The 144,179-nt window shown below is 37.7% G+C and overlaps 2 protein-coding genes across 2 annotated transcripts; one reads left to right on the plus strand and one right to left on the minus strand.

The window, feature by feature from the left end:
* The first annotated feature begins 12,159 nt into the window (after nucleotides 1–12,159).
* Nucleotides 12,160–61,578, plus strand: SLC30A6 (solute carrier family 30 member 6). Its single transcript, XM_036750828.1, has 14 exons — nucleotides 12,160–12,192; nucleotides 16,013–16,099; nucleotides 19,562–19,646; nucleotides 20,303–20,345; nucleotides 27,932–27,997; nucleotides 33,070–33,150; nucleotides 39,015–39,050; nucleotides 40,400–40,494; nucleotides 42,412–42,460; nucleotides 42,848–42,967; nucleotides 44,155–44,257; nucleotides 45,187–45,234; nucleotides 46,093–46,161; nucleotides 58,674–61,578. Exons 1-14 carry the CDS (start codon nucleotides 12,190–12,192, stop codon nucleotides 59,166–59,168), a joined length of 1,380 nt encoding a protein of 459 aa, XP_036606723.1. The 5' UTR covers nucleotides 12,160–12,189; the 3' UTR covers nucleotides 59,169–61,578.
* Nucleotides 61,579–69,478: 7,900 nt separating this feature from the next.
* NLRC4 (NLR family CARD domain containing 4) lies at nucleotides 69,479–118,388 on the minus strand. Its single transcript, XM_036749926.1, is given in 14 exon segments — nucleotides 69,479–69,576; nucleotides 69,579–69,611; nucleotides 87,033–87,125; nucleotides 87,499–87,584; nucleotides 87,586–87,752; nucleotides 87,754–87,855; nucleotides 88,170–88,474; nucleotides 88,477–88,707; nucleotides 88,710–88,908; nucleotides 91,771–92,336; nucleotides 92,339–92,434; nucleotides 94,337–94,648; nucleotides 107,745–107,800; nucleotides 118,282–118,388. Coding segments are annotated over 14 exon segments (2,451 nt in total).
* Nucleotides 118,389–144,179: the final 25,791 nt, after the last annotated feature.

The following is a 144,179-nucleotide window of genomic DNA, read 5'->3' on the forward strand; positions in this document are numbered from 1 at the left end:
CAACATGAGTATTATGGAAGTGTCTTACATAATGATACATGTGTGCCTATGTTGAGTAGTTTGCTTTCTCAAGTAGGGTGGGTGAGGAGGGAAAAGGGGAGAGAATTTGGAACTCAAAATTTTAAAAGCAGATGCTCAAAAAAAATGTTGTTTTTGCATGCAACTGAGAAATAAGATATACAGGCAATGGGACATAGAAATCTATCTTGCCTACAAGAAAGTAAGGGGAAAAGGGATGGGGGAGGGAAGGGGAGTGGGGCAGCAGAAGGGAGAGCTGACGGGGTAACAGGGTAATCAGAATATATGCCATCTTGGAGTGGCAGGGAGGGCAGAAATGGGGAGAAAATTTGTGACTCAAAATCTTGTGGAAATCAATGCTGAAAACTAAAAAATATTAAATAATAAAGTACGGAATAAATCTAAAAAATAACACTAGAGAGCACAGGGTTAAATGGAACTTACATTAAAATGATAAGTAATATTTATCTAAAACCATTAGCAAGCATCTGTGATAGGGATAAACTAGAAGCCTTCCCAATACAACTCAGTGTGAGGCAAAGATGTGCCCATTATCATTTCTATTATCACCTCTAGTGTACTAGAAATGTTAGCTATAGCAATAATAGAGGAAAAAGAAATTAAAGAAATTATAATAGGCAATTGAGAAATAAAACTATCACTCTTTGCAGATGATAAGATGTTATACCTCGAAAAGCCTCGAGAATCAACTAAAAAACTACTTGAAATTGTTAACAACTTTAGCAAAGTTGTTGGAAACAAAATAAACTCACGTAAATAATCAGCATTTCTATATATTATGAGCAAAGCCCTGCAGCAATAGATAAAAGAGAAATTCCATTATAATAGCCTGTAGACAATATAAAATAATTGGGAGTCTACCTGCCAAGACAAATTCAGGAACTATATGAACACAACTATAAATCATTTTTTGCACAAATAAAGTCAGATCTAAACGAGGGCCTCTTAAACTGTGGGTCACAACCCCATGTAGGATCAAGAAAAATTTGACCACAGTAAAAGGTGTCTGAACAAGCAATGACCAAAACATCTAAGGGAGTCTTGCTGCGAGGCTGATGGAAAGGTCCAGCGGTCCATAGAGTACGTTGGTAGGGCAGAGGGCAAGGTCTGGTGGATCTGGCATTAAAAAAAAGTAAATAAATGAACTTTTAATTATTGTAAAGCCTGATAAAGCTGTATTTATTCATTCAAAAAATATTTCTTAAAGCATCCCCGGTTTGCTAGGATTAGCTAGATTAGCTAGGATTTGCTAGAGTTAAGGGATATTCCCTGACCTCAAGGAGTTTTTGTGCTAGTAGTTGACAAAACAGGCAAAAGAACAGCTATGCACATTAAGTATCAATACAGTGTGCCAGGTGCTGGGATTACATAGGCAAAAATAAAATTAGTCCCCACCTAGGAGGTACTACTATTCTTCCTTACATATACAAAGATAAATAGAAAATACAAGTAATTTGGCACAAGTGGAGGGAAGTGATTTGTAGCAGTGGGAGAAACTAACTCCTCAACCTCCATTTAAGGAGGGGACACAGGACAGACATCTAATTTCTTATCCTGATGCATTCATTTTGGACTGTTTTTTTTTACTTTTGCACTATGCCCTGTCTACTGGGTACCTTCCTCATCTCCATGCCTACCCCCTTTTTACTTCTTTGTGTGTTTTCTTCCCCTATTAGATTGTAAACTCCTTGACAGCAGGGCCTTTTTTTTTCCTATTTGTATCTCTAGCACTTAGCACAATGCTTGGTTCATAGTAGGTGTTTAATAAATGATTATTGACTATCAGAAAAGGCCTAAATAGGAGGGGTCACTAGAACTGAGCCTTAAGTAGAGTTAAGGATTCTAAAAGGAAGCAGTCTTTGCCCTCAAGGAACTTATAACATAAAGGAAGGGACAGCATACAAAAAGAGGCAGGAAATCCAGGATTTGGGGATGGGAGGGAAGATACCTAGGATGATACCTAGGAGATACCTAGCATGGGGGGCATCTTGTTCCATGGAGTTGAAACCAGACAAGGTAGCAGATGCAAAGGCTTGAGCCAGGATTGTAGTTGTGAGTGAAGACAACATATATTAGAGATGATGTGAAGGTAAAAACAGTATTTGGCAGTGAACTGAGAAGAATGAGTGAATGTACAGGTGTTACTGGAAAAAGCAGACAGGGAGGCTGTGTCCTTGGGGAGAACCAGGTTTCAGGTAAAACAATATCCTGGGGCAGCTAGGTGGCACAGTGGAGGGAGTGCCAGGCCTGGAGTTAGGAAGACTCATCTTCCTGAATTCAAATCTGGCCCCAAAAACTTACTAGCTGTGGGTCCCTGGGCAAGTCACTCAACCCTGTTTGCCTCATCTGTCAAATGAGCTAGAGAAGGAAATGGCAAATCACTCCAGTATCTTTGCCAAGAAAACCCCAATGGGGTCACAAAGAGTCAGATTTCAATAATAGCTAGTAGATGGAAGAAGTGAGAGAGGAAAAGATTTAGGATGAAGCAAGTTTGTTGCCTATGAAACAGGCATTCAAGAGAGCACAGGGTAAGGGGAGTGTGAGGTTACGATGAAACTTTGGGATAAGAGGGTTGAGAATTGGGTAGTAGTGGATGTGGAGTTCAGTTTGCATAATGATCTACCCGAATTCCAAGTTACCAGGATGTAAAGGGTACAATCAGGTGTGAGAATGTTCAACACTGAGGAGATGATGCCACTCCTCTACCCTCAAAGGACAGGTGCAGCAAGAGATGGGAGGTCTGAAGTTGAGAGGAAGGTTGTTCTTTGCAATGGGGGTTCTCCACATCCTAGCTGGGGGATTGGGTTAGCAGCAGGAAGAAGATTCCCTGTTCTAGTACAGATGGAAGTAGTTGCTTTGGGACAGATGGAAGATGCCCAGCCTGGCCTAAGTGGCCTTTCCTCAGAGGATATTTGGGAAATTTGCAACCCATAGGAGTTGATAAAAACATCAAGATATTTTTTAGAAAGAAGAGAAAATAAATAGACATATATCTGCAGATAGAAGTCCTGGCAAGAAAACTTCCTCTGTTTCAGTATACTGGTTGATGAGGGGAAATTACCTATTGTGCCCTGTAAAATCTAAGCCTTGCTTTTCTAGATAAAAAAGAGAAAACTGAGGGAGAAAGGGAAGAAAAACTAGCCATGTATCAGCATTGTTACTGAGTTTTCTCTCAGATTTCTTCTGAACTTGACCTAACCCTGCAAAAATTGACTCAACATTCTCATTCAGGCAAATAATACACCATGACAAATCATAATTAGAAATAAAACAAATGTAGTGTAGTGTCCTCTCATTCCATTTCTACAGACTTCAGTCAAATACTGTACATGTTTTTCATGGGCTGAGTTGTTATCACCACTACAAAGTAACTCATTACTTTCTTCAGCACGCTTTGAGGTCCTACTCTGTTAGTCTCTGTACTAGACGCTGGTGATATAAAAACAAAAAATTGCTCCCTCACAACAAGTTCTATTATGCCTATTTTACAGTTGAGAAAACTGACTCAGGAAGATGGAGTGATTTCTTCAGTTGTTGTTGCAAAAATCTGCTAGCGGCCCACCAACAACCAGCACACAGAATGCTGCAAGCCCAAGTTCTTTTGATCTGCTTTACTAAGGAAAGTAACGTTAAGGGGTTAACAATCTTACTTTAATCCAACATATAAATATCATTCACTCAGCTCAGTGGGAAAAGCCAGCACCCTGAGCTTCAGAGCAAATAAAAACAAATTACAAACATCAACAGGCACACCTTGTCTGATTCAAATCTCAATGCATAGTTACCAGAGTTTAACAAAGTCTGAACATCTGAGTTTACAAGCTGGAGAGCTCTTAACTACAGCTGTCCAGAGTCTCCACATCAGCACTCCGCCAAGAGTGAGAGACCTACGCAAATAACTCTGTTCTGTCTTTTGATGCACTCTTTAGCCATCATCAAATGTCATCAGAGTCATCCGAACCACCAGAACTTAAGCTCTTACTATTGGCTCTGGTCTTAGCAGCTCCCCATAGGACCCTGAGGGCTTCACATCAACATAGGCTTAGCACCTAATAGATATGGGTTTGGGCCTGGGGCTTAGCACCTAATAAGACTCAATCAAAGACACCCAACTTAATTGATACTACAGTTGTACAGGTACTAAATGGAAGCTGGAGATTGTTGCAGTCCCCTGACTCTAAGTCTTGTGGGTTTTTTTTAACTTTCTACCCTCCCTCTCAAATTCTTAACTTCCATTAGGGTGGTATTTATTACAGTCAAGTCAACAAACATTCGTTAAGATGTGCCAGGCACTGTGCTAAGCCCTGGAGACAAAGGCAAAAAGCAGTCCCTGTTCTTAAGGATCTCACAGTCTAATATAGGAGATAGCATGTAAAAAACTATGTAAGAACAAGAGAGAGACAGTAAATTGGAGATAATCTTAGAGAAAAGTCACCATATTCATAATCGCCCACAAATATATCATTCAACTAACAAACATTTATTAGTCATATATTATATACCAAGCACTGGAGATCATACATACAAAAAATTAAAACAAACCTTGCTCTAAAGGAGTCCATATTCTATAGTGCAAAGACAGTTGGCCTCAGGAAGACGTGGGTTCAGGTCTCCCTTCTAATACATATTGAAAATATGACTGTGGACAGGTCCCAATTGGGGGAAAGCCATAAAATACAGTATTAAGCGACAAGCTATGAAAACTTCAAGTCTGTGAAAGTGGAAGCCTGAACATGGTGACCTGTTAAAAATCATAAATTAGATACTGAATCATAATGTAGACACTGAGTCAAAACTTATATATCATGACCTATGAAAGCCATACCAAGAATATCATGGCCCATATGTGTCTGGTACATGATCAATACACAAACTTATGTTTGGGCATAACATTGGCTTTATGCCCAAGCTCATCACTAAGCAGAAAATAAAAAATAGCCACCAATGAGTAGTGATGCACTCTAGCTCCTCCTCCCTATTTTCTATAATTACCATTGGGATTTTGGGGGTTCTCTTGTGGGAATCTACCATTGGTCTGGCTGCAGCTCCACACTGCTGATTATCTGAACTCTTGGCAGGGATCCATCATACTGGTCCCCAATGTAAGTAACCCAATTGATTAAATTACTACCTATAATCAATCTGGAGCTCCTTGGCCCCTTCCTTAGGTACTGAGCTTGTCTCACAGTTTGGGAGGAAGATGCAGGATTCCCTAGGTGGGAGAAATCTAGCATACTCAGCAGGATACCAATGGAATGCCAAGCAGGAGCTGGGGCTGGCTAGTGAAGGGAAAAAGGCTGGTGGCTGATGTAGGACAGTCCTTTCCCATGCCACTGAGGACAGCCATCACCATAGATGGGAAAACTACCAGGATGAAGGGAGTTAAGCATGTAGATAAGAAGGAAATAGGCAGGGGACCCCTGGCAATACAGGGGAATATCCAGAGGATGGTGTAGAGAGAGTCTCTCTCCCCCCCACCCAATCCATACTTGACTGTAGTGGCTTCAGAGCAGCGGGTGGATGGAGAGAGAGAGAAATAAAATATTTTCAGTGAAGTGAAGATTATTTGGGTTATGGTTGGTAAGGGCAAGTAGAGGAGGGTAAGAGAAATGTGGGACCAGAATAGGAAAGAAATAGGACATACAGTTTTAAAGGGGTTTTAATCAAAGTCCACCAGAGGGATCAATAGATAGAAGGAAAGGCAAGAAAAGTTTAAGCATGTAAGAATGAGAGAAGCATGGGCAGAAGGTCATAATCTGTTAGCACAGACAATGTGAACAGTGGGTTTGAGAGTAAACAGTTTGGAAACTTGAAAGAAAAAGTTGTAGAGATTTTGTTCTCTTCCTTCACATTCCTTAACTGTGGTCAGGTTCTTTCTATCACCTTCCCCTCCCCTCTCCCCCCATCCCCCAATGACCGGTTTATTGTTTTATATCTAGAGAAGGTGTAATGCCAATCAAGGCAGCACATCTGAGGACCACTGCTGTGATAAATTTCAGGTGTCCAATCACACAGTATAATGAACTCTCTATTTATTCAGCAATAAACTAAAGTATTGTTCAATAAAGTAAAGCATAACATTGATAGCAACATCCTTAAGCAAAGTATACCATTTAGCATTCATACATCTCATATCACTTAGTATGTCATATGACACATAGCATTGCATTGCATTCAGTAGCATTACCCAAAATATTTGTTTACACAGCATGGGGGGTCCCAGGCTAAGGTCTTCCTTAGCACAACATATCCTTAAGGGGGAGCAGAAAATACCACACCATCTACCTCTATGTCACAGTAAGAATAATCTCCTTAATCATTACCAAACATCCAAGTAAAGTCCTCTTTCATCTTGACTTGAGGTTGACTCTGTAGGCTGACTACTCCTGTCTCTTGCCTGGATTCACACATAGGCAGCTCTCCACCCCTGCACCAGGTCCCAGCCTCATGGGAACTGCTCCACTCCAAGGTCCTGCCTGACAGCAGACTCCAGGGGTTCCTGCCCACAGCTTGTTTCTGGGAAAATGAAGCTTAACAAGGCAGCAACACACACCACCACCATCACTATCTCAGTTCACCTCCAAAGTCCAGATGCTCTTGTTAACAGCTCAGTTCACTTTAACAGCTCTCAAAAGGGACTTAAACTAAGCCTCTTTCCCATGGGCAGGTCTCTGCCCTACAGCTCCACTCGCCTTCAAAGTTCGGAGGCTCCTTCAGCAAGTCTCTGCCATCAAAGGTCTCCTCTGCGCTCTTGGAGGCTATTCCCAGGTCTTTTAGGTTTCCTCTCAGCTCTTAAGTCAAAGCTGCTTCTTCTCTTCTCTTCATTCTTCTCTTCTCAATGCTGGCAGCTCTCTCGATGCCTTCTCTTCAATGCCCTCTTGATGTCTGCTTCTCTCCTTATATACAGTTCTACCTGGCATCTGATTGGCTAGAACTCAGGTCTCTGATTGGCTGAATCCATGCACATCTGATGGCCCAGAACTCACGCACATACAAGTCTCTGTGCTAAAACTTGATGCACATTCAATCCAGCAAAAATCCCACTTTGCTTACCATTACAGAAGTTGATTTCACTGATTAGAGACAGGCAGGTTTCGGGGTTGTGTCAGTGAAAGTTTCAAGGCTTGCACTTTGGAATTGGACTGACACTTAACTCTTTCCTGGCTCATGAAAAAGGGCAAAGTTTTTGTGTACCAGGACACAACCAAAAGGCAATTGAATTCATTCTGATCTCATTTTAAGTGAAATGTGTCACTCCTAATTTGATGCTTAAAGGCAAGTTAGAATTTATTATATTATTTGGCACTAAGACAAACTGGGAAAATCTACAGATCTGAAGTTTGTTAACTAGGTGACCTTTAAGCAAGTTACCTCAGCTTACTTTACATGATAGTAAAATGTCTAATCTAATGCCTGGAATAGGGCAAACACTATAAATGTTAACTGTTATTATTAGTTCCTTAATTAGATGTGATCATTATACAATGCCAGTAATGATGAGATGCCCAATTTTCCGTGAAAGGTAATTTGGAAATGCATTCAACAGAAGTGAAGTCACCAAATTAGTAATGGATTTGTTTCAAGTTTCAAATACATAATATTGTTTTAAATTGGTAAACTTTTGTTGTCAGTTATGTCAAGCAACTTTTCATGATCTGGATGTTATTAGAGTATGATCTGAAAGAAATTAAAAGACAGTTGAAAAATTGTTTAAAACCAGTTATGTCATTTTTATCAGCCCTGCTAACTCTGTCTTATGTTTCATAACTGCCATTTATGGAACTGGATATTTCTAACTTTGCCTGTAATTAAGAGGAAGTTACATCTAAAACAATTTGGCTATCACTTATGAAAGTGATAAGATTGTTAACTAAGTTATTTGGGGTTATTGTTTTAATGTTAAAACCCAAAATTGGTAATTGATTACTGTGTGTAGAAAGGAAGAGACGAAGTGAAAGCCTTATCTGGATTGGTTCTGTCTATTCAGAGCAGTCCAACTTGGAGGGGAGAGGGGTGTCAAAGAGCACAGCCCACAGCAGCATTAAGGGTAGATGGGGCGGATACCCCTGACTCCCCACCTTTAGGAAGACAGCCAAGGTTACCTCCAATGAAGGGGTAACTGGAGGACCCATGTGCCAATTACCATATAATGAGGTCCTAAAAAAACAATTAACAAACCATGTCTGCTCTGGAGGATACTGGTGCAGAACGCACGAGTCTACATGGGAGCCCTGAAGGACATCCTGGCAAGTGAGTAGCCGTAGAAGGATATGGGGGAAATTCAGTCATGGCAAAACTAACTAAATTAACATTAACTACAGGGGATTTACCACCCACAGAGTTTGTGGTTTACATCAGTCTGGAGGAAGAATATATCATAGGGTGGGCAGGCACGGGCATCAGGGTCAGCCCCTTCCCCTTATTTTGTAAATTTGCCAAGTTCCTAGAAACTATTTGTATCTGCAAGGTCATCAGCCCTAGGAAAAGAGCTTGTTTGGGTTATGGAGTTCCAAAACAATGAACTTGGCCTGTGGAAGATTTGCAAGTTTAAGTATAATACAGAAATGATTTCTAATGATTGATCTTTACACCAGGACAAAACTTAAACTTGAGAAGGAAAGAAAAACAAGTGAAAGATGTTAAGTGAAATCTCTTACGTATGTGAGTGCTGGTAAATTTTTATTGATTATTACAACTCCATGAGAGTAAAAGTAATTGTATTTAGCCCTAAGCTGTGATTAGTGAAACTTGCCATTTGAGGAAAAAGTTCCTAGGACTATAACTGATTTTATTTTGAGGTTTAAATTTAGGCATACTTATCTGACAGATTGTTAAGTCAGTAATCCACCATTACAGAGAAATGCCACAAGCTACTCAGAGGGAATGTGATCCTGAACTGCTACAGGTGGAGGTCTGCATCTAGGAAAAAGCTGAGAGGACAAGCTTGGCATCAGCCTAAGGTAGGATCCTCCTGGATCAGTTCCCCCATTGTACTCCTTTGACCAGGAATGTTTCCCACTTGGCTATTCCTGAGTCTGGCTATAAGGTGGAATTATTACTGCACAGTTGGTTGTTAAAGTGTGACTCTTACCTGAAATCAAACAGAGCTAAGCATTTTTATCCTGTCATATGTGCCCTTAGGCTTAAGCCTGAAAGACTAGTTTGATGTTGGTATAATCAGTTCCCTGCTTTTTCCTTCTATAGCAAATTTTTATAACCAGAACAAGTGATCAGCAGAAGATATGAACACAACACAAGCATGTGAGATCTTACTGTTTTCAATCTGAATGTGTAGTCATTCTATATCCCAAACAAGTAAATTAGTACTTGGGCTTGTCATCAGCCTGCTAACACATATATATTCTTATATAAGATTAAATCCCTGAAACAGCTCATTCTTTCAGAATGTCATGAGAATAACTGCTCAAAGGAAAAACGTGAAATTGATATGAATCAATTAATTTGTGGGGTAGAAATCAGAATCATCTTCAGTTTGGTTTACGGAATTGAATTTTAGTGCCACCAGTTTTCTTAGGGCAATGTAACTCATGGAATATTTTGTTACATTAATGAAAAGTCAATTTCATTCAAGATTATTGCAAATGTGGAAATAGCACCTGTTTGTACTGCATGTCCCACAGTACAAACATGTTTTATTATAAACAACTTATTGATATGTACTGTTTTGTAATTAATTACTTAAGTATCCTCCCTAAATCTTTTATTATAATTAAAGTCAGCCTCTTATAAGTAAATTCATTCGTGTAATCATTGAATCTAGGGGTAGAAAGCCTCCACCTGTAAGAGTGTTGTTACTTATATTTTCATATACAGGATTAGATCCCCAATAACATCTGATCCTCCTAAAGGAGGTGAAATTAGAGTAGAAAAGTTTGAGAAAGTAACAAGCTCAGATAATCCTGTATGTTAAATATAAATGATTGTAATGGCGCATGTAAAAACCTACATTTTCTGAAGTTTCAAGCAAACTCTGATTTCCTACTTTGATGTTACCCCTTATAGCTCTATTGTTAAGATCAGAATTCTAAGGTTTGAGTTGTTTTTTTTCAGTATGAACTGGTTACTGAAGAAGAAAAATTTGAGAGACTGTACTAAACTTCTATTGAGATCTGTTTTGTAAAAGATTTTAGCAGGAATATCTAAGAAGTCTCCACCAGTAACTTGGAATGAGAAAAACAATTCTACAGAAGAGTTGCCTCTGAGGACAAGACATTTTCCAGATGGCCCCAAAAAATGATGTTCCAGAGACCAGACTACTACATGGGACGTCTAGATTCCAAGATGAAATTTGTTAATTAGGACACTGAGGGTAGGTTGATGATCATCATTGTACAAGTCTCCCCTAGACAAAAAGGGGGAAATTGAGAAAATCAAATTGTTAGGATCTCATTTTGTAACTAATTCTATTCTCTGTCACCCCCAATATGTTGTAAAACTTCCCAAGCCATGTTTATTTGTCTCTGATCCTAGTTCAGAAACTCAGCTGGCCTGTACTAAGTTCAGAAATTCAGCTTTCCCATTAACCCCCAAATGCCATTGGCTCTTCCTTCACCTCCCTAGGGGTGGGATATAAGAAAATTGTAAAAATTATGGTAATTTTTTCATTGTGCATGTTGTTTTCCTACCCATGCTTATATTGCTTGTGTGGCTTATGCATATAAATGGGACCATCCTGGCTGTACCCAAAAAGGCCCTACATACCCTAGTAAAGAGGCACTCTGGGACCATGTGGAAGGTATTTGGAAAGAATGTATGGGTGGCTTTTCAAGGGTGGACTGTGGGGTCCTGACTGGGGAAAAGCTATAAAATAGAGCAATAAGTGAAAAGCCATAAAAACTTAAAATTCTGTGAAAGTAGAAGCCTGTACATGGTGACCTGTTAAAAATCTTAACTTAAGATACTGAATCATAATGTAGACACTGAGTCAAAACTTGGATACTATTATCCATGAAAGCCATAACAAGAATACCATGACCCATGTGTCTGGTACATGATCAATACACAAACTTATGTTTGGGCATAACATTGGCTTAATACCCAAGCTCATTACTAAGCACAAAATCAAAAATAGCCACCAATCAGTAGTGATGCACTCTAGCTCCTCCTCCCTTTGTTTTCCACAATTACCCCTGGGATTTTTGGGGTTCTTTTGTGGCGATCCACCACTGGTCTGGCTGTAGCGCCACACTGCTGATTATCTGAACTTTTGGCAGGGTTCTGTCATACTGGCCCCCAATGTAAATAACCCAATTGATTAAACTACTACCTATAATCAATCTGGGGCTCCTTGGCCTCTTCCTCAGGTGTTGAACTTGTCTCACAGTTTGGGAAGGAGATGCAAGATTCCCTAGGTGAAGGAATTCCCTACCTTACAACAGTTCACCTGAGATTATAAATTGAATAGCAGTCATCATACCTACAGGGTGGAGAGGGCTTCCTTACCTGGGAACTACTGGCCCAAAAGCAAACCAAAAAGCTTTCAGACAAGTCTACCATAAGACACACACACATATATTCCCCCAAAAGCCTTCAGATAAGTCTACCATAAGACACACGACTACTCCAAAAGCCAAAAAACAAAAACAAAAAAAAAATCTTTGGACAAGTCTACCATAAGCTATCTCCCCCAAATGCCTTCAGAGAAGTAAGACACCCACAAGGCACCCTTCCCCCCAAAAAGCTTTCAGGTAAGCCTGGTTGGTTGGTACATATATGACACATATACTGACAACCCAAAAAAGCCATTTGGAAAATCTACCATCAATTGGAATTCTGGCTTTGCCATTTAATAATCTCAGCAACCTCAGCAATTAACCTGCCTATGCTTCACTTTCAGGCAATGAGCACAAAATACGTGCCTGTTCATCATTTGTAGCCTGCAGGCACGCTTGTGTATTTGAAAGTAACTCCATGTCTTCGGCCTAAACTGGTTCACAAACAACACATCTACCATGGCACCCGCACTCCCGTAGCTCCCTCCGACATCTAGCGCCTCCTCACTTCCGGATTCCTTCACCTCGGCCAATCGCCTGCCTTTGTCCCGCCCCTTCCGCTCAGAGGGCGGCGGGGGGCAGCAGCGGGCCAGTGGCAGAGCGACTTCCGGCGGCGGGAGCTGCGCGGCCCCTTATCATGGTGAGTGGGCCGCGGGCCGGGGCCCGGGATGTGGGGTATCTGGAGCTTACTCGGAGCGGCCGTTGTTCACTGTAGCGGCACCGGCGAGGTGGGGCGGGGCCGTTTCGGCTGTCTTCAGTCCTCTGTCTCTCCGGAAGCGAGGAGACAGCTGCTTTCCCAGGTTCCCCGCCACAGACCCCGCGCTTGCCCTCAGCTTTCTCTTTCCCATCTCTCGGGGCCTCCAGCCTCCCGGCTGTCCGTGGTGCCGGCGACCTTGGGCCCCGGCTGCTCCTGCCTTCACTGGCTCGGGGGCAGCTGCGGTGGCTCGCGGGCTTGGAGTCGACGTCCCGCGCCTTCTGGCTGCCGAGTGCTTTGGTCAGTCCACAGGTGCCTGGGGCTCCACTTGGCTTTTGTCTTAATATAAAAATAACTAGACCGAGAGCCACACCGCAGGGCGTGAGTGGCCCCAGGGCACTAGCAAAGAGTTCTCGAAATAAGAATGGCTACTAATTCGAGGAGAGTGTAGACAAGCATATGAAGCACTCGCGGTGCCCCAGCTTTTAAAGTGCTCCACGTCAGAGAAATGCCAGTCGAACAAACTTAAGGTTTCATATCCTCATATCCAGTGAATTGCCAAAGATGTCGAGGTAGGAATAGTCAACAAGGTCCTGGGACTGGCATGCTTTGTATGCAAAAAACAAGCAGTCCCTCCCCTCAAGCTCACCTTCTAATGGGATAGACAGGGCACGGATATATATGTTTATAGAATATGTGTGTATGTTTGCCCTATGTGTTATATATAATGGGGGAGATAACTCACGTGTGCGTGGGGGGGTTTGTTGTCCAGTCTTTTCAGTTGCGTCTGACTCTTCGTGACCCCATTTGGGGTTTTCTTGGCAAAGATACGGGAGTGATTTGCTCTTCACTTCTCCAGTCCATTTTACAGATGAGGAAACTGAAGCAAGCAGGGTTAAGTGACTTGCCATGGGTCACACAGCTACTAAGTGTCTGAGGCAGGATTTGAATTCAGAAAAATGAGTCTTCCTGATTTAAGGCCAGGCACTGTATTCACTATGCTGCCTATCTGCTCATATGTGTATAGACACAAGCATGCACACACTTGTTTGTGTGTTTTCTCCACTGTTAGAAGGTGAGCTTGAGAGCAGGGACTGTTTTGTTTTTGCAGATAGAGAGAGATAGACAAAGATAGTAAATTGAAGATAAAGGCCTAAGAGCAGGAACTGTTTGTTTTTGCCAATATTTCAGTCTTAACAGTTGTGTCTAACTCTTTGTAACCCCATTTGGAGTTTTCTTGGCAAAGATACTGGAGTGGTTTGCCATTTCCTTCTCCAGATCATTTTACCAATGAGGAAACTGAGGCAAACAGGGTGAAGTGATTTGCCCAGGGTCACACAGATAGTAAGTATGTGAGGCCAGATTTGAACTCAGGAAGATGAGTCTTCCTGACTCCAGGGCTTGCTCTCTGTCAACTTCCCTACTTAGCTGCCCATTTTGGCCATATATAGATAGTAAATTGGAGATAATCAGAAGGAAGGTCCAAAGGTGTTGAGGCAGACCAGGGAAGACTTCCTGCAGAAAGTAGGATTTGAGCTGAGTCTTGAAGGAATTCGGGGCAATGAACTTGGAATAAGGAAGAACTGGATTCAAATATGACTTCAGTCACTGGTTGTGACTAGGCAAGTCATTTTCTCATTTGTGAAATGAAGGGACTAAATCCAATAGCCTCTAAGGTCCTTTCCAGTCCTCAATCTATAGATACCAAAAAGTTTTAGGTACCCTCTGGGAGGACTGGAAGCCACAATGACAGATATTTGCCTTGGAAGTTTGCTCCCTTGAAGATTATGTTTACTTAAGTTTTCTTCCCTCTTCTTTGTATCCCCAGAGTTTAACACAGCATCTGGCACATTATAGGTACTCAATAAATGCTAGGTGATCTATTGACTGATTTCCACTTTTGTATGCTTGTTTTGCCCAATAAAACTTAAGGGCAAGAACTGTTTGGTTATGTCTTTGTATCCCTTGTGCATCTAGCAGGGTACCTAGCACGTAGTAGGTATTCAGTAAATGTTTGTGAAATTGAATTGAATTATTGAACTGAGGAGAGTCTCTCATCTCTTTGAATTAAAGAGGAGGGTGTGTGTGTATTTTTAAGAAGCTATTTTCTGTTTTATTTCACGATTTCTAATCTTTTGTCATAGCTCCAATCCTCTGCTCCATGTAGGATTTGGGTGACCATTTAACTGGAGTATCAGTTAAGTGGCCAAGTTAGAATTTTAAATTTAAGTTTAATACCCTTTGATTCAGCAGAACCACTACTAGTCTCTATCTCAAAGAGATTCAAAAAAAGGGGAAAGGACCTATTTGTACAAAAATATTTATAGCAGTGCTTTTTGTAGTGGCAAAGAATTAGACATTGAGGGAATGCCCATCGATTGGGAAATGGCTGAACAAGTTGTCGTATGGAATACTATTGTGCTGTAAGAAATGATGAGCAGGTGGATTTCAGAAAGAGCTGGGAATACTTACATGAACTGATGCTTAGTGAAGTGAGCAGAAACAGGAGAACATTGTACACAGCAACAGCAACATTGTGCAATGATTCACTATGATAGACTTAGCTCTTCCCAGCAAAACAATGTTCCAAGACAATTCCGAAAGACTTGTTTTGGAGAATGTTAACCACATCTAGAGAAAGAACTATGGAGTCTGAATGCAGATTGAAACATACTATTTTCACATTTTTGGTTTTTGTTTTTTCTTTCTCGTGGTTTTTCCCTTTTGTTTTGAGTCTTCTTTCACAACATAACTAATGTGGAAATATATTTAATATGATTGTACATGTACAAACTATATCAGATTGCACGCTATCTTGGGGAGGGAGAGAAGGAGAAAAATTTGGAACTCAAAATTTTACAAAAATTGAATGTTGAAAACTATCTTTACATGTAATTGGAAAAGAAATTTAAAAGAAAGAAATGATGAGCAGGCTGATTGGTTTCAGAAAAACCTGGAAAGACTTATGTGAATTGTAGCACAGTGAAGTGAGCAGGAGAAAGACTTATATAAACTGTAGCAAAGTGAAGTGAGCAGGAGAAAATTGTTCACAGTAACACAGTACTATACAATGATCAACGTGAATGACTTAGCTATTCTCAGCAATACATTGATCCAAGACAATTCCTAAGGACTCTTGATGAAACATGCTATCCAGCTTCAGAGAAAGGACTGATGGAATCTGAATGCAGATCAAAGCGTACCATTTTTCACTTTCTGTATTTTTTTCATGGTTTTTTTTTTCCCTTTGGGTCTGTGTATTCTTTTACAAGATAATGAGTATGATTAAAAAAAAATAAAACAAACTTAGGTTTAGTAATTATGTGCACTTTACTTTCTGTGTATGATTTCCAGAAAAATTATTTCTTTAAGTAAAGACAGATGTTGAAAAACTTCAACAGTAATCACTTGACTTATTTTTTTTTTTATAACACTGAAAGTTTCTGGCTTTTCCTTCCCTCTAAAACCCATCAGTTTTATACTTTTTATTTAAAGATTCTTTAATCATAGAGTTTGGAGAGTAGTTGTTTGAAATATATGGAAGTTAGAGGTAATGGGACCACAGGATAGAGATTTTGTGAAAGTCATTTGGCAATGTCCCTCTGTCTTTACATGCCATCTCAATAACATGGATGCAGAATTAGCAGACTGATTGGCACCTGCTACTTCACAGTGATTCTATATTTTGAAAACATAGATAAGACACTCAGTAAAATGTTACATATGAAAGAAATATTTGTTTAGATTACGTTTTTCCTTTTTACAGGGGACAATACATCTCTTTCGAAAATCACAAAGATCTTTCGTTGGCAAGTTATCCCAGGAATTTAAATTGGTAGCAGCAGATCGAAGGGTAAGTCAATTTTAATACATGGTTGTAATTATAATTTGAGGGAAATGCTTTAAGTAGAGATTATTGGTTTAATTTTAAAATTATTTGAAGGAAAACTGGTTAGTGTTTTTCCTATAATTTTAATTTTCCTCAATAGTGCTGCCATATTCTGGGGGTATATCTTCTCATTCATAAGTCAAAGAGGAAACTAGAACAAAAGAAATAGTTGGTTGAGGTAAGACTATTTAAAAAACAGATGAAGTTATAACAAGCACATTTTTGGTGGCATACCTAAGAATTTTTATCTATATTGTTTCATTACCATCATTTTATTCGAAATAATAAAATGTGACTTCAGTGAAATGTGGATAATACACAGAAACTTTAGTACTGCTGACATTATTGTTGCATAGACCAGGACCTGGTAACATTTTAGATCGATTTCAATTTATATACTCTATAGTCAATATATTCTATATATTAAATTCAATACCTTGATTATTAAATTTCAAATGGCAAGCTTAACTAGTGATATAAGAACCGAAAGCTATTATAATGAATAATTTTTACTATAGGACACATGGGGAAATCTACTATACTCATATAGAGGGAAAAAACCTACTTCAAAAATGTGTTTATTTTGAAAAGATAAACTATTAATCTTGCCCATCCTGCATTAGTTTTACAGTGTCCTTAAAAACACTGTGACCCTTACCTTATTAAACTTATGCTATCTAAGGCATATTAATCCTCAGTCTTGGCTCATTCCCTCAGTTTACTTTCTATGATTCTGTTTCTGAACTACAAAATCATTCATTGCCAGAGAAAATAGCTTGATCTACTGCAGAGTAATGTTGAATGATTTCAATTAGGATCCTTACTGAATGCACCTCAGTCCTTTTTTACCTGTCTCTTGTTGATTTCCTAGGAAAAAGACCCAGACCCACCATGCCTTCTTTCCTCTCCAGGCTCTACTCCTGATTCTCTGGACTTACTCTACTATGCTTCTTCAGAGCATCCTTATCCCATTCCTCCATCTCAACTTCTTTTTATGTGTTGTCCTCCTCCATTAGGATGTAAAGGACTGTCTTTCTGTTTGTATTTGTATTCCCAGTCCTTAGCCCAGTTCGTGGCACCAGTAAGTGCTTAATTAATGCTTGTTGGCTTATTATTGGCTTGGCTGGAAGAGCACTTTCATGAAAAGTGGAAATGCCTTGTTCCTAGTAGGCTTCTTAATGAATGTTTGTTGAATTCAGTGACTTTTGGAACAAGGTCCTAAGGGAAGCAGGAGGAAGTGTGATCAAAGGTGCAGGTAAAGAGATTTGTCTTAGTAGTATACCTGTGGACTCTTTATCTCTCCTTTGGAGAGAAGGTGTGGGCTAGTGAAAAGAGTGTCGGATTTGGGCTCAAAAGACCCTAGGCAAGTCACATCCCCTCTCTCAGCTTCATTTTTGTGGGCAGCTAGGTTGCACAATAGATAGACCATTGGATTTAAGTTCGAATCCTGCCTAATGCTTAACTATGACCTTAACTATGCTTAACTATGTGACCCTGGGCAAGTTACTTCTTGTTCTCAATTTCCTCTTCTGTAAAATTAGGGGATTAGAGTTGGAGTCATGGTCTCCAAGGTCCCTTGCAGCTTTAAATTATGATCCTGTAATGAGAAGGAAAAAGAGAGAAGGTAGAAATGTTGAGATGGTTTAAAGACTGGATGAGGGAAATTGAGCATAGGTGAATTTAATCGAATATTATTGCATCATAAGAAGTGATAGAAAAGACAGTTTCTAGAAATCTGAGAACACACATATGAACTGAGCAGAACCAAGAGAACAATTCATACAGTAACATCATAAGAAAAAAAACTTTGAAAGAGTTGTTCTTTTCAATGACCTAGTGTGATTCCAGAGGACCAGTGATAAAGCATGCTACCCACCTCATAAGAGAGAAATGATGGACTCAAGATACAGAGTAAGACACACATTTTCCGATGTAGCTAGTGTGGACATTTGTTTTGCGTAGAGGAAAACACACACATGTGTATACAGACTCATTCATTTAGTTTGGGTTTTTGTTTTCTTTTTCATTGGATAGTAGGTGGTAGGGAGAGGGAAGTTAGGGATAGAGTAGCAAAAGAAAAAAGGGGTCATTGAACCATTTTTTTTTAAAAGCACAGAAGAGAACATAAGGCCAGAAAGAATCATAGACAAAAAGAACAACTTTGAAAGTTCATGTTGAATTTATTTAAAAAAAATTTTAATGTCATTTTTAACAATTAAAGAATATCTCCCATTATTCCCTCAACCCCCTCCCAGAGAGCCATCCCATGACGTAATATTTTTTTCAAGAAAAAAAATAGGAAAAAAATCAGCAAAACCAAGAAATGCATTTTTTTAAAAGTCTGAAAATACATATGATGTTCCACACGTAGACTTGCCAGCCCTGCAAAGAAGTAGGCCAGGGTGTCTTCTCGGATCTCTTCTTTAGGGCCACACTTTGTTCTTTGTAATTTCACAACATTCACTTTTGATTATTTTGTGGTTCCTTCCATTTAAATTGTTGTGGTTATTGTGTCTATTTTCTTGCCTCTACTTACTTCACTCCATATCAGATCTGGCAGATATTTCTATAATTTTCTGTATTCATCATATTCATTGTTTCTTATGGCACACTCATATTCCATTACTTTCTTGTACCACAATTTCTTTAGCCATTCCTCATTTGATGGGCATCTCCTTTGTTTCCAGTTCTTTGCTGCCACAAAAAATTGCTGCTGTAAATATGTTGGTGTGTGTAAGGACTTTCTTTTTTATCACTGACCTCCTTGGGGTTTAAACCTGTTAGTGGAATGTCTGGATCAATGGATATGGAAATTTCAGTCACTTTATTTGTATATCTGCTTTCCAAAGTGGTTTTATTGACTCATGGCTCCACCAACAGTGCACTGGGGTATCTATCTTCCTACAGCCCTTCCGACGTTGACAATTTCCACATCTTATTGTGTTATTGTCTTTGCTAATTTGCTGGGTATGAGGTGAAACCTCAGGGTTATTTTGATTTGCATTTCTCTTATTACTGATTTTGAGTCTTCATTCAAATGGTTGGAATTTATTTTATTTTTTAAAAGAAAAGCAAGTTAGAGATCAGCAGTTTCATGTACAGTTCTTTTTTCTGTTTTGCTGTATATATGAAAATACTCATTTGGTTTTTGTTAAGTTCAGAATTTTAAAAATAAAGTCAAAATTTTTTTCTTTCCAGAAACATTCTAACTATAGGAAAGTAATACTTCTGTTGCATATGATAGGAGTATTTCTGTTTAAAATAGCTAGCACAGGGATTCATAATTTTAGTAAGATGGCAAACAAAAAGGATATACCACTATAGACTTTTTATATTTCTGGTAAAGCAGTCCTTTTGATCCAGTGTTTTGGAGTTTATTTGTTTTTGTTTTTTTTTTGCAAATAAGCACAAATTTTTCATTCACAGTCCTGGAAGATCTTACTTTTTGGTGCTATAAACTTACTGTGTACTGGATTCCTACTTATGTGGTGCAGTTCTACTAACAGTATAGGTATGTTACTGTTTTTACTTATCGAGAGCTTTATTAATTACATTTAGTTTTCTGATTTTAAATAAAAATATTCCTTATTTTGTACTCTAGGTATATTCCAGAAATATATAAATTTAATTTTTGTGAACTAAATAACATTTTAAATGTACTTTAGGAATGTAACATTTAAAGGAAGCTTGATAAATATCTCCTTTTTAAAGCTAAAAATGTTTTGAAAATGTGATTAATCCCTTTTTTGATGTTCAATTTCTAGATGTATTTTCTTAAAGCAGAGAATACTTGTGACATTTTGTATCAATGATCTATTATTCTTACAGCAATGTTTTTCTCTGACTTATAGTACCAGTTTCCACAGATATACAGGAAAGTTGTATCACTTAGAACAAAATAAAGTAGATCTTTAGTAATTACTTAGTTAATATAATTAGTCTTTTCAGTTTAAATGTATGAATAAAGCCTAATTCTTTTTTGCTGTCTACTTTAATCCAAATAATTAGATAATTTCCAGAAATAAGTATAGACACCTGGAGGGTGATGACCTGAATAATAAGAAAAATTGTGGAAACTTGTTAATCAGATGTTCTCAAGCTAGTTCATTTTTAAAAATTGTTCCAATAACATTTCTTCTCTCCCCTCCCCCCCTTTTCTATTTTCAGCTTTAACTGCCTATACATATCTGACAATCTTTGATCTTTTCAGGTAGGTTTTTAAAAATAAAATTGTTACTGCTCTAAAAAAATTACTTTTTCATTAGAAGACAAAAAGAAATTTTTCTTTTTTGGAAAAAGAAAGTGGGTTTTGAAGTATAATCAGTTGAACAAAATTCTGCTGCTATGCATATGCTCATGAGGAGGTCAGTAATAAAAAGAAAGGCCTCATTTACATCAAAATATTTATAGCAGCACTTTTTGCTGTAGTAAAGAATGGAGGGACGGGAGGGGGACAGGGAAGTAAACGCTTATTGTTTGAGGAATGGCTAAACAAGTTGTGAGTGAATGTGATGGAATATCAAATACAGAGAATCATGAGAAGATTTATATAACTAACGTAAAGTGAAGTAAGCACAATCAGTAAAACAGTATATACAATGATTACAACTATGTAAATGGAAAGAACAGTAACACAATCAAAACTGATTGCTGTGAAATTATAATGACCATCCTTGACCCCCAAAACAACTTATGACAAGTCGCCTCCTTCCCTTTGCAGAGTTAGGTGACTGTGGATGGGGAACGCTGAAGATGTCTGACTTTTTAAGTATGTTGTTTACAGTAATTTTGCTAGAAACATTTTTCCCTTTTTTATTCTTTGATATAAGGAATGACTCTGGGAAGATAAATTAGGTAACATAAAAACAAAAGCTATCAAATAAAAAGGTCTTATTAAAAAGAAAGGTGATCTGGGTGAAATAATCTTAATTGTTAAATAGGAAAGAAATAAGATTTTCCTTTAAAAGCCTCTGCCATAATGTATTTCTAAGATAGGAGACTTACTTTAAAATTCAGCAAATTCAGTAGATATCTGTCAGATGCTTAATAGGTGCAAAGCGCGGTACTAGATGCATGTGGGGGCATGAGATGTGTGTGGAGGAAATACAAAAATAAATTTTAAAAGACTCCAGCTTTTGGGAATTTTGCAGTTTAGTAGGAGAAATAGATATATCCAAATTTGGACTGAAAACTTGTTAAATTATCTGAAAATGTTAGGGAAATTAAAATATACTTCTGGCTTAAGTGAAGAGAAAGAACAACTGTAGTGCCCTAAAAAGGCAGCAGTGTTCTTGAAAAAAATGGAATGGCAATATAAGGCAGCTGTTTAAAGAAAGTGTAATTTAACTTATGCTAATCTAACAGGGTAGTATCAGGTATCCAGTAAGTAAATGGCTAGTAGCTCTAAATAGGCCATTTGTAAAAGAGGAATTGCAAATAGTAAATAAACATTTGGAAAAATGTTCAGTCTCACTAACAATAAATAATTAAAATAATTATAGTGATAATGATTAAGGAAATTAAAACAATGGTTAGATTTTAATTCTCCCGTGGAAGAGCTCAAAAAGGATTTGGAAAAGCAAGTTAGAGAAGTAGAGGAAAAATTGGGAAGAGAAATGAGAAGGATGCAAGAAAACCATGAAAAACAAGTCAATGACTTGCTAAAGGAGACCCCAAAAAATACTGAAAAATATACTGAAGAAAACAACACCTTAAAAAATAGACTAACTCAAATGGCAAAAGAGCTCCAAAAAGCCAATGAGGAGAAGAATGCCTTGAAAGGCAGAATTAGCCAACTGGAAAAGGAGGTTCAAAAGACCACTGAAGAAAATGCTACCTTAAAAATTAGATTGGAGCTAGTGGAAGCTAGTGACTTTATGAGAACTCAAGATATTATAAAACAGAACCAAAGGAATGAAAAAATGGAAGACAATGTCAGATATCTCATTGGAAAAACCACTGACCTGGAAAATAGATCCAGGAGAGATAATTTAAAAATTATTGGACTACCTGAAAGCCATGATCAAAAAAAGAGCCTAGATACCATCTTTCAAGAAATTCTCAAGGAGAACTTCCCTGATATTCTAGAGCCACAGGGCAAAATAGAAATTGAAAGAATCCACCAATCGCCTCCTCCAATAGATCCCAAAAAGAAATCTCCTAGGAATATTGTTGCGAAATTCCAGAGCTCCCAGATCAAGGAGAAAATACTTCAAGCAGCCAGAAAGAAACAATTTGAGTATTGAGTAGCAGCTTCTACATTAAGAGATCAAAGGGCTTGGAATATGATATTCTGGAGGTCAGTGGAGCTAGGATTAAAACCAAGAATCACCTACCCAGCAAAACTGAGTATCATGCTCCAAGGCAAAATATGGATTTTCAATCAAATAGAGGACTTTCAAGCTTTCTCAGTGAAAAGACCAGAGCTGAATAGAAAATTTGACTTTCAAACACAAGAATCAAGAGAAGCATGAAAAAGTAATCAAGAAAAAGAACAAGAAAACGAAATTGCAAGGGACTTACTAAAGTTGAACTGTTTTGTTTACATTCCTACATGGAAAGATGATGTGTATGGTTCATGAAACCTCAGTATTAGGGTAGCTGAAGGGAATATGCATATATATATATATATATATGTGTGTGTGTGTGTGTGTGTGTGTGTGTGTGTGAATGTGTATGTATGTATATATGTATGTATGTGGAGAGAGAGAGGGCACAGGGTGAGTTGAAGATGAAGGGATGATATGTAAAAGAAATAAAATCAAATTAAGGGATGAGAGAGAAATATATTGAGAGAGGGAGATAGGGAGAGATAGAATGGGGTAAATTATCTTTCATAAAAGTGGCAAGAAAAAGCGGTTCTGTAGGAAGAGAAGAGAAGGCAGGTGAGGGGGAATGAGTGAATCTTGCTCTCATCACATTTGACCTGAAGAGGGAATAACATATATACTCAATTGGGTATCTTACCCCACAGGAAAAAAGGAGGAAGAAGATAAAAAAGAGGGGGATGATAGAAGGGAGGGCAGATAGGGGTGGAGGTAATCAAAAACAAACACTTTTGAAAGCGGGACAGGGTCAAGGGAGAAAATTCAATAAAGGGGGATAGGTTAGGAAGGAGCAAAATATGGTTAGTCTTTCACAACATGAGTATTGTGGAAGGGTTATATATAATGATATGCATGTGGCCTATGTTGAATTGCTTGCCTTCTTAGGCAGGGTGGGTGGGGAGGGAAGAGGGGAGAGAATTTGGAACTCAAAGTTTTAAAAACAGATGTTCAAAAACAAAAAAAAAAGTTTTTGCATGCAACTAGAAAATAAGATACACAGGCAATGGGGTGTAGAAATTTATCTTGCCCTACAAGAAAGGAAGGGAGAAGGGGATGGGAGGGGAGTGGGGTGACAGAAGGGAGGGCTGACTGGGGAACAGGGCAACCAGAATATACACCATCTTGGAGTGGGGGGGAGGGTAGAAATGGGGAGAAAATTTGTAATTCAAACTCTTGTGAAAATCAATGCTGAAAACTAAATATATCAAATAAAAAAAATTTTAAAAAAAGATTTTAATTCTCATCTCTTAAACTAGTCAAAATAATAAAAATCTAATATTAGTGGGGCCCTGGTGAAATATGGGTACATTCATACCCTCATGTACTGCTGTCTTTTTTGAAAACAGTAAGAAACTAGTCATAAAACTAGTCTTAGTTTATTTACTAATCCCAATATTGGAGATATTCATCAGTGATTATACTGATACTGTTATTCTCTCTTCTGACACAAGAGCTCAACACTTCCACACTGTAGTACATGATATTCGTGAATTTTGGTGACTGAGATTCTAGCTTTGAGATTCAGGAATATATACTAGAGAAATACATTTTTACCAAAAATCACTGTTATTATTTTAACTCAGTATTTACAGTAATTGTCAGTTAATCAGCATCTGAAATTGGGCAAATATACAATCAGAACCTTGAAATGTCATTTACATCTTACTCATAGAAACATAATATGACATACATTCAAGAAATTATTGCTATCATTGCCTTCGTTGATTTTTAAGATCTTTCTCCTTCCCCTACCCAGAAAGCCAGCCATTTATCCATCCAACAAAAGAAAAAAAAACGGTTCAAAACTAACACATCTGCCTGATAGTATATGCAGTATTACACAACCAGTGATACTCCTTTCTCCCTTCTGCAGCCCTCTACAAGGAAGGGAGGTGCATTTTCTCAATACTTCTCCAGGGCCAGGCTTGATTCGTTTCATTTTTTAAAAATTCTTTGTATTTGTAGTGTTTCCCAGTTTTCTTATTTCACTTGTCAGTTCATATAAATCTTTCCATGCTTCTCTAAATTCTTCATATATGTTTCTTATGGCTCAATAATATTCCATAGTATTTTATTGCATCCACATATCACAATTTGCTTAGTCATTTCCCAGTTTCTAGTCACCTGTTTTGTTTTTCATTCTTTGCTAGAAAGAACAAAAGGTGCTAGTAATATTTTTATATATAGGAAATATATATATTTATATATAATAGGAAATATATAAATGAAATATATATAAAGTGTGTATGTATATGATGTATATGTATATGCACACACACACACGCACATATATATATATATATATATATATATATATATATATATATATATATATGTATGTATGTATATATAGTCCTTCCTTTGGGTATTTGACCTACTTTGTGTATTTGCCTAGCAATGGGATCTTTAGGTCAAAGGTGTAGACAGATGAATCATTTCTTTTTTGCATAGTACCAATTTTTTTTTTTTTTTTGCAAAGGGGAAGGCAGGGCAATTGGGGTTAAGTGACTTGCTGAAGGTCATACAGCTAGTAAGTGTGTCAAGTGTCTGAGGTCAGATTTGAACTTAGGTACTCTTGACTCCAGGGCTAGTGCTCTACTCACTATGCCAACTAGCTGCCCCCAAATTATTTTCTATACTGATTGGACTAATTCATAGTCCCACCAATAGTGTATTAGTATTCCTGACTTCCTGCCAACCTTCAGCCATCAATATTGATTATTTCTGTTTTTCATCAGTTTTGATAACTTATGGGCATTAAAGTGAAATCTCAGTTGCTTTATTTGCATTTTCTTATTAGTGATTTGGAGCATTTTTTAAAGTGGTTAGAAAGAGTTTGTACTTCTTTTTTTGAGAATTGTTTGATTATGTCCTTTGATCAGTTAACTCTTGGTTAGTGACTCTTGGCCTAATATATTTGTGTTAATTATCTTCTCTGGTTATCAGATCTTGATCAGAGATATTTGATATGAAGATAGTTTAACAAAATAAAATCTAAAAAAATAAGCTTCCTTCACCACCCCCCTCTGGTTTTGTCAGTAGTTTGTTACTAATAATTTAATTGAAAAGGAAAAAAAGACTAATTTTTATTAAGATGTAGGCATGCTCTTTATGATAATGAAAAAAATGAAAATAAACCAAATTCCTAACATTGAGAAAATGGTTACCCTGACTTTGGTACATTGATGCAGTGGAATATTATGTTGCTGTAAAGCGTGACGAAAACAAGGCTTGTACAGAAATATGGGAATACCTATAGTGCAAGGTAAAAAAAACCCAACAGGATTGTTATACTCATGCTGAATACAGTTATATAATACTCTAAAAATATTATTCACACTGTCCCTAAATGTAACAAAAGTGTACCCAATTTAAAAACGCATGCCTTAGTAGTGAATATGTAGTTGTAGAAATTCACCTAACCAACCAGAACTTATGAAAACCGTTGAGAATCCTTCAAAAACAACCATATCATCAACATATATTGGAGGAAGGTCAGCAGTAATTCGGGTAGTGAGGTGGTGCAGTGGATAGAGCACTCGGCTTAGATCAGGAAAACTTTTATCTCTCAAATCCAGCCCCAGACACCTGACTAATGATGTGATCCTGGGCAAGTCACTAATCCTGTTTGCCTCATTTCCTCATTTGTAAAATGAGCTGGAGAAGGAAATAGCAAACCAATCCAGTATCTTTGCCAAGAAACCTCCAAATGGGGTCCTAAAAAGTGGGATTGTTAAATTCCTTTTGCTGAATAGAGCTAATTAGAATAAACAAAACAGTTCTTACCAAAAAAAAAAAAAGCAATTCTCAATTGAAAAAAAATTTTGGCCGAAGTACATACTAGTATTCAGTTTAAGCATCATTAAAGGAACGAGTATGTTTTTCTTATCTTTTAAAATATTATCATTTTACCTTTGAAGATAATATTTATTCGATTTCCTCCAATCAATAGTTTTTTGCGGCTCAAAGTGGTACTTGATTCATACTCGTTTCTGGTTGACTAAAGGAGTCTGATTATTTTGATGATGAATAAAAATTGTTGCATATCTTGTTGTTGAAGAAGCTATAATTTTTTACTGGTCCCCAAACTCCAAGTCCATTATGTTTCTACAATGTCTGATGTCACAAAGTGATTGATGATTTCCTCCATACTCTCCACAGAAACCTATTACCAAAATCTCCAGTATACCAGAACAAAACGTTGTTTTCCTCATTGTCCCAAGATCCAGTCGTAAATTCCTTGATAGGCTGAAGCCTCCTTGGGGGTGCCACTTTCATGTAAATAAATCATATAAATAAGAATCATCCTTTTTTGGTGTTAGTAGCCTTTCATTACCTCCCCTGCCACCTTTTACCTTTTTTACATCTTACTCTAAGATCCAGTGACCTTGGCCTCCTGACTGTTACTCCAACAAGACACTTCATTTCCCAACTGTGGGCATTTTACTGGCTGTCTTCTAGGCCTGGAATTTTCCCCCTCATCTCTTATCTCTTGGCTTCCTTCAAGTTTCAGCTAAAATCTCACCTATAGGAAGCTTTTCCTGATACATCTTAAATATAGTGATGTACCTCTATTGATCAACTCCTTTTTATTCTATATGTACCTTGTTCGTACCTAATTATTTTCATGTTGTCTCCCCCTTTAGACTGTGAGCTCCATGAGAACAGAAACTTTTACCTTTCTTTGTATCCGCAGCACTTAGCACACAGTGCCTGACATATAACTGGTGCTTAATAAATGTATATTGACTTTCTGGGACATGAACTTAATTAACATGAACCTCTACAGGGGTGAGACCCCCATTCTGTCAAGCCCAGTCACTCAAAGAAAATTTTCACCAGGAATTTGGTTGAAGGATAAGAATTAAGACTTTGGAGCTGAGAAGAAAGACTACAAAATGAGTATAGCCCCTATGAAGTAGATGGCCTAGAGCTTGTTTATGGCACCCTGCTATTCAGGAGATAGAACAAATTATGCATGTATTACAGTCCCCATGCAGAATGTTAATATAAATAAGTATGCATGTGCTAACTTTTAAGAATTGTTTTCATTATTGAGCATGTAAGTAAAAGGTACTATTTTATGTTATTTTTCCATATCTTAATAATATGAATGTCATTTATGAGATAAAATGTGGTTTAATTAAAAAACTGGGTTAAGGATTTAAACATCACTTCCATCTAAATGACTGTAAAATGTTATAATCTTGTGGAAATCATCTGCTTAGTTTCTCTATAACTTGCCAGTAGTTTTTATTTGGTGCTTGAACGTTATCCAACAAAGATCTGAGCATTTCAAAATAAAATAGTCTACAATCCTGTTAGAAGTGCTTATTTTTAATATACTATGGGCAATCACAAGTATCGTACAGAAACTTGTTAATTCTGAAAGCTGAGCTTTTTAAAATGTAAATCTTTAGCTTGAAATAGCCAATTTCTAATTAAATGTATTTTCATTTTTTAAATTCAGTTTAGTGACATGTCTGATAAGCTACTGGGTAATGGTGAGGAAACCAAGCCCAGTCTACTCATTTGGGTAAGTTTGAATATTATCTTCTGCTAAGTGGTTTGTTATAAAATATAACAAATATAATAAGCAGTTTAAAAAGCTGGCCAGATAATTTCTTGAAGATAAATGCTATAAGTTTAGAGGAATAGGGGGGAAAAATAAGGAAGAAAATATCTTTTGATGAAGATAATAGAATGATTTTTCTAAGAACTTTGTGAATTTGTGAAAAAGGAAGAAATCTATATCTTTTCATTGGCTCTCATGCCTGCAGTGTTCACTTTCCAAATCTATACCTCCTGGCTTCCTTCCAGTCCGTGCTAAAAGCCCACCTTCTACAAAAAGCCTTTCCCAATCCCTCCTAATTCTGTTTCCTTCTCTGTTAATTATTTCCTATTTATCCTGTATATAACTCGTTTGTACATAGTTGTTTGCATGTTATCTCCCCCATTAGATTGTGAACTTAAGGGCAGGGACTGTCTTTTGCCTCTCTTTATATCCCCAGTGCTTAGCATAGCTTCTGGCACACAGTAAATAAATAATAAACTTAATAAATGCTTATTGACTTACTGTTGTTGTTGGACAAAAGATATTGTATATTTTAGTAATGGAAAACACAAAGGACCTTCCCCTGAGAATCATCGTTCCAAAGGGTGTGATAAATGTGTCTTTTGGAGTTAATACAATATAGTGTGGCAGGATTCTTGGGATAGCAAGTATAATAGCAATGGATTCATACAGAAGTTAAATTTAATCTACTAGCTGTACTCATAGGTTTCTGCTTTAACAAAGTGAGCTTGAAATAACTGAAACTTGAGCAAGAAGAGAACTAGGCTTTCATAAAACAGTGGCATAGGCCTTGGCAGAGAAAGAATATACTTTATTCAGAATAAGCATCTAATGGAAGAATGGTGGAATGACATTGTCTATAATGAAGATATCTGTATTGGAATCTATAAAACTGAGTAGAAACATGGTAGAGAACATTGGAGTAATGATTTTTTTAAAAGAGCAATAGAAGCAATATTGTTATAGAAACATACTCAGGATTACCCAACTAAATTGTAGATGTAGATCGTGAATGCTTTAATGAATACTTTCCTTGTACCAGTTACAGATCTGACACAGAAGTTATGATAGTGATGCAAAATTTCAGGCATCTGGACCTCTGCTAGAAATTTAATTGTGCCAGAAATAAAACACTGGCAAGTACTCCTTTTTCTAGTTGAATTTTATCTCTTCAGAAAGTAGAGTAGGCCGTCAGAGGGACTTGTACTTCATTTTTCGGACATCAGCATTTATATAGCACCTACTAATTACCAGGCACTATGCAAAGCACTTTACAAATATTATCTCATTTGATCCTTGAAATAACCCTGGGAGTTAAGTGTTATTATTATCCTCATTTTACAGATGAGGAAACTGAGGCAAATAGCGATTAAGTGAATTGCCTAGAGTCACACAGCTAATAAATAGCAAGGATTAGGAAGACCAATAGATGGATAAGCAGACTCCTTTTCCCCCTCCATCCCTCCGCCCACATCAGAGTTGACAGGAAAAGTTAAGGATGTTTTTAACAAGATTGACTTCTTGAAGTTGATGTTGCTTTATAGTTCAGATTTGCAATGAAATGCAAATCAGATAGTGTGATGAGTGTGGAGTATAGTAGTGCAAATCTCTAGGGAAGGAATCAGAATTCACAAACAGAAATTCAACAGTTCATTCTGTGCAAATTTCTTACCCTCATGCTACTTATTGATTTTCTGAAAGGGTGGGAGATTCTAACAGATTCTTTGGCTTTGGGTTAGGGAAGATATGATGTATGTGTGTTTCACAAATGGAGCCTGCTGTCTCCCCTCTTCCCATAAAGTAGGGAGGATTGTGTTGTAAATTCCCAGAAAAGGGATGATCTGGACAGAATTCTGATATTTCCTGATAGAACTAGAATAGCTTTGACTCAGTTAAAACCCATCTGTAATAGTGCCTAGATGTCCCTTTTCCCCCCTTCTTTATTGGAATAGGTTTGATACCTCAGGAGCATAGATTAGAGATTTTGAGTTGGAGAGTCTCTCAAAAGTCATCTGTCTAGTCCATCCCCAGGTAAATGAGGCCCAGAGAGATTGTGGCTTGTCCAAGGTAATACTAGTTGTACGTGGCAGAACTAAGATAAGAAGCCAAGCCCTCTGAATCCAAGTTCAGCTTTGTTTTCACTGCACCATTCTGCTCCTAGCCTCTTTAATCATCTCAATTATTTTTTCCTGGAATCTTCCCACAGTGGCTTTCCTCCTAATTCCAACCCTTGGCCATTCACTTGTAAGGCCAAATTCCTCAGTGACTACCTTTCTGTGGTCCTTCCTCTGTGCTCTCTCTACGTATTAATATCATTCTTACCCTACTCTCCTATTTCTCAAGGCCAGAACTCCATGAATTACTCCATACTTACTGGGTTTCTGACTTTCTCATTAAAGACTGGAAAGAGAACAGTCATGGCTAAGAAATAAGTAAAATCCATGACATGAGAGGATTAAGGAAAAAACCTAACTTATTTTAAGTGAATTCAGATATTCAGATCTAGATGAAATCACATCCTAGAATGTGGAAAAAAAATGCAGGTATAATTTCAGAGCCACTCTCAGTAATCTTTGAGAAACCATGGAGAATAAGAGAGGTGTTAGAAGATCAGATATATACCGATTTTCAGAAAGGAGGAAAAATTAAATTCTGGAGGGTATAAGTATGATTCTGGGTGTGATAAAGACATGATTCTAGAAACTGCAGGTCAACTGAAGATATGATGCTGTTGCCTAGCATGTAAAACACACTATTATATGTATTGTGACATTTAAAAAGAGTGCCACAATCACTAGTAGACAACTTGGGTTTAGTTAAGGAGTAAGCATGCCATATTAATTTTTTCCCCCTTTTTTGAGAGGATCACTAAACTGGTAGATCAAGAGAAGGCCATAGACATAATACATCTTTATTTTAGTAAAAGAATTTAAGAATCTCATAATTTTGAGGATAAGATGATGAAACATGAAGGAAAATAATATTTCACTTAATGTGAATTCACAATTGATTGAACAGACTAGTCAAAGTGTATTGACTTATGATTCATGGTCTACCTGTATTGAAATCTCTAGTGTTCCTGCAATAGGGCTTTATCCTATTGTACATTTTTATCAGTAACTTGGACGAAGATGTGGAAGGCATACATTTTTCAAGGGTCGCAAAGATAAGGTAGATAGCTGATATAATAGACAAAAGGATCAAGATTCAAAATTTATTTTGACAGACTGGAACATTTGACTGAAAATAGCAAGCTGAAATTTAACACATTGGAATGTAAAATCTTGTATTTAGGTTGCCGCATGAAGTATTAAGTTCCTTGTCAGGGCAACTATTTACACAGAAACTGGAGACCCGTTTGACAAGAATGTTTTAGAACAGATTTCTGTATTGGGTGAGGTAAGCTAGATAACCTTTAAGGTCCTCTTTTACCTATAATATTATGTGACTGCAAAGTCTGAATTGCTAACAGCAGTTCAACTCAGAAATACAGTTGCTTTTAAAAAACATTATTTTTACTTTCAGTTCTAAATTCTCTCTCTTCCCCAGCCCCTTTCCCCATCCATCGAGAAGGCAAGAAATACAATCCCCATCATACATACGAAATCATAGAAAATGTATTTCTGCATTCGCTATGTTCTGGGGGAAAAGTAAGAAAAATAAAGAGAAAAATATATGCTTCATTCTGCACTCTGAGTCTATGTGTTCTGTGGAGATGGATAGCATTTTCTACCATGAATCTTTTGGAATTGTTGTGGATCGTTGTATTAATCAGTAGCTAAATCTTTCACAGCTGACTATCTTTACACTGTTGCTGTTATTCTGTACATTATTCTCCTGGTTCTGCTCACTTTTTTTCCCAGCAGTTATCATATAAGTCTTCCCAGGTTTTTCTGAAACCATCCCCTTCAGCGTTTCTTATAGCACAGTAGTATACCATCACATTCATTTACTGTAACTTGTTCAGCCATTCCCCAATTGATGGGCATCCCCTCTTTGCAATTCTTTGACATTACAAAAAAAGCTGCTATAAATATTTTTGTCCATATAGTCCTTCTGCTTTTCCTTTAATCTTCTTGGGGTATAGACTTAGTAACAGCATTGCTTAGTTAAAGGTATATATAGTTTTGTAGCCCTTTTGAAATAGTTTTAAATTGTTCTCCCGAGTTGTTGGACTAGTTCGTAGCTCCACCAACAGTGCATCATTGTACCTGTTTTCTCACATTCTCTTCAGCATTTGTCATTTTCCTCTTTTGTAAGAATACTATTGTTAAACCTTTTAATTTTGCAACATCAGCAAAGCATACCATCACTCCTCAAAAGAACTAGACTACCATTAGTCTTACAAAAGCACTGTCATCCTCAAACAGCTGGACCTCAAACACTTGTCTCCTGTTCGGCTTAAAAGCAAGATTTTAAAGATGAAGAGCAAGAAAACATACAGAGAGGACCATAGTGTTGGAAGAAACCAGATTACTCTTGCTAAATATTATGTGTTGCCTGTATACTGGCTCTAAAAGCTGTCTGAGACATTCTGTAGCTCTGATCTCCCTTACCTTATTAGGGTTCTAGTCTCTAGTTTGAAAAATGCTGACTTAGAGAAAATAGCAGTTTAATTTGGAAATATATTCTTATATCTGGTTTGATTTTTTATTTGTTTAGGCTTAAACACTGACTTGGAATCAGGAAACCTGGGTTCAAATGCTGCTTCATATACTCACTAGCTGTGTTACTCTATATAAGTCATTTAACTACTATTTCTTCACATGTAAAATGAAGGGACTGGTCTTTGATGTATAAATGCCAAAAATAAAGTTTTAAAAGAGAAGAGGGTAAATAGTTTAATTCATATTATATGCAAAATCCAGAAGATCACAAGATAAATGTTTGCCCTTTTGAAAAGAGTTGCTTTTTTCACTTATATTTTTTATTGTTTCTCATTTCTATAGAAATGTCCATTTTAGAGACACTGAATGTGGGATTTATATTTATCATTTAAAATGGAAGTAATAAGCCTAATTTTCTTATTTTAGGTTTGAAAGATTAGAAGTCCTGGCAGTATTTGCTTCCACAGTTCTGGCACAGTTGGGAGCTCTCTTTATATTAAAAGAAAGGTAAGTATATTCTATGAAAGTTTAATTCTGATTCCTTTTTTTTTTTGGAGGGGAAGGCAAGGCAATCGGGGGTTAAATGACTTGCCCCAGGTCACACAGCTAGTAAGTGTCAAGTGTCTGAGGTCACATTTGAACTCAGGGCCTCCTGACTCCAGGGCCAGTGTTCTATTCACCGTGCTACCTAGTTGCACCTAATTCTGATTTTTAATACCCTTTTGAGGTGTAGTACTGCTTATGCCACCCTTTCAGAGTAGTGTTAATGGTTACTTGTTAGCTTTTCATATTCACGGTCATGTCACTGTTGAGTTATTATATAGAATGTTATCTCCATGAGAGATGGAGGGAATAGGGAGATCAAAAATCAGGAGTGCCTTTTTCAATTTGTCAGAAACATATTGTTGAAAGCCTAGGAAAACAGGTTGGAATTAGATCATAGAGGGTCTCACATTCCAAGATAAGTAGTATATATTTTATAAAACTACTAAAAGTTTTGAGTAGGGGAGTGACTGATGAGACTTATGCAATACAAATATTGCTTTGTAACATTGTGAGGGATAATTTAGAAAAGGATCATAGGTTTAGAGTTGAAAGGAATCTCAGGGACCATATAGTTCATTCTTTTTTTTTTTTTTTTTTTTTGGTTAACCAGTGAGGAAATCAAGACTCCAGGAGGTTAAGTGACATTCCCAACAGGACTCAGGAGGAGAGACTTAAGAGACATTAAGACTAGTCGAGAGGCTAAAATTTGGAAAAATTAATCTTTTTTTTTCACAATCTAGGAAAAGGACAGTGTTTAAAACTAGCTGTTGATAGATTAAACTGCCAGCCACATTGGATTTTTGGAGGATGTTTTGAATTTTGAGACTTAGAATGTATTTCTAAATATTTGAATCAGTACTGTGCCTGTTCATATTTTCCCTTTTAAAATATTTAATTTTAGGCTAGAATAGCAATAATAATTCCTACTGGGATTTTTTGTCTGCTGTAAGATATTTATTAATGATATCTTTGTTATATCAGAGTCATTAACAGAGGTTTCGAGCTGGTTCTCCCAGATTAGATACAGATGATAATAGAAATTAAGTGAACTGAGCTAGCAGAAAATTAGCCTCAATGATACCTTATGTTTTTATTATTGTTTGCAAATATATGTGTGTGTTTGTACGTGTGTAGGTGTATGTGTGTGACACATCTCTTGGTTCTCCTAGATGTCAGACTACTCCTCAGCTTCCTTTTATTGGTGCATTATTTTCCTCTTGTTACGTAACTATAAGGGTACTTCAAGGATCTTTACTCGACAGTTTTCTCTTTCTATGCTTTCTCCACTGATAATGTCTTTCATTTCTATCACTTAAGTGATCACCTCTATTTATATAACTGCCGAATCTTTGTATTCAATACCATTCTCTTCCTTGAGCTATGATTCCACATCTGTAACTCCCTGCTGGGCATCTCAGCCAGGATGTGCTCATAGCACATCATACTCAACATATCCAAAACTTAATTTGTCATTTTCTCTCCAAACTTTCATCTCCTTTCAACTCACCTGTTTTTGTTACAGGTATTACTGTCCTCCCGTTCATCCAAGTTGAAAACTTTGGAGGCATCATTTGACTCTTCCATTTCCTTCCCTCACCGTATCCAGTCAGTTCCCAAGTTGTGTCAATTCCACCTGCATAGTATCTCTTAGATATATCCCTTTCTCTCTATTTACGTTACTGTCACTCCAGTTCAAGTCTTCATCACTCATAGCCTAGACCGTTATAATATTCACCTACCTGGTTTCTTTGTTTCTACTTTTTTCCCTCCTCTAATCTATCTTTTGGTGCCCAGATCTAGTTTGATTATCTTGCTCCCTTGCTCAAAAACCTTCAGTGGGTCTTCATTGCTTTTAGGATAAAGTTCATACTCCTTGGTTTAGTGTTTAAGGTTCTCTATCATCTGACCCCAGTCTGTAATAATAATACCTTACATTTATGTAATGCTTTAAAGTTTGCAAATCAATCTATCAATAAGCATTTACTAAGTAATTACTATATGTTAGGTACCAGTGATACAAAGACAGAAAATGAAACAAGCTCTTAAGGAGCTGATATTCAGTCGTCGACAGACAGCTCATGTAGGATATACAGAATGAATACAAGTTAAAGATAATAAAGTATAAAGTAGTTAGAGAGGAAGGATACTAACATGTAGAAGTTGGTGCTTGAATTGAATCTTGAAGAAAGTTAAGGATTTTGTGAGGCAGGAGTGAGGAGGGAGTGCATTCCAGGCATCAAGGATGGCCACTACAATGGGACTAAGACCGGAGATGGAGTGCCATGTGTAGAAGGCCAGTTTGGCTGGACTGTGAAGTGACAACTAGGGGAGCAGTGTATAATGAGGCTGAAAAGAAATGGGACCAAATTATGTAGGTCTTTTTTTTTCTGTAGGTCTTTAAAACAAAAAAGTCTGTGTTTCATCCTAGCAGTAATAGAGAGTTACTAGAGTTTATTGAGTAAGGGAATGACCTGGTCAGATATATGTTTAAGAAGAGTCACTTTGGCAGCTGTGAAGAAGATGGATTGGAATGGAGAAAGCCTTGGGGCAGAAAGGAATTAGTTTGTCCTTGCAATAGTACAGGCAAGATGTGATGAGGGCCTGAACTGAGCCCATGCCTTTGTTAATAGTGAAAAGGGCATGGATGCAAGAGATATTATGGAGATAGAAATGGCAAGATTTGGAAACTAATTGCATATGTGGGTGAGGGAGAGTGAAAAATCAAGGGTAGTTTTGTAGCTGTGAACCTTGAAGGCTGGGAGAATAATGGCACCCTCCACAGAAATAGGGACATTTAGGAGAAAGATAATGAGTTCTACTCTGGACATGTTGAATTTATGCTGTCTACAGGGTATCCTGTTTGAATGTCCAATAGGCAGTATGTATGTGGAACTTAAACTAAGGGGTATGATTAGGAGAGAACTAGATCTATATCTATCACCTGTCTATCTCCCTATTTATCCACACACACATATGCACATGTTTGTATATGTATATATATATACACACATATGTATAGGTATACGCACATATAGATCAGTGAATCATTTGCATAGAGAAGATAATTAATCATATGGGAGCTGATGAGATCTCAGAGTATAGAGAGAGAAGAGGGCTGAGGACAAGGCCTTGGGAAGGTGAACCTACAAGGACGCGGAGAGGAGTGGTTAGACAGATAGGAGGAGAATCAGCAGACAGTGGTGTTGTGAAAACATGAACTTCAGAGGTCAGGAAACATAAGGACTGAGAAAAGGACATCAGGTTTGGCAATGAAATCATTGGTTACTTAGACCAGTTTTAGTTGTGCGTTTTACATGTATTATTTCCTTTGAATCTACTTTTTAATCTTATTCACATTGCTTTCCTTCATACAGTATGTGCTTTAGGCAGATTGGGCTATGGTTAACTGTTCTCTCACCCCTTTTCATCTTCTGTCTTAAGGAATTAGCTCAAGCCTTGCCTAAAATGTGCTTCCTCTGTATCTACATCTTTAGAAATCTTTCTCTTCCTTCAAGGTCTATCTTAGATGCCACTTCCTCCATGAAGCCTATTTGGATTCCTTAGCAGAACATAAAAGATAAAAGAACACTTTTGTATTTCCCCTTTGCCCCCATCACATTCTATTTCAAATTATACAGAAGTAGATTTTAAACTCCTTGAGGGTGGAAACTGTTTTGTTTTTCATTTCTATGTCCTCAGTACCTAGCACGGTCCATTTCTTTCACAGATCACACAATCATAGCATTTCGGAGCTGAAAGGGATCTCAGCTGCCAGTCTAACCCATACACGAGATGAATCCCCACACTAACATACTGACAAGTGATCATCCCCCCTCTGCTGCAAGACCCACTGACTCTCCAGTTAGGTCAGTCCCCTCTTAGAGGATTCTCATTGCAAGACATCAAGCCTGAATTGGCCTCTTTCCTACTATTTGTCACTCATTCTGCCCTCTAACCTCTTCTGCACAGTAACAGCCCTTCACATACTTGACAGCTAGCATGTTCCTCCTGAGTCTTCTTTTTTTCCAGGCTGAACATGCCCAGTTCCTTCAACTAATCCTTATGTAACATAGACTCAAAGCCCTTCTTTACTGCCCTGGGTGCTCTGCTCTAGATGCTCTCCAGTCTGTCACTGTCCTTAAACTGTGCTACTCAGAACTAAGCAAAAATATCTTTGGGGTGGTCACCTCAGAGCAGAGCACAGCAGGACTATTAAGCTCGTTGCTTCTTTATTCTTAGAAACTACTACTTAACATAGCCCAAGATTGAATTAGCTTTTTTTTGGCTGCCACATCACGCTAGTGACGATTATTGAGCACTCATCATGGTCACCCAGGTATTTTTTTGAGAACAATGATAAAGTTGATTATTTTTTACCCAAGTGTAAGACTTCAAATTTATCCCTTTTGAGTTTCATCTTATTAGCTTCAGCCCCCAAATTCTTTTGAATCCTAACTCTGTCATCTGGTATGCTATCTCTTTCAGTCTTGTGTCATCTGCATATTTGATAAGTATAATGTCTGTACTTTTATCCAAGTCATTGGTAAAAATGTTAAACAGCACTAAGCCAAGACAGATCCCTGGGGTATTCTACTGGAGACCTCCTGCTGTGTTACATAGAACCATTAATAATTACTCTTTGGTGGGGTTGGGTGAGGGATTGCCATGCAACCAGGTGTAAATAATAAGCTTTTAATGTTTGTGCAGTTGAATTGAATTGATCTGAATATTAAGATCATCAGACTGTTGGTTTTGGTCCCCAAAAGCATTAATGGTTTTTATCTGTTATTAAGTTAAACAGTCAGTCTACCTACCAGCTTACCATGTGCCATGCATGAAGAAGGCAAAAAGTTTGTCTTGAAGGAGCTCATCATCTAATGGGGTAAACAACATACAAACAACCATGAACAAACAAGATATAGACAGGATAAATTGGTAATCTCAGAGGGAAGGCATTATTATTATTAAAGGAGAGTGGTTAAGGTTTCTTGCAGAGGGTGAGATTTTAGCTGAAATTTAAGGGACTCCAAGATTAGTGCGGGGAAGTAATATGGACCCTGGAAAGATAAGATAGAACCCAATTATAAGGTATTCTAAATGCCAAATAGAGGAAATTGATTAATTCTTAGTGTGGTATCTAAACCCTGTTTCATTTTAAGTAGAAACTCATTTGATCAGAGAGTTTTTCTTAATTCTATAGTTTTTTTTTAAAGTCTCATTTGTTTTTTAATGTTTAAGTTTACATACTCCTCCATTAAAGCCCTACACTGATATTTCTTTGTATCTTAGAGATGTCTATGGGGTATGTATGTCAAGCCAGTGGATTATACACTTTCAAAATTCTTACTGACCAGGAAAGTCTTTGAATTTGAGCCCAGTGATGGACATCTAGGAAGAGCCTAAGTTTGGAGAGGCTTATCACCAGATTGGCCAAAGCAACTCTCAAAGAACTTTTGCTTAGTCAGAACAGTTGTGGTTGTCATAAGTTGGAGAAAAGCATCCACAGTGCTAAAATCAGAAGTCATTGGTCTATTTCCTGGTTTAAAAGTCAGGTAATCTAGTTTACTAAGCCTAGGCCAAATCCATTTCTTGGTTATTTAGAAGTCTTTGATAGAGGCCTTTACAAGCAAATGAATCTATGGATTAGTTAATTGATGTGTTCTATCCCTATTCTCCATTACTGCTAATATTCAAGTTAACTTTTATTGTGAGAGTTGGGGTAATTTTGTTTCACTAGGTTCGGATAGGTCAAACATATAATAATTTTTCTCTTGTAAACATTTGTAGAACTTATTTAACAAAATCTATGTCATCTCTTTCTTTAGTGTGGAACGTTTTTTGGAGCAGCCTGAGATACATACGTAAGATTATATTTTAATATATGTCATTTTTCATTTATTTACTTTTTATTTCAGTGTTTAATAAATATGTTTTAGTAGATAGTAGTTGTTTTTTCTTCTGCTGAAGTTAAGTATTTATCAGTACGCTTTTTCAAATTGCTTCAAAATTCCCAAAAGTAACTTTGCTCACTGGGTTGCCCCAATGTTTTCTTCCTCAGCCTTATTTAGTTTCCCAATCACTGCCCTGAGAAGTTTGCAAGCAATCCTAGATTGTGCTTTCCAGGATAGCACCTCCAACCATTGCTCCTCCATGCTTTCATTGCTAAATTTTGTGTATGTGTGTATATGTATATATAAAAATATATATGTAAATATACAAACACACAATACAAATATATGTATATGTAAAACATTTAAAATTGTTATTGTAAATTACAAAATAATTGGCATGAAGATTGTCCATGCCTACTCCAAACTAATCAAAATATGATTTGTTCTGTATATTTTATAGCAGGAACTTTTATACCATTTGACTTTAAAATGGACCTTTATAAAATACAATAGATGCCAAATATTCTTTTTCTATACCACTTGAGAGGCAGTGTACAGTAGTAGATTAAATTCTTGAACTTGCATTCAGATCTTCTCTCTAACAATTACTGATTGTGTGGCCAAAGGCAAATCTGTTTATGTCTTTTTTTAATATGAAATCTGTTAACTTCTGAGCCTCAGTTTATTCATCTGTAAAATAGGGATGACAGGCAACTAGATGGCACAGTAGATAGAGCACCAGGCCTGAGGTCACGAAGACCTGAGTTCAAATCCTGTTTTAGACCTTGCTAGTTGTGTGATCATGGGTAAATCACTTAACCCCATTTGCCTCACTTTTCTTGTCTGCAAAATAAGCTATAGAGAAAAGAAATGGCAAACTACTCCAATATCTTTGCCAAGAAAACCCTAAATGGGGTCATGAAGAGTTGAGCAAAACTGAAACGAGTAAACAACAAAATAGAGATGACAATAGTACCTGTAGTTCCTATGTTATAGGGTTGTTATGAGGCTCAGATAAGATAATGTGTGTAAAGCACTTTGTAAACCATAAGTGCTTTATAAGTGTCAGCTATTATTTTTATTAGTACTTAAGGTGAACAGAAGTATATGATCCAATGGCTAGAACACCTGAGAAGGCTCCAAAAACTAAGTTCAGATTCGGAATTTGACTCTTGAGTCATTGAAAGACAGCAAGCAAATAAACCACTTTCTCTCTCCATCTTTCCGTTTTTCATCTTAAGGGTATAGACGTGTATCATGTGAAATGACATATTTATTGTCAAAGAAAATAAACATGAATTTTATTTTTTTTCCTTTAGGGGACGATTATTAGTTGGTACTTTTGTGGCTCTCACATTCAACTTGTTTACAATGCTTTCTGTTAGGAATAAACCTTTCGCTTATGTCTCTGAAGGTATGTTTTTCGTTTGCCATAATAAGCAAGGAAATTAATTTTTTAAAAATGAGCTCTTCTTACTTTGATTCTTTGCTTAATCTCCCCTGTAAAATAGTATTTTTTTTCTAATAGCAAAACATGGCATGGTGGAAATAGGGTTGTCTTCAGAATCAAGAGGCTCAGATTCAAGTTTTAGCTTTGATATATATTTGGCAAGTCTTTTAACTCCTTAGGACTCAAGCAGCTTTCTAAGAGTATAAGTTGCAGAACAGATGTGAAACTGAATTAGTACAGGACGCTTCCTCACTGTGAGCTCCCTACGTAAAGGAAATGACAGCTCCAAGCCAAAATTTTTTTTTCTTTTTGATAACTTCATTACACTTAAAGTATTAGTCACATACGTAAAAATAAAAATGTGTTCTGAAGAGAAGAAAGGTAAAGAGCAATGATTCTTAACATTTCTTGTAGCAGTTTTAAAGCTCAAAATACAAAAAATGTTGTTACTTCAGACTTCAATAATTCAGTTATAGAGTAGGCTAAAGTATATTAATACCATCTGTAAAGGAAAACAAGCTTTGCTAAGCAAATTAATAAGTAAACAGTCTTATAAGGAGAATGTTTAACCTTAAAAGAACCATCTCTGGGGGCATTCTAAAGTTTCTCTTTAAGTAAAATAATTGAATTAATTACAGATAATTTTAATCCAATTAAAACAAGTCCAAGATGACTTCTATTGGGAAACACTTTGTAAGTGCATATAGTTGGAAATAACAAAACCTTCTTTTAAAATATTTTGCAAGTCAGAGGTTTTCTTGGTTCAGACTGGCTGTCACTTTGGTGATTCAATTAATAAGGTTTAATTAAGGAACCTCAATATTTGGGGATCCTTCAGCCCAAGAAAGGACCCATAGCCAATGGATGGACAGAAGTGGTAGTAGGAGGTGAAGTAGGTGTTTAGGCAGAGCCAGTCATGGCATTTTAGGGAACCTGAGATATTCAAGGAGAGGCATGTACTGGAACAGACATTCTTAATCTAAAGTCTGTTAACTTCTTTTTTTAATCTTAGTAACTAAATTGCAATATATTAGGTTTTCTTTGTAATCATATGTATTTTATGCATTTAAAAACATGATTCTGAGAAGAGGTTTGTAAGTTTCACCAGACTCCCTTAAAGGGTCTATGACACACAAAAAAATCAAGCACACTTGTAGTAGGTCTTAAAACTTTGCATAATGGAGTAACCCAGAGAACACAACTGCTTGAAATTCTTGTTTAAGCTGAAACAGTTTTATAAATTGCATCATATTTCTTATGACCTAGAATTTGGGGACTAATGGCCCAGAAAATAAAGGACAAAATTTGAGATGAGCATGTTAGTGACAATATGTGGAAATTTGAATGAAATAATCTAGAAGGTTTCAACTGAAATAGGTTTGTATAGAGCATTATACTATGTATGCATATTAGTTCTTTCAAGCCAACTGGTTCTGTATCCATTGGAGCAAAAGAGACTTTTGACTCAGACTTGTGTCTTAATGGTCTCAGTTCTGTTTAATTCAACAAGCATCTATGAAGCCCCTGTTGTACAAAAGGCTCTGTGCTAAGTGTTGGAGGATATAAAAACAAAAGTAAAAAATATTCCCCTGTCTGCAGGAGCTGATAGTCTACTTGGGAGTACACCATGACAGCAAATAAATAGCTAATTTGAGGGAAGAAGAAAGCATTAAAATAACTTCACCAGGGAAGTCTTTTTGTAGGTGACATATGCAAAGGAGAAAGCTCTCCAAGGAATCTTAGCAGAAGTACTTCTGCATGTAACTTTGCCTGGTGTTCATTAAACTTATCAAAAAGTTAAAATAAAAGAAATCATGAATGTTATTGAATTGTTCTCCCTAGATGTCATGTTAATAATAAAATCTCTTTTATTTTATGTAGCTGCTACTACTAGTTGGCTTCAGGAACATGTTGCCGATCTTAGTAGAAGGTAAGCTTGAATGCCATTTTGATTATAACTTAATTAAACAATAATATATAACTTTTTTAAAGTATAAGAAATTAATCTCTCTACAGAAACTGTAAATTGAAGTATTCATTCTGTAAGTACATAAATAGCAGAGAAGGTGGCTTCTTATTCTTATATACTGTTTGTTGCCATGTTTGTTGAATTTGTTGAATTAGCATAAGTTGCACAGATAAAATACCAAAAAAAAAATCCAGTAGACCTTTGTCAATTATTAAACTTTGCCCCAAAGTTTTTCCATCTATAAAAACATAATAGATGATGTGTTATTGAAATGTAGTTCATTTTTTTTTGTACATTTTCAGCAGAATAGTATTAATGAATTCTACTTTGGTTTGTTTTTCCCTATAGTTTGTGTGGAATCATTCCAGGGCTTAGCAGTATATTCCTTCCTCGAATGAATCCTTTTGTCTTGATCGATCTTGCTGGAGCTTTTGCTCTTTGTATTACATACATGTTAATTGAAATAAAGTAAGTATTTTTCTTACTCCTATTAGTACTAACAACTACTCTGTAGACCTGACTTATAAGAAAGCCAGTGCAATGTTAAAGGAGTGTCCCTGGGTCAGAAATCAAGAAACCTGGGTTTTAGTTCAGCTGAGTCACTAACATGCTGCTTTGACTCAGTCAAGTTGTTTAACCTGTCTAGGCCTTAGCTGCCCCAAGGTTAAAATGAGAGAGCGAGAATTGATAACCACTAAGATTCTTTCCACTTAAATGTTTCAAGATTTTTATGATTGGTAAAAATACTGAAGGTTAATCTTTTTGTGAGTTGTCACCAGATAAACAAAACAAATTAATGTGGAAACAATTTAAGGAAATGAAACACCCAATTATTTGCTTTCAGTTAATAATACCCACATTGCTTCTATACTCATGTGGTAGCTATTGCTATTAGAATAATGCCTTTATTGCTAATAGACCCTGCCTTATTTTAGAGAATAGGACACCATTTACAAGAGAATACTGCATATATTGAGAAGCACTTGGGAAAGGAGTATGTATGAGGAACCTATGACTTTGGAGCATTGAACCTTCCCGTAAAGCAATTTCTGAACAAATCAAACCTTTGGTAGAATTTTATACTCTTAACAGAAAAGCTTCTATCAATAAAATACTAGAGAACCCACCCCTTTCCCCACCTTTCAGGGAGTTCTAAACTTTTACAATACCTGTCAGTAAGTTAGTATTTTTGTAGCAAATCGAATGAATTTGTTTACACAAAATAAGCTATTTTTGCTTCAGAGAAATTAAAATTTAAATAGTTATGTTTGACAAGGAAATTAACTATTTTTAATATCTTTGGTATAACATGGGTTTCCACATTATCTCTTGCTTGATGTAGTAATTGCCTCATAATGCAGATATCCTGCACTTAGGTTTGTTATTACTTAATGCCACAGTTGTTATGAAAAAAAACCTTATTTGTCTACATATCTATTTGTATGTATATTATGAAAGTAGCTTATTTTTTAAAAGTTCCAACTGTTGTGGAAAAATTTATCTTGAAAAACTGGAAATTCTTTGGGTCTTTTCCATTCCTGATATTGACCAGTTTTAACAATACCATGCATTTTGAGAATTGGTAACAAGTAGCTTGAATTACCAGGTGGTTTAAGGAACCTTCATTTATTCTTGGCATTGTTTTCTCATTTCAGTAATTATTTTGCAGTAGACACTGCTTCAGCTATAGCTATCGCTCTGATGACAGTTGGTACTATGTATCCAATGAGTGTGTATAGTGGGAAGGTGTTACTCCAGGTAAGGAAAGTCTTCTTAGGTCTTTTCTTCTCTAAACTTGCCTGCTTGATATGATCCTTGTTTTCCTAATTTTTTCTTATCTAATAGGCAAACTATATAATTACAAACTTTTAGGTTACTAGTAGGAGAACCCATTATAACTTGGTAGCTTGATTTAGGTTTAGGCACTAAAATGAAATCATTTCTCCTAAAACATGCTATCTGGATACAGTGAATGCTCATAACTGACTGATAAAATGGATAGGGTATTTAGTCCTATGTTTGTATTGTACTAAAAACCAAGTTAGTGAGGTTATTTCCCTATGTTAAATAAGTTAAATGAAAAAGAAGTGCAGCTTCTCATTTTTATTTATTTATATATACACAGTTTAAAATTCTTAATCTCTGGCTACTAACAGTGAATCTTTTAGTCTTACTGAACCAAAAATCAACAGATTTCTTTTGCTATAGACTTTACATTTGAATTTCTATTCACTAATTGGGTCAGGGTAAATAGGCTGGTACTGGGGTAATGATCAGGCAGAATTATCCCCAGGACTAGGATAAGCATTTCCTCCTCCCCCCTTCTCCCCAGTTTCCGAAATTACACATGACAATGCTTCCAGAAGCAGGGAAAGTGAAACTTTTGTAATGACTTTTACAGCAATTCTAGACAGTACATTTAGCTTGATGGGCAGAGGGCCTAAAAAATGAACTAATTTGAGTATAGGCTGATAGTCCCAGGAATTTGTATGATAGAACTCTAGAATCTTTTAGCCTTACTTCCCTATCATGTCCCCAAATTTGATAGTCATTCTTGTTGCAACCTCAGAGGTAACACTTTAAAGCAGGGTATGTTATATAACCAAATTCTTACAGTTTCTGAGTCATTGATCAACTAGTCTTCTTTCATATAGTGATCATAATTTATTGTTGTTTTCTTCTCCTAGACTACACCACCTCATGTTATTGGGCAATTGGATAAACTTATCAGAGAGGTAATAATAGCTGACATTTAAATGGGTTTCTTAGTAAAATTACCAATATTGTGAAATTCTTCTTAAGGAGTAGGTATGAATAGCATTCTGTTATACTCCAGGTAGGATTGACCCAAAGTATATATTTCCTGCTCTCTGGAAGTTAGAATCATTTCAATAATGTAGCCTAGAGAGAATAACAACATGATAACAAAAGGCAGATAAGTCAGAGGAATTTTCAATACCAGCCAGTGAATTTCCAAAGACAGGTATTGGAGGAGGTAAAGTGACATACCTGGTTTCAACTACTTTTCACTTGTCTCTGTTGAAGTCATCCTCTGGACTGTTACCTGGGCCTCGATGACCCCTGTGCTCATGTAGCATCTACAACTCTTTCTCCAAACTAGCATTGTGATCAATCCGAAAGCTCCGGTTAATGTGGGAAGGGCTTCGTTACTTCAGAGCTTTGAGTTCTGGATTTCTACCTCACTGTTGTCTAATTTTATAAATTCTCTAGGGTTAGAGACCATACCTGTGATTTTGTTAGTATAGGGAAGTTCTTTTATTGATGCAAAGTGATACCTTCTCTGCAACCTACAGTCTTAGAGAGCTGCATAGTGCATTGAGAGGTTAAGTGACTTGCTTAGCATCATAGAACTATGTGTCAGAGACTTGAACCCAGATCTTCCTGGATTTAAAGCTAAGTCCTTATTTGCTACTGTCTCTTATAAAAACTCACTAATTATAATTAAAATTCATTAGTGTCAGTGGAGGCAATAAGATACAGTGAAATTTAGATATTAGGAAACAGTAGTTGGTAGAAATTAGAGTGTGTCAAACATGAAAAGATGGACTTTTATCAATGATTTTTATCTCTAGGTTTCTACCTTGGATGGAGTCTTAGAAGTCAGAAATGAGCACTTTTGGACACTGGGATTCGGTTCATTGGTAGGTGTTCTGCTGTGTTATATTTTTAGTAAGTTATATTAAAAAGAAAATTTTAAAACATTCCTTTGATACCTATTTCATACAGTCAAATCTGAACTATTAAAGGGTTTGAATTTTATTGGAACCCTTAGAAAGCAGTCATTTGGTAAGCTAATAAGTATTGAGAGATTTTTCTCTTTTCTTTCTCAGCAATTTTATTCCCCACCCCACCATGTGAATCATTGCAGTTGTTTCTTTTTTTTCCATTTTAATATTTTTATTTCATTAAATATTTCCCAATTATGTGTAAAAATTTTTTTAATGTTCATTTTTTAAAATGTTGCATTTCCCACTTGAGAAGGCAAGCAATTTGATATCATGCATGTGAAATCACATAAAATATATTTTCATATTAGCTATGTTGCAAAAGAAAACATACAAAAAAACCCAAGAAAAATCAAGAAAGTAAAAAAAAGTATGTTTCTCACTTTAGATGTGGATAGCATTTTTCATCATGGGTCCTTTGGAATTGTCTTGGATCATTGTCTTGATCAGAGTAGTTAAGTCTTTCACAATTGATCTTCTTTACAATATTGCTGTTACTGTGTACAGTGTTCTCAGGATTCTGCTCACTTGACTTTGCATGAGTTTATATATGTCTTCCTAGGTTTTTCTGAAACCGTCTTGCTCTTTATTTCTTACAGCACAACAGTATTCCATTACAATCATATAACCCAACTTGGTTAGCCATTCTCCAATTAGTGGACATCCCCTCAATTTCTAATTCCTTGCCACCACAAAAAGAGCTGCTATAAATATTTTTATATAAATAGGTCCTTTTCCCTTTTCTTTGATCTCTTTGGAATACAGACCTAGTAGTGGTATTACTGGATCAAAGGGTCACAGTTTTATAGCCCTTTGAGCATTGTTCTCCAAAAAAGTTAGACTAGTTCACAACTGCACCAACAGTACGTTAGTGTACCTGTTTTTCCACATCCCCTCCAAAATTTGTCATTTTCTTTTTCTGTTACGTTAGCCAATGTTAGGTGTGAAGTGGTACCTCAGAGTTGTTTTAATTTGCTTTTCTCTAATGAGTGGTGATTTAGCACATTTTTTTGTGACTATTGATTGCTTCTTCTGAAAACTTCCTGTTCACATCTTTTGACCATTTATCAACTGGGGAATGGCTCTTATTTTTTTATTTTTAAAAATAATTTATTTTTAGTTTTCAGCATTCACTTCCATAAGATTTTGAGTTTTAAATTTTGTCCTTGTCCTTCTCCTTCCCCCTTCCCAAGATGGCGTGTAATCTGACATAGGCTCTTCATATACATTCATTTTAAACATATTTTCACATTAGTCATAATGTAAAGAAGAATTAGAACCAACGGGAGGAACCACAGGAAAGAAGAAACAAAACAAAGCAACAAAAGACAGAGAGCAAGTAGTATGCTTCCATCTGCATTTAGACTCCAAAGTTTTTTCTCTGGATGTGGATAGCATTTTCCATCATGAAACTTTTGGAGTTGTCTTAAATCCTTCCATTGCTGAGAAGACCTAAGTCTATCAAAGCCAGTCCTCACACAATGTGGCTGTTACTGTGTACATGTTCTGGTTCTGCTTACTTCACTCAGCATCAGTTCATATAAGTTGTTCCAGGTTTTTCTGAAGCTCATCATTTCTTATAACATAATAGTATTCCATCACATTCATATACCACAATTTGTTCAGCCATTCCCCAATTGATGGGCATCCCCTCAATTTTTGATTCTTTGGAATGGCTCTTAATTTTATAAATCTGGCTCAGTTCCCAATATATTTGAAAGAAGAAGGCTTTATCAGAGAAACTTGCTATAAAAATTTTTCTCAGTTTTTGTTTCCCTTCTAATTTCAGCTATTTCAGTTTTGTTTGTGTAGAACCTTTTTACTTTCGTGTTATCAAAATTATCAGTCTTACTTCCATTGATCTTTTATATCTCTAGTTTGGTAATAAATTCCTTTCTTATCCATAAATTTGCCAGATCCATTTTTCCATGGTCCCCTAGCTTATTTATGATACCACCCTTTATGTCATGTGCCCATTTTGGCCTTATTTTGGTATAGTGTGAGATGCTGGTGTAGCCCTAGTTTTTTCCAAACTTCCTTCAAGTTTTCCCAGAAATTTTTGTCAAATGATGAGTTCTTATCCCCAAAGTTTGGATCTTTGGGTTTCTCAAAAACAGGATTAGTATGACTGTTTACTACTGTGCATTGTGTACCTAATCTATTCCGCTGATGTACCACCCTATTACTTAGCCAATACGAGACTGTGTTGATGATGACTGCTCTGTAATACAGTTTGAAATCTGGTACCAGGCTGTCTTCCTTCACAGTTTTTTTTCATTGATTCCCTTGTTACTATTCTTGACCTTTTGTTCTTCAAGATGAATTTTGTTACTCTTTTCCTAGTTCTATAAAATAATTCTTTTGTAGTTTAATTTGTGGCACTGAATAAGTAAATTAACTTAGGTAGAATTGTCATTTTTATTATTTTAACTCAGCCTACCCATGAACAAATAATATTTCTTGAATTGTTTAGATCTGCCTTTATTTGTGTAAAAAACATTTTGTAATTCTCTTCATATGGTTCCTGGGTTCATCTTGGCGGGTAGACTCCCAAGTATTTTATATTGTCTGCAGTTATTTTAAATGGAATTTCTCATTCTATCTCTTTCTACTGGACTTTGTTGGTAGTATATAGAAATGCTAGTGATTTATATGGGTTTGTTTTATATCCTGCAACTTTGCTAAAGCTGTTGATTACTAGTTTCTTAGTTGATTCTCTAGGATTCTCTAACTATACCATCATACCATCTGCGAAAGAGATTATTTTTGTTTCCTCATTGCCTATTTTTATTCCTTCAATTTCATTTTCTTCTCTTATTACTATAGCTAGCATTCCTAATACAATATTGAATAATGTTGGACATCTTTATTTGACTCCTATTCTTATTGGAAAAGCTTCAAGTTCATCCCTATTACAAAAAAATACTTGCTTTCGTTTTAGATAGATACTACTCATTTTAAAAAATGCTCCATTAATTCCTATGCTACATTGTTTTTAATGGGAATGGGTATCGTATTTTGTCAAACTTTTTTTTTGCATCTATTGATATAATCATAAGATTTTTGTTGTTTTTGTTATTGATATGGTCAATTATGCTGATAGTTTTCCTAATATTGAACTAGCCCTGCATTCCTGGTATAAATCCCACCTGGTCCTAGTGTTTGATCTTTGTGATCTATTCTGTAATATTCTGGTTCTTTTTATTGATGTTCAAATTTAGAGAGATAAATTTTCCCCTAAGTACTGCTTTGACTGCATCCCACAAATTTTGTCATGTTGTCTCATTGTCATTCTCTTTAATGAAATTATTGATAGTACCTAGAGTAATAGATTAGATTAACCATCATCTGAGCCCTCAGTGAGTTATAATCTCTTTGCTGGTGGAGAGTCTTGCCTTGTTGTTCGTGGCTGCTGACTGATCTGAGTAGGTTGCTGAAAGTTGGGGTGGCTGTGGCAATTTCTTAAAATAAGACAGCAGTGAAGTTTGCTGCATCAATTGACTCTTCCTTTTACTTGAACACTTAGAGGTCATTGTGGGGTTATATAGGCACAGTTCATGGCACTACTGCCCTCTCCCCCCAAATTATAATAATAACATCAAAGATCACTAATTACAGATAACCATAACAGGTATAATAATGAAAAAAGTTTCAAGTATTGCAAGAATTACCAAAATGTAACACAGAGACACAATGTGAGCACATACTGTAGGAAAAATGGTGCTCACAGAGTTGCTTGACTCCATTGCCACAAACCTTCAATTTAAAAAAAAACCCAACACAGTTATGTGTGAAGTACAATAAAGTGAAGTTCAATAAAACTAGGTATGCCTATGCTCAGTTTTTCTGGGTAGGTTATTCTTGGATATAATCTTAGCTCCTTTGCCTTCTGGAATATCATATTCCAAGCCCCTCATTCCTTTTAACATGGAAGCCAATATATCTTGTATAATCCTCACTGTGGCCACATGGTATTTAAATGGTTTCTTTCTGGCTACTTGGCAGTATTTTCTCTTTGGCCTTGGAGCGCTGGAATTTGGCTGTAATATTCCTGGGAGTTTTCATTTGGGGATCTCTTTCAGGAGGTGATTGGTTGATTCTTTTGGTTTCTGTTTTATCGTCTGGATTTAAACTGTTGGGGCAGTTTTCCATGATAATTTCTTGAAATATGATAGCTAGAGTCTTTCTTTGATCACGACTTTCAGGTAGTCAGTAATTCTTGAATTATCTCTCCTCAGGCTATTTTCTAGATCGATTGTTTTTCTGATGAGTATTTCACATTTTTTTTCTATTTTTTTTCATTCCTTTGACTTTGTTTTGTTGTTTCTTGATGTCTCATGTAGTCATTAGCTTCCACTTGACGAATTCTAATTTTTTTTTTTAAATTTAAATTTATTTATTTAACATATTTGGTTTTCAGCATTGATTTTCACAACAGTTTGAATTACAAATTTTCTCCCCATTTCTACCCTCTCCCCCACTCCAAGATGGCTTATATTCTGGTTGCCCTGTTCCCCAGTCAGCCCTCCCCTCTATCACCCCCCTCCCTTCTCATCCCCTTTTCCCTTCCTTTCTTGTAGGGCAAGATAAATTTCTACACCCCATTGCCTGTGTATCTTATTTTTTAGTTGCATGTAAAAACTTTTTTTTGTTTTTGAACATCTGATTTTAAAACTTTGAGTTCCAAATTCTCTCCCCTCTTCCCTTCCCACCCACCCTCCCTAAGAAGTCGAGCAATTCAACCTAGGCCACACATGTATCATTATGTATAACCCTTCCACAATACTCATGTTGTAAAAGACTAACTCTATTTTGCTCTTTCCCAACCCATCCTGGTTTATTGAATTTTCTCCCTTGACCCTGTCCCCTTTCCAAAGTGTTTGTTTTTGATTACCTTCACCCCCATCCGCCCTCCCCTCCATCATCCCCCCCCTTTTATTTTTTTTATCTTCCTCCCTTTTCTTTCCTGTGGGGTAAGATACCCAACTGAGTATGTATGGTATTCCCCCTCAGGCCAAATCTGATGAGAGCAAGGTTCACTCATTCCCCTCTCACCTGCCCTCTCCCCTCCTCCCCCAGAACTGCTTCCTCTTGCCACCTTTATGCGAGATAATCCACCCCATTCTATCTCTCCCTATCTCCCTCTCTCAGTATGTTGCTCTCTCATCCCTTAATTTCATTTTATTTCTTTTAGATATCTTCCCTTCATCTTCAACTCACCCTGTGTCTGCTCTCTCTCTTTTACATATATATATACATACATATATAAAAACACATATATATACACATACATACACATACATACATATACACATAGATATATACATACATACACATTCACTTATATATATATACATAAACATATATATATATATGTGTGTGTGTGTGTGTGTGTGTGTGTGTGTGTGTGTGTGTATGCATAATCCCTTCAACTACCCTAATACTGAGGTCTCATGAATCATACATATCATCTTTCCATGTAGGAATGTAAACAAAACAGTTCAACTTTAGTAAGTCCCTTGCAATTTCCGTTTCTTGATTACCTTTTCATGCTTCTCTTGATTCTTGTGTTTGAAAGTCAAATTTTCTATTCAGTTCTGGTCTTTTCACTGAGAAAGCTTGAAAGTCCTCTATTTTATTGAAAATCCATATTTTGCCTTGGAACATGATACTCAGTTTTGCTGGGTAGGTGATTCTAGGTTTTAATCCTAGCTCAATTGACCTCCGGAATATCGCATTCCAAGCCCTTCGATCTCTTAATGTAGAAGCTGCCAGATCTTGGGTTATTCTGATTGGGTTTCTACAATACTCAAATTGTTTCTTTCTGGCTGCTTGCAGTATTTTCTCCTCGATCTGGGAGCTCTGGAATTTGGCGACAATATTCCTAGGAGATTTCTTTTTGGGATCTATTTGAGGAGGCGATCGATGGATTCTTTCAATTTCTATTTTGCCCTGTGGCTCTAGAATATCAGGGCAGTTCTCCTTGAGAATTTCTTGAAAGATGGTATCTAGGCTCTTTTTTTGATCATGACTTTCAGGTAGTCCAATAATTTTTAAATTATCTCTCCTGGATCTATTTTCCAGGTCAGTGGTTTTTCCAAGGAGATATTTCACATTGTCTTCCATTTTTTCATTCCTTTGGTTCTGTTTTATAATATCCTGATTTCTCATAAAGTCACTAGCTTCCACTTGCTCCAATCTAATTTTTAAAGTAGTATTTTCTTCAGTGGTCTTTTGGACCTCCTTTTCCATTTGGCTAATTCTGCCTTTCAAGGCATTCTTCTCCTCATTGGCTTTTTGGAGCTCTTTTGCCATTTGAGTTAGTGTATTTTTTAAGGTGTTGTTTTCTTCAGTGTATTTTTCACTATTTTTCTGGGTCTCCTTTAGCAAGTCATTGACTTGTTTTTCATGGTTTTCTCGCATCCTTCTCATTTCTCTTCCCAATTTTTCCTCTACTTCTCTAACTTGCTTTTCCAAATCCTTTTTGAGTTCTTCTATGGCCTGGGGCCAGTTCATGTTTTTCTTGGAGGCTTTTGTTGTAGGCTCTATGACTTTGTTGTCTTCTTTAGGCTGTATGTTTTGGTCTTCTTTGTCCCCAAAGAAAGAATCCAAAGTCTGAGACTGAATCTGGGCGCGTTTTCGCTTCCTGGCCATATTCCCAACCCACTAACTTGACCCTTGAGTTTTTCAGTGGGGTATGACTGCTTGTAGACTAACGAGTTCTATGTTCCACGTTTGGAGGGGAGGTGCCAGCTCTGTCAGACCCGCACTACTCCTTCCCCAAGAACCCCCAGTCCAGACTGGGCTTAGATCTTCAGCAGGCTGTTGCACTCCTGCTCTGATCTGCCACTTAATTCCTCCCACCAGGTGGGCCTGGAGCCGGAAGTAACAACAGCTGTAGCTGCCCCCCCGGGGCTGGAAGCCGAACCGTGAACTCCTTCCACTCCCGCAGCTTTTCCCACTAACCTTCTCCGCAGTCTTTGGTGTTTGTGGGTCGAGGGGTCTGGTAACTGCCGCAGCTCACATATTCAGGGCGCTAGGGCCCCCTCCGCCCGGCTTCTGGTTTGGATGGTCCATGCCGCTCAGGCTGGGCTCTGCTCCACTCCGTTCCCAGCTCCCAGCTCTGTGTGGAATAGACCTCACCCAGAGACCATCCAGGCTGTCCTGGGCTGGAGCCCTGCTTCCGTCTGCTGTTCTGTGGGTTCTGCCGTTCTAGAATTGGTTCAGAGCCATTTTTTATAGGTTTTTGGAGGGACTCGGGTACGGAGCTCACTCTAGTCCCTGCTTACCAGCCGCCATCTTGGCTCCACCCCCCACGAATTCTAATTTTTAAGGTATTTTATTCAATGAGATTTTGTATCTCTTTTTTCCATTTGGCCAATTCTAATTTTCAAGGTGTGATTTTCATCCTTTGCTTTCATTTCTTTACCTAATTTTTCCTCTTCCACTCTCACTTGATTTTGTAAATCATTTTTTAGCTCTAACAGGATTTCTTGTTAGGCTTGTGTCCAATTCACAATTTTTTTCTTTGAGGCTTTGCTTATAGTTGTTTTGACTTCATTGTGTTTTTCTGAGTTTGTGTCTTGGTCTTCCCTGTCACCATAGCAGCTTTTTATGGTCAGGTTCTTTTTTTTGTTTGCTCATTTTTCTACTCTAGTTCTTGATTTTGAACTTTATGTTAAAGTTGGGCTCAATTCTCCATGGGGGAGGAGGAGTACTAGTTTTACTAGCTCAATCTTCTGGCTTTTTTACAGTGCTGTTTTAAGAGCTAGTTCTTGGGGTTTAGAAGTTGTTGGTGTTCGCAGGTGATACGATCTTGGGAGAAGTGTGGTCACTGCTCTCTCAGCCTGCACTCTGGTCTTTATCTTGGAAGCACCCTGATCCCTTAGGATTGCAGTTAATTTTGCTTCCCAGGGGTCCTGCTCCCTTGGGACTGGAAATGATACTACTCTACAGGGTCCCTGATTCCTTGGGACTGAAAGTGTTACTGTTCCTTGGGGTTCCTGATCTCTTGTGACCAGCTCCCACTTCCTCTTAACCAAAAGTACACCTCTTCCCTTGAACCATGACCCAGAAGTGAGTATAGGCAATAGATTTGCCAAACAGTATCTGGTCCTGCATCAGTGTTAGCACAGGAGTCTCCTGTAATCTCTTTCTGACCGGTTGCCAGTCCTCTTACCATATCTGGCTTGAGAACTCCTGAAGCTGCTGCTACTTCTGTCGCCACCATCTAGTCCCACCACTGGTATTTCATCTACATGAGCTTCAAGCCAGCCTCCACCCCCACATCACAGATCTTTCCTTCCAACCTCCTGAGTTGTCTTGGGCTGGAAAAATGTCTCATCCTGACCTTTTGTTGGCTGTGCTACTCTAGAATTCAATTTGAGGCATTATTTTACAGTTTTTTGGAGGCAAATGTTGTGAGATCTCCTGGAAGTCTTGGAGTTCTTTCTTGATAATAAATTGACCACGTAAAAATAAATGAGATTCTTGGATTGGTTAATTAATGACATAACAGAATTTTGAGAATTTCTAAATATGTAGCTGCAGTGTAATTCATTTATAAAGATTCCTTTTATCAGAACTAACAGAGTGCTCAGTTAACCAACAGTTAAGATTCTACTTTGCACTTTATATATGCCAGAGAAATGCAGTGATTCTTTATCCTTTCAGAATGCAGACAAGAACCAACCAGAAATTAAGCCCCCCAAAAAAGCCTTTGGACAGTCAAAATGAATATTACTAAGTCTTTTTGCTAAAGCTTATGTATTATTTTCACCTGAGAGACCTGAGAGCTGTCGCTCAGAAGCTATTTGTTTACTCAAATTAGTCAATCACCAAGTATTTTTTTAAGTGCTATCTGCCAGATACTGTGCTAAGTACTGAGAGTACAAAAAACCCCCGAAAACACGATCTCTTCCCTTAAGGAGCTCACATTCTACTGGGAGAGACAACATGCAAACAACTGTATATACAAGGTATACACAGTGTAAATGAAAAGTTATTTCGAAGGGATGGCCCTAGAAGCAGAGAAGGCTTCTTACAGAAGGTGAAAGTTGAACTGAGGCTTGAAGGAAGCAAGGAGACTTGCAAGAGTGGAGGAGGAACAACATTTGATGCATGGAGGACAATCAGGAAATGGAGTGTTATGTATAGGAACAGAAAGAATGCCAGTGTTGCTAGATGATAAAGTACATGGATAGAAGTAAAATGTAAAAAGACTGGTAAGAAAGGAAAGATAGGAAGGGGCCAGCTTGTGAAGAGTTTTACAAGGCAAATAAAGGATTTTATAATTGATCCTAGAGGTAGTAGGGAATAACTAGAGATGATCAAGTATGTGTACAGGGAGGGCAGAGTGGTGAGATATGATTAAACCTGTATTTTTTGAAAATCACTTTGGTAGCCTAATAGAGAATGGCTTGGAGTGGGAAGAGATTTAAGGCAGGGAGACCAGTCAGAAAGCTATTGTGATAATCGAGGCATAAATAAAGTGATGGCAGGGCACCACACAGGGTGGCAGCTGTGTGAGTATAGAGAAGGGGATGTATATGTCAGATATTATGAAAGTAAAAACAAGACTTGGCAACAGATTAGCTACGCAGGGTGAATGTGAGAGAGAAGTCAACAATGACCCTGAGTTTACAAGTCTGAGAGACTTGGAGGGTAATGGTATCTTTGACAGTAATAAAGAAGTTCAGTGAGGGGTAGAGGGATAGAAGAAGAAAGATAGTAAGTGCTGTTTTGTACATGTTGAATTCGAGGTACCCATGGGACATTCAGTTTAAGATGTCCAAAAGTCAGTTGATAACGTGGGACTAGAGCTCAAGATAGAAGTTAGGGCTGGACGAATCGATCCAAGAGTCATCTGTATAATGATGGTAATTGAAACTGCAAGAGTGATGAGATCACCAAGTGAGATAGTATATAAGGAGAAGGAGAGAGGCGTGGGGGCCACCCACAATTATTGGACATGAGCTGGAAGAGGATCCAGCAAAGGGGGCTGTCATACAGGTAGGGGGAAAAAGCAATGTCACCAAAACCTACAGAAAAGAGTGTTGAAGAGAAGAGGGTCATCAGCAATGTCAGAGACTTCATAGAAATCCAGAAGGATGACAATTGAGAAAGAGCCTTGAGATTTGGTGATTAAGAGAGAGCAGTTTCAGTTGAACATCAGAAGCCACATTGAAGAGGGTTCAAAATCAAGTGAGAATGAGATCTTGCATATGTAGTTCCAGTTACCTTTGTTTTCTAGTTTCTAAGCCCCCAGCAGATTAGAAGCTGCAAAAGGGGGAGAGGAGTTGCCACAAACAGGCATGCTCACAGCAACGAGAAGCAGCAGTTATTGGCCTGGTGGCGAAAGAAGGGACAAGGGACACAGAAACTATAAAAATCAGCCATAAAAATTCAATAACAGCCTGAAGCCATATAGTTATAGGGACCCTCAGCTCTACATACTCCAGTAGTCTTTGAGAACATTTCTATATAACAAGATAAGACAGTCATTGATAGTATAATATACTCTGCTTAAGAATATAAGTTATGGTGTGATGCATTGTAAATCAGTATCCTTCCAAAATAGTTTTAAAAGTTTTAGTGTTTGAAAGGAAAGCCTTAACTGAAAAACGTGGGTTTCCCAAATGATTTATTCTCAAGATTTCTGAGTTTCTGCTGTATAGAACATGATCCTCACCCCCAGAGAGCCTTTTTTTACAGAATTGCTTGAAGGAACTAGGGATAATAATCCTAAAGAAGAGAAAGTTTAGGGTTACATGCTCAGTGTCTCTGAATATTTTAAGGATTGTTAGTGAAAGTATTGGACTTAGTCCATTTGGTGAAGAGGACAGAAATAAGATCAATAATGAGATTTAATTATATTTCAGTTCAATATAAGGAGCAATGAAACTTGCCTAAAAATGGAACGAGCTGTCTTGGGAATTAGTGAGTTTAAAGTGGAAAATAAAAAAGTACTTCTTGGGGATGCTTCACTTAGAAATGGACTAAATAAGTGACCCAGTTAGAATGTCCCTTTGAACTCTAAAACTTATATGATTCTATGAGTTTATAATATAGTTGAGAAAATAAGGCACATGAAATAGTAAAGGAAAAATTATATTTGACAACAGTATGTACTGTCATAATCTAAATTTTGTAGCGTAAAAAGGGGACTGTATATGTTTTATAGTACAGTCAGTAAATGTAAAAGAAATTAGAGATGGGAGAGATCATTATTGACTTTTCTGTACCTTGGCTCTAAGGAGGAAGTGGACCTTGAAGGATGAATAAAATACAGATAGAGAGTAAAGCATTCAGAGAAAGAGGATAGTATTTTGAGTCAGGAAAATAACATAAGGAATGAGACCTTGTGGGACCATGGACTGGCTAGAACAAACTGTTAATATTGGAGAATAAAAAAGATGAGCTTGCCTAGGTTATGAAGAGCCTTGAAAATCTGGATGGAGGTGTTTTGATTTGGCAGTAGGAAGTCATTGTAGGTTCTTAAAAAGGAATAACATTCTGTGTCTTTAGCAGTATTAGTCTGTTAGTCATCTGCAGGGAGAAAGGTGACTAAAGAATGGGCTGTTGTGGAAACCTGTGGGTCATTTGATGAAGAACCAGATTATGGTGGTAGTGAGAAGAAAAGAGAATTCAGCAAGCAAACATTTATTAAATGCCTTGTGTTTCAAAGATACTGTTCAAAATATAGAGATTAATTTTTTCCCTCAAGGAACTCTCAGTCTATTTGGGTAAGTATGATGCACAAAAATAGCTGCAGTACAAATTAGAATATGATCGAATGAGAATATAATAGATGAATTAAAAACAAATTTTTGTGGGAGTTTTAGGAGGGACAAATTTAGAACACTTCATAAAACAGTTGACAAGACCTAGTGTCTTATTTCATGTGGGAGATGAAGAAGTCAAAGGCAACTATATGGTATAAGCTAAATAAAAACAGTCAAGTAAAACTGAAGCAATTTAGCCAGCCATTATGTCTCAGATACTGACTACACGCTTGACTAAAGAATTTCTGATACCATTCTGTTCTGTATAACTCTTCAGTTAATATTGGAAAGCCACCTTGAACCCCTTTTTGGTTTTAGGTGCCCCATGACTGAACTAGCAAGGAAAGTACGGTTAATTTGTGTGCCATTTGATTCATTATTACCATTTTTCTCTTCTGGAGAACTGAGTTTATTCAGAAATCTACATGCCCTCTCCTGGTTACTGCCTGTACTTTTATTTACTATACAAAAATGGTTTTATGAACTTTTTCCCTAAGTAATCTCTGTTTATGTGGCGTTAAGGAATTGTGCCTTTCCTTTGGTTTAAGAAAATGTCACAACCAAATCGTAAATGAAGTCTTTCTTTCTCACCAACATCTTACTTTACCTTTAGCAGACTCTTCTTGTGTGTTTGTTCTCTTTTAGGCTGGATCAGTGCATGTTAGAATTCGAAGAGATGCAAATGAGCAAATGGTTCTTGCTCATGTGACCAATCGGCTCTACACTTTGGTGTCAACTCTGACTGTTCAGATTTTCAAAGATGATTGGATGAGGCCTGCTTTAATATCGGGACCTGTTGCAGCCAATATGCTAAACCTTCCAGATCATCATATAATTCCAATGCCACCTTTAAAGGGTGATGAATTGAATCCTCTGACATCAACTCCAGCTAAACCTAGTACTGCACCTCCAGAATTTTCTTTTAATACACCAGGGAAAAATATGACCCCAGTTATTCTTCTGAATACACAAACCAGGCCTTATGGTTTGGGCATTAATCATGGATCCACACCATATAGCAATATGTTCGGTCAAGGATTTGGAGCACCAGGAATGGGAGCATCTCAAGGATTCAGGACTGGTTTTACAAATATACCAAGCAAATATGGAACTAACAGTAGAGGGCAACCCAGACCATAAGAAACTGCCATTTGATGTTATTTATTCTTATTAAGGGTATCAACTTTTTGACCTCTGGTCTTTTTAGCTGTCCAGAAATGTCAACATCTGATCATTCATTCTAAATATTGGGAATTGATGGTCTAATCCCCATTTCATGAAGCTTATAAAACTATATTTTCATAAAATGCATTTAAGCTAATGAAATTCCCCTGAATTTGCAGAGCTTAAATGGATTTGCTATATAGAAAGTGTGTTCCTCTAAATTCAGATTTTGCTTCTCTTTCGTTTTTTGAAATTGATTGCAGTATGATATTGTAATAGCTTTATGAGGAATCACTTCACTGAGTGGCAACATTTCATTTTCTTAGTAAAAAGGTGTTTTCTTCAGTTGCGATTATGAATCTGTTTCCTGAATAATGGTAAGAATTTCAGGAATGAGAAGAAATTACCATTATAAAAGTAAAGGTCTCTACTACAGCTTTTCCAAAGTCAGTTATATTTTCTTTGGGGCCACACTAGCTTTTGGAAATTATTGTGTTACAAAGTAAAATCCAATTTTCCTTTTACTTGAAGTTTTCTATACATGTTTTACTGACCAAGATTTTAAAATGTCGTGACTAGATTTTTATCATGGTTTTTATTGTTGTTGTTGTTTAAATTTAGCTGTCAATAAGGATTTTCACTAATTTTTCTGCAATTTAAAATGAACCATGCTTCTCTTCATTACACTTTTGGTTAACTTTTTAACAAATTATTTGTCAGTGGGCAATGAACAGATTTCTATTCTATGATTACTCCAGTTAGGAATTAATGGTGGGAACAGCCATAATTATACAACTTGTATAATTTATGACCCTTCTACTAGTTCATTGTTTTGTACTTTATGAACTTCGTTGTATTGGCCATATCATACTTCTAAATTAGCATTGATATTTTGTTTTTACGCTGTGTGATGTCACAAAAACAAAATGGACTTTAGATTGTTATACAATATTACATCTCCTGAGGGCAAAATTGTACTTTATTGTCCTGCTTTATCAGGAATGGTGAAATAGTAATGGTGGCAATACTTTTTAAAATGGCATAGTACATTTTATTTATTTTGAATGTTTTCCTTGTGTATATTATGTGGACTTTCCAGTATAGCTAGTGCTGCTTTGTATAAAGCATAGTAAGTAATACCCAAATGTTCTCTTAAACATAGTCAACTTTATATGACCTCTATGACCACTGTTTTTTAAAAAGTATTTAATGGGTAAATGAAGTAAATGAACTTCCCCATTTGCCAGGGATTTTCCATTAGTTATAATTTGAATGTTCCACTTGTTGCTGCTTTTAAGGATGCATGACCTCAACATTTTAACGTCCATCCACAGAAGATTTTCATTGAATTCAAAATGTTCAAGAAGACCATCCCTCCTTCAGCAAAGTATCAAACCTCTCCCTGTCACTGAGGGATTATGAGTTGGAAGCTTGGAGCAAGTAGGAATGAAGAAGCCTCAGGATGAGGTCTAGAGTCTGCCAATATCTAGAGGGAGACAACTCCGTGGAGCAGAGTTGTATCATCCAGTGGAAATAGGTAGCCTCGTCCTAATAATTTACTTGGTGAGAAGTCATCTGTCTTCCACATTTATAGTGTCATGTAGACAGTTGGGAGTGTAGGAAAAATCTAATTAAAATTGTATATTTCCCCTGAAGAGAATGAGACTTACTAAAATAAGGTAAGGTAGCTTTCCTTCTCTCTGGTCTTATGCCATACCACACCTATGGCAGTGCCTATTAAAAGGCTACCATTACAGGAAGGGCTTACCACCAGTGACCAACCAATTGTGCCTGTGAATGTCTTCCATATCTTGAGAGGTGGTCAAAAATATGTTTTCCACGTGGTTTCCTCTTTCATCCCCTGCATACAACCTCTACTTCTATGAGAGTAATGGTGTTCGGGTGCTGATCTTGAATCTGTGTGAAGCCTACTTCTTCCACAGCCATTCAAATGTGGCCACCTATAAGAGTGCCCCACCAAAGGTGCTTTAATTACTGTTTACACTAGTTGCTAATGGTTATTCAAAGTTGCCTGTGGGATGTGAAAGTAGAACTGGCTCTATCTGCTGGTGTTTCATTCATGCTGCCATCTGCTTTGGGTGATGCTGGTCTATTATGCATTTTGTTTCAAAAAGCTTATTTTCCAGACTATCCCACAAGAGAAACAGAAGTTTTGCTAGCAGATGGCCTGTAAGTAACAACTTTGATGTTGCCATAGTGCCAACTGTAGGTATCTAGGCATGAAGTTTGAAAGGATAAGTGCTTGTCATCGAGTTTGAGTTTGGTGAACATTTCTCTGAAGATGTGATCAGCAGGCATTGAACTGAGCAGCGACCACATGTGTATATCAAGGCCCCCTTGCTGAATAAAGAATGTTGAGCCGAGACTTTTTTATTGCAGTGACTACCTCAACATAATGGCCAGCTTTTAACCTATACTGACACCAAAACCATTAACCTGAACTACCATGGGAATGGGAGGTGGACCGTTGGTGCTAAGTGAATGGTTGTTTGTTTTTGTTTTTTTTCCCAAACAAAATGGAGGTAAGGCTAGACGTTTGAACTAGCATCATATTTTCCTTTTAAGTTCATTTCATTTTTTGTGGGGTGGGAATGTTAAAATGACTTTGACTATTATGGAATGCAAACATGGATCTCATTTTTTTTTCCTTTTCTAATGACTGAAGTCTATGATTGGTGATTAAAAAGGCATAGCAGCTCCTTAATAGAAAATCTAGATTTCATGCCTCTGATTGACAGTATTCTGGCTGAACTATGAGCAGCTGCCAATTTGCTGCTAGGGTAAAGGATACTGATCTATCTCTAATAAGGTGTTCTTTTTAATATTCTGTATTATTTGAATTAAGCTGTTAGAGTCTTAAGAATGTTTAGGTACATTTACTCCGGTTTTAAGCAATTGTTGCACTCATTTTTATAAATTTCATCTTTTTGGGCAACTGATTATTTTATGCAACTGATATTTTAAAGAATCTAATATGTACAGGGCACTATGCTAGGTAATGAAGCTAATACAAAGATATCAGCTGTCAATTCAGTTTGACCCAGCTAACATTATTAAGTACTTAATATATACAAGATGCTGCTAGTTGCTACAGTTACAAAGACAAAAAAAAAAGCGCTGCCTTCATGGAGCTTACATTCTGATAAAAGAGATAATAGATAAAAATAATAGCTACGATACTTTCATTTCAGTGACTCCTACCTGGTCCCTGACTTCATGTTTGATTCCGATTCGACCAGTAAACATGGGACAACCAGGGCTCAAGGTGGAAGGGAGGGAGAACATTTTTTCATTTTCTATAAACTTAAGAGATAACTAGAAACTATATTACATCCTTAACAGCAATCCAGTAATTCAGCACTTAGAGCTGAGCTTTTAAGCAGTTGTGTGTTTAGACTTTTTAAACGGTTACTGGTTTAAATTTATTAGGTTGAGTAACGTCGAGATCATCATCAAATTGCCATCTAATTAACCTGATTTCCTATAAATAATTTAGCTCACATAATACATGACAAAATTTTCTGACCAAATGATTGGGAAGCAATTCTTTGCTACTGAAGTAAAAAAGTACCAATTTCTTGAGACTCGCTAATATTTCCATAAAGGCAGACCATTGCTGCTCACACAATTCCCTGCCAAATCCAACTGCTGGAAGGTCTCCAGAAGTTTCTTCTCAAAGAATGATCCTAAGAATAGAAATATTGATAGTGTTAGTTTGAAATGAGCTTTAGTCACTTCATAGCCACATTTTCTGAATTTTCTTTGAACATAGAGCTAATTGAAAGAATTGTTGACCTGGTTGTTTATAAACGTCACGTTTAAACCATTATTGAGTACCAGAAAAGAATGTGAATATATTATCCTGGAGGTAACAGGGAGCCACATGATTTTATTGACTGAAAGGAGACATAGACTTGTGCTTTAGGAAGATTACTTTGATAGCCAAGTGGAGAATGGACTTGAGCTAGGGAGAATAGTTATCAGTTTGTTGCGGGACAATGCAGGTACAAGGTGGTGAGGGCCTGCAGTAGGGTGGTGGCAATGTCAGAGGAGAGAAGAGAGCATACAAGAGATGTAACCGTGGGATTAAATAACAAGGACTCAGCAACTGATTGGATTTTGGGGGGGGGAGGTGTATGAGAAAGAGAGTGAGGAGTCAAACCTAGGTGACTGGGAGAAGAGTTGTACCCTCAATCATAATAGAGAAGATAGGAAGTGGTGAAAGTCTGTACGGATAGGGGAGATAATGAGTTAGTTTTGGACACATTGAGTTTAAGATGCCTATGGGGCATCTGGTTTGCAATGTGCAGTAGGCAGTTTGAAATGTAAGATTGTAGGAGAGAAGTTAGGGGGAGATAGATCTCAGAATCATCTTCATAGAAATAATTGAATCCATGAGAGCTGATGAGATTATGAAGTTAAAGATTATAGAGAGAGAAGGGAAAAGGACCTAGGAAAGAGCCTTGGGTACACCCACTGTTGGTGGGCATAACCAGGATCAAGATTGAGCAAGGAGACTGAGAAGGAATTGTCAGGTAGAAGGAGAATTAGAAGAGGACATTGTCATGAAAACCCCCAAAGAAGAGAATGTCAAGGTGATCAAGTGTCAAAAGCTAAGACTGGACCTCCAGTAAAACAAAAATGCCAAAATTATTAAAACAATGATACCTAATTTACAGATTTAGTCCTGTATCAGTGAAACTACTAAACTGGAACTTTACAGAGCTAGACAAAATAATAACCATAGTATGAATGAAGGGAAATGACATATAATATTGCTAGAAAGATTGTGAAAAGCTGTAATTGCCCCAAAGAGGACCTTATATCTGATCCTGGAGGTTGTAGAATTGCACCCTGGACTTTATCTACTGTGCCCTCACACGGTACCTCTTTTCATGTCGTTGTATGTTGTCTTCCCATTTAGAATGGAAGCTCCTTGAGGGCAGGGACCATCTTCCTGCTTGTATTTGTATTCTCAGCTCTTAGCACAGTGCCTGGCACATAGTGAGTGTTTAATAAATGCTTGCTGATTTATAGGGAAACAACTGGAATTTATTATAATCTGATATACACCAGCCATCTTTGGGCTCAACACACCTGTTCTTATAAGGAGAAAAAGCTTTTTATACCATTTTCGTAGAGCTGACAGCTATCATTTTGTCCTCCTAAATCTTCAGAATAATTCTGTCAAACAAAAGGGTCCTCATCCCATATGACAGCCTAAAACAGGTACACCTCATATTTTCCCTGCAGAGATGCCATTTGCAGTCTGGTCATAAGCAGTGAGCTGTGGTTCTGGATCAAAGCCTCCCAACAGGAATAGATGACAGAAGACTCCCTAGGTTTCCAAGCTACCATTCTCTAGAAGGACCTGGAATTATATGACAGAGAACAGAGTAACAATTCTCTACAAACAAGATAGGCTGGAAATAGACCTCTGCTTCTAAGGCAAACAGGTCATCCTGCTCCTGTTTGGCAAGCTACTGAAGAAGATCAAGTATAACCAGACTGAAGTGGTTTCTGGGACCTCTTGGCCTTCTTGTTGTGATTGTATTTGCACAAAAATATGAGAAGCAAAAAGATTTTGTAAACAGTTTTTAAAGGCAATCACATCCTCACAATTACGTGATAATGATAACAATTTTTAATATTTTTGTGGCACCTACTGCATGCCAGGCACTATGCAAAGTGCTTTATTATTTGATCCTGTCCTGGAAGATAGGTGCCATTATTATCCCCATAACACAGATGAGGAAATTGAGGCAAGCGAGGTTAAGTGACTTGCTCAGGGTCACGCAGCTAATCAGTGTTTGAGGCCGTTTGAACTCAGATCTTCCTAGTTCCAGACCTAGTGCTCAGTGCACTGCATCACAAAATGTGTAGATAAAATAATAAGATTCTATTGTTTACAGTTAGTTGATTATTTAAAATAAGTCATCAATCCAAGGAAATAAGCACTATTGGTCAGACATTGTGCTAAGTGTAGAGATACAAAGAAATTCAAATAGATGATACCTGCTCACAAACAGCTCACATTGTAATGGTGAAAATAACATACAAGGTATATGCAATGTAAATGGAAAGTGATCTCAAAGGGAAGACACTAGCAGCAGGGGGAAGTATGCAAACCTTTACCTTAAAGCAGAAAGGCATAGAAATTTTCCCGTAGTATCCATTTTTTCAACGACAAAATATTCTCTCCTCTATGCAGCCAAGATGACTGCTTTTCTAATCATCAGCATCAAATGAGGAATAAAACAGGGAAATATATGCTGACCAAATATTTGGCAAATGTATGTCCTGTTTACCTTTATACTGGGGAGGAACTTGGGTAGATCTATGGGGTAGCACTTTTTTTTAAGGAGTGGGGGGTGGGGCTTGGCAACAAATGGCTAACACTTCATTCAGAGTAGATTGTATCATCTATTTGATCTTGGAGTTTGCTGGCTGTTCTGGCTGAAGGATCTAGGTAGGGCCAGTCAAGATGAGCACAGCCAAGCCTTGAACAACCGTTGGGAAAGCAGTAAGGCCACAGAATGTACAGCTCCTCAAAGCAGCAATAACCTACCTGCAAATAGCTTACTAATCATTAACCATAAGACACCAATAGCAGATCAGTGTCCAATGACTGCTTATATGTGAATTCCATTGAATATAAGAAAAATAATAAACACACACACACACACACAAAAAAAACAATATAGTGACTGAGGAACAAGAAGAACAAACCAAGAATTTTCCTGGGGTATAAAAAGAAACACATTACTGTTTTGGCAATTATTGAGCAAGTCGGCCAGAAAGTGCATTACGTTTATACTGCCTTTATTGATTAATGAAAATATTTTATTCCTTTCCACACTTTTGTGGCTTCTTTGTATACTGCAAGAATATAAAATAGATCCAAATATAATGAAAATGCTAAAAAAAAAAAAACTCTCCCAACAAGTTGCTAAGGTAATCATTATCTGCATGGAAAACATTCACTATATAGCACATACAATAAAATAATAAATGATATGAAATCTGGTATCTTTTAAGGAGATAGCCTAAGGCCTAAACCCATCATCATCTCTTCTAAATTAAATCAATAAGCATTTATTAAGCACCTGATATGTGTCAAGTCCTGTGTTACATGCTGCAAAAAAATAACAAAACCTCTCAAGGAGCTTATAATCTATAATTCTCTAAGATCAATACTGGTTTTTCAATTTCTCAGAGTACAGCTTTTTAATGAGATTTCCCCCCTTTTCGTTGGTTGTAATCATTGTGTATAGTATTATTTTGGTCCTATTTCCTTCTACATCACTCAGTTGATCTGCAAGCATTTATTAAGTGCTTATAGTGTTCTAGGCACTGTGGTAAGAGTAGAAAAACAGAAAAAGACAAAAATAGGACTCCTGCTCTCAAGGAGCTTATACTGGGAAACAGAATGTAAGTAATTAGGTACATAAAAGATACAGAATGGATGGAAGGTATCCTTAGAGAAGAACTTAAGAGGAATAAGCAAGGGGGGAGTGGAGAGGACTTTGTAAGATGTCCACAGAAGGTACTCTTTGAGCTGAGGTTTGTTTTGTTTTGTTTTTGTAAATTTTATTTTACGCTTAAATACAAAATGAGAAAAGAAAAAAAAATTGCTATGTACACAGCAGACCATAAGAGAGGATTCAACATAAAACAATAAATTTCCAATTCAAGAAAACCTATATAATAAATACTACACATGAGCTGAGTTTTTAAGGAAGCCAGGGATTCTAAAAGGTAGAGGTGGGAAGCCAACCCATCCCAGGCATTGGGGACAGCCATTGAAAAGGCAGGAGGTGGGCGATGTGTTGTGTACCAGGAACAAGAGGAAGTATCATAGAGTGTGGAGGGGAATAAAGTGTAAGAATCCTGGAAAAGTTGGAAGGGGCCAAGTTATGAAGAATTCTACATCCCGAGCTAAGGGGCATTCATTACATTTGCAGCAGAGAGCCACCAGAGTCTATTGAGTACAGGGTTTACATGATCAGACCTGTGCTTTAGGAAAACCACTCTGACAGCTGCACTGGAGATGGATTATAGTGAGGAGAAGCTTGAGACAGGAAGAATAATTATAAGCTATTCCAATAGTCCAATTCATACTCATCTTCCTATGGTTCTATAAATTACTCATATTTGTCATTTTTTGCTATGCCATAATATTGCATTACATTCATATGCCACAGGTTGTCCTCATTTCTTTCACGTAGCCTGTCCTGACTACCAGGTATGGTCATGATGAACTTCATTCACAGTCTGATGTTCTCTTTCCCTCAACAGGTAGTGCGGCTTCTAATTATGTCAGTGCTTTGGCAGTCTTTCGGTCTGCCCTTCCAACCCCATGAATCCCTCAGGTATCTACTAAGTGAGGTTATTCAAATTATCTAGAGTTGCTGCTCCCACCACTGAGTATAGGGGGTTTGACTGGGGATGGAGAAAAGCCAAGGACTCTGCAAAAAGAAAATTTGAAACTTCCCACTACAAAGTACTCTCAGATTTTCAAAGCATACTATTACATTTTCTCACCCTATCCTCACAAGAACCTCATGAAGTAGTTCTGTTACAGAAAGGATTCTTAACCTTTTTGTGTTAAGGATCTCATTGGCAATCTGGGGCCCTTTCTCAGAATACTGTTTGCAAATGCATGAAATAAAATACATAGGACTACAAAAGAAATCAATTATATTTAAATACAGTTATCAATTTTTTTTAAGTCAATAGACTCCAGGTCAAGAAGCCCTGTGGGGGGAAAAGGGGTGACACAGTGGATAGAGCACCGGTCCTGGAGTCAAATCCGGCCTCAGACACTTGACACTAGCTATGTAACCTTGGGCAAGTGACTTAACCCAAATTGCCTCACAAAAAAACAAAACAACAACAACAACAAAGAAGTCTTGTGCTACAGGTATTTTGTTCCCATTTTACAGGTGAGGAAACTAAAGCTAAGGGAAGTTAAATGACTTCCTAACCATTCAGTAAAAGTCAGAGGTGGGATTTGAAGCCAGTTCTCTCCTCACTTCAAGTCCAGTCCTCTCCACCAGGGGAAGGATACTGAAAAGTGCCTACTTCACAGTCTTTGTCTAGACCTGGCCTTATTCTCTCACATTCATTCCATACATTTGTCCCTCTAGCACTTACCCAAGACTGGATCAACATCTGGGAGACTTCATTCATTTAACCCAAGTATGGTGAGCTGTGGCACCACTTCCAGTTGCTCTCATAGCCTTACCAGGCCCATATGCACATCACATCCTCACAGGAACAGCTGTGTTGTTAGCTGTTTCTGGACATCTAACCTGTCAACTGAAAACAGCAGAAAGTAGTTCAGTGCAAGTTGACTCCAGCATCAAGGCAATTCATTATGAAATAAGGAGGAAGTGAATTCTGTGTGTAATGGCTGCTATGTTCATCCTTGGGAGATGTATCAGGAAGAATGCAGGAAGCCTTGGATGTTGCAAATACTCTTTGTCTCATTCAGCCCTGCCCCTGCCCTCCCTGAAGAGGCAAAATGTCCACAGTATAATAATAAAAAGGGATTTTCTGGTAAAACAAGTGACACCTGTTCTCTGTCCTAGACTCAGTGTAGCTTGGAAGTAGGCTAAAGTGGTTCATTTCTGTGCACGTGGAAAGCTATGAGATGAACAAAAGAGACCACAGATGTCTCCTATTAATGAGTTGCTGCTCCAGGGCCAAGATCGTATCTCCTTTCACTGTCCTAGTCCACACATGCTGACTTTCAGCTGTTGTCTTTCTTACCCAGTTCATGCAAAATCTCAGATAAATCAAGTTTGCTTAGTTTTGGCAAATTGCGAAAATTATGAGCCAGGAAAAAGAAGTAATTCCAATGATTAGTTGTTTTATAAAATGTAACAGGGATGAACTGTAGAACACCTGATTTGCTGAACTGTGCTGAACTCAGAGATCCTTTCTAGTTCTGCCTTTATGATCTTAGAACTATGAGCCTATAAGCTTCAGACAAAATGAGATGTTCTACCATTGCCTATCTGCTCAAATTTTAATTCTTATGGAAAAGCCATGGAGAAAAATAGAAACAAATGAAATGTTTTTTAAAGGATTCATTTATAGCCTTTTTCAGTTTCTCTTCTACCTTTAGTTTGGAATAAAGACAAGCTCCCACAACCTAAGGATTTTTTGGCATGTATTTGGTCATGACATTACTCTGCACATATTTTTGCCTGGTGAAACAGATGGCAAGAGTTAACCAGGAGTTTTCACACCATTGGTTTTCAAGTAAATTGGATCTTGTCAAGATCACAACACTCAGAGGACACTGACTTGATTACATAATCTATTCCATCTCCAATGCCAGACAAATGGGTCAAAGTAAACACAATTTCTTCGGGCTCATCAGCCCTTCAGCTATCAGTGTATTGAAAAAAGAGGCAAGGACATAAAAATTCTAGAGTTAATTGTACTTCAGCATGGGTTTACAGAGGAGTTCTTGATAACCTAAGAAATAGGCCCACTAATCTATGTGAAGTTGCCTTTACTTTACATGTTTTTCTTTAAGCACGTAAGAATGAACACATAGTCCATTTTTGATCAATCGATAAGCATTTATTGAGCATCTATTTGTGCCAAGCACTATTCAGAGTGTTGGGGATACAAAGACAAAAATGAAACTGTCCTTGTCCTCGAGTTGCTTACAAACTATCAGCAGAACAAGAATTTGAACGACTGGGAGAAGCAGGCCCTGTTCAACAAAAACTGATTGAAAAACCAGAAAGTAGTTTGTTGGTAGATGAATTTGAATTGGTATCTTATACCACATAATAAGCTCTAAACAAATAATTAAATACTAAAAGTCACATCCAAAAATTTTAGAGTAGAAGGTAGTTAGGGGAAGAATTCATAACCTGAGAAGGATGGAGGAGATTGCCAAAATAAAATAGTTTAATTTATATAAAAATTTGAAAGCTGCACAAAATGAATGGAGCTAAAATAAGAAGAAAGGATATAGATTGGAGGGGAAAATCCTTGACTCAAGTAGTTCTGATAAGTTCATAAGAAATTGACACAAATTTATGACTGAGGCACTCCCAATTAAGTGATCAAAAGAAGCAATGCCAGTCATCAATAATTATGAAATGCTCCAGATCAGGGCTGTCCAACCATAGGCTTTTATTGAAACAATAGACAATATATTTTGATCTGCCATTTTAGTGAGAGCTCTGCGGTAGCTCGGCTTCGTTTACTAAAGCATTTACGCAAATTTCCATGCTTGTAGGTGGGTCGCAGCCCTCTTCCAGATCATTAATAAAAAAGAACTACAAACTAAAACAACTCTGAGGTAAAAACCTCCCACCAATCAAATTGGCAAAAATAGTAAAAGGTCAAAATAGTAAGTGTTGAGGGACAGAGCTGTGAAAAGATAGGCATACTGATATCCTGTTGGGTGAGCTATAAATTGGTTCAACCATTCTGAAAAACGATCTGGAATTACATGAAAAACGTGACTGCACTTTTCATATCCTTGATCTAACAAAACCTTTCCTAGGCATGTATATACTAACAAAGTCAGAGACAGAAAGGACCTCTGTATACCAAAAGAATCATGGTAGCACTTTCTGTAGTTGCAAAAATTGGACACAGGGTAGGTCCAGGTATAGGTACTTAACAATTGTGTCTGAATAATTATGATATGTAAATATTACTAATAGGATCAGACTGTAAGTAATGACAAATATAAAGACTTCAGAGAAACATGAGAAAATTTGTATGAACTTACATAAAGTGAAGAAGACTTTAAGCCAAGATGGCCACTTGAATGAAGGCAGGCATTAGCTCCCCCATATCCATTCCAGTGAAAACCTAAAAATCATACCAAGTCAAATAATGATCATGAAATCCAAACTAAAACTACAGTAAGTGACTTCTTCTATCCCAGAACTGCACAAAAAGTCATACAGATGCCCACAGGCAATAGGCAAAGTGGCCTGCAGTAAAAACCAGCACCAGGACAGGCAAACAAGCCAGCAGTCTCCTGACATGGCCAGAGATGAGCCAGAGGCACTTGTAGTCTGCAAGGCTCTGTGTCTGGAGCTAGCAAGACTGGAACACTATCCTGAAAAAGTCCTACAGAGGTTGGAAACCCACAGCAAGAATCTTGAAAGCCATCAGTTCAGACCAAGGGTCCCCAGGCTTCTGAGTTTCCTTAGAATTCTATCACAAAATAGCATAGAGAGCCTTGGACAGCCTGCACTCTGAAACTCAAAGATGTAGAGCGGCTTAAACCTGGGAGGTAGAGCTCAGCTCAGGAGCCCAAGTGACCCAAATTGAGACCAAGAAGGGCTGACCACCCCACCCAAAAGTACAGTGAGAAGCAAGGCCTGGTTCTGGCACAGAGTCCCAATTCAGAAACTAAGTCTAGAGAGATGACCAAGCGGAAGAAAATACAGAATACTATAAAGAATATAACTAGAGATGCCCCAAAATACAAAATAGAAGGAGAATGGAACTCTAAACAACTGCAAGTAGAAACTTAAAAGAAAAATTAGATTTTCCGCAAAAGCTACATGGATACCTAGAAAAAAACAAAGCAAGAGATAAAAAACTAAAGCCCTGGAAGAAAGAATTGAAAGGAGAACATCTTAAAACAGAAAGTTGTCAATTTTACATGTTACCTGACAATTAAAATAGCCCAAATAGGCATCAGTGAATCCCCAAGACAGCAAGAAATATCAGAACAAAATTTTTTTAAAATAGAGGGGGAAATGTAATGCATCGTCCTTCATCAAAAGCAACTGCCTTAGAAAATAGGTCAAGGGGAGATACTCTAAGAATCATCAGGCTTCTCAAAAAAAAAAAAACCCACCCTGGACACCATATATTAAGAAGTCATGGAGAGGATTCTGGGAAGATGGCAGAGGTCAGAGAAATTTTGGCTCTCCGAATTTCCTCCACAAAAAAAAACAGAACATCACCTCAGAGTGGCAGAAGTGAACATGGGGTAAAGCAGTTGTCCTCTTAAGACAATTTAAGAAGACCTCAGGAAAAGCTTGACCTCCAGGGGTGTAGGTTTGGCCTGAGTGAAGTGAAAACACCTCCAGGCCGACTCTACAGAATCAACAAACACCAAGCCCTGCAGGCAGCTGGGTTGAGGGGCAGCCTCAGCCTTAGAAATTTTGATCTCTGAGACAGAGTTTGCGGTCTGACAGATGAGTAGAAGATTGAAGGACCTTTCACTGCTGAGGGATGCCAAGCACAACTATACTGACCAGACGCATCCAGGCTTTGCCTGAGGGAAGTGCCTGATAAGTACAGCAGCAGTAGTTGCTGGCTGTGGGCACTTGCAGAAGAGCAGAGTCCCTGGCTTCAATTCCTGAGCAGAGAGGACATTGTAGTTTGCATGTAGTCTGCAGACACCAGAGTGACCACAAGGAGCAAGATCATTTGCGAGACTGTGTGGCTAGGGACTCTAGCCATGGCTTAGGAGTGGAGAGGGGAGCCCAGGGTTGGGTCCCAAGACAGACCTCAGAAAGTAACAGTAAGAAGGACCTGAGGCTTGAGGCATCATTCCCCATACCTTGGGACTATAACTTGATCACACTAATAGCTGCTAAAAACAAAATAAAACAAATAAATAGAAATGAGTAAGTAAATGAGAAAGAACCCAACCATAGAAAGTTACTATGGGGATAGAGAATTTGGGTTCACATTGAGAGGAAGATAATGGAGCTAAAAAAGCCACTCCTTTTTCAGTGAGAAACACCAAATGGTCCCAAGCATGAAAAGAGTTATTGGAAGAGCTTAAAAGGGACTTTAAAAATCTGAGAGATTAGAAAAAAATAAGAGCAATCCAAGAAAATTATGAAAAGAAATTCAACCAACTGGAAATAGAGAATCAAAAATTTAAGGAAGAAAATAATTCCTTGAAAACTAGAATTGTGCAAGGGGAAGCTAATGATGTTCTAAGATACCAAGAAATCATAAAACAAAATCAAAAGAATGAAAAAACAGAAGAGAAAGTTAAACCTCATCAGAAAAACAACCACTCTGGAGGACAGATTGAGGAGAAATAATATAAGAATAGTCTGACTACCTGAAAATTACAATAAGATATTGTAAGAAATTATCAAGGAAAATTGCCCTCAAGTTCTAGAACAAGAAGACAAAGTAGTAATAGAAAAAAATCCACTGTTCACCATCTTAAAGAGATCTCAGGAGGAAAATTTACAGGGATAGCATAGCCAAGTTCCCAGGTTAAGGAGAAAATATTGGAAGCAATGAGAAAAAAAACACCAAATATCATGGAGCTATAATAAGGGTTACACAAGACGTAGAAGCTACTATGTTGAAGGACCATAGGTCTTGGAATACTATATTTCATACAGCAAAAGAGGTGGGGTTATGACCAAGGGTGACTTACCCAGCAAAATTAATTATAATCCTGAACGAAAAAAAAGGACATTTAATGAACTCAAAGACTTTTAGGTTTTGTGACAGAAACTCCAGAACAAAAAGGAAAATTCAACTATAACATCCAGGAGAAATAGAAGGTAAACATTAAAGACCAATTATAAGGGACTCAATAAGGTCAAATTGTTTACTTCGTTTATGTGAAAATATTAGTAGTACTCTTATGATTGTCATCATTATTTTGGTAGTTTGAAAGAAAGGCATGGGCTGAGCTGAGTATGATGGGATAAAAAAATGAAACTGTAGAGAAAAGATAAAAAGGAGTAATTTTTCTTACAAATCAGGCACAAAAGAAAAAGAATTATACAGAAGAAGCTAGTAGGGAGAGGGCAGGTAGTGCTGGAACCTTATTTTCATCAGGATTGGGTTAAAGAGGGAACAATATATATCTAGAAGGGCATAAAAGTCTTCTAAATTCAGAAAGAAATAGGGCAAGGGGATAGGGTGGGAATAGGAGGATAAGGGAGGGACTCTTAGAGGAGTGGGTAGGTTAGGGAATAGGAGGGCAAGGTAGAAGGTAGAAGTAAAGCAGAGGAGTAAGGAGGGATAGGGTAAATAGGGTAAGAATAGTGAGGAAAAATAGGAAGGAGGAAAACACACAAGTAATTGTAGCTTAGAATGTGAATGGGATGAATTTACCCATAAAATGGAAACAGCAGATTAAAAATTTGACTTCAACAATATGTTGCTTTCAGGAAACATTATAAAAATGAGAGATACATGTAAGATAAAAAAGGGCAGGCATAGAATTTTGTATATTTTTTTTAAAAAAGCAGGGATAGTAATCATGATCTCAGACAAAGTTAAAGCTAAAATAGATTTAATCAAAAGTGAAAAGTAGAGAAACTACATCATATGTCAGCAATATTGTTCAGTATGGTTTTAGACCATTTAAAATACCCTAGACAATATAAAATACCTGAGTGCATACCTGCCAAAACAGACAGAAGAACTATATGAACATAAACATAAAATATTTTAATACAAATAAACTCAGATCTAAACAAGTGAAATAATATTTATTGTTCATGGGTAGGTAAAGCCAATATAATTTTTAAAATGATGATTTTACCTAACTAATCTATTTATTCAATGTCATCCCAATTAAATTGCTAAAAGATTGTTTTACTGAGTTAGAAAAAATAAAAACAGAGTTCATTTGGAAGAACGAAAGGTCAGGAACTTAAGAAAAAGCAGGGGGAAAATTTATAAAGGAAGTAGATTCAGCAGTATTAGACCTTTAAACAAAGTGAGAGCATTGTTGAAGTGTAAAAAGGATAATTTTTATTATTTTAAATTAAAATGTTCTTGGATAAATAAAACCAATGCAGTCAAGAATAAAAGGAATGCAGAAAATTGGGGGAAAGAACTTTCACAGACAAACTCTCCGAATGTGATTGGGTTGGATTATTGCTGGGGTGTAGGAAATGATGAGCTGGCTGATTTAGAAAAACAATAAAAGCCTTGGACTTATGAAGGAAGATGCTGTCCACCTTCAGAGAAACAGGCGATAGGAGGAAATAAGCGTAGTACAGTCTTACATATGTGGGTATGAATGTATATATGTATGTTTATAGATATCTATGTATATGTGTGTATATATATATATGTATATATATATATATATAATATCTGTGTATGTGTGTGTATGTATGTGTGTGTGTATAGATAGATATATCCCCATGCTTAATTGTAGCCTTTTTTAGGGTGGTGGAGGGAAGGAGGGGGAAAAATAAAGTAAAAAGTGTACAACGGAGAACACAAGAAAACCAACAAGGAAGCAAAGAAAAGCTGGGCAGCTTTGAAAACAATGTATAGTGTTTATTATATAGGTTTTCTTGAAATGGAAATTTATCATTGTATCCTCTCCTATGGTTTGCTGTGTACATGACAATGTTTTTTTCTTCTTTTCTCATTTTGTATTTAAGTTTAAATTTTTTTTAATTTACAAAAAACAAAAGTCATGAATTCACACTCCCCAGATTTTTAGAAAGGAGGCAAAGTGAAAATAGAAAGGATCCATTGATGACCTCCTGAAAGAAATCCCAAAAGAAAAAGTCCCGAGAATGTTCTAGCCAAAATCCAGAGGATCCAGGTCAAAGAAGAAATACTGTTTGCAGCCAAAAAGGATAGGTTGGCATACCAAGGCAGCATAATCAAGATCACACAAGACCTAGCAGCTGTTCCTGAGATCTCTGAATGCAATAATCCTAAAACCAAAGATTAAGGTTACAACTAAGAATCACTTATCCTCTAAAGAATATAAGGGGAAAAATGGAATAATTTTATTGGAATCTTTAATGGAATAGAGAACTGTCACGCATTACTGATGAAAAGACCGGAACTGAGTAGGAACTTTGAGATGCAAGCAGAAGAATCAAGAGAAACCTGGAAAAGTAAATCTATTTGAGCAATTAATTAGAGCAGGCTAAATAATGATGCAGCACAGGGAAAGGAAAAAACAGTCTCTTTAGAACCTTAATATCTTCAAAAAGTTTTGAGGGATTTAAATAAGAGAAACAGAGGCCTTGAATGTGGGTTAGTCCTGAAAGGAGGAAGGAGGGTAAAAGAAATACACTGATGTAGAAAGGACAGTAGAGCTTAACTATTTTCGATAATTAATGTATGGAAGAGGCAGAATACATAAACATAGAAGAAGGAGGAAGGGGAGGCCTGAGCATCAGACGAACCTGATTCTTATCTGTACTAGACAAATGAGGACATATACACAAATGTTTTGGTATAAAAATAAATCAAACTCATGGGAAACATCAGTAGTGGGGGTGGGAGGGGCAGGGTTTAAGAGGTTAGTTAATACCAGGGAGGAAATAAAAGCAAAACAAACTTCCCGATCCTGAAGGGAAGATTAAAAGGGGAAAAATTTAAGCAAAGAACTGGAGTCTAAGAGGGTGCCCATCAACTGAGGAATGGCTGAACATATTGTAGCAAATGTAATAGTACATTACTCTACCATAGGAAGTGACAAAATATTATATCATAGAATCCTAAGAAGACTTAGCTCTTTCTGAGTGAAGTGAGAACCAAGAGAACAATTTATACATTGACAATAATATTGTAAAGAAAAACAATTGTGAAAGATTCAAGAACTCTGATAAAAGCAGTGACCCATGATGTCTCCTAGGGACCTAGGATGAAGAATGTTACCCACTTCTTGGCAGAGAGCTGATGAACTCAAGGAGCAAAAAAGGAAATAAACTTTTGAACAAGAATTCTACGTGGATTTATTTTGCTTGATTATGCTTATTTTTCATGAGGTTTTTGTTTGTTTTGTTTTTCTTTAATTAAGAGAAACATCTATGAACTCTTCCACTCAGTCCAGAGCTACACAAAAAGAACGCCAGAATCCTGCAGAAACCAAAGCAGCCCCATGGCTATACAGGGAAGGTCACAGAAGAGAAGCAATTGAGGGGTGGTCTGGAGTCCTTCAACAAAAGGGAGAGGGAAAAAGGCCCCAGGAAGAACTTAGCATGGAGGATGACTTAGAGCCCTGCAGCAATGAGGGAGGAGGAAGACTCTAGAGAGACCCCTAGAATCCTGAGGCAGCAGGAGAAAAAGGCTTCAGCAGCAGGATGGCCCAAGAACCTTTGGCCAAAGCAGAACAAAGGCCCCAGGCAACAACTAGGTAGCCTGGGCCTGCACTACAGGAGGAGTCAAGGCCAAACAATTCCAAGAAGGACCTACCTGCACGGTCCAGGAATACAGGAGCAAAGTCTAACCCAAACACAAGCCCTCAACGCATTTATTTTGGTTGCTGATATGAGCAAACCAAAGAAAACATCAAAAGCTACACAGAATTATCATGGACTGAGAGATGCATAAGAGGTAACTCCGAAGAAGAGAATTAACCCCACAATGAGTCAAATGATGCTTAAAAAAAGTAGTATCCTAGCCACAAGAAATGTAAAAGTACCTTCAAGAAATAGAACAAGAGATAAAAATTGGAATAGAAAAAATTGAATGGTAAAAGAGGAGAAAAAATGGCAAGGAGAATTGATATTAGGGCAGGTGATGAGAAACCTTACTCAAAAACTGAAGGCCTTGAAAATTAAAATGGAGAAAAACACAACAAACCCTAACTCATTGAAACAAGAATATTTTTAAAAAGTCAAAAGGTTGAAAAAGCAGCAAAAACATAAGGAATATAATATTTTTAAAAAACTATTGACCTGGAAAACAGATCAAGGAGAGACAATCTAAGAATCTTCTGATTATCTGAAAGTTGTGACCAAACAAACAAATCTTGGGTATAAAATTTCAAGAAAACCTAAGAGAAAACTGCCTACATCTCCTAGCACCAGAGAACAAAGTGAAAATAGAAAGAAAGCACTGGTCATTTAATGAAAGAAATGAAAACTCCCAGGTCATAGCCAAAATTCAGAGCTTACATACGAAAGTAAAAATGCTACAAACAGCCAAAAGAAAGAATTCAAATGCCAAAGAGCCATACTCCAGCTCAAAAAGGGACTTGGTAGATGCCAATATAAAGAAAAAGAGATCTTGAAATAACATATTCCAAAAGGCAAAAGATAAAGACTTACAACCAAGAATATAAGCTATCTAGCAAAATCAAGTTTAATCCTCCATAGGGAAAAAAAATTACTTTAAAAAATATAGATTCCCAAGCATTTCTGATGAAAAAACTGGAACTGAGTAGATATTTTGAAATGGGAATTTAGGACTCAAGGGAAATATTTAAAGGAACATAACATTTATTCATCTGGAAGGAACGATGTGAGGATGAATTATTTACATGCTAATTGGTGGGTAAAAAATGGCTTTTCAGAATCCTACTATCTTCCAGGATCACAGAGAAAGGTCAATAATAATAATACAGAAAGAATTCCTAGAGGTGATTTTGTTTGGTTTCGATGGTGTTAGGAAAAAACAGAAATGGGTAGAATAGGGTACTATATAGAAGAGGAAAGGAAGAGGAAAGGGGAGCAAAATCAGTATCATATAATATAGGTGCATAAAATGGAGTCAATTGACAAGCATTTATTAATGTAAGGTTCAAATTCTCCTGACTGAGGAACCCTGCATCTCCCCCCATAACCCTGGGGTGAGTTTGATACCAAAGAAAGAGGTTAAGGGGCTCCAGATTGATTATAGGAGTTTAATCAATCATTATAATTCCTTACAAATGGGCAATCTCTGAGGCAGCTGCCAGATGATTCAGTGGATCTCTGCAAAGACCCCAGGAAAGCCCAGTGGTAATTATAGAAATCAAACAAAGAGAGGAGCCCTAGGGTGTTTCACTGCGGATTGGTGGATGTTTCAGGTTTTTCCACTTAATTAATGTTTTGGCTATATTTTAGTTTATACTTAGTATTGAACCTGATTCTCAGACATATAGTTGTTTACCCAGCACTGTTGAGTAAAGGCCCAGGCACTCAAGGTTGGGTACTAGTCATGTATCGGTCATGTACTGGTCACAGTATCTAAATTAAGACTCAGTGTTTGAATTATGATTCAGTATCTAAGTTATGATTTTTAACAGGTCACCATGTCCAGGTTTCCACCTTTCACAGAGTTTTAGTTAATGGTTTTCACTTCTTACTGTGTATTATGGTGTTTTCCCAATAGGAATCCCGCAATTAAGTGTCTACTATGTGTCAGGCACTGGGCTAAGAACTAGGGATACAAAGAGAGCATTTTACAAGTGAGGAAACTGAGGCAGAGATTTAAGTGACTTTTCCAGGAACACACAGCTAGTAGGTGTCTGAGGGTTAATTTGAACTCATGTCTCCCTGATACCGGGCCAAGCACTCTCTTTACTGTACCAACCTATTTATTTAAGATGAATAAAAGTAAACAATTCTAAGAAAAGCTAAATAGAATAGTTTTTTCTTCCGACTACTGTTTCTGGTTTGAAATCTCGCCACAAATATTTAGAAAATGATATAGTAGAGCCATTGCTATTTTAAGGCCAGCTTTCTGGAAGGCTCAGACTTCTAGACAGCCCTCTTAACTGGCCAAGCACCAGTTAAAGGGGAGAGAGGTGGAATGTCAAGTTGCATGTATATTAAGTAGATCAGTTTGACTGGAATGTTTATTGAGTGTGTGAAAGAAGGGGAATACTGTGAAATAAGCCTGGAAAGATAGTCTTTTTTTTTAAATTTTTTTTTGAGGGGGGAAGGCAGGGCAATTGGGGTTAAGTGACTTGCCCAAGGTCACACAGCTAGTAAGTGTGTGTTTGAGTCCAGATTTTGAACTCAGGGCCTCCTGACTCCAGGGCCATGCTCCACTCATTGCGCCACCTAGCTGGAAAGGGAGTCTTGAGGAAGATTGGGAAGAGTTTTAAATGCTAGTGAGAGGAGTTTGGATTCTATTCTAGAGTCAATAGAGAAGCATGGCAGGTTTTTCAGTAGCAAGTGAAATGGATCTTCATGGTAATAATAACCTTGAGTCATTAAGAAAGGGTAAATGACTTTCCATTAAGAAAGCAAGGAAGTATATGATACATTTCAGATGACTAAAAGTTGCCTATCACACTTATAGAGAGAAGAAATGTTGATGACCAAATAAAGAGATCAAAGAAGATAAAATGTGTAAATTTTCATAGAAAATTAAGATGAAAAAGTTTTTGCATAAATATGATAAAGCTAAGATTAAAAGGAAAATAACTGTAAAAAATTTTCACAGCAAATTTCTCTGATAAAGGTCTTCTTTTTTCCAAGATATATAAGGAATTGATTCAAATTGATAGGACAAAGAGCCAGCCCCATTAGACTCCAATTTCTTTGAGTGCAGAGACAGCTTCTTACCTTTCTTTGTATCCTCAGCACTTAGCACAATGCGTGGCACATAATAGGTTAATAATCTCTAGTTAGTTGATCGATTAATTCCCCTATTGATAAATAGTCTAAAGAGATGAATGGGCAGTTCTAAGGCAAGAATCCAAGGCTACCTTTAAAAATGAAAAATAAATTCAAGCCACTAATAAGTTGAGAAATGAAAATTAAAGCAATTCTAAGATTCTACCTCATACCCATCAGATTGGCAGACAACAAAAAAGGGAAATAATAAGTTGGAAGGACTGTGAGAAATAGGCTTATTTATGTAATGTTGGTAGATATAACCTTTCTAGGAAGCAATGAAATTATACACAAAAAAGTTACCAAACAGTGCATGCCCTTTGACTCAGCTATACTATAGCCAAGCCTACACCCAAGAGATAACAGAGGAAAAGGTCCTATACGTACAAAAATATTTATAGCAGCTCTTTTTGTGGTGACAAAAAAACCCTGGATGCTAAAGGGATGCCTATCCATTGAAAAATGATTGCATAAATTCTGGTATATGATTATGATGGAATACTATCATTCTGTAAGAAATGAGAAATAGATGATTTCAAAGACAAAGAAACAGTTGTATGAAATGACTTATAACCTCAATATTACAAAAATGAACAATTTTGAGGACTTTTATGGAACTGATGAAGAGTGAAATGAGCAGAACCTTGAGAACAATTTGTACATCAAGGAAATTACTATAAAGACAAACAGCTTTAAAAGCTGTAAGAACTATGGCCAGTAAAATGATCATCCATGATTCCAGAGGCACACTGACAAAATGTGTTACATACTTCCTGTAGAGAGGTGAGGAATTTAGAGTGCAGAATGGGATATAAATAGATATAACTATAGATAAATATGTGTCGACACATATTTTGTATCTAGCCAATTAGGGAATTTGTTTTGACTCATTATGTATATTTGTTAAAAAGGAATTTGTTGTTTTTTTTCTCTTATTTTTAATGGGGTAAGGAGTGGGAGGGAGAGAAAATAGATCTTCGTTGAAAAATTATTTTAGAATAGACAGGTAGGGGGACGATAAGTGTAGACTGTTGCATGCACTTTCATATCCTGTTGCCATATTGATAGGTTTGCTTAATTGTTTAACTTTGTTAATGAGAGACATCTCAATGAGTAAGAGTAATCTGGAAATATTTGTAATGTAAAAATAAAACATCAATAAAAAAATGTTTTTAATCATTTCATGCAGATTTCCAGCACTTAATAGGGTTAAATCTCCACTATCTGAGTAAAGCTCACCTATTCAGAATGACTCATTTTCTAATGGTTCTCTTTGATTTATGATCTGCTCCAGAAAATCCACATGTAAGATTATTCCTCATGATCCCAACATGGTTGGGTGGTCGAGTCAATGGGCAGCTGAGAGTTCACTTACATTCAAGCCAACAAACATATGTTAACTGCAGTAAAACACGGGTTCTTAATCTAAGGTCTGTGAATTTGGTTTTTTTAAAAATATTTTAATAAATATACTTCAATATTATTACTTTCCTCAGTAATCCCATGCATTTTATTTTAGTATTCTGAAGAGGGATACACAGGCTTCATGAGACTTCCAAAGAGGTCCATGAAACAAAAAAGGTTAAGAACCCTTGGTCTATATTATGCAAACTACTGGGAACTCTATTTTTCTATTCTGGCATTGTGGTCTATTCCCAGAATCCTCCTGCCTGAACACTGGTTGTTGACATTATGGTTTCCTGCTACCCAGTGAAAACAACTTCTGGTTTAGATATAGATTTCTGTTTTCAATGATCCTACCTATGAGCATAGCTTCAATGCCTATATGATATTTGATAGATAGTTGCTTTATTAATATTATTAAAATACCAGCGTTTCTCCACTACGATCTTCAGATTTCACACCATGTGTAACACAAACTCTGACTGGTCCTATTAAGTTCGAAAGATATGAGGTGTGGGTCTGGTGTGTCTGTTACCCAAGACCAGCCTAAAATTTAGAGAACTCAGTTATCACATTATATGTTTGTCCACCAGTAATGGATTTTTTTCAGCTGCTGCAATTTACAAAGCTATCAAGAGGAGTTGTAATCTGCATTAATGGGGGTGTCACATTGATAAAATAATGGATTCTTAAAATATTAAAATGTTCTTATTTTTTTTTCTTCCACAGCATCTGAAGTATTCAATGAGCATTGCCTTGTAAATTTCATGCAGATGTCTTACAAGAGTAGGTAGTTAGAACCAGGGCTGGCCATAAAGTCAGAACACAGTGTTCTGACTACAGCATCTTCCGCTGTTCTTATGGTAACTGTCCTCATCTTCAGTTAAGGCCTACTTAAGATCAATAAGAACATAGCATGTCCAGAGCTTTATAATAAGGGACATGTCAAGGGTTGGGTTAGTGTGCTCTAGTGGAGGCTGGTCCTAAAGCTAAGAATTTGTTAACTAAGTAGCAGGCTATAATCTCAAATCTCAATTATAAATGAAGTTGCCTGCTTGCTGAGAGCCACTGAGGACTTGGCACTTCCCCTGAGCTCTCTTTGTGCTGGGTGGAACACACAGTGCTAGGGTGCCCATGGGATGTCCTAATACTTGGTTCTTATGATGAAAAGAACCAGGTTAGAGGCAGCAATGCCACCTGGTGGTTTTTAAAGCCCATTTGAAATGTTTCCTGGGGCAGTAATTAAAGATCTTACATGGCAAGGTGAGGAACATATCAATAAATACAACTCTATATGAAATATTCACATATATTCTTTTCTTTATATTCTTGTTGCTAAAAGGGATATATTTCAAGAAGGAACACACTGATCTACTCACAGACTTTGTATGATCAACAGTAAAACCAGAATGTCCTGGAAAGGTATTTTTGAATGATTTCAAGCATTCATTTTGATTATTTTCTGAAATAGTAAAGGCAAAGTTGCCATAAATGCTCAGTTATGAACAGGGGTTGCTTGTGGCTACTGGTTGAAAATATTGAGAGGAAAACAAAAGGAATGAGAAACTGATCATTGTGCTGATGAGAGTTCCAAAGTCTTTCAAAATCATTCATTTTAAATGCTATAAATCACTATTTATTAGAAAAATGCAAATCAAAACAACTCTGAGGTACCACATTACACCAATCAGATTGGCTAACATGACAAAATGGGAAAATTATCAATGTTGGAGAAGATGTCGAAAATTGGAACACTAATGCATTGTTGGTGGAGTTGTGAACTGATCCAACCATTCGAGAGAGCAATTTGGAACTATGCACAAATGGCTATAAAAATGTGCATACCCTTTGACCCAGCAATACTCCTTCTAGGTCTGTATCCCAAAGAGATAGTAAAAATGGGAGAAGGATGCGCATGCACAAAAATATTTATGGTAGCTCTTTTTGTGGTGGCCAAGAACTGGAAACTGAGGGGATGCCCATCAATTGGGGAGTGGCTGAACAAGTTATAGTGTATAAATGTAATGGAATACTATATTGCTATAAGAAATGATGAGCAGGCAGAGTTCAGAAAGACCTGAAAAGACTTGCATGAACTGATGCTGAGTGAAATGAACAGAACCAGGAAAACATTGTACACAGTAACAGCAACATTGTGTGATGACCAACTTTGATAAACTTAGCTCTTCTCAGCAATGAAATAATCTAAGTTTTCCCCAATTGAGAAATGGTCAAAGGATATGAACAGGCAGTTTTCAGAGGAAGAAATTAAAGCTATCTATAGGCATATGAAAAAATACTCTGGATCACTACTGATTAGAGAAATGCAAATCAAAACAACTCTTAGATACCACATCTCTCCTGTCAGATTGGCTAAAATAACAAAGCAGGAGGATGATAAATGCTGGAGAGGATGTGGGAAAATTGGAACATTGTTACATTGCTGGTGGAGTTGTGAGATGATCCAGCCATTTTGGAGAGTAATTTGGAACTATGCCCAAAGAGCCATAGGAATGTTCATACCCTTTGACTCAGCAATACCACTTCTAGGGTTGTATCCCAAAGAAATCACACAAGAGGGAAAGGGACCCATATGTACAAAGATATTTATAGCGGCTCTCTTTGTGGTAGCCAGGAATTGGAAATCAAAGGGATGCCCATCAATTGGGGAATGGCTGAACAAGCTGTGGTATATGAAGGTAATGGAATACTATTGTGCCATAAGAAATGGAGATGTTATGGACTTCGTAACAACCTGGAAAAACCTACACAACATAATGCTGAGTGAGCGGATCAGAGCCAGGAAAACATTGTACACAACCACAGATATATGGATTCCGTGAGGACCAACCCTGACAGACTTCATTCTTCTCAGCAACGCAAGGTGCAAGGACAATTCCAGGGGACTCACGAAGGAGAATGCTATCTTCATCCAGAGAAAGAACTGTGAAGTTTGAATGCAGATTGAGGCACACTACATGCTCGCCTTTTTTCTTCTCTTTTGTTTTTGTTTTTGGGTTTTTTTTTATGGTTCTGTCTCTTCTTTCTCATGATTCATTCCATTGGTCATAATTCTTCTCCACAACTTGACTAGTGTATAAGTTAATTCAATGCGAAGTTATACATGGTAGTTATATGAGATTCCATGCCGTCTTGGGGAGGGAGGGGAGAAAATCTGGAACTTAAAATTATGTAAAACTGTGTGTGGTAAACTAAAAATTAAAAAAAAAAGAATCAACATAAGAAAATTCACACTCTTAAAAAAAAAAAGAAATAATCTAAGTTTCCAAAAGACTGATGATTGAAAATGCTATCCACATCCAGAGAACGAACTATGGAGTCTGAATGCAGATTGAAGTATATTATTTTCTTTTTTGTTTGTTTTTTTTCTTTATTGAGGTTTTCCCCTTTGGTTTTAGTTGTCCTTTACAACACAACTAATGTGGAAATATATTTAATATTATTGTACATGTTTAGCCTATATTAGATTGCACACTGACTTGGGGGACGGGAGGGGGAGGAGGGGGAGAAAATTAAAAACTCAAAATTATGAAAGTGAATGTTGAAAACTAAAAACATAAATATATACTTTTAAAAAAATTGTTTATCTTAATAATTTATTAGAGTAGTTGTTTGCCAGGTTCTTTTCACTTCATTTTGTCGCAATTCATACAATTCTTTCCCAATTTCTCTGTTGTTGTGTTCTTTATAATTTCTTTTAGCATTATCACTGTCCATTATATTCATATAACAGAGTTTGCTCAGCCTTTCCTTAATTGATGGGTTCTTAAACTTCAAGTTCTTTGCCGCCACAAAAAAAAGCTGATATAATTGTTTTCATTCTGAGAAAGATCTCTCTCTCTCTCTCTCTCTCTCTCTCTCTCTTTTTCTCTCTCTCCCCCTCCCTTTCCCCTATCTATCTATCTATCTACCTATCTGTCTGTCTGTCTATCTATCTATCTATCCATCTATCTATATTTTCATCTTTCTTTGATTTCTTTAGGTCATAGCCATAGTAATTGGCCCTCTCAGGTTCTCTGAGTATCTGTCACATCATCTGGAAAAGTGATAATTTTATTTCTTTTTTTGCCTATGCTTATCCTCTCAATTTTTTCTTGTCTTTATTGTTGTTGGTAACAGTTCTAGCATTATATCAAATAATAGTGTTGACGATGGACATCCATGTTTTACTCCTGATTTTACTGGAAAGGACTCTAATTTATCTCCATTACATAATATACTGGCTCATGATTTTAGAAATACACTATTTATATATTTACATGGAAGGTCCATTTATTCCTGTGTTTTCATGTGTGTGTGAGTGTGTTTTACAGAAATGAATGTTGTATTTTGTCTATAGTTTTTTCTGTATCCATTGATATAAGCATATTGCTTTTTTATTAATATAGTCCATGCATTTATAGGTTTCCTAGTATTAAATGAACCCTAATTTTATGATATAAATCCAACCTTATCATAGTGTATAATCTTTGCAATATGTTATTGTAGCCCACTTACTAATATTTTACTTCAAATCAAAACCCTGTGTACCCTTTAAATTGTACCACCCTCAACATTTACATACATAGTCACTGCCAAAATTTTACTGTCTCATGACTTTGACATACTAGAAAGGAGAAATGTTGTTAAAGACAGAGCTTTCACTGGGTTTATACCAAACATTCACTACCACATTAGTATTCTTTGTGCCTTCAGGAAGTAAGATTTTCCATGTGAGATTTCTCTGTAGACATACAGTGAATGTACAGAGAAGACATCCAGAAACTTCAGACTCCCATATCTGCACTGTTCTACAGCAAAGTCCCATCTGACTCCCTTTCTTTCTCTAATACCAACACAAAAGATATACATTTCTGATATGATTGGCCAGCCTCAAACAGCAGCAGCAAAGCCCTGCTTCTTGCTTTTATATGACAGTCCCAGCTGTGAGACAAACCCTGCTATATTCCTTAGCACTATGACCAATGGCTACTTCCTTCTTCCCTGACACCCTTCATTTCAATAACTCTACCTTACTTATTGCGGTAATGTAAATGAATGTAACACTAACAGTTCAAAATATTTAACTTACATTTGTTGAAAAATTTAAAAAAATCCTGACCTAGTTTTCTTGCATCTTCTTCATTCATTTTGATATTGTCCAATATGGGTTTCACAAGATTCTTTCGATTACCTACCCCATCAGTCAGACCACCTGCCAAAAGGAAGGAAAAAAAGATTTTCATGAGTTGATCAGTCAATAAACAAGCATTTATTAATGGCTTGTGTTCCAGGGACTATGCTAAGTGCTCGAGATACAAGGAAAGGCAAAAGCACAGTATCTACTTCCACTATTTTAAAAATGTTTTTCCTAAATGATAAATTTTGCTTAGACATCATACAAATCGTAAGTGTACCCACAATTGCACTCCCCACAATGTATAGTCCCCCAAAACAGTTAAGTAAAACAGCACAAGAGTGATCAATGCATGTAACCTGAATGAAAAGGCAAAGTAACGTGATTCCTTTTCCCCTTAAAGCTCCTTGCCTGCCTGAATTATCAGATGAAGTGCCCCTGTTTCCAATACCTCCTAGCTGTTGAGTTTGTATCCCCAGTTTTTGCAGATCCATTAGAGATGTGCTTTGCTGCTCATCTTCCATGGTGAGGGGTGACTTCTACAAGGAGGAACTGAATGTTCTTACAGGTTTTAAGGACTGCCCTCAGGTTTCCAACTATTCTAGCACTTCTCTTAATGTGCAGGCTAAGACTGAAGGCAGGGCTGCAGATCTTTCCCAGATACATATCTCATTTATTTGGTTTATGAAAATACTTGAGTTACACCCTCTAGAGTCTTGAACTCCTGCTTCCTGTTGAAGAACAAGGAAAACATCCTGCTAGGGATATAGGTGGACAAGGTCCTTTCTGCACCTTCCATGGTCTCATCCTAGGAAAGAGCAGCCATCTACAGAGATCCAATTTTATTAAATCAAGAATACTCAGCCATGGGAAGCTAGATGGCATAGTGGATAGAGTACCAAAACTGGACTCAGGAAGACTTATCTCCCTGAGTTCAAATTTGGCCTCAGATAATTACTAGCTGGGTGACCCTGGGCAAGTTACTTAACCCTGTTTGTCTCAGTTTCCTCATTTGTAAAATGAGCTGGAGAAGGAAATGGCAAACCACTCCAGTCTTTGCAAAGAAGACCTCCAATGGAGTCATGAAATAGCTGGACACAACTTAAACAACTGAATAGCGACAATACCACTCAGGTAATTGGACAAGTATTCAAAGAAGTCAAATAAACGATCAGGGATGCTGCCTGACTTCGCATACAAACTTTTGCCTGGGAGGAAAACGACAAATTCCTGGTTTGGCGCTGACTTAGAGATACCCTCTGGGAAAAGATTGATGACAAAATGCAGCAAAGGAGTGCAAAGAATCTCCATTTCCAAGGTTTTTATCACAGTATGGAGGCTGCCCTGCTAACAGATAGCTATGAGATGCTTCATGACAATTCTAGTGGACTCCATCGAAGACCCACATGTGTACAGGAGCAAGTTCTGTAGGTTGTTGTGATGTGGAAAGTGGCTGACATATTTTACAGGTAATCTTTCCCTCTGGTCACCTTCTCTGACTTACTAAAGGTCAACAGGCTTCTAAGCTGGGATCCAGTTATTTACTCCTGCAATGACTTATGAAAGAAGTTGTACTTCGGCCTCAGTCTCTGAGTTGTGTATTTACAATGTAGCCCAGCAGTCAACAGGACATCATCATCTGCACTGATGGTCAAGGTCAAGCCATACGTTTTCTCTTGCGCTTGTTTTTCTGCACTAGCAGATGTGGAAAAGGGCAGTCAGTATTTGGGTGGAATTTGTTTTCCCCCATTTGATTTGTACAGATGATCACCACAAAGAGAGGGTTCTTCATCAGGTTCTTCAGGAACAGGGACATCTTGAACCCAAGCAGCAGACCCTCTGCCAGATCTTTCATCAAGATCTTCAGGATGGTGGCAGAGCCAAGATGGCGGCTGGAAAGCAGGGACTTGTTTGGGGCTCTCCCCCAGGACCCTCCAAACACCCATAAAAAATGGCTCTGAACAAATTCTAGAACTGCAGAACCCACAAAATAGCAGAGGGAAGCAGGGCTCCAGCCCAGGATAACCTGGATGGTCACAGGGTAAGGTCTATCACACACGGAGCTGAGAGCAGAGTGGAACAGAGCCCAGCATGGGCTGCACCCACACCAACCAGACCTGGGAGCTGGGCAGAACAGGCCCCAGCACCCTGAATCAGTGAGCTGTGGCAGTTACCAGACTTTTCAACCCACAAACACCAAAGACAATAGAGAAGGTTAGTGGGAAAAGCTGCGGGGACAGAGTGAAAGGAGTTTGTGGTTCGGCTGCTGCAGAGGAGGTGCAGCTAAATAACTACAGCTACAGTTGCTTCTGGCCCCAGGCCCACCTAGTGGGAGGAATTAAGTAGCTGATCAGAGCAGGAGTGCAGAGCCTGCTTAAGATCTGAGTCATGGTCCGGGTTGGCAGTTCTTGGAGAAGGAGGAGTGCTGGTGTGGCAGAGCTTGCTGTATACAAATAGCTCTGAAAACAACAGCACATCCCCTCAAGCTTGGAACAAAGTACTCTCTACTCTACAAGCAGTCATACCTGAACAAAAAACTCAAGGGTGAAGTAGTTGGCTGGGAACATGGCCAGGCAGAGAAAACAGACTCATATTCAGACTCAGACTTTGGAATCTTTCTTTGGTGACAAAGAAGACCAAAACATACAGACAGAAGAAGTCAACAAATTCAAAGAGCCTACAACAAAAGCCTCCAAGAAAAACATGAACTGGTCTCAGGCCATGGAAGAGCTCAAAAAGGATTTGGAAAAGTAAGTTAGAGAAGTAGAGGAAAAGTTGGGAAAAGAAGTGAGAAAGATGCGAGAAAACCATGAAAAACAAGTCAATGACTTGCTAAAGGAGACCCAAAAAAATACTGAAGAAAACAACACCTTAAAAAATAGACTAACTCAAATGGAAAAAGAGCTCCAAAAAGCTACTGAAGAGAAGAATTCCTTGAAAGGCAGAATTAGCCAAATGGAAAAGGGGGTCCAAAAGACCACTGACGAAAATACTACCTTAAAAATTAGATTGGAGCAAGTGGAAGCTAGTGACTTTATAAGAAACCAAGATATTATAAACCAGAACCAAGGGAATGAAAAAGTGGAAGACAATGTGAAATATCTCATTGGAAAAACCACTGACCTGGAAAATAGATCCAGGAGAGATAATTTAAAAATTACTGGAGTACCTGAAAGCCATGATCAAAAAAAGAGCCTAGACATCATCTTTCAAGAAATTATCAAAGAGAACTGCCCTGATATTCTAGAGCCAGAGGGTAAAATAGAAATTGAAAGAATCCCCTGATCGCCTCCAAAAAAAGATCCCAAAAAGAAAACTCCTAGGAATATTGTCACCAAATTCCAGAGCTCCTAGATCAAGGAGAAAATACTGCAAGCAGCCAGAAAGAAACAATTTGAGTATTGTGGAAACACAATCAGGATAATACAAGATTTAGCAGCTTCCACATTAAGGGACTGAAGGGCTTGGAATATGATATTCTGGAGGTCAAAGGAGCTAGGATTAAAACCAAGAATCACCTACCCAGCAAAACTGAATATCGTGCTCCAAGGCAAAATATGGATTTTCAATACAGTAGAGGACTTTCAAGCTTTCTCAGTGAAAAGACCAGAGCTGAATAGAAAATTTGACTTTCAAACACAAGAATCAAGAGAAGCATGAAAAGGTAAACAAAAAAATCATAAGGGACTTACTAAAGTTGAACTGTTTTGTTTACATTCCTACATGGAAAGATGATGTGTATAATTCATGAGACCTCAGTATTAGGGTAGCTGAAGGGAATATACATATAGATAGATAGATAGATAGACAGACAGAGGACATAGGATGAGTTGCATATGAAGGGATGATATCTAAAAAAATAAAATCAAATTAAGGGATGAGAGAGGAATATATTGAGAGAGGAAGAAAGGGATAGATAGAATGGGGTAAATTATCTCACATAAAAGTGGCAAGAAATATCAGTTCTGTTGGCAGGGAAGAGGGGGCAGGTGAGGGAGAATGAGTGAATCTTGCTCTCATCAGATTTGACCTGAGGAGGGAATAACAAACACACTCAATTGGGTACCTTGCCCCACAGGAAAGAAGGAGGAAGAAGATAAAAAGGGGGGATGATAGAAGGGAGGGCAGGCAGGGGCAGGAGGTAATCAAAAGCAAACACTTTTTAAAAGGGACAAGGTCAAGGGAGAAAATTGAACAAAGGGGGATAGGATAGGAAGGAGCAAAAAACATGAGTATTGTGGAAGGGTTTTGCATAATGATACACATGTGGCCTATGTTGAATTGCTTGCCTTCTCAGGAAGGGTGGGTGGAGAGGGAAGAGGGGAGATAATTTGGAACTCAAAGTTTTAAAAGCAGATGTTCAAAAAAAGTTTTTGCATGCAACTAGGAAATTAGATATACAGGCAATGGGACATAGAAATTTATCTTGCCCTACAAGAAAGTAAGGGAAAAGGGAATGGGCGGAGTGGGGTGACAGAAGGGAGGGCTGACTGGGGAACGGGGCAATCAGAATATATGCCATCTTGGAGTGGGTGGGAGGGTAGAAATGGGGAGAAAGTTTGTAATTCAAACTCTTGTGAAAATTAATGCTGAAAACTAAAAATATTAAATAAATTAAAAAAGAAAAGATATTAATTAAATTAATTAAATTTTATAATATAATATAATATAAATTAAATATAAATTAAAATTTTTTTAATTAATAAAAATTTTTTAAAAAGACTTTCAGGACGAGAGCCTGGGCACTATCTTCAGCCATATTCCCCACTTCAGTAATCAGAGCTCCAAAGAGCCTCACAAGTTTCACATACACTATTGTAGTGACAACGACTGCGTACTTGAATCAGTTATTTTCCTTAATCGGGGCTTCTATGTCTGGGCAGCTGTGGAGTTTGAATTCGTTATAACCATCCAACAGGAAAAGAACTCTATGCCTTAGTTTCATCAGGGCAAATATAAAGCTTTTCTTTCTGAGTGTGTCTGGCACTCCCAGGAGCTGGTCATGTAGGCTTTCAAAAAGCCCTCCTTGGGCTCTGCTTAGCCATAAGAAGAAAACAAACTTGAACTTGGCCAGAATCAGGCACGTTCCTGAGGCCCACAGCATAGTAATCCTTTTGAGAAATGCAAATTTCCCTTTCCCAGATTCTCCTTCTACGATATAAGGGTTTTGAAAGGTTTCTAGAAGAGTATGTAAAGTAAGCTGTTCCTTTTGGTAATGCCATCCATCCTTCCTCCAGAGGATGAATTCTGCAAAAGTGCTTTTCAAATTAAAGATGATATTGATGTCATTCCCAAGGGATGGAAGTTCCAGAAGGATGGTGTACAATATTCCTTTAGATCCTGGGCCAATGCCTCTAAGTTTTTTTCTGATGCCTGTTGGAGGAGACCTAGAGGGAAGAGGAGATAAAGTTAAGGAAGACCAATTTCTTTGTCTTCCCTCACCAGCTCTGGAGGTGGTGGGGAAAGAAAGAAGGTAAGTTGAGGGAGAAGGGTTAAGATTGACTTTTGTGGCTTTATTTCTGTTCACTCACTTCCCAGCAGGTGTAACAACTCCTTCCTTCCAACCTTCTCTACTTTTCAAATTTCTCTCTCTTCCCCTCTCACCCCTTCTCATCTCTTCCTTTCCCCAATTAAAGGCCAGAGCAATGTATGGGTAGTGTGGAATTTGAGGAACTATTCTAATTCCCTACACCATCCCCAAAAGCTTGCCCTTGACTTACACCACCGTTTTGTGAGCATTTTCTGGCAATACAATTAATAACAAGAAAAATAATAATATCTAGTTTGTATATGGTGTTTTAAGGTTTTACAAAATACTTTGAAAATTTTATCTCATGTTATTCATACAACAGCCCTCTGAGAGATAGGTACTATTGTTATACCCCTTTTAGAGATGGGGAAACTGAGACTAAGGAAGATTAAGTCATTGGCCCAAGATCACACAGCTAGAAGGTGACTAAGGCAGAATGTGAACTCAAGTCTTCCTGACTCTAAGTCCAGGACTCCTTACTAAATGTACCACCAAGAATTTGTCATCGTGGACCTTCATTTTTGATTATTAGAATGTAAACTGAGAGAATCCTGTACAGGCTGAGGACAGAACCATAAATAGTAAGCTGTGCTTGAGGCAACACACATATTACCTGGGGAGCATGGGATGGAGCACAACCTCAAATCAGCTTTTTAATCTGAGATACCCTGAAAAGGGTGTTGAAGTAAGCCTGAATTGGCTCAGAAAGCCAATTGTTAAATTTTCCTTATAAGCATTTGTACCTCAGGAATCAGTAAACCCTCAGATCTGGGTTTGATTTATTGCTTGTTGATTGATCTTGTGAAATTGAAAATTGATACTTCACTTTATTTTGTATTATTTATTAATTACTGCTTGAGAATTATATCTAATAGGTATATGGGTCAGATATGGATTTGATTGTGTAGGCTTCAGTGGTAGATGTTGGAAGAGTTCACCTTTCCTGTTCCTATAGGCTATAGTCCAACCACAAAGAATCGAATTTGTGAGCTTTTGCTGATCTGAGAGTGTGTGAATCAGTCTAGTCATAGGATGTTTGCCCATGGCAAAATGTCCAGAGGACATTAGTCATTAGTCAACTCTATGTCTTTTCCCCTGTTGCCCTGGGTTACAGAAATCCCCGCTCTGAGTCAAGCCAAGTTAAGTCCACCCTTCAGAGATGTGTGACCAATCACAATCCGATTTTAGTTTGCATTGCCAACTATATAAAAGAGTTAATCTGCCTGTCAGAGGGATCCCTGGCTCCTGAGGAGCCTTAGATCCCATTTATTGGCAAAGCCTTGCTAACAAATTCATCATGCTGGGAACTTTTTGCTTCAGTTTCTTTTTATCCCAGATTTTTATTATGACAATCTATTTGTCTGTCCATCATGATTCCATCTTCTGCTGACCCAGTGAAGTAATTTTTTTTTAATCATTCGGGCAGCAGTGGATGAAATAGATAGTCAGCTGGGTCATTTACCCTGTAGAAGGATACTAGAGAGAAAAGCTTTGAGGACCATGGTTTTATTCAGGTGATTGGGCTAATTAGCCACTTTATCCTAGGATGGCTCCATATTGAAGCTCTAAAGCACTAATTCACTGAAGGTCTTTCAGATTCCCTGTTTGGATTTGCTGTCTATTGCTATATTAAATAAACTTCATTAGTACCCAGAAAAGGCCAAAGATGGGATTGTAGGGATAACAGGTTTTGTTCTGAGTTGTGTTCTGAACCAATTAACATCTGATTAGAAAAAGATAAATGCAAATCAGATTTTACTTTGCCCATGAAAATCCTGAGACAGAGAATAGTTCCATTTCTACAAATTCTTAAGGAAAAGATTATATGCTTCTGTGCCCTTCTTGAAGTGTCCTGCTCCACTTTTTGTGGGGGAAAATCTTGAGAGCTGGGAATTTTCTGACCTACTCTGCCATCTTTCCAGAATCCTCTCCTCCACTTTTTTACAACAAATATTTCTGACTTCTTCCTTGTTAATAGGTTTTAATATAAAAAGGTCATCCAGAATTTGCATGACAACAATCATTCCCATACTTTGGGTTAGGTCTTCACTATTCTCCTTTAAGAAATTCACTGAGGAGAGAAAAAGAAAATTTTTATGGAGAAGAGCTTTTTGATAGAAAGCACTTTGGAGAGGAGAGTCTATTGCCAGAACTTAAACATTCCTTTGGACCCATTTTGTGTCACTATTTCTATTTAAGATGTTTTTATTTCTTAATCCATACTCCTTCCTTTATCAGCTGAAACATATGACATATCCTTGTTCTTACTTCTTGCTCTGGATCCCCATTTTTGCCTTCCTGTTTTAACTATGCATATTTTTTCCAGGGTTTTCATTCACTTACCTATGTGTCAATCATAACTAGATCCCTTTCTTTCCCAACCTGACCACTCCTCAGTTCTCCTGTCCCTCATTTTTAGAAAGAATATTTCCACTTATTTATTTTGCCATCTGGGTATCCTTTCATGTAATCTTGTTAGGAAATGAAAATATTAGTGCTGTTTGTCGTAGCTGTGAATATTTATATGAACTGATGCAAAGTGAAGTGAGCAGAACCAGGAGATCACTGTACACAGTAACACCAACATTGTAATGATAATCAACTGTGAAAGACTTACCTGCTCTCAATACAATGATCCATGACAATTCCAAAGATCTCATAATGAAAAATGCTGTTCTTCTCTAGAGAGAATTGATGAACCCTGAATACAAATTGAAGCATATATTTTCACTTTATTTTTCTTGTGGGCTTTTTTTTTTGCAATATAGCTAATATAGAAATATGTTTTGCATGACCTCGTATGTTTAATGAGTATCATATTGCTTGCCTTTTCAAATGGGTGGGGGAAACGAATTTGGAACTGAAAATCAAAAGAACAATGTTAAAAAGTAAATAAACAAAAAAATTAGGTGTAAATTGAATTTTTATAAACTGATTTATATACACCATAGGAGCTTATAGGATCATAGATTTGGAGCTGGGAAGGACCCTAGTCCAATCCCCTATTTTTACAGATGAAGAAACTGAAGCCCAGAGAGGGTGTTTTGTTCAGTTTCACAGAGGTAATAAATGACAGAGCTTGGATGTTAACTTATATCCTCTGACTTCAAATTCAAGTTCTTTCTACTGCACCAGACTAGGTAATCCTTTTATAACATGAGGTATTTTTTTAAACACAAATAATCACAAGTTGATCTGTTTTTGCAAATGTCAGTTTTCATTCATAAAACTGGTTTTATGAATTTCATTCATAAAAACTGGTTTATTCTGCCTATGAAATATCTCTTAATGAATATTCCCACATGCCATAATAATGTAATTTGCCCTGTAACCTCCTTTTGTACTCCTTCACTTTGACCTCATAGAATATTAGTAGCCCAAGAATATCTGTGTTGCCTGCATGAGCCAGCGAGCAGTAAAACCTCAACTTTTCCTGGGTCAAGCTTGACCTTCTGTTAACTCATCTGAGGTAACTCCAGGTCTTGAACCAGAATGAGAGCCAAAAGAATGGGGAGACTAGTGGAAAAATCAAGAAGGGTTCTTTTCCACCAACCACCTCCCAACTCCCACGCCTGCTCTAGACTTTGCAGATTTTTTTAAATTAGGAAATTTTTCCTTTAGAATGATTGATAAACATCTAAGATATTTAGATAAGATATTGGAAGGGAAGAATAAAAATGTTTAGATGAAATTATAAAATATGATTATAGGATTAAATCCTATGGCCAGATTAGATGACCAGAAGATTTAGAGCTGGTGGGACCTTAAAGATCATTTCACAATGTAGGAAATCAGCCTGGGAAGGTAAAGCAACTTGCCCAAAGTTACAAGACAAGAATCTTGGTAATAAGAGTAGAAATGGGATCATGTAGAAGACAACACAGATATAAGAAGTATTCAGTTATTCTCAGGAAAGAGTCTGAAACAATATTATGAAGGTGTCTTTATACCAATGTTTGTCCTTCGTTTTGAAGGAGGACCATGACACCCGAGAAATGATGAAATGACTTGCAGTTGACTTTGATTTGAGTGAGGGATGGCTGTGCAAGGTCACCAGCCTCACTTTTCTCCTCCAGAGACATCTGGATCCAGTGACTAGATAATCATCAGGATGACTGGAGATGACCCAGGATGCAATGGGAGACCCTGGCCATTTTAGGCTAAGGCATTTTCATGTTAACAAATTATACCAGTGTACAAAATATGAATAATAAACAAAATGAAATGGAAATTTAACACAAAGGGATAAATGCATTTTCCCAGATATCACAGATAGTAGGGTGGGACTCATGTCTTGAATATGGCAAGAGAAGGGTATACTCTGTTCAAAAGAAAACTTTGAATGACTTAAGAACTCCAGTCAATACAATGACCAATCACAATTCCAGAGGACCAATAATGACACATGTTGCCCCCTTTTTGATATAGTGTAGAATGAGACATTTATCTTTTGTACACAGCCAATGTGGGAATTTATTTTGCTTAACTATGTAAATTTGTTACAAGGTTTTTGCTATTTCTTTTTCTTTTAATAATGGGTAAGGGAGGGCAGGTAGATGGCTCAGTGGATAAAGTGCTGGGCCTGGAATCAGGAAGGCTCATCTTCCTGAGTTTAAATCTGGCCTCAGACACTTAGTAGCTGCGTGACCCTGGGCAAATCATGTAAGCCTTTTTGCCTCACTTTCCTCATCTGTGAAATGAACTGGAGAAAGAAATGGCAAACCACTCCAGGATCTTTGCCAAGAAAACCCCAAATGGGGTCATGAAAAATCTGACATGACTGAAATGACTGAATAACAACAATAACAAATGGGCAAGGAATGTAAAAGAGAGAGAAAATAGATTTTTGTTCACAGAAAATAAAAAATAAACCCAGATATAGTAGGAAAGATGAGAAAGTAGGATTTTATATTAGGAAGGCATTCTTTGGATAGAAATACCCAAAGCTAAGGATAGAAATATTGTGATCATTTGTGTGAGGACAAAAGGAGAGAGAAAAATAAAACGCCATTGATGTGAGAGTACACCTGGTCTAGCCAGAAGGATGATTTACACAATATTTATAATATCAGGAGAGCAGAGCCAAGATGGCAGAGTAAAAGCAGGGACTTGCTTGAGCTCTCCCCCAAACCCCTCCAAATACCTGTAAAAACAACTCTAAACAAATTCTAGAGCAGCAGAACCCACAAAACGACAGAGTGAAACAAATTTCCAGCCCAAGACAACCTGGAAAGTCTACAGGAAAGGTCTGTTGCACCAGTCTGAGAGAAGAGTACAGTCCATTGTGGCCCATGCTGTACAGACAAGGCCAGAGCAGGCCTCAGGGGACTGAATCACTGGCAGCTGTGGCAGTTTCTAGACTTCTCAACCAACAAATACCAAAGACAATTTAGAAGGTCAATAGGAAAGGTCTGTCGGACCCGGGTGAGAGAGGAGCGAGGTTCAGTTCCAGCCCCAGGGCAGTGGCAGTGGCAGCAGTAGTAGTGGCTGCTTCTAGAGCCCTGGGCCCACAGATGGTGGGGAGATCCAGCAGATGATCAGAGATGCATGGCAGGGATCTCTTTGGTGGCACTAAGGCAGGATTTCCTTGCTTTGCCTGTGCTTGGATCTGGGTGGCAATCCTGGGGTGAGAAGGAGCACTTGGTGGAGCTTATGGTGGTGGTAGAGAGAGAATCCTCCTCACAGTTCTAAGGCAGAAAAGTGCTTGTGGTCACTCACAGACCAAAGCACAGACCATAAGAGGAGTGTAAACACATCTCCTTTCATCATACAACTTTATAAGAACTGAAAATTTACAGGTCCCTAGAAATATCTCTGAAAACAGCTGCACAAAACCCCTGAAGCTTGGGACAGTATACACTCCACACTGGAAGCAGAGACTTACCTTAACAAAGAGCTAAAAAGTCAAGTAATTGGCTGGGAAAATGAGTAAACAGCAGGAAAAAAAATCAGACTACGGAATTTTACTTTGATGACAAGGAAGATCAAAATACACAACCAGAAGACAACAAAGTCAAAGCTCTTACATCCAAAGCCTCGAAGAAAAATATGAATTGTTTGCAGGCCATGGAAGAGCTCAAAAAGAATTCTGAAAATCAATTAAGACAGGTAGAGGAAAAATTGGGAAGATAAATGAGAGTGATGCAACAAAATAATGAAAAATTAGTCAACAGCTTGCTAAAGGAGACCCAAAACAATGCTGAAGGAAATAACGCCTTAAAAAATAGACTAACCCAAATAGCAAAAAAGGTCCAAAAAGCTGTATCAGTAAGGCAATAATAACAATGTAGATGATAATTGTCAGAATGCCTATGTAGTTCTGTATCACAAAGTATACGAGACTCTCCACATAGAAGGTAGAAGAAGTAAACCATTTATTCAGACACCAGAGAACCAGATCCCACAAGCCATCTGCCCAATTCAACACAGCAATGAAGCATCCAATACATAATATCACAACATGGAGCCTTGCCATCCCCAAACCTCTTAGACCCCTTGCTGGGGTCTTCCCAAAAACAAACAGTACAGCTAAGTCACAGCCTGTTCAGCTCTATCACAATGGCTCTTAGCAGCCATTAGCAGCCATAACTGCTCACAATCTCTCTCTCTCTCTCTCTCTCTCTCTCTCTCTCTCTCTCTCTCTCTGCGTTTCCTGTGACATAACTTCCTTTTCCTGTCAGGAAGCTCCTCCCACCACACTTAGGCTTCTTGTGATGTAAGCAGGTCACATGGCCTATTAATGGGTGGGAAAGATCTTCAAATCTAAATTGCAACTACAAAGGTCAATGAAGAGAAGAATGCCTTAAAAAGCAGAATTGGCCAAATGGAAAAGGAAGTCCAAAAACTCGCTGAAGAAAATAATTCCTTAAAAATTAGAATGGAGCAGATGGAAGCTAATGACTATGAGAAATCAAGAAATTGTAAAACAAAACCAGATAAGATATGCAAGCAATAGTACATAGAAATCTATCTTGCCCCACAGGAAAAGAGAAGGGAAGGAGATAAGAAAAGGGGGGAGGAGGTGATAGAAGGGAGGGCAGATTCAGAGAAGGGGTAATCAGAATGCATGCCGTCTTGGGGTGGGGGGAAGGGAGAGATGGAGGAGAAAATTTGGAACTCAAAATCTTGTGGAAGTGAAGATCGAAAACCAAATAAACAAATAAATAATTGACTGAAAAAAGAAAAATATATATAAATATCAGATCATAAAATTTACACGAAAGCATTAGAGTAGTGATAGAGTAATCATGTAAACACCTGTTATAAATAAATTCTGATACTTGGCCAATGTGTTTAGTTATTTTTTGGGCTATATTTATTGTCAAAGGAGAGGGCTTCTATTGGGGATGGGTGTGTGTGGGATGAGTTAATGGGAAATGATAGAGATGCCAAAAAAAAAAAAAAGAAAGTAGAAAAACAGCATGAATAAAGAAAAAAGTATGTAGAAGAAAGCAAAAAAGTACAGAAGGGGCCACAAGCAAATGGCAATTTGTTAGTTTAATGCTAAATTTAACATACACTTTAAAAAGAAATTCCTGTACATACCAGAAGTTCATGGTTTCATATGCATCCTTTTGTTCTTTGCATATCAGTATATTACTGATTACTGCCTATTACTACTGTCATAATGAAAAAATTCCCATAAAAGGGAAGAAATTAATTCCAATAAAAACAGATCATATACAAAATTCTTGACTTGACCTGTTGACAATTTTATCACAGGAAACAATCAGAGCTCTATATTTAATTCTGGCTAAGAATGAAGAATTGTTTGGAGCTGTGAAAGTGACTGGATTTTGAATGATACAAAGAAGGAGACAGAGCATTTGGTGCATGAGGCAGGAAGGCAACAGATGCCTGAAAGGGAACTGATTTCCTTACCTTTCTGTAGACAGGTGTCAAAGCAAGAAGGTCCCTGGCATCTGGATTGGTTTTTAGGCTGTCCCTGTTAGGCCTGAAAGACAGAACTCTGTGTGCTGGAAGAAGAGAGAGCACGAGAGCCTTGTGAGACCTGCTTGGGACTCAGCAGTGCAACTCCACAGGTCTGGGTTTTATTTTGAGGGTTTTCTATCTATCTCTCTTTGTGTTTCCCTAGGTTGTGTGTGTATGGACAAGGCTCCTGCATTGGATAGTGCTGCAAGTAACCCAACATTTTAGGCAATGATCATGTTAAGTAACAAGGTCAATGATTGCTGCGTCTTTGTTTTTTTGTTTGTTTGTTTTTTTGGTGTTTCTTCCAATTCAACTTTAAGTCTAGTGTTCTGTCTACTATGTACTACCTCTAAAACCAGAACTATTTTTCCTTCCTCTCTTCTCATTGATATCTTATATCTTTTGAAGAGACTTTTCCTTCTCACTGCTAGTACCTTCCCTTTGAGATTACTTTCCATTTATGGTGTACAGAACTCATAAGTTTGAATGTTATTTCCCCCGTTAGAACATAAAATTCTTGTGGACAGAGACCATATTTTTGCCTTTCTTTATATCCCAGCCCTTGGCACAGTGTGTTGGCAAACAGTAAGTGCTTAATAAATGCTTGCTGACTGACTGAATTCCACACTCTGGCTTCTGACCTCATCATTCAACTGAATGAACTCTTCGCAATGTTACCATTGACCTCTTAATTTCCAAATCTGATGGTCTTTTTTTTAAATTTAATTTGTTTATTTAACATATTTAGTTTTCAGCATTGGTTTTCACAAGAGTTTGAATTACAAATTTTCTCCCCATTTCTACCCTTCCCCCCCCACTCCAAGATGGCGTATATTCTGGTTGCGCTGTTCCCCCACTCTGTCACCCCACTCCCCTCCCATCCCCTTTTCCCTTCCTTTCTTGTAGGGCAAGATAAATTTCTATGCCCCATTGCCTGTGTATCTTATTTTCTAGTTGTATGCAAAAACTTTTTTTTGTTATTGTTGTTTTTGAACATCTGTTTTTAAAAGTTTGAGTTCCAAATTCTCTTCCCTCCTCCCTTCCCACCCACCCTCCCTAAGAAGTCAAGCAATTCAACACAGGCCACACGTGTATCATTATGTATAACCCTTCCACAATACTCATGTTGTGAAAGACTCACTATATTTTGCTCCTTCCCAACCCATCCCCCTTTATTGAATTTTCTACCTTGACCCTGTGCCCTTTCGAAAGTGTTTGTTTTTGATTACCTCCACACCCATCTGCCTTCTCCTCCATCATCCCCCCCTTTTTTTTATCTTCTTCCTCCTTCTCTCCTGTGGGGTAAGATACCAATTGAGTATTATGGTATTCCCTCCACAGGCCAAATCTGATGAGAGCAAGATTCACTCATTCCCCCCTCACCTGCCCTCTCCCCTCCTCCCACAGAACTGCTTCCTCTTGCCACCTTTATGTGAGATAATCCACCCCATTCTATCTCTCCCTATCTCCCTCTCTCAATATATTCCTCTCTCATCCCTTAATTTGATTTTATTTCTTTTAGGTATCTTCCCTTCATCTTCAACTCACCCTCTGTCCTCTCTCTCTCTCTCTCTCTCTCTCTCTCTCTCTCTTTATATATATATATATATAATATATATATTATATATATATATATTATATATATATATATATACACATACACATTCACTTATATATATGCATATTCCCTTCAGCTACCCTAATGCTGAGGTCTCATGAATCAGACACATCATCTTTCCATGTAGGAATGTAAACAAAACAGTTCAACTTTAGTAAGTCCCTTGCAATTTCGTTTTCTTGTTCTTTTTCTTGATTACCTTTTCATGCTTCTCTTGATTCTTGTGTTTGAAAGTCAAATTTTCTATTCAGCTCTGGTCTTTTCACTGAGAAAGCTTGAAAGTCCTCTATTTTATTGAAAATCCATATTTTGTCTTGGAGCATGATACTCAGTTTTGCTGGGTAGGTGATTCTAGGTTTTAATCCTAGCTCCATTGACCTCCGGAATATCATATTCCAAGCCCTTCGATGTCTTAATGTAGAAGTTGCCAGATCTTGGATTATTCTGATTGCATTTCCACAACACTCAAATTGTTTCTTTCTGTCTGCTTAAAGTATTTTCTCCTTGATCTGGGAGCTCTGGAATTTGGCAACAATATTCCTAGGAGATTTCTTTTGGGGATCTATTTGAGGAGGCGATCAGTGGATTCTTTCAATTTCTATTTTGCCCTGTGGCTCTAGAATATCAGGGCAGTTCTCCTTGATAATTTCTTGAAAGATGATATCTAGGCTCTTTTCTTGATCATGGCTTTCAGGTAGTCCAATAATTTTTAAATTATCTCTCCTGGATCTATTTTCCAGGTCAGTGGTTTTTCCAATGAGATATTTGACATCGTCTTCCATTTTTTCATTCCTTTGGTTCTGTTTTATAATATCTTGATTTCTCATCAAGTCACTAGCTTCCACTTGCTGCAATCTAATTTTTAAGGTAGTATTTTCTTCAGTGGTCCATTGGACCTCCTTTTCCATTTGGCTAATTCTGCCTTTCAGGGCATTCTTCTCCTCATTGGCTTTTTGGAGCTCTTTTGCTATTTTTTAAGATGTCGTTTTCTTCAGTGTATTTTTCAGTATTTTTTTGTGTCTCCTTTAGCAAGTCATTGACTTGTTTTTCATGGTTTTCTCGCACCCTTCTCATTTCTCTTCCCAATTTTTCCTCTACTTCTCTAACTTGCTTTTCCAAATTCTTTTTGAGCTCTTCCATGGCCTGAGACCAGTTCCTGTTTTCCTTGGAGGCTTCTGTTGTAGGCTCTTTGACTTTGTTAACTTCTTCTGGATGTATGTTTTGGTCGTCTTTGTCACCAAAGAAAGAATCCAAAGTCTGAGACTGAATCTGGGTGTGCTTTCGCTGCCTGGCCATATTCCCAACCAACTAACTTGACCCTTGAGTTTTTCAGCAGGGTATGCCTGCTTGTAGAGTAGAGAGTTCTATGTTCCACATTTGGGGGGGATGTGCCAGCTCTGCCACATCAGCACTACTCCTTCCCCAAGAACCCCCAACCCGGACTGGGCTTAAATCTTCAGCAGGCTGTGCTCTCCTGCTCTGATCCGCCACTTAATTCCTCCCACCAGGTGGGCCTGGGGCCAGAAGCAACTGCAGCTGTAGCTGCCCCACCTCTGCTGCCCCCAGGGCCAGTAGCTGAACCCACCCAAACTCCTTCCACTCCCGCAGCTTTTCCCACTAACCTTCTCTGTTGTCTTTGGTGTTTGTGGGTTGAGAAGTCTGGTAACTGCCGCGGCTCACTGATTCAGGGCGCTAGGGCACACTCCGCCTGGCTCCTGGTATGGTTGATCCGCGCCGCTCATGCTGGGCTCTGCTCTGCTCCCAGCTCCCAGCTCCCAGCTCCCAGCTCTGTGTTGGATAGACCTCACCCAGAGACCATCCAGGCTGTCCTGGGCTGGAGCCCTGCTTCCCTCTGCTGTTTTGTGGGTTCTGCAGTTCTAGAATTGGTTCAGAGCCATTTTTTATAGGTTTTTGGAGGGACTCGGCGGGGGAGCTCATGCTAGTCCCTGCTTTCCAGCCGCCATCTTGGCTCCGCCCCGATTGCTGCATCTTTGACAAAACCTTCTAGGCCTTAATCTCAGTTGTGCCATGTCATACCATACCAAATCACATCACAGGGAAGTTGAGGGACCTTAACACCTTGAGGAAAAGTGAGCACATCACGTAGTAATAGCAATAGTGTTCAATGAAGAACTGTGAATGACTTAACTATTCTCAGGAATAGAATAATCTAAAATAATCTCAAACTACTAATGATGAAGCATCCTATCCACCTCCAGAAAAAGAACTGATATTGATTGAATATAGACTGAAGCATGCTATTTTTCACTTTCTTCCTTTCATTTTTTTATTTGAGTCATTTACAAAATGACTAATATTGCACATATATAACCTATGTCTCATTGATTTTTAGGGAGAGGTGGAGGAATAGAATTTGGAACTCAAAACTTTAAATAAATATGTTTAAAAACTTGGTGGGGGGGAAGTGAATACATCATTTTAGAGTTCTTTATAATGATAGGAGATTCTGGACTAATTATGTATACCCATGTGTACCCAGGGTAGCTAGGTGGAGCAATGGATAGAGCACTTTGCTTGGAGATCTGGAAGACTCATCATCCTGAGTTCAAATCTGGCCTCAGCCACTTAATAGCTGTGAGATCCTGGACAAGTCACTTAACCCTGTTTGTTTCAGTTTCCTCATCTGTGAAATGAGCTGGAGAAGGAAATGGCAAACCACTCCAGTATCTTTGCCAAGAAAACCCCCAAATGGGGCCATGAAGAGTCAGACACGATTGAAAAACTACTAAATAGCTACATGTGTACCCAAGATCAGTGGTCTCCAAACATTTTTAGTTGTCCATTCCTATCAGTAAAAAAATTTTTATACATATTCCCTTAACATATGTGTATGTACTTATGTATAAATTATATACAAATATTACTTTACTAATAATGACATACATCATAAAAATTAAACAAAGAAGAGACATTAAAAAAGTATGATCCTATTTGACCCTGGGGTCAATAAGCTGCTGTTGGAGTTTGAGAAAGAAGAGCCGTGGTGAAACCTGTGCTTTAGAAAAATGACTTCGGTGGCTGTCTGAAAGATAGATTGGAGAGGGGAAGAGACAAGGCAGGTGAACTAATGAGGTGGCTATTGCCTCCTAAGCTAGGCAAGAGGTGATGAGGCCCTGAACTAAAATGGTGACTGTGTGAATGGTAAGACTAGGTTAGATGTAAGAAATGTTGTAGAAGTAGAAATGACCAGACTTGGCAGCAACGTTGAAAACTTGGATGATTAGAAGTATGTTGGTACCCTTAATAGAAATAAGGAAGTTTAGGAAAAGTGTAGATTTGATGGGAAAAATAATGTAATCACAACCCATGCATAACTGCTCATCCAGCACTATCCATTCTTTCTCCCTAAAAAATTGTAAGCATGATTGGGGAACTTACTGCCTTGCTGTTATGGGTGATAGAGGATAGAATGTGAGGAAACTTGGTGGAAGGGGTTGGAGGATGAAATTCTCCTGCAGAGATCCTAGGGAGCCTAGGTTGGCTGAGCTTATATTCTTGCTGACCTGAGGAGCCCATATCTAATGCAGCAGCTACCGAAGGCCAGATGGAAAGAGGCTGAATAGGTGAGTGTTGAAGAGGATGGTATAGATACAAACCATATCCCCATTTGGATTAGTCACCATCCCCATTTTGCAGATCATTGCCCTGGCCTTTAGGAAAGCAAGTTTCAAAAAAAAAAAACCTCAGGGAACAAATAAAGAAAATTCAAAGCCCAGAGTATCTAAGAGGTAATACAGGAGGAATACAGTTTAAAAAAGGATTATTTTTAAAACATGAAGTCCTGACTATATAATCACAAATAATCCATATTACAATAGCCAAGGGGTAAAACTGACAGGATAGCTGGGGTCATATATGAAGTCTGAAGATATGAAGTCTAAAAACACATCTGGTAGCTTTATGGGTTTCAGGGCTGCTCCCCTATTCCACTTATCCACCCCAACTCAAGCCCAGCCCATCAGTACTTGCTTAGCAAGAAGGGTTCCAAGTATTCTGGAAACTGACCAATATGATGATAAGGAAGAAGCCACTGTCATGCAATGGGGGAGGAAGTACCTTGGGAAGAGAATGATTTTAGCAAGATTAATAGCTACTGATAAGAAATAAAAGGGAGTTGGGCTCTAGAGCAGTTTGTCTGACTATAAAGTGTATTAGGGAAACATTAAGGCTTAATATGCATGAACAGTAAGATTAGAGTGAGGCAATAATAGAAACAGAAATCCAGGAGGCAGTAATAGAAAGGGAAATCCCATTCTAAATAACTTATGAAATGCAGAATGTATCTGGGGACCAATCTATCAAACATGCAAAACACTCATATACATGCAATTACAGAGTGTTCCCTAGAGAAATAAAGAACATCTTAAATAGTTGGAGGATTATTCAGTGTTCACGGCTAGGCCATGCCATTATAATAAAAATAACAGTACTATCAAACCTAATACACACTTTTAATGCCATACCAATCAAATTATCAAAGGGATATTTTATAGAACTTGAAAAATAATAAAATTCATTTGGAAAAACAAAAGATTTAGAATATCAAGGGAAATGACATGAACAAGTAGGGTCAAAGGAGGAATAATACGTCCAGACCTCAGACTACATTACAAGGCAGTAATCATCATAACAATCTGGTATTGGTTTGAAAATAGAAAGATAGGCTCGGATTCAATCTAGCTCGGACTCAATTTGGGTCTTATTGTTCGGGTCCGCTTGTGCTCAGGCTCCTGAAGAGTCTACCCAGTATGGAAAATCTTTAATAAATTTTGTTTCTTTGGCTGTAAAAAGACTTGGGTTGAATTCATTCAGCAGGACCCAGCATGTCCGTGTTTTGGGGTCCTGAACATGCTGAACCTCAACATATGGTTCCCTGACCTCATCATTATAATCAGAGCTACTGGAGTGGTTTGCCATTTCCTTCTCCAGCTCATTTTACAGTTGAGAAACTGAGGCAAATGGAGTGAAGTGACTTGCCCATGATTACACAGCCAGTAAGTGTCTGAAGCCAGATTTGAACTTATGAAGATGAGTCTTCCTGACTTCAAGCCCACTGCTCTATATGCTGCAACACCCAGAATAGACTTGTTGACTACTATCTCATTCGAGTTGTGTGATCAATCAAACAGACCTGGAAAATGGGAAAGGCAAAGGGAAAAGTGTGACCCAGCAATGACAGATTATGACCAGATATGGATTTAATTTTTTTCCTTTGTATTTTAGTGGCTAATCCAGTACTATACATATGCACACACACACACATATATATGTATATATATATATATATACACATACATACATATATGTATACATATATATATATGATGCTTCAAAGATATTCATCAAAATAATAGAATTTATCTTTAAATGACAGTAAGAAACTAAGAAAACAGTAATACTTCATTCTTGCAACATTCTAAGAGCTGTTCTCACCCAATCCAGCAGATTCTATATCAATGTGTTGAAAAAGTAATCTTGTCCTCTATTTACCTTTGTAATCTGAAAGCCCTGAAAAGCTATCATGTTTCCCTGAGGTTAAAAAAAGATGGTTTATTGATCACAACTCTCCTGAGATTTTGGATTGCAATGCACTCACCTTTTGCTATTTGATATCTTGCTCCATTTCGGTGCATCTGAAATGTTAGTTCAAAGCTACAAAAGCATCATATAAAAGGTAACGAAATACAAGGGCCAAAAAAAAAAAGGAAATAGAAAGATAGATCAATGGAACAGACTAGACAAAGGAGAATCAGGAATAATGAAACCCATAATCTAGCAGTTGATAAAGTAGAAAACAGATTACTTAGGAAAGAACTCCCTATATGACTTTTTAAAAAAAACTGCTGGGAAAAGTTAAAAATAGTCTCACAGAAACTAGACTGAGACCAATGTCTTATGCCATGTTCCACAACACATTCTGCATGGATATGTGACCTTAATGTTAAATATCCCACTATAAAATACTAGGAACAAAGCAGATCATAAACTTCTCACAGCTATGGGTAAGAAATGTATTCCTAACCAACTAAGGAATAGATAAAATTACAAAAGATTAACTAGATAACTTGGATTACATGAAACTGAAAAGTTTTTGCACAGATAAAAATAAATGTACATAGGATAAGAAAGGAAGTAGTTGAATAAAAAAAACATTTTGTATGAAATTTCCATGATAAGTTTGATATCCATGATACAGAAAAATTAACAGATCTATATCTGTATCTATGTTTTACCTCACATGTTACAAATTGGCAAAGATGACAATAGATAGTGTTAGACAGATTGTTGGAAGATAGGAACATGAGGGCATTGTTGGTAGAGCTGTGAATAAGTATGACCATTTTGGAAAGCAATTCGAAATTATGCAAATAAAGTATCTAAAATGTCCCCTTTACCTTTGACCAAGAGATTGCACTATTGGGCTTATAACCCAACCCCCTGAAAAGAAGAAAGTCCTCATATACCCCAAAACATTTAAAGCACCACTTTTTTTTGACAGGGCAATTGGTGTTAAGTGACTGAGCCAAGGTCACACAGCTAGTACATGTGTCAAGTGTCTGAAGCTGTATTTGAACGCAGGTCCTCCTGACTCCAGGGCCGGTGCTCTACTCACTTCACCACCTAGCTGCCCCAGAAGCATCACTTTTTGTAATAGCAAAAAATAGCTCTTGTTCTTATAGATATGAATCAGTTCCTCGCATATTTTAGAAATGAGGTCTTTTGCTGAGTGACAGGAGCAGAATCAGGAGAACATTGTACATAGTTACAGCCACGTTGTGTGATGACTAACTGTATCAGTAAGGCAATAATAACAATGTAGACGATAATTGTCAGAGTGCCTATGTAGTTCTGTATCACAAAGTGTACGAGACTCTCCGCATAGAAGGTAGAAGAAGTAAACCATTTATTCGGACACCAGAGAGCCATAGCCCACAAGCCATTTATCCAGTCTATCAGAGCAGTAAACCATTCAATACACAATATCACAACACGGAGCCTCACCATCCCAAAACCTCTCTGACCCCCTGCTGTGGTCTTCCCCAAAACAAACTCGCAGTACAGCTAAGTCAGCCTGTTCTGTTCTAAATCATGAGGATGGCCATTAGCAGCCATAACTGCTTGTGTCCTCTCTCCATTTCCTGTGATATAAATTCTTTTTCCTGTCAGGAAGCTCCTCCCACCACATGGAACTTAGGCTTCCTGTGATGTTAGCAGGTCACATGGCCTATTAATGGGTAGGAAAGATCTTCAAGCCTAAATTGCTACTACACTAACTTTGACAGGCTTGGTTCTTCTCAGCAATGCAAGGTTCTAAGACAACTCCAACAGGCTCATAATGGAAAATAATGTCCACACCCAGAAAAAGAATTATGGAGTCTGAATGTACATCAAAGCATACTATTTGCTCTCTCTCTTTTTTGTTTTTTTTCTTCTTTCTCGTGGTTCATTCCATTGGTTATAATTCTTCTTTACAACATGACTAATATGAAAATATGTTCAATATGAATGTATATGTAGAGTCTAAATCAGATCGCACCCCATCTTGGGGAGAAGGTGGGGAAAAGAGGGAGAAAATTTAAAACTCAAAAACTTATAGAACTAAATGTTGAAAATTAGAAATAAAAAAATCAAATATTTTTTAAAAAAGAAGCCAGATCTTTACCAGAGAAATGTGCCACAAAGATTTTTTTTCCCTAGTTAATTGGTCCTAAGCTGTTGTTGCAACAATTCAGCTAGCAGCTGCTGTGGGGGTGAAAGACCAACACAGGCCCAACAATAAGAACGCTGCCAACATATGTTCTTTTGATCTGCTTTACTAAGGAAAGCAACATTGAGGGGTTAACAATCTTACTTTAATCCAACATTCAAATATCATTCATTTAGTTCAGGGGAAAGAGCCAGCACCCTGAGCTTCAGAGCAAATACAAACAAATTACAAACATCAACAGACAGACCTTGTCTGATTCAAATCGCAATGCATAGTTACCAGGGTTTAACAAAGTCCCAATGTCCTGATTTGCAAGCTGGAGGCCTCTTAATTACAGGTGCCCAGAGTCTCTACCAGCCGCCAAGAAAGAGAGCCTCAAGCAAATAGCTCTTTTCTCTTTCTTTATATAATCTTTAGCCATCATCAAATGTCATCTGAGTGACCAGAACTTAGGCTCCTACTATTGGTTCTGGTCTTAGCAACTCCCCTTAGGACCCTGAGGGCTTCACGCCCACATAGGCTTAGCACCTAGTAGATAGGGATTTGGGCCTGGGGTTTAGTACCTAGTAAGGCTCAATCAAAGACACTTAATTTGTCATTCTAAAACAATAAAAAAGTACCAACTTAATTGATATTACAGCTGTTACACATTTGTGCAAAAGCTTTCTAATTTTACAGCATCAAAATTTGCATTTTAACTTTTATCCTTTCTATCATTTATTTGATCATCTACTCTTACCTATTCCATAGATATGAAGGGTAATTTCTTCCTTATTCTTCTAATTTCTTTGTATTCTGACTTTTTATATCTAGCTCAGAACTTCTTAGATTTTTTCCACTTGTGACCCCTTTTTGCCCAAAAAATTTTTACATGACCCTGGATATGTAAGGTATATAAAATAGGTATACAAATCAAACATTTACTGATAATAAATCATAAAGAAATTTATTTTAAAACAATTCTTCGGTATACATATAATTTTACCATTTATTAAAGATGACAGCAAATTTGCATGCTAATGAGATGGATCTGCTTGTTTATTTTTACATAAAGAATTAAATCTTGGTCTAATATTAGGTATGTGAGACATACAGCATCTTCAACATTTTTCAGAGTTGGTTGATATTTTGATTTTATAATCATCAATGCTGAGAACAACACTTCACATAAATACATAGTACAAAATGGCAAAAGTATGTTTAGGGCCATTTCAGAAATTGTTGGAAATTCTATCCTAATTGCAAGCCAAAATTCATTTAATAATTTTTTAGGAAACTCAAGTTTTAACCTGTGTTGCTTGATAATTCGGCAAATTCTTCTTGAACTTTTAATGGTAGATGTTTTTAATTTCATTTGAATGTGGTTTACTAACAAACCCAACTTAGTTTTTTAGAGTAAAAATTTGAAGGAAAGTATTTCTGGAACTGTGTCTCCAGGCACTTCAGGTGAGCAGTTATAACTCTTACAATTAAATCTTTGGGAAGGTTATAAAAATTATAAAATTGTAGCTATAAACATTTCTAAAGAACCATTTCCCACTCTATTCTTCCATATGTTAACTTTATTTAGTAAAACTTTCAATTTTATCTTTTCATATAAATATGTTACAATTTTACCTTGAAATGACATGTTTAAATCATTGAGTTTTTTTAAAATATCCAACAAATAACAGTTTTGAAAACCAAGTCATTAGGAAAAAAAATAACAAAACCAGATTTCTGCTTAGTCAAAAATATAACAACTTCATCTTTTAATTTCAATAATCTATTTAAACTTACCCTCTTGAGAGCCACCTTACCTCTGCATGTAGTAATAAACTTTTGTAGTTGGAGTCCATGTCTTTCAAAAGGTTTGAAAATAAACAACTGTTAAGGGCACGCCTTTTAATGAAGTTAATGATTTTGATAATATTGTGAAGCATAACATCTAATTCTGGTGATTTAGGTTTTTGGCTACAAGTGCCTCCCAATGGATCATGCAGTGAGTAAAAGTGATATGTTCATTGCCACCAGCTTTAACTTTTGCTACAAATCCAACATTCTCACCCATCATTGCTCCAACACCATCTGTAAAGACTCTAGTACAATCTTTCCACTGTAAACCTTTATTTGTGAAAAATCCATTGACTTTAAGCTATATATCTTCCCCTCTTCTGTGCCCTTCAAAAAGGCAACAAAACAGTAATTCCTCATGAGTGCTTCCTTCATAAACATACCTTACATAAAGTAACAATTGTGCCGCGTTAGAAATATCAATTGTTTCATCTAATTGAATTGCAAATTTTGGGCTGCCCTTAAGCCTGGTAATAAGCTGTTAGAACTGGTCATTACTAATTACAGAAATTCTTTTAGAAACAGTATAATTTGAAAAAGGAATCTTATGAATTTCATCCCCATACTTTTTCCCATGAACTATGCCTAACATTTTAATAGCAACAGGTAACACAAGATCTCCTATTGCATAGGGCTTTTTAGTTTTTGCAGTTAAATAAGAAGTTTCAACTGAACAAGAGATAGAGAACATTACAAAATGCAAAATGGATGATTTTCATTACATTAATTTGCAAAGTTTTTGCACAAACAAAACCAGTGCAACCAAGATTAGAAGGGAAGCAGAAAGCTGGGAAACAATTTTTATAGCTAGGATCTCTGATAAAGGCCACATTTCTAAAATATGTAGAGAACTGACTCAAATTTATAGAAACACAAGTCATTCCCCAATTGATAAATGGTTAAAGGATATGAACTGGCAATTTTCACATAAAGAAATTAAAGCTATCTGTAGTCATGTGAAAAAAATGCTCTAAATCAATATTGATTAGAGAAATGCCAATCAAAACAACTCTGAGGTACCACATCACACCTATCAGATTGGCTAGCATGACAAAACAGGAAAATGATAAATGTTGGAGAAGATGTGGGAAAATTGGAACACTGATGCATTATTGGTGGAGTTGTGAACTGATCCAACCATTCTGGAGAGCAATTTGGAACTATGTCCAAAGGGCTATAAAATAGTGCATACCCTTTGAACCAACAATACCACTTCTAGGTCTGTGTCCCAAAGAGATCATAAAAATGGGAAAAGGATCCACATGTACAAAAATATATATAGCACCTTTTTTTGTGGTAGCCAAGAATTAGAAATTGAGGAGACATTCATCAATTGAGGGATGGCTGAACAAGTTGTGGTATATGACTGTGATGGAATACTATTGTTCTATAAGAAATGATGATCAGGCAGACTTCAGAAAAACCTGGAAAGACTTATTATGAACTGATGCTGAGTGAAATGAGCAAAACCAGGAAAACATCGTGCACAGTAACAGCCACATTGCGTGATGACTATGACAGAGTTAGCTCTTCTCAGCAATGAAAGGATCTAAGATGACTTCAAAATAACTCCAAAGAAAGAAGTACAGAGCCTGAATGTAGATGGAAGCATACTATTTTGTCTCTTTTTTTTATTGTTGTTTTGTTTCTTCTCATGGTTCCTCCCATTGGTTCTAAGTCTTCTTTACAATATGACTAATGTGAAATGTGAATGTATATGCAGAGCCTGTATCAGATTGCATGCCATCTAGAGGAGGGGAGAAGGGAGGGAAGGGGAGAAAATTTAAAATTCAAAATCTTATGGAAGTGAATGTTGAAAATTAAAAATAAATAAACAAATTTTTAGAAAAGAAGTTTCATAAGAAACAAGTAAATACTTTTTGTTGACAGTAACAAATTTCTCAAAATGTTATTTTTCTTTATTTGAAGATTTTAAAAGTTGTTCAAAATATTCTTTTGGTTTATTGCAGTATGCTGAATGCTTGGTGTTAAAATGTTATTTTAATTTGACTGGTTTCATGCTCTCTGCAGCCAAAACGTCATCACAAATTAAGCAAAGAGGTTTTTCCACACCATCATCATCATTAGAAATAAATTCAGGGGTGCGGAGCCAAGATGGCGGCTGGAAAGCAGGGACTAGCTTGAGCTCCCCACCAAGTCCCTCCAAAAACCTATAAAAAATGACTCTGAACCAATTCTAGAACTGCAGAACACACAAAATAGCAGAGGGAAGCAGGGCTCTAGCCGAGGACAGCCTGGATGGTTGCTGGGTGAGGTCTTTCGCACACGGAGCTGGGAGCAGAGTGGAGCAGAGCCCAGCCCAGGGTGGGTGGGTGGCAGCAGGACCAACTAGACTGGGAGCCCGGTGGAGTGGGCCCTAGCCCCCTGAATCAGTGAGCTGCAGTAGTTACCAGACTTCTCAACCCACAAACACCAAAGACAACAGAGAAGGTTAGTGGGAAAAGCTGCTGGGGACAGGGTGATAGAGTTCAGTGGTTCAGCCACCGCCCTGGGGGCAGCGGAGGTGGGGCAGCTACAGAACTAGAGCTGCAGTTGCTTCTGGCCCCAGGCCCACCTGGTGGGAGGAATTAAGTAGCTGCTCAGAGCAGGAGTGCAGAGCCTCCTGAAGATCTAAGTCCAATCCAGGTTGGGGGTTCTTGGGGAAGGAGGAGTGCTGGTGTGGCAGAGCTGGCTGTAATAGCTCTGAAATCAACAGCGCATCCCCCCAAGCTTGGAACATAGTACTCTTTACTCTACAAGCAGTTATACCCTGCCGAAAAACCCAAGGGTCTAGTAAGTTGTCTGGGAACATGGCCAGGCAGTGAAAACGCACCAAGATTCAGTCTCAGACTCTGGAATCCTTCTTTGGTGACAAAGAAGACCAAAACATACAGCCAGAAGAAGTCAACAAAGTCAAAGAGCCTACAACAAAAATCTCCAAGAAAAACATGAACTGCTCTCAGGCCATGGAAGAGCTCAAAAAGGATTTGGAAAAGCAAGTTAGAGAAGTAGAGGAAAAATTGGGAAGAGATATGAGGAGGATGCGAGAAAACCATGAAAAACAAGTCAATGACTTGCTAAAGGAGACCCAAAAAATACTGAAAAATATGCTGAAGAAAACAACACCTTAAAAAATAGACTAACTCAAATGGCAAAAGAGCTCCAAAAAACCAATGAGGAGAAGAATGCCTTGAAAGGCAGAATTAGCCAAATGGAAAAGGAGGTCCAAAAGACCACTGAAGAAAATGCTACCTTAAAAATTAGATTGGAGCAAGTGGAAGCTAGTGACTTTATAAGAAATCAAGATATTATAAAACAGAACCAAAGGAATGAAAAAGTGGAAGACAATGTCAAATATCTCATTAGAAAAACAACTGACCTGGAAAATAGATCCAGGAGAGATAATTTAAAAATTATTGGACTACCTGAAAGCCATGATCAAAAAAAGAGCCTAGATACCATCTTTCAAGAAATTCTCAAGGAGAACTGCCCTGATATTCTAGAGCCACAGGGCAAAATAGAAATTGAAAGAATCCACAGATTGCCTCCTCAAATAGATCCCAAAAAGAAAACTCCTAGGAATATTGTTGCCAAACTCCAGAGCTCCCAGATCAAGGAGAAAATATTGCAAGCAGCCAGAAAGAAACAATTTAAGTATTGTGGAAATACAATCAGAATAGCCCAAGATCTAGCAGCTTCTACATTAAGAGATCAAAGGGCTTGGAATATGATATTCCGGAGGTCAATGGAGCTAGGATTAAAACCAAGAATCACCTACCCAGCAAAATTGAGTATCATGCTCCAAGGCAAAATATGGATTTTCAATACAATAGAGGACTTTCAAGCTTTCTCAGTGAAAAGACCGGAGCTGAATAGAAAATTTGACTTTCAAACACAAGAATCAAGAGAAGCATGGACAGGTAATCAAGAAAATGAAATTGCAAGGGACTTACTAAAGTTGAACTGTTTTGTTTACATTCCTACATGGAAAGATGATGTGTGTGATTCATGAGACCTCAGTATTAGGATAGCTGAAGGGAATATTCATATATATACATATGTTTATGTATATATATGTATGTGTGAGTGTGTGTGTATATATATATGTATGTGTATATATATATACATATATATATATATATATAGAGAGAGAGAGAGAGAGAGAGAGAGGGAGAGAGAGAGAGAGAGAGAGAGAGAGGGCACAGGGAGAGGTGAAGATGAAGGGAAGATATCTAAAAGAAATAAAATCAAATTAAGGGATGAGAGAGGAATATATTGAGAGAGGAAGATAGGGAGAGATAGAATGGGGTAAATTATCTCACATAAAAGTGGCAAGAAAAAGCAGTTCTGTAGGAAGGGAAGAGAAGTCAGGTGAGGGGGAATGAGTGAATCTTGCTCTCATCAGATTTGATCTGAGGAGGGAATACCATACACTCAATTGGGTAACTTACCCCACAGGAAAAAAAGGAGGAAGAAGAAGATAAAAAATAGGGGGGATGATAGAAGGGAGGGCAGATGGGGGTGGAGGTAATCAAAAACAAACACTTTGGAAAGGGGACAGGGTCAAGGGAGAAAATTCAATAAAGGGGGATAGGTTAGGAAGGAGCAAAATATAGTGAGTCTTCCACAACATGAGTATTGTGGAAGGGTTATACATAATGATACGCATGTGGCCTATGTTGAATTGCTTGACTTCTTAGGGAGGGTGGTTGGAAAGGGAAGAGGGGAGAGAATTTGGAACTCGAAGTTTTAAAAACAGATGTTCAAAAACAACAAAAAAAAAATTTTTGCATGCAACTAGAAAATAAGATACACAGGCAATGGGACATAGAAATTTATCTTGCCCTACAAGAAAGAAAGGGAAAAGGGGATGGGAGAGGAGTGGGGTGACAGAAGGGAGAGCTGACTGGGGAATAGGGCAACCAGAATATACACCGTCTTGGAGTGGGGGGGAGGGTAGAAAAGGGGACAAAATTTGTAATCCAAACTCTTGTGAAAATCAATGCTGAAAACTAAATATATTAAATTTAAAAAAAGAATGAACTCTAAAAAAAATAAAAACAAAAATAAATGGTCCAATATGGCCATAATATTTATACCAGACATAGGAGGCACTGTGACATGATGGATAGAGTGCTGGACTTGGAATCAGGAAGAGAAGGGTATGAATCCTGGCTGCTTGACCATAAGCAAATCATTTAGCCTCTCTGAGCCTCAATCTCCTAATCTATAAAATGGTGATGATAATAGCACCTGCTTCATGGGAATGTCAGGGGGATCAAATGAAATAATACAGGGAATTTATTTTGCGGACCTTAAACTGCTCTATAAATGCTGACTATTATTGTTATTGATATGCATGGAATGACAATATTGTTGAGTTTTATCAGAGATTCATATTCATAATAACAGAGTTATTATAATGCTTTAAGATTCGCAAAATACTTTATAAACATTATTTCTTTTGATCCTCCCTACAACTCTGCTAGGTAGATGCCATAGTTATTATTATCATCATTTTATAGGTGAGGAAACTGAGGTGCAGAGAGGTTAAGTGGCTTGCCCATGGCCACACAGCTAGTAAATGACATGGGCAGCATTCAAACCCCGGTCTCTACTGACTACAATTCTTTTGCTCTGTCCATCATACTATACTGCCTTCCCATATATTTCTCTGTAAATATGATTTAGTTCTTTCTAGTGAAAAATCTAGAGAATGGTCTACATATTGCACTCCACTGCCACATTCAGGCTCTGAGAGCTTGTTTAGTTCTGTCATTTATTTAAAATCATCAACATTTATCTCATCTCTTAGGGATGCTGGAATATACTTGTTTCAGATACTATTTCATGTAATACATTTCTTGCTTCGTCTACCCTCCCATATGTCCATTATATGTCCTCAAAGTTTTTGAAGCACTACATTATAAAATATTTCCAATAGTCACTGGGTGCCCCTCAAACCGATAGTCCTTAATGAAGGTCAAGCTCTGGAGAACACTACTTGTCAAGAACCAGGCAAGCTGACAGCAGCTACATGGCACAGTGGATAGAGTGCTAGGCCTGGAGTCAGGAAGACTTATCTCCCTGAGTTCAAATCTGGCCTCAGACACTTAGTAGCTGTGTGACTCTGGATAAGTCACTTAGTCCTGTTTGCCTCAATTTCCTCATTTGTACAATGAGCTGGGGAAACCACTCTAGTATCTTTGCCAAGAAAACCCCAAATAGGGTCATGAAAAGTTGGATATGACTGAAAAAGCTAAACAATAAAAAAAGGGATCAGAAGATTCAGAACGGGTCTCTACCTGTCAACTTACTCTTCCTTTTCTCTCCTCTCTGTCTCAGCCAGCAATCAGGTTCTCTCTTTTCCAACTCTAGTTCAGATGCTGTTCACAATCTCATTCTGGTCTCTTATGAAAGCCAATTGCTCCAATGAATGCAGAAGGAAGAAGGAAAGTTGGGCAGAAACACTCTACATCTCCTATTGCAGGCCATAAAAACATTTATGCCAAAATACATCTCATTCCAGCTCTCATTTCAATGCCTTTGCCCTGGCTGTGCCCTCATGCCTGGAATGAACCCCCTTATCTACCTTGACCACTTATAACCTCTGGTTTCTTTCAAGATTCCATGACCTTCATGAACCTTATCCAACTGGCTTTCGGTCATCTCAAACTGAATATTGAGTAGATTTAACATCTTAAACTTAACATATCTAAAACTGAGCTCATTTTTCCCCCTAAATCTTTCCCCACTCCCAACTTCCCTATTACTGTCAAGTGTGACATTATCATCCCAGTCCCTCAGGTTCATAAGCTAGGTGTCACCCTTGACTCCTCACTTTCTCTCACTCCTCCCCCCCCCAATATCCAATTTATTGCCAAGACCGGCCAATTTCTCTTTAGCAACGTCTTTCTTGTATACCTCCTTCTCTCCTTTGATATTGCTACCACCCTTATGCAGGCCCTCATCACCTTACACTTGGACTATTACAGTAGCCTGCTAGTGGATCTGTCTTCCTCAACTCTCTCACCACTCCAATTTTTCATCCATCCATATCACACCCTATTCAATTAGCTCAAGTGGCTCTCTGTCACTTCCAGGATCAAAACCAAAATCCTCTGTTTGGTATTCAAAACCCTTCATAACCTAGCTTCCGCCTTCCTCTCCATGTTTCTTGAACCTTACTCCTTGACAAGTCCTCTTCCATCCATGACACTGGCCTCCTTGCTATTCCTTAAACAAGACACTCAATCTTTTGGCTCTGGGCATTTTCTCTGACTATCTCACATGCCTGGAATATTCTCACTCTCCATCTGCACCTCCTGGTTTCCCTGGCTTCCTTCAAGTCTCATCTACAATGCCATCTTCTACAGGAAGCCTTCCCTAACTCCTTTTATATCTTGTGTCTTCCCCCTTTTAATTATTTACTACTTTTCTGTATATATCTTTTGTATGTATTTGCCTGTTTTTTGTCTCCCCCATTAGTTTGTGAGCTCAGCAAGCAAGGATTGTCTTTTGCCTCTTTTTGTATCCCCAGTGCTTAGCACAGTGCTTGGCACATTGTAGGCGCTTAATAAATGTTTATTGACTGACTAATTTCCTTATGTGGTTGCCCAAACTGCTAGTAACCACGGGGTTATTTTGTATTTATTTTGTTTATACCTGATACATGTATGTTGTATCCACTGTCAGGATATGAGCTTTTTTTTGGTTAATTTATTTTTAGTTTTCAATATTCACTTCCATAAATTTTAAATTTTCTCCCTCTCTCTCCCCTCCCCTCTCCCTAAGACAGCATGCAATCTGATATAGCCTTTATATATACAATTGTATTAAACATATTTTCACATTAGTCATGTTGTATAGAAGAATTAGAATGAATGGGAGGAACCATGAGAAAGAAAAGAAAAGGAAAATAGTTGACTTCGCTCTGCATCCAGACTCCATAGTTCTTTCTTTGGATATGGATGGCATTTTCCATCATGAGTCTTTTGGAATTGTTTTAGGTCTTTGCATCACTGAGAAGGGCTAAGTCTATCAAAGTCAGTCATCACACACTGTGACTGTCACTGTGTACAGTGTTCTCTTGGTTCTGCTCACTTCCCTCAGCATCAATTCATATATGTCTTTCCAGGTTTTTCTGAAGTTCACCTGTTCATCATTTCTTATAGCACAATAGTATTCCATTACATTCATATACCACAACTTGTTCAGCCATTCCCCAATTGATTGGCATCCCCTCAATTTCCAGTTCTTGGCCACCACAAAGAGAGCTGCTATAAATATTTTTGTACATGTGGGTCCTCTCTCCATTTTTATGATCTCTTTGGGATACAGCCCTAGAAGTAGAATTGCTGGGTCAAAGGGTATGCACATTTTTATAGTCCTTTGGACATAGTTCAAAATTACTCTCCAGAATGGGTGGATCAGTTCACAGCTCCACCAAAATGCATTAGTGTTCCAATTTTCCCACATCTTCTCCAATATTTATCATTTTCCTGTTTTGTCATGTTAGCCAATCTGACAGGTGTGATGTGGTACTTCAGAGTTGTTTTAATTTGCATTTCTCTAATCAATAGTGATTTAGAGCATTTTTACCTATGGCAATAGATAGTTTTAATTTCTTCCTCTGAAAACTGCCTGTTCATATCCTTTGATCATTTATCAGTTGGGGAGAAATAAGCTCTTAATGGCAAGGACTATTGAATTTTTCTGTCTAGCCAATGCATGGCACTTAATAAATGCTTGTAGAGTAACTGATTCTTTAATGACAAATTCTACTTTAGGAAATTAGTGTCAGTCACAAATTAGACAGACCAAGCCATTCATACATATTTTATCTGTTGCTTTTGAAAAGAATACCCTTTAAATCAGTTAGTATTGATTACTTTGATTTATTTTTAGCTTGAGTGTAGGATTAAGCCTCCTTCTTTAGGAAAAACTAGACCTAATAGCTAAGCCAAACTAACATAGATATTCTCTTCAGTCTAGGTTACCTGTAGATTTAGTGAATAGATAGATTGATAAGACTATCTTTTAGTAGCAGATAATTTAGAGTAAGACATATGTCTTTGTAGGAATAAAATAATCACAGGACTGTAAGTCTCTTTTTAAAAGCTAGGTTCCCCTTACTGGAAGCTGGAGAAAGGATGGTTAACAAAAGGTTAAGTTCCCTTTTCCAGTCTTAGTGGATAAGCAATGCCTCCTTTTTTTTTTCTTGAGCTAGAAGTTAAATATAAGTTGAGTAGTGTAACCTTTTAAGATTGGGTTTCCCTTTCTGGCAGCTAGAAGATGAGGGATGATGGCTAACTCCAAACCATAAGCTCCTCTTTCCCAGGAGATTAGTTCAGACTGCAGGCCCCTTTAAAGTGAGCTTTTTGGTTACAAAGGGCATCATCTGCAGGGCAAGGACTTCCGGGGGTAATTTCACTTTGACCACTAAGTGTTGCCAACAGTACGAATTTGGGTTAAGAAAGCCTGAGAGAAGCAAGCTAGTTAAATAACCAAATCAAACAACTTGTCCAATTGAATTATGTTCAGAATAAGTTTCCCAAGATTGCTGTAATTTTTTAGTCCTCTTTTTGTTATAAAAATAAGCTCTGTAATTCACTCCTTTGTCATTAATTACTGAGGAATTAATTGACCTGACTTAATGGTACCCTGAGGACCATTACTGTTAAATCATTACTTGGAAGCTTTGTACATCAATTTGTTTTCTATTTCAGATAATTAGTTTTAACACTTTCTTGATATTCCACAAAAATGGGTGGTACTCAGTATCTTTACTTATCATACAGATTGACTACATACTAGGCACAGAGATATTGCAGACAAATGTGAAAAGGCAGAAATAGTCAATACATCCTCTGCAGACCACAGTGCAATAAGAATAGAAATTGTTTCAGAGACCACGAACAAAAGATGCAAACTCAAATGGAGACAATGAAATCTTAAATAATGAGTAGGTCAAAGAATAAATCCCAGCTACAATTAATAACCTTGTAAAAGAAAATGATAGATGAAACAATATTACAATATTTCTGGGATGTAGCTAAAGCAGTCCTCTTGGGGAAAAATTACAATCATACATTAACAAAATAGAAAAAGTAGATACGCAATTTAAAAAATTAGAGAATCAACAAATAAACAAACCTAAAATGAAATAAACAAAAGAGAAGATATTAAAAATTAAAGATATTAAAAATTAAAGGGAAAGAGATGAATTGGAAACAAAAAACCATAGAAATTATAAATAAAATTAAAAGCTGTTTTTTGAAATGACTAATAAAATCGCAAAACTTTTAGCTAATCTCATTAAAAAGAAGCGAGCAGAAAATCAAATCAATAAAATAGCAACTGACCCAAAGAGGCCTGCTTCTATGCTAATAATTCATTATTTCACAAAAACTGTTGGGAAAATTGGAAAATGGTAGGGCAGAAACTGGGCATAGACCAATATCTTACACCATATACCAAAATAAAGTCAAAATGGGTTCATGATTTAGGAGTAAAGGCCGATACTATAAGTAATTTGGGAGAGCAAGGTATAGTCTATTTATCAGATTTATGGAAAAGAAAAGAATTCACGACCCAACAAGAGATAGAGAGCATTACAAAATGCAAAATGGATAATTTTGATTATGTCAAATTGAAATGTTTTTGTACAAAAAAAGCCAAAGCAACAAAAATTAGGAGGGAAGCAGAAAATTGGGAGAAGATCTTTGCAACTAGTATCTCTGATAAAGGCCTCATTTCTAAAATATACAGGGAACTGAGCCAAATATATAGGAACACAAGCCATTCCCCAATTGAGAAATGGTCAAAGGATATGAACAGGCAGTTTTCAGAGGAAGAAATTAAAGCTATCTATAGGCATATGAAAAAATGCTCTAGATCACTACTGATTAGAGAAATGCAAATCAAAACAATTCTTAGATACCACATCTCTCCTGTCAGATTGGCTAAAATAACAAAACAGGAAAATGATAAATGCTGGAAAGGATGTGGGGAGATTGGAACATTGTTACATTGCTGGTGGAGTTGTGAGCTGATCCAGCCATTTTGGAGAGCAATTTGGAACTATGCCCAAAGGGCTATAAAAATGTTCATACCCTTTGACCCAGCATTACCAATTCTAGGGTTGTATCCCAAAGAAATCACACAAGCGGGAAAAGGACCCATATGTACAAGCATATTTATAGCGGCTCTTTTTGTGGTAGCCAAGAATTGGAAATCAAAGGGATGCCCATCAATTGGGGAATGGCTGAACAAGCTGTGGTATATGAAGGTAATGGAATACTATTGTGCCATAAGAAATGGGGATGATACGGACTTCGTAACAACCTGGAAAAACCTACACGACATAATGCTGAGTGAGTGGAACAGAGCCAGGAGAACATTGTACACAACCACAGATATATGGATTATGTGAGGACCAACCCTGACATACTTCACTCTTCTCAGCAACGTAAGGTGCAAGGACAACTCCAGGGGACTCACGATGGAGAATGCTATCTTCATCCAGAGAAAGAACTGTGAAGTTTGAATACAGATTGAGGCGCACTACATGCTTGCCTTTTTTGCTTCTCTTTTGTTTTTGTTTTAGGTTTTTTTTTTTGTTTGTTTGTTTGGTTGGTTTTTTTGGTTATGTCTCTTCTTTCTCATGATTCATTCCATTGGTCATAATTCTTCTCCACAACTTGACTAGTGTATAAATTAATTCAATGCGAAGTTATACATGGTAGTTATATGAGATTGCAGGCCATCTTGGGGTGGGAGGGGGGAGGGAGGGGAGAAAATCTGGAACTCAAAATTATGTAGAACCATGTGTGGTAAACTAAAAATAAATAAATAAATTTGAAAAAAAATAAAATAAATAAAATAAAATAAAATAGCAACTGGGCAAGGTAAAATCACAGCAAAGTCAGAAGAAATAAAAAGAATAATCAGAACATATCTGCATAGTTATATACTAACAAAACTAAGGACACAAAAGAAGTAGAGGAATACCTTCAAAAATATAAAATACCTAAACTATCAGAAGACCAGAAAGAGATCTTAAATAACTCAGTCTCAGAAAAAGAAGTAGATCATCTGTAAAGAAACTACCAAAGGAAAAAACCCTTTTACCTGGTGGATTCACAGGACAATTTTATCATACTTTTAAAGAGTTAATATCCATATTTCACAAACTATTCTCAAAAATTGAGAAAGAGTCCTACCAGAATCTTTTTGTGAAACAAATACAGTCTTAATACCTAAACCAGGGAAAGTTAAAATATACACAAAAAGTTGTAAGCTAATATCATTAATGAATATTGACTTGAAATTTTTAAACAAAATCCTATCAGAGTACGGTGATTTATACAAGAAATCATTCATACAATCAGGTGAGATTTATACTGGGGATGCAAGGATAGTTCAACATTAGGGAGAAAAATTGACATAATTAAGCATATCAGAAACTAAACTATCCAAAACCACATGATCGTCTCAATAGATGTAGAAAAAGCCTTTGACAAAGTGTAACACATTTTTATATTAAAAACACTAGAAAGTATAGACATAGAAGGACCTTTTAAAAATATATCATAAAAAGCATCTACCTGGGGGGAGAAAGCATTATGTACAATGAGGATACACTGGAACCTTTTCCAAAAAATATAGAAATGAAAGTAGGATGGGCTGATCTCCCCACTTTTATTTGATATAGTTCTGGAGATGTTAGCAATAACAAAAGAATGGAATTAAAGGAATAATGATAAAGAGGAGATAAAGCCATCTCTGCTGATGATATGATGGTTTACTTGGGAAAACCCCAGGGAATCAGTAAGGATGCTAATTGAGATAAGCCAGGAAAGTGAATCACTTCCATTTGAATTGTCTCAGGAAGCTTCTGAAAATCATCTGGCAGGATAAGATACCAGACACAGAGGTCCTTTCTCAAACTAAACTGCCAAGCATTCAAACTCTGCTTCAGAGAATGCAACTCCAATGGATTGGCCATGTTGTTTGAATGCAAAAGGTATACTTGCCAAAAAGACTATTTTATGGAGAACTCACACAGAGCAAGTGCTCACATGGTGGTCAGAAGAAGCGATACAAGGCCACTTTCAAGGTCTCCCTAAGAACTTTGGAACTGATTGTGTGACATGGAAGACACTGGCACAGGACCACTCAGCATGCTGTGCCCTTATCAGAGAAGGTGCTATGCTTTATGCGCAAAGAAGAATTGAAGTAGCTGAAAAGAAACACAAGACGCGCAAATTTAGAGAATCCACCCCAGATGTTCACATGAGCTATTTGTGCTCAAGTGGTGCCTATGTTCTACCTGTGGTAGAATATTCTGAGCTCATATTGGTCTGATCAGCCACAGTCTGACACACTGTAACTTGACTCTAGCATAGTGATGTCATTTTGGTACTCTTCCAGAATGAAGGACAACAACCAACCAGTTTAAGTAGAGTTTAAGTCCTTAAAAATCTATAGCATTTCTATACAATAACAACAAAACACAAGAAACAATAATAGAAAGGGAAACCTCATTCCAAATAACTGTAAAATGCATAAAATATCTGGGAATCAACATTCCAAAGCACACAAAAGACTTGTTTATATTCAATTACAAAGCACACCTTAAAGAATTAAAGAACAACCTAGATAGCTGGAGGAATATTCTGTGTTTGTACCTAAACCACGCCAATATAATAAATATGACAATACTACCAAAATTAATTTGTACTTTTAATGCTATAACAATCAAATTATTAAAAGGATATTTTATAAGGCTTGATAAAACAATAACAAAAATAAAAGATCTAAAATATCAAGGGAAATGATAAGAAGTAAAGACAAAGGGAGAAGAACACTTCCAGACCTCAAACTATATTAGAAAACAGCAGTCATCAAAACCATCTGGTATTAGTTAAAAAAAAAAAAATAGAGAGATAGATCAATGGAATATACTAACCAGGAGAGATTCAGAAACAATCGAATTTAGAAACCCAGTGTTTGATAAAGTGGAAAATATAAGTTGCTTAGGGAAAAACCTCCCTATTTGGTAAAAACTACTGGGAAAATTGGAAAGCAGTATGGCAGAAATTAGGCTTAGAATAATGCTTTGTGATACTTGAGAAACCAATTATTGCTGACTACCAGCCCTTGACAAAAGACCCCTGCCCCACAGCCCCTGATAAAACCCCCAGTTTGCATAAGAAAGAATGGACTTAGACCTTGCCATTTGGCATTTAAAAAATGGCCCTGGGGCCCGGTGACTGCTCCAAGGATGTCAATAGATAAGATTATCCCACCAAAGATAACCTGTCAGGGTCTTTGATCCTGTTCCCCCTGACTTGGCCCATAAATTTCAAGAGATAATTAACCACTGCACCTTGGTTTCTGTATAAATGTCTCCCCTTGAGTTCTGTGCGGGGCCGTTCTGATTTGGGTTGCTTGTGCCCTGGACGGTCGCCGGCTAATAAATTCTCACATTAAAACTTATACTCTGTGACGTGTCTTGCTCGCTGTCGATACAACAGCTTCACATTACATTCCACAATATATTCTAAATTGATAAGTGATTTTAATATTAAAGATCATACCACAAAAAGTTAGAAGATAAACAGATCATGTGCCTCTCACAGCTATGGATAAGAGATGTATTACTAACCAAATAAGAGGTTGTGACAACCATAAAAGATAAAATAGATAACCGAATACTTGAAACTGAAAAGCTTCTGCCTAGACAACATTAACGCATCTAGTATAAGAAAGGAATTAGTATTCAAGATATATAATAAGAATTTGGTACTCCTGTTATATATGTATGTATATATATAACTAGTAGCCACAGTTCTCAAAAGTACTGCAAAATATTCACCACCACGTGAAAAAAAAGTTCAAGTCACTAGTTATAAGAGAGATATACATCAAAACAACTCTGAGATTTTACCTCACACCCTGTAAATTGGCAAAAATGATCAAAAAAATGCCAACGGTCAATGTTAGAGGGGTTGTAGGAAGGTAGACCCACCAATACATTGTTGGTAGAGCTGTGAAATGGTATAACCCTTTTGGAAAGCAAATTGGAATTTTAGTAAAAGAGATATCATTATTAAGCATATATATGAGGAAGCCATTGCTAAGAAAAAAGTCTCCATATACTCCAAAATATTTATAGAGGCACTTTTTATGATAGCTAAGAATTGGAACCAAAGTAGATGCCCATCAATTGGGGAATGGATAAACTGTCGTATATGAATGTAAAAGAATACTACTACACTGTAAGAATGATGAATACAGAGGAGCATGAAAAGATTTATATGAACTGATGCAGAGTGAAGTAAGTGAAGAAAATATATGCACAGTAACTGTAACAAAATTATAAAGATCAAGCGGAACTGGAATGAAGAAATATAAGAAGATACCTCAACCTACCCCTTCATGGAGATGGGAGGTCCATAGTTATTACACATTGCACATATTTTCCAACTTTCTTGATATACTGATCAGTTGGGCTTCTTTCTTTCCTTTCCCTTCCCTCTGTCCATATAGGGTACTTACCTGCAGGTGCTCTCCCCAAAAGAATGTAAATTTTAATGGTGGAAACCTCACAAGATATTTTGGAGTTTACAGGCTAGATTTTTTTTCTTAAGGACCATGCCTTAAATTCAAATTACTGTGGCTCTCATCAGTTGACCAACAACAGGTCCCAGGCCCAGCCCCACTTAGTCACTGTTTGGGCCCTGATTGGCTCAGGGTGAATGTGAATAGCAATTGTTTCTGTTTGGGACAGAAACCCTGAGGGTCTTCCCCTCCCAGATTGATTTTTTTGTTTGACTAGGTAAAAGAGGCCATTCTCTCTCTCATTTCTCACCTAGCCTTAATCACTGAATGGGTGTTTGCCTCAGATAAAGAGAGACCTGGGAAAGATCTTATCTTAAAAAGGCCAAGATCTCCCACTGCATCCAGGGTCATCTCCAGTCATCCTGATCTATAGCTTCCCAATGGACCCAGATGGCTTCAGAGGAGAAAGTGAGGCTGGTGACTTTGAACATCCCTCCCTCTCTTAAATCCAACTCACTTGCATGTCATGGCATCACCCCCCCCCCCATGTCATGGTCCTCTTCAAGAACAAAGGAAAAACAACAACCTATCCCCAGTGCCTAGCACAGTACCTTGCACATAGTAGGTGCTAAATAAATATTTTAAAAATTGAATTATTGAAAAAGAATTGAAACCAGAAGACAAAAGGAAATTGCAACTAAATGTAAGAATGGCCCATGGGTTCTCCTTAAAGAGGCAAAAAAGTGTTGGTTTACCCCAGCTATGCTTCATCAAGAAGGGGCCTGCTAAGTGTCATAGGGAATAAAGGGCCAATCCTGAAGTCAGAAAGACACAAGTTCAAATTCAGCCTTAGACATTTACTCACTGTATGGCATTCGGCAAGTCATATAACCTCAGTTTTCCATGAGATGTGGAAAATAATAGCACCTACCTCCCACAGTTGTTGTGAAGATCAAATGAGATAATAATTGTAAAGCACTTATCACAGTCCCTGGGACATAGCAGGCATTGTGTAAATGCTAGCTATAATTATTAGTATTACCATAATGCAGCTGCCCTCTGACTCTGGAACTTCCCTCTTTACCTGGGGTCTTCTCAATTTGCAATTTCCTTTTATAATGCTGTCTATGCTTTTTTTTTCCTCTGTTTCTTTATTTAATATTTTTTAGTTTTCAACATTGATTTGCACAAGATTTTGAGTTACAAATTTTCTCCCCATTTTTACCCTCCACCCACCTCAAGATGGCATATATTCTGATTGCCCTTTTCCCCAGTCTGCCCTCCCTTCTGTCACCCCACTCCCCCCCCCTTAGTCCTTTTGCCCTTACTTTCTTGTAGGGCAAGATAGGTTTCTATACCCCATTGCTTGTATATCTTATTTCCCAGTTGCAGGTAAAAAACAACTTTTTTTGAGTATTTGTTTTTAGAACTTCGAGTTCCAAATTTTCTCCCTTCTTCTCTCCCCTCCCACACTGCTTGAGAAGACAAGCAATTCAACATAGGCCATACATGTATCATTATACAAAATGTTGTGAAAGACTAACTATATTTCCCTCCATCCTATCCTGTCCCCTTTTATTCAATTTTATCCCCTTGACCCCAGCCCTTTTCAAAAGTGTTTGCTTTTGATTACCTCCTTCCACTATCTGCCCTCCCTTCTATCATCCCCCCCATTCCCTTCCCCCCCCACTTTTCCGTAGGATAAGATGCCCAATTGAGTGTGTATGTTATTCCCTCCTTGAGTCAAGTGCGATGAGAGCAAGATTCATTCATTCCCTTTCACCTGCCCCCTCTTCCCTTCCAATAGAACTGCTTTTTCTTGCCACTTTTATGTGAGATAATTTACTTCATTCTATCTCTCCCTTTCTCCTTCTCCCAATGTATTCCTCTCTCGCCCCTTAATTTTATTTTTTTTAGATATTATCCCTTCATATTCAACTCACCCCACGCCCTCTGTCTATATATGTGTATGTATATATGTATATATATACATATATATGTGTGTGTATATATATATACATATATGTGTGTGTGTGTGTGTGTATGTATGTATGTATGTATGTATGTATATTCACTTCAACTACCCTAATACTGAGAAAGGGCTCACGAGTTACAAATATCATCTTTCCATGTAGGAATGTAAATAAAACAGTTCAACTTTAGTAAGTCCCTTATGATTTCTCTTTCCTGTTTACCTTTTCATGCTTCTCTTGATTCTTGCATTGAAAGTCAAATTGTCTATTCAGCTCTGGCCTTTTCATTGAGAATGCTTGAAAGTCCTCTATTTTATTGAAAATCCATATTTTGCCCTGAAGTATTATACTCAGTTTTGCTGGGTAGGTGATTCTTGGTTTTAATCCTAGCTCCTTTGACCTCAGGAATATCATATTCCAAGCCCTTCAATCCCTTAATGTAGAAGCTGCTAGATGTTGTGTTACCCTGATTGTGTTTCCACAATACTCAAATTCTTTCTTTCTGGCTGCTTGCAATATTTTCTCCTTGATCTGGGAGCTCTGGAATTTGGCAACAACATTCCTAAGAGTTTTCTTCTTGGGATCTTGGGAGGCAATCAGTAGATTCTTTCAATTTCTATTTTACCTTCTGGTTCTAGAATATCAGGGCAGTTTTCCTTGATAATTTCTTGAAAGATGATGTCTAGGCTCTTTTTTTGATCATGGATTTCAGGTAGTCCAATAATTTTTAAATTATCTCTCCTGGATCTATTTTCCAGGTCAGTTGTTTTTCCAATGAGATATTTCACATTATCTTCCATTTTTTTCCATTCTTTTGGTTCTGTTTTATAATATCTTGGTTTCTCATAAAGTCTCTAGCTTCCACTTGCTCCAATCTAATTTTTAAGGTAGTATTTTCTTCAGTGGTCTTTTGGACCTCCTTTTCCATTTGGCTAATTCTGCCTTTTAAGGCATTCTTCTCCTCATGATTTTCTTGCATCACTCTCATTTCTCTTCCCAATTTTTCCTTTACTTCTCTTACTTGCCTTTCCAAATCCTTTTTGAGCTCTTCCAATGCCTAAGACCAATTCATATTTTTCTTGGAGACTTTTGATGTGGGCTCTTTGATTTTGTTGACTTCTTTTGGCTGTATGTTTTGGTCTTCTTTGTCACCAAAAAAAAACATTCAATAGTCTGAGTCTTTTGCTGCCTGGCCATGTTCCCAGCCAACCACTTGACCCTTGAGGTTTTTGTCAGGGTATGACTGCCTTCAGAATGGTGAGTGCTTTGTCTCAAGCTTTGGGGCGTTGCACTGCTGTTTTCAGAGCTACTTCTACACAGCAAGCTCTGCCACACCAGCACTCCTCCACCCCCAAGAACCGTCAACCAGGACATTGACCCAGATCCAATCAGGGCAAAGCAAAATAACCCTGCCTCTGTGCCATCAAAGTGCTCCCTGCAATACCCCTCAGATACATGCTTGATTCCTCCCACCAGGTGGATCTGGGGCTGGAAGCAATCTCAGCTGGAGCTCTGGAAGCAGCCACAGGAGCTTCCTGCTGCTGCAGCCACTGTGCTGCACCACCTCTGCCACCCCTGGGGATGGGGCTCACTGTGTACTCCTCTCACATCAATCTAGCAGTTTTCCCACTGACCTGCTAAGTTGTCTGTGGAGTTTGTGGGTTGAGAAGTCTGGTAGCTGCCACATGTCAGTGATTCAGGGCCCTATGCCCTGCTCCACCCCATCTCCTCAGCACCTGGTCTGTCCTGATGCGGCCCATGCCGGGCTGTGCTCCACTCCCAACACAGTGTGATAGACCCTTCTCAGCGTCCATCCAGGCCATCTGAGGCTGGAGCCCTGCTTCCCTCTGTTATTTCGTGGGTCCTGTAGCTCTAGAATTTGTTCAGAGACATTTTTTACAGGTGTTTGGAGGGATTTGGGGGACAGCATAAGTGAGTCCCTGCTTTCCTGCCACCATCTTGGCTCTGCTCCCAATCCCAGCTATGCTTTTTATTCTCCCTTTGTTTATGCTTCTGACTCTATAGATTTTATCACCATGATTCAATGTAGGTATCCCATCTCTCCTTCCTTCACCATTTACTTTCCTCCATTGGAAGGTAATAAATTCCTTGAGGGCAGGAACTGCCCCTTCTCTTTCTTTGCATTCATATCCCTTACCACAATTCAAGGCCCAGAGAAAGTACTTACTAAATGCTTGTTGCCTTCCACAAAGGAAGAGGAAGGAAATAAGTATTCATTAAGCACTTACTATGGGCCAAGCATTGTGCTAAGTGCTTTGCAAAGATTATCTCATTGATCTTCACAACACCCTTGGAGGGTGGTGCTGTAACTATCCCCATTTTACCACTGAGGAACTAAGTGACTTGTCCAGGGTCACATAGCTAGAATAAATTTTGAGGGCAAATTTTAACTCAGGTCTTCCTGACTCCAGGACCAGTGCTGTGTCCACTTACCTGCCTCTCAGAAAATAAAAACAACAACAACAACAACAGAATTTTATGGAATACTTGATTGGTCACCTTGCTTTGCAGTGCCAATAGTGAACCTAACCAAGAAGACTACAATGATGACAATTGCAGTTTATGTATAAATCTTTTTGTTGCTGAGGAAGAAGACGTAAAGAAAGACTATGATCAACTTGATAAGAACTTCCTTCCAATTCAGCATACATTTTGATACTTGGGGACTTCAATGCAAAGACACACATGAGGGACGATGATAAAAAGTAAGTAGCAATATATAGTTCTGATTTAAGAAACAAAAGCCCTGATACAAAAAAAAGGATAATTTTTTTCACTCATCTCTGGAATGTGTCAGTTCTACCCACTCTGCTTTTTTTCCATTTTCACAAATGCCTTGAGATGCCTTTCATTGTTCTGAAATCCCCTGGGCTTATCTCTTGGGCAAAAATGTATTTCCATGGGACGCTAACTTTAAAGAACATATATCCAACATATATTAAAAGAACATATATATATATATATATATATTTCAAACCTAAAAGTTAGGCAAACTCTTTTGTGGCAGCTTGCAGTATGCCTTCCCGACTAAAGAAGACATAGAGACACATCAGCCATGGCCACTGGTGCATTGGCAAGCACCAGAAGCAACCTGGAAGCCCGGCTGTGGCCATGCAGGAAGACTGCACCATCACTGAATCAACTTCAATGACTATCATCCAGGTTACTTCAAGAAAGGGGGTATGAGGCATACCCCTTGAAGAAGAACCTAAGCTACTGCTTGGTAAGCTGTGGACACTGGGCAGTGAGCAGATCAGGATTAATGCTGCCAAAAACAAGGAGGGGCTTGCCCTTATCACTGATGTTCTACAGCTTAGGTACTACAAAGTTCTAGAAGAAGGGAAACTCCCCCAAACAGCCAGTCATCATGAAGGCAAAGTTCTTCAGCAGAAGAGCAGAGGAAAAAATTAAAGGTGTTGGTGGAGCCTGTGTCCTTATGGCATAAAAATCCAATGTTACCAAATAAAATAAAGTCTTTATTTTTTAAAAAAGAGTCAGGCAAATTAAAGACAATTTCTTTGGCCCTCCTTAAAGACAAAGAAACTATATTCTTATAGGAGCAAAACAGGAAGTAAATTCCAGAAGTAAGACTCACAGGCTGAAAACATGCTATCCTCTCTGCTACCTGACTACTCCTCAATCAGTTCCTTTTGCTGAATCTTTATGCAAATTATGGCCTCTATCTATGGGTATCCCATAGGACTTTTTCCTGGCCCCTTTTCTCTTTTTTTCTAAAATACTTTTTCACTCGATGATCTCAGTAAATTCCCATGGACTCTGCTATAATGTATAATGATTCTCAGATCTATTTGTCCTGCTGTAAACTCTAGGTGGCACAGTGGATAGAGTGCTGGGCCTGGAGTCAGGATGGAGTCATATTCCTGAGTTCAAATACAGCCTGAGACACTTGCTAGCTGTGTGACCCTATGTAAACCTCTTTGCTTCAGTTTCATCATGCCTCAGTTTCCTCATCTGTAAAGTGAAGTGGAAACAGCAAACGACTCCAGTATTTTTGCCAAGGAAACCCTGCCAACTGAACTAGAACTGGCCTCTAACCTGTGGGTGGCTAGAGCCAAACAAATAGGCTACAAACAAGAGAGTCAGGACACAAACAGAAGTTACTTAATTTCAGAGTGAGGAAAATGATGTTTGCAAATGGAAGCATACACCCCTTCTTCCCCCAAGAAGGAAGGCTTAAGGCTATTAAGTCTGGGACCACTTATAGGGGTTGGCCCACAACACAGTTATTCTTAGATCTTGAGATAGTTGTCATGATTAGCATTTCTTTGGACAATATAGGTGTTCTTGAGTCCAGTGGGAACAGTCATTGTCTCAAATCTTGGGGGTCATGGCCACCTTGTAGAATATAGAGTCAGAGTTTTGTGATGGGAACAGAAGTACAGTACCTGTCAGTGACAAGCAACAGAGATTGTGAATATGTGATGGATGGTCCTGAGAAATAAGGAGAGCTAAATTCCTTAGTGAACACCTGATGCTGACTCAAACGATATACTTTGCCAGAGGGTGATATCATTCCGAGCACAAAGGATTATTGTTATGCCAAGCTCAAGACACAGCCTGCTTGCTCTGGGGAACAGGGTATCTCCAAAATATTTTGACAACCCTAAATGGGGTCACGAAGAGTCAGACATAACTGAAACAACTGAACAACAAACCTCTCTCTTGACTTCCAATCTTGCATCTCTATCTACTTCTTGGAAAGGTCAAACTGCATGTCAGAGACATTTTAAATTTAACATATCAAAACCCAAATTTATTATCTTTCCCTCCCAAGCCCTGTCCTCTTCCCAAGTTTCCTGTTAATGTTCATGGTACCACCATTCTCCCAGTCACCCAGCTTCAAAACCTAGGTCTCATTCTAAACTTCTCATGCTCTCTCTCACCCCCTAACTCTATATCTAATCTGATGCCAAGGCCTATAGATTTTGCCTTTACAACATCTCTTATTTACGCCCCATTTTCCCCTCTTTCCCTCTTGCCACCCTGGTGTAAGTCCTCATCACCTCACATGTGGACTGTTACAGTAGCCTGCCAGGTGGTCTCTCTGCCTCAAGTCTCTCTCCTCCATTCAACTGTCAAACAGAGCTTTCTAAAACAGAAGACTGACTATGTCACCTTGTCTTATTCAATCAATTCCAGTGGTTCTCTGTCACCTCTAGGATCAAATAGAAAATTTTCTGTTTGACTTTTAAAGCTCTTCATAGCCTGGTCTCTTTGTACTTTGTTAGTATCTTACACCTTAATCTCCTTCATGGACTATGTGATCTAATAACACTGGACTCCTTGCTGTACCTGGAACAGTTCCTTGAATACTGCCTCTGAGCTCTGGGCATTTCCTCTGACAATTCCCCATGGCTGGAATGTTCTCCCTCCTCATCTCTGCCTACTGGCTTCTCTGGCTTCCTTCGAGTTCTTACTAAATCCCATTTTCTCCAGGAAGTCTTTCTCAGCTCCTCTTAATTCTAGTACCTTCCCTCTATTAATTATTTCCTATATATACTGGATATAGATTATTTGCACTCATTTCCTTACTTGCTGTCTACCATATTAGACTATGAGCTACCTGAGGTCAAGAACTATCTTTTGCCTCTTTTTGTATCCCCATCACTTAGTGAAGTACCTGGCACATAGCAGGTGATTAATAAATGCTTATTTATTAGTAATACAACCATTAACTATATAGTTGTTTGCATGTTTTTCCCTTATTAGACTGTGAGTTCCTTCAGAACAGGGTCTGTTTTTTGCCTTTTCTGCATTCCCAGAGCTTAGCACAGGGCCTAGTACATAACAGGTACTTAATAAATGCTTGTTGACCTGACTTGACTTTTGTACAAACCTCACTAGTCTCTCTAAAAATAAAAGGAAATAAAATGACTACAGAAACCAGCAAAAAATCAAATCAGTCCAACAATGACTCATAGGATGTAAAACACGATGCAGAGTTGGAGGTCAATTGAGTACTTTGTATTATCTTCTCGGCTAGATTATAAAATTCCTGAGGGCAACCTGGCAGCATTAATCGATTAATCAATCAACATGCACTTATTAAGTGCTGAGTGTGTGCCCCACACCATGTGAGGTGCTGAGGAAACAAAGATATAAATGAAATCGTCCCTGGACTCAAGGAATCATATCTTTCTGGAGGAGACAACATCAATCACATGCAACATAAGAATATGCAAAATCTGTGTTAATAAACGAGAGATAGTTTAAGTAGGGAAGCAGCAAAGGGAATTAGGAAGGGCTTCCTGTAGAATGTGGTATGTGAGTTGAATTTTGAACTATGAATTCTCAGAGACAGAAGTGAGGATGGAGCACATTCTAGGAAGGCAAGCAGTCACTGAAAAGGCAAAGAGATAGGAGATAAGAGCGCTATGCACCAAAAGGCCAGTTTGTGCTATAGAGAGCATTAAATGGAACCATATATAGTGATTTGTATGGTAGGTTGGAGACAGGATATAAAGGGGTTTAAGTCTGTATTTCAACCTAAAGTAATAGGCAGCTACTGGCATTTGTTGAGCAAGGTAGTAACATGTCACATGTGTGCTTCAGAGTGATCTCTTTTGCAGTGGTATGAAAAATGGAATGGTAGAGGGGAGGGATGAGTTAGAGAAAATAATTAGAATGTATGTTAGACTTGATGAGGCCCTGAACTAGGGTCATGGCCATGTAAGTAAGGAAAAAAGTATCATTATGAGAGATATTTGGAGATAGGATAGGTAAAACCTGGCAAATGACTAAATAAGTGGAGAGAGAGTGAGGAGGCAAAGATTACTCCAGGTTTATGAACCTGGATGACTAGAAGGCTGATACTAGCTTTGGCAGAAAAAGGGAGATTTGGAAGAAGTAGATTAGCAGGGAAGCTAATGAGTTCTAGTCATTTTGCTAATGAGTTTTAATCATATTTAGTTTTAAATATCTATGAGATGTATATTTGTAAGTATCTAATAGGCAATGATAATGTGGGACTTGATATCAGCAAAGAAAATATAGCTGGACATTCAGAAAGATATCTCAGTGAATAAAGTGTTGGGCCCGAAGTCAGGAAGATCTGCATTCATATATGGCCTCAGATAGTTACTAGTTGTGTGACCCTGGGCAAGTCACTTAACTTCTGTTTGTCTGTTTCCCCATCTTCAAAAGGGGGATAATAAAAGCACCAACTTTGCAGGGTTATTGTCAGGATCAAATGAGATAATTGTAAAGCACTTAGTACAATGTTTAGTACATAGTAAGTGCTATGTAAATGTTAGCTATAATAATAATAATAATTATTGTTATCTAGGAGCCATATTATAGAGATAATAACTAAACTCATGGGAGCTGGTGAGGTTACTAAGAGAGAGTGTATAGAAAAAGAAAAGAGCCCAGTACCATCTTGGAGGCATAGTAACAGTTAGGGGGCACAATAGAGATGATGACGCAGAAAAGGAGTCTGGGAAGGAACAATTGGTTGGGTTTGGGGAGAACCAAGAGAGAATAATGTCACAAGAATCCAAAGAGGAGAGAATATCCAGGAGAAAAGGATTGTCGACAGTGTCAAATGTTATGTAGTAGTCAAGAAAAATGAAAACTGAAAAAAGTCCATCTGAATTGTCAATTATGAGATTGTTGGCAGCTTTGGAGGGACTTTCTAATTGAATGATAAGATCATTAGCCAGTCCAAAAATGTGGGGAGATTGAGGTTTTTCTTCAGGCCAAAATACAACACCCAGACAATCAAGCTATGATGCTGACAAACATGTATAAAGACATGTATGTGGACTAGGTGGCTAGGGAGCTTTGCTCCTTATCTTTGTGTTTTCTTTTAAAATCCTTGCATACTAAGGATTTTGTAAGTATTTTACTATAAGGTAGATAATTATCAGTAATAGAAGGTTTTAGACACTCAGTTGTGATAGAGAAGGTAAAAAGGAAAGACCTAGTTTTAGTCTGGGAGCATTTTGCCTGGCTTTTGTTAACTGAGCATGGTGGGTATGGCCAAAGAGCTAATGGCCTGTGTTTCTCAGGGAAAGTTTCTCATCATTATACCTTGGCAAACTGAAACTGAGATGGCTTGGGTGGCCTTGAAGAGATGGGTCATGGTTTTGTGACCCTGAGCATATCAATTAATCTCTCAGTGCCACAGGCAATGATATCCCCAGAAGATATTAGTCCTTTAGCATTGGAGAAGTGAATTACTCCTTCACTTGGAATTCCCACAAGTGAGCTTCTCAAGCATGAGCTCATTCTTCATGCAGGCTCACTCTCCCCAGTGATGGTGTACATATTTGTAGAAAGCTGTGCCCTAGGTTAATAGGGCAAATGTTTTATTGCAAATCTTCTTACTACGTCATTTCATTAACTGCCTTTACTTTGAACTAATTGTATCCTCTGGCTGATAACAGAAAAAGTGAGCCCAACAATGTGGGCCCCTGTGCTATCATTTTAAGTGAGTGGTGGGCCACAGAAGACCTGAAACCTGGTAGATAGTTTGAGAGTCCCACATGGGATAACCAAATTCCCTTCCCACTAGGACCATGGCTTCTGTTCCTGGAACACTGGGCTCTGATAGGTGAAATTTCACCTTATCTTGCCTGGAACTAGATCTCTTCATTACTTCCAGGCCATTTCTGTACTCTCTGTCTATCCTACTCCCTTTCCTTCTTTTCCTCCTATTGGAACTTTAGACTCTGCCCTTTGGGTGCTGGGACCTGATAGGTGAGTTTTTTGCCTTACCTTGCCAGAATAAGGTTTCTATTTCCAAACTTAGATTTCCATTATTTCCAGACCATGACATTGTGTGCAACTATACTATCCTCCACCCCTGCTTTCTAACTCCCCTTTATGTGTTGTCTTCTCCCATCAGAATTTAAGTTCTTTGAGGGTCTTGCTTGTATATATTTGTATCTTTTGTGCTTAGTATAGGCCCTGACACATAGAAAGCAATTAATAAATGCTTTTTCACTCATGCATTCACATGAGGGAGGGGATTGTCTCAAGTATCAAAGAAAGGGTTAAGAAATTAGTGAGAGGAAAGTAAAGGCATAAATATGATCTAGATTTTCTTTTCAGACTTATTCTACGTTATTCTCTGTGATCTCTCTGTGGTCCATTCCTCTTGCATAACTTCCCATCTCTTACCTCTTTGCCTTCACACATACTATTCCTTATGTCTGGAATATACTTGCTTCTCATAACTTCTTATTGTTCTATTCACCTTCCGGTTGATTTCCCTTATCAAAATATCCTTCCTTGGCCACCACAAAGTATATACATGTAGACTTCCCTCCTATTAGAATGTAAAATCCTTCTCTATGCCCATCTTCTCTATGTATGGCACCTATAGTAATAAGTAGTTAATAAATCCGGGGCCATCTACAGTCATCCTTATCTATATCTTGCCACTGGACACAGATGGCTCTAGAGGAGAGAGTGAGGCTGGTGACTTTGCACAGCCCTCTCTCTCTTAAATCCAAGTTCACTTGCAAGTCATGGCATCACCTTCCTGATGTCATGATCCTCTTCAAAAATAAAGGACAAACAACAATCTTCTTAGAATCCCTAGCTTCCTTCAAAGTTCAGCTACCCTTCCTGAATGAGGCATTTTCTACTCTTCCAGCTGCTAGTATTTCCCTAATTATATTTTGTACTTTTTTTAACTTGTATTTCCTTTGCATATAATTTGGATATACTTTTCACTAAGTAAACTGGGGCAAATCAATTGGTCAAGTATTTTCCAACCTCCTGAACTACATAAGTAAACAAAATATTATGCAAATACATTAATATTATTATAATAAGCTACGTGAATACATTATTATTATTATTATTACTTATGTAGTTGAGAGGAATCACAGGGGACCCATGATCAATTGATTTCCCTTAGCCAGCTTGATGAAGTTACAGTTATAAGGGGCAGGTAACAGAGACAATAAGGTTTTAAGATGCTATATGTAGAGTTAGTCCTAGAAGTCAGGAATAGAGTTGTAGAGAGGAGCAGGTCAAGGGAGTCTAGATGAATAATGTGCCTAGCAAAGATACTGTGTTCATTGGGAAGCCAGTGTGAAGACACTATGGGCAGAGAGAAGATATTGCAGCCTGGCAGCATCAGAGGCATGAATTAATTGCTTTGGCTACATGTATGCTATAAGTATGTATTTCTCCACCAGTATATTCTTTGTGTATGCACACTCTTCCCATAGGTGCTGTGTGTAATTGTGGGAGGGAGCATGCCAGATTTATGGGGACAATGTTTCCATTGCTCAAGCTATATCGTTTTCCTAAATTCTTTTGCTTTGATCTAATTGTGTCAGCTGACTGGCTATAAACACTACGTATAGCAGTGGGAGCTCATGAGTTAATATTTTAGGAGTACAGACTCACAGAGGGGCTTGAACCTCAGTAATCATCCCCTAAGGGACCCACCATGTGAGCTTAAGTTAGGAAGTAGTGCGAGTGCTCTACTTTCTTACTTACTTATGTATATATTGTTTTCCCTGAAGAAATAAAAGCTTCTGGAGTTCAGAGACTATTACATTTTTATCATGATATCCTCAGCCCCTAGCATAGTGTCTGACATATATGGCATGTAATAAATGCTTACCAGTTGATTGATAGGACCTACTAGCACTTCTATTCCATTATCATATCCTTTAAGAACCCAGAGTATCATCCATGCCACAATGAAGTATCAAAGTAGGACTTTTATTGATGACTCTTCACCTTGATGATCAGAATTTATTCGAATAATTAGCATGATACATGATTTCATTAATTTCCACAATTTTATCAATAATTGGCTTGAATCTAATGCAAGCATTTAGCTTTATTTTTGTGTATAGTTAATTTCCCCCTTCCCTATTTCCTCCTTTTCTGTAATTCCCATGAGAAGTCAAAAATAATTTCTAAACCTTAATCATCTCAGAATTAGCTGCACCTTTCCCCCCTTTCTTTATTAGAGAAAGAGTTTTGCTTTTATTCTCTGCTTAGAACTTTAGGGAAGACTCCTTTCTGTCTCCTCATCCTCTTCACCATGAATTCCTTTTGTCTTTTCCTTTCTTTTCTTTTTTCTTTTCTTTTTTTTTAATTTTTCTTTTTCAACTTTCATTTCCACAAGATTTTGAGTTACAAATTTTCTCCCAATCTCTACCCTCCCCCCCAACTCCAAGATGGCATGTATTCTGATTGCCCCTTTTCCCAATTTGCCCTCCCTTCTACCACCCTATTTCCCTCCCCCTTTCCCCTTACTTTCTTGTAGGGCAAGATAGATTTCTATACCCCATTGCCTGTATATCTTATTTCCCAGTTGCATGTAAAATATAATTTTTTTAACATTTGCTTTTAGAACTTTGAGTTCAAATTCTCTCCCTTCTTCCCTCCCCACCCACCCTCCTTGAGAATGCAAGCAATTCAATATAGGTTATACATGTATCGTTATGCAAAACACTTCCATGTTGTGGAATAATCATGTTGTGAAAGACTAACTATATTTCCCTCCATCCTATCCTGTCCTCCTTTATTCAATTTTCCCCTCCTTTATTTTCTTAAAGAAAATTCTGGATCTGCCTCTCATTTCTTCTTAATTTTTCATAATCTCCTCATATATCTCTGGGAATGCTTGTTAGGCACTTCTTACCCTATGGAGTTATAAATTCTAGCCCTCTTCTGTCACAGTTTTTAAAGCATTTTACTGAACTTGTCCTCTGCCCTTATCACATTCTAAAACTTGTATTCCATTTATTTCTTTACATGTTCTATCCCTTTCCCATCCTTATCCATTAGAGTATAAGTACCATGAAGTTAAGGATTGCATTGCTTTTTTTTATTAATTTATTTTTAGTTTTCAACATTCACTTCCACAAGATTATGAGTTCCAAATTTTCTCCCCATCTCTCTCCTCCCCCACCCCAAGATGATGTGCATTCCGATTAGCCCTTCCCCAAATCTGCCCTCCCTTTTATCACTCTCTCTTCTCTTAGTCCCTCCCCCTTCTATTTTTCTGTAGGGCAAGATAGATTTCTATACCCCATTGCCAATATATCTAATTTCCCAGTTGCATATAAAAACAACTTCCAACATTCACTTCTAAAACTTTGAATTCCAAATTCTCTCCCTTCCTCTCCCCCGACCCATCCCCACTGAGAAGGCAAACAATTTGATATAGGTTATACATGTGTAGTCATGCAAAACACTTCCATCATAGTCATGTTGTAAAAGACTAACTATATTTCTCTCTATTCTATCCTGCCCCACCATTTATTCTATTCTCTCCTTTGACCCTGTTCCTCCTCAAAAGTGTTTGCTTCTCATTGCCTCTTCTCCCCATCTGCCCTCCCTTCTATCATCCCCCCCTTATCCCTCTCCCCCCTACTTTTCTGCAGGGTAAGAGAGATTTCCATACCCAATTGAGTATATATGTTATTCCCTCCTTAAGTCAAATCAAATGAGAGTAAGGTTCACTCATTCCCCTTCACTTCCCTCTTCTTCCCCTCCACTGTAAAAGTTTTTCCTTGCCTCTTTTGTGGGGGATAATTTACCCCATTCTACCTCTCCCTTTCTCCTTCTCTCAGTACATTCCTTTCTCACCCCTTAATTTTATTTTTTAGATATCATCCCTTCATATTCATTTCACTCTGTGCCCTCTGTCTGTCTGTCTGTCTCCCCCCACCTCTCTCTGTCTCTCTGTCTGTCTGTCTGTCTCTCTCTCTCTCTCTCTCTCTCTCTCTCTCTCTCTCTCTATATATATATATATATATATATATATATACATATATATATATACATATACATATACATATATATATATATATATTCCCTCCAACTATCCTAATAATGAGAAATTTCTCATGAGTTACAAATATCATCTTTCCGTGTAGGAATGTAAACAGTTCAACTTTAATAAGTACCTTATGATTTTTCTTTCCTGTGTACCTTTTCATGCTTCTCTTTAGTTTTGTGTTTGAAAGTCAAATTTTCTATTCAACTCTGGGCTTTTCATCAAGAATGCTTGAAAGTCCTCTATCTCATTGAATATCCATCTTTTCCCCTGAAGGATTATACTCACTTTTGCTGGGCAGTGATTCTCGGTTGTAATCCTAGCTCCTTTGACCTCTGGTATATCATATTCCAAGCCCTCCAATCCCTTCATGTAGAAGCTGCTAAATCTTGCATTATCCTGATTGTTTTTCCATAGTACTCGAATTGTTTCTTTCTGTCTGCTTGCAATATTTTCTCCTTGATCTGGGAACTCTGGAATTTGGTAACAATATTTCTAGGAGTTTTCCTTTTGGGATCTCTTTCAGGAGATGATTGGTAGATTCTTTCAACATCTATTTTCCCCTCTGGTTCTAGAATGTCAGGGCAGTTTTCCTTGATAATTTCTTGAAAGATTTTATCTAGGCTCTTTTTTTGATCATGGCTTTCAGGTAGTCCAATAATTTTTAAATTATCTCTCCCGGATATATTTTGAAGGTTGATTGCATTGTTTTTGTTTTTCATCTTTGTATACTCATCACCTAGAACTGGGCCTTATACATAGTAGCTGCTTAGAAACTAACTTTTAAATTGACTTGGACATTTAAGCTATCCATATAAGTTTAAGTACCTACTATGCATAAGAAACTATATTAGAGCTTAAATCCAAAATACAGCTCCTTGTTTTCAACATGTTTTAATCTATTTTGGAACAAACACTATTTAAACTGTTAAATATTTTTAAATTAATCTAAATATTTAATGAAATAATATAATTATTTGCTAAATGGCATACAGATCATAAATCCTATAGGAATTCATAAAAGGAAGAATAAAATAAGAAATCTTTACGGGAGGAGGCAGGAAAAATTTTAGGTGTCTTAAAGAACAACTAGACTTTGGATTCAAAACTTAAATTTATAAATTAATTGTTTCATTAAAACAATGTACATAGTGACTACAATAATGTAAACAAACAGACCACTAAAAGAAGTTGAACTTTGAGTAACAAAATAACCATTGAAGACCAGGTAAAGAAAATGAAACATACCTCCTCCCTTACAGCAGAGAGGAGGACCAATAAGGCACATCATTATTGACATCTGATAGGTCTCTGCCATAGGATGTTTTGTCTTGCTTTTCTTTATCAGGAGGGATGATTCATGATATGTAGGAAGGATTGGAAAATTACTATAATTTAAAGACAAAAGGTATTATTATCATCACATGCTCTGGGGCTCGCTCTCCCAACTCATATTCAGACCATCAGGGTTTCCCCTCAGGAGTGGATTTCTAGTATTATAATTCACGAGTACCCCACAAGTGGGTTTCCCTGAGTGGCGCAGTGAATAGAGTGACAGGCCTGGAGTTAGGAAGACCTGAATTCAAATCCAGCCTCAGAAACCTACCAGTTATGTGACCTTGGGCAAGTCACTTAACTTCTGATTGCCTCAGTTTCTTTGTTTGTAAAATGGGTATTATAACAATAGCACCTACCTCCCAGGGTTGTTACAAGAATAAGATAATTGTAAAATGCTTAACGCAGTGCCTGGCACATAGTAAGTGCTATGTAAGTGTTAGCCATTATCATTATTATCAATTGATATCAATTAGTTAGCAATAGCTAATTAGCTTTTAGAAACAGGTATTTTCTAAGGTGGTATAGTAAGTACAACTGGTACAACATCCCCCCCCCCCAAATGGGGTGGTGGTGGTGAATAGTCTCTCACAAGAGGGCTTAAGTTTAGAGAACACACGTAGTAAAGGGGTTTGGGGGAGCGTGACACAGCTTTTGAAAGGCATTTTGTTAGTAAGTGTCTGAGGCTGGATTTGAACTCAGGAAGATAAATCTTCTTGACTTCAGGTCGAGAACTCAATCCACTTCATCCCTAAGTTAAAAGACCTGCCCAGGAGCTCAGAAGGCTCTGCCACAGGTTGGGCACAAATAATTTGT

The sequence above is a fragment of the Trichosurus vulpecula genome, chromosome 3 (assembly GCF_011100635.1).
Source record: "Trichosurus vulpecula isolate mTriVul1 chromosome 3, mTriVul1.pri, whole genome shotgun sequence".
Classification (NCBI taxonomy): Eukaryota; Metazoa; Chordata; class Mammalia; order Diprotodontia; family Phalangeridae; genus Trichosurus; species Trichosurus vulpecula.

Bases quoted from the DNA above. Each gene is read 5' to 3' on its own strand.
- SLC30A6 (XM_036750828.1), top strand. The intron at 27,998-33,069 runs GTAAGTTTGAAT...TTCTTATTTTAG, and splicing joins AGCCCAGTCTACTCATTTGG to GTTTGAAAGATTAGAAGTCC. The intron at 33,151-39,014 runs GTAAGTATATTC...CTCTTTCTTTAG, and splicing joins CTCTTTATATTAAAAGAAAG to TGTGGAACGTTTTTTGGAGC.